Source organism: Clarias gariepinus, chromosome 4, assembly GCF_024256425.1.
Source record: "Clarias gariepinus isolate MV-2021 ecotype Netherlands chromosome 4, CGAR_prim_01v2, whole genome shotgun sequence".
NCBI lineage: Eukaryota > Metazoa > Chordata > Actinopteri > Siluriformes > Clariidae > Clarias > Clarias gariepinus.
In genome coordinates, this window is record NC_071103.1 from 23091366 (window position 1) to 23209100 (window position 117735).

The following is a 117735-nucleotide window of genomic DNA, read 5'->3' on the forward strand; positions in this document are numbered from 1 at the left end:
ATACTGAATATATGAGATCCAGAATAATTTAAACATCATATTTCTGTGTTATTATTCAGGCAAGAATACATCTTGTTGCAGATACCTCTTCACCAAATAGAGAACATAATCTGATAAATAATTGACAGTGCCAACTATTAATTGGATTGCAAAAAATATTATAAACACCTATAAATGTTTTTAATATGTTATGTATTGTATAATCCTTTTATGCAAATCTTAAAATTTATGACAACTCTAATACCAGGCACAGTATCTGACACACTTATTGCACATTATGCCTCACCAGTGGGGGAGGTTTGAGGTGAGGGAATTGCCCATAATTATGTCCTGTATATTCTTTATTTTATAGTCTCATTGTTTAAGTCTATTTGAATGGGTAAGGTACTTGAATAATATCAATACTAAAAAAAAAACAAGTGCTGTAACACACCTAACCCACACCAACGTCATTACTGGACATGATGTGATTAATAACAAGATCGTAGTTTCTTATTCACACCAGGAATGTAGCAGCAAAAATTTGGGGAGACAAAAACCTCAACTTATTTCAATATAACTAACCGCCTTCTACAGCTTCACATATCCTTTGCTTGAGTTTAGAAAAAGTATTAGTGAATTAAGAAAATGTTTTATTATTAAATATTTAAGTAAAGTGATGTAAAATAGTGTTTTAGTAAAACAGACTAAATCAAATCTGATATGATCTTCATCATCCTCAGTACCCACTTTAACTTTGACCAATAAATCAAAAACCCTTTCTAAGAGAAGTGGGAGCAAAATGAGGACATGCAGCGGATCGGACACCCATCCGTCAAAAGGCACCACGTAGCATAGCTGACACATTTATGTTTTACTGGTAGGAAATTGAAGAATCGAGAGGACACCCTTGGTGTAACAGGAAAAAAACACACAGGAGTTTCACAAAGTAAAAAATCCAAACTCAGTAATTAATCCAGAGACCCAGGAACTGTGAGGGGCAAACTATACCAGCTGAACCACTGTGCTGATTCTTTATCACTCTAATGGCACTTGTAGCACACTATAGTATTTTATCTGTAGGCTCTAAGGGTTCACCCCAAGTCTGAATTCCTTTAATAAATTAAATCCAATTAACATGCAATCAAACCCATTTGTAGTTATAGGTTAAGCAGTTAAGAAGTTCTACAAAAAAAATCCTGGAGTTCCTCATTTAATTGTTATTCATAATCATTTTACACACGCACACATTTATGTATACATTTGTTTTTATGAGATTAAAAATGAATAATTAAAACAGAGCACAATACAAAGTTTTATGTAAAATATAGTATGTATAGTTCTATACACATAGTCAAACTAAACATTATCCAGTAAATATGACAATAGTACAGGTCAGTGTCACAGTTTAATGATTGTGATCAACTGCATTTTTTTGTTCTTGGTATGTACGCATCCAGTCAAAAGTTTGGACACACCCTCTCCTCTAGTGTTTTTACTTTTTTTTTTTCAATGTACATTTATTTACTGAAGAACTATGAAAGAATGTGTATAGAATTATGTAGTAATCAAAAAAGTGTTAAACAACCCAGAATATGTTTTATATATTAAACTGTCCAAAGTAGCTACATTTAGCTTCGACCACAGCTTGGCACACTCATGGCACACTCATGACTCTCATCAGATTCACAAGGTGGTCTCCTGGTCTTCCAGGTGGTCTTAATTTGTGTTTTTTTTATTTTTTTTTTTGCCTTTTTAATGCGCTTTAGAGAATCAGTTTTCTTGTGCAGAGAAAGGGTGGGTGCATAGTCAATGGCCCTATTAGTGTTTGCTACAACTACTGTACAAATCCATACCATGACAAGAAACACTATTTTAATTACAGAGAAAAGACAGTCCATCATTAATTTAAGAAATAAAGTTCAGTCAATCAGAAAAATCTCAAGAACTTTAAATGTAGCTCCAAGTGCAGTTGCCCAAAACCACCAAACACTATGATGAAACTGGCTCTTATGATGACCACCCAGAAAAGGAAGACCAAGAGCTATTTTTGTTGCAGAAGTTAAGTTTATTAGAATGACCAGCCTCCAAAAGTGCAGATTTACACCAACTCATATTAGGGCTCATATAAATCCTTCTCGTTCAAGCTTCAGACATTTTTCAACATCAAGTGTTTAAAGGAGACTGTGTGAGTCATGCCTTCATTGTCAAATTGCAACAAAGAAACCCTTAATTTAGAAGAACAAGCGGCTTAGGTCAAGAAACACAAGGAATGGGCATTATATCAGTGGAAAACTGTCAACTGGCCTAAAGAGTCCAAATTTGTAATTTATTTTTTAATTACTACATAATTCTATATTTGTTCTGTCATGATTTCAGTGTTTTTAATAGTAATATACAATATAATGTTAAAAATATAAAAAAAATAAAGAAACAAAAAAATGAATAAATAAAGAACCATTTTACAAGATATGTCTTACAAACTTGTGACTTATACTGTACATATGTAGGCTTGATTCAACATTTAATATGCAAATATTTATTACAATTAATAACTGTGAACATAAAACATAAAATTAAATTAAGAAGTTCTGTTTTGTATCCTGTATTTTGTATTCTAAAGCAAGCAGGACAACCATATTGCAGATACCTCTTCAGCAGATAGTGAACATTATAAACTAAAAAACAACTGACATTAAAACACTATCTATGATTAATCTGTGCTGCAATAAATATTTTAATATTTAGATATAGTATATTACTGTAGTACTGATAATGTGTGGAGAGTGTATTATATAAATCCTGCTTTTTCTTCTACACTTTAACCTCACTGTACACACACTCAGTAGCAGATGTGATGGCATTCGGTTGTTGAAAGCTACCAACTTGAACAGTAGAATAAATCACATCCAACTCCATTTCCCCCTTTAGAGATAAAAAAAGCACAATTACAACTGTGTTAGTCTAATTATAAAAGAACAATCTAGTGTAATCATAGGCATTAATGTGGCTATAAAAGGAGCGGAAAAGTTAAATGATGCTCTTAAATGGTACTCTGTCATAACAGTTACCTCTGAATGTCCCTTTTCACTTCCAGTAGAGTTTCTATCTGCATAACAAAAAATGTTAAAGATTTATTATGTATAAATCTCCAACACAAATGCATTAATGATCTTGTTTATTTAAAGTACCTTGCTTCTTACATGCCCTCTGTCGTAAAACACAAAAAAATATTAGTATTAAAATTGCTGTGATGATAAAAAGAAGAGCTGCAGATATGCATATTAATACAGCTGCTGGGGGGCGGCTGCTGTACCGGTGGTCTGTAGTAGTGGATAAAACAGCATCTGTAAATAAATTCAGTTTGTATAAACAAAACATGTTAGAATTTATAAACAATTTACTTTAAACCATTTAAATCAATAATTATACTGTAAATCATTTGAAATATGCTAAACAATACAAATCAAAATATATTTAACATAAAATTCACCAAACAACTATGAATGAACTAAATGGACTAACTATAATCAACAAAAAGCAATTGCAGTGCTTAGTCAAAAAATTTTTTTTAATGTTTGTATCCAATTTTCTACCTGAGCTACAAATATTATTACGATGTTGATCTTTAAATTACTCATATTAGGTACTAAATATTTTAATTACAATATTTTAATTTCCAAGGCTATTTACATGGCTTAGCAGTAGCAGTGTCTTCCTCAAGGCTATATGTGTGTGGATCCTCACCACTACTCATTAGTCTGCAACTCAAAGGGCTATTTGGTTTATCCACTCTCCCAATAAGAGAGATATTCCATTTATCTGTTCGTACAACAGCTAAACCTTCTTCGTCTCCATCCACATCTACATCACAGTACAGCATACAGTTCTGTGGTAAAACAGTCAGTTTTACAGCTCTGACTGAAAAGTAAGTACATAAAAAATATCATGCATTAGATTTCCACACTACAGAAAAGAACCGTTTTGTGCATCACTGCAGTCCATTTTTCTTGTACATTAGATTACCATAATATCCTGTACCTGTATAGTTTGGTGGCACAGTAACAAACCATGCTGTAATTAAAGACATCTGCTAAATCAAAGTTATATGTTTTTACCAAAGTGTATTTGGTTGATTACTTTTAGAAGATAAAAACAACACACTACAGTATATAATGTGTTCATTTGTAATATTTTTGCTTTTTGCAGTGTTGCATGATGTATTTGCAAATATCTAAAATATTTTATTTAAGTAGCATAATGCTTCACTTAAACTTACCTGTAAGTACACACAGAGTCACCAAACACATTCTCTGCTGGTGTCCAGATGTCTCTCCCCAGTAACTGTACTTGCCTGCATTAGTTGGCCGAACATCCGGAATAACCAATACATTTTTATTTGTCAAATTGGGGTTTACAGAAATAGCAGTATTTTCTCCAAGCGCTTCAAATCTCCAGTCTGTATTCATAGTTAAATTGTAGAGGCAGCTGTTACTGAATTGATCACCTTCTACAATAAACTTTGTCTTTAATGCTGTAGAAAATGTATCTGTGATTAGAAAGAGTATAGCCAGAACTTTCAGTAACATAGCTTAAATTGACACTATGTTGTAAGTGCATAATATGAGGAAAGAATTTTTACCTACCCAACTGGGGTAATAAGGTTATTAGTTTGCCATCAGTACATTTCCTTTTAGATGTGCACACTTGACAAATATATGTCCCCTTGTCTAGCTCAGTGAAAGGATATATTTCCAAGGAAAAGTTGTTAACAGTCTTTTTCCTGGATGACAGAGGTTTGTTTTGGAAAACGTAGCCTGAAATCTCATGGACAATAGTCGTGAACTGATCCTCATCTTTTTTGTGCAACCACTTGCCACTTCTGCGATCACCATAAACATCACATGGTATAGTAACTTTGTTGCCTAGTTGCACATACTGAACCTGGGCTGCCAGACAATAAAGTAAAACATAAAAAGTTAGCAAATAATTAAATACTATATGATTTAAGAAACTAGGTAGAAATCACACAACCACAAATTTTGTATAGTTTTTACTCTATGAGACACTAAATTTATAACTTTATTGTTATCACGTTACAAAAAAGAGCACTTTATATAAAAGATTTCACAATCTTTGAACCAAAATGTAGCAATAATAATGTTCTGCTTCTTAATTAAATTGTGCCTCTATACAAAGCTTATGAAAGTTACTGCAAGGAGAATTTCATTAGCTTTAAAATTCATGAACACAAACTTTAAAATACTAAACAATTACTGTAAAATATTAAAAAACTCTCAAATTCATAAAACACAATTTATGGTCCAAGAATTTAAAATAGTTAATTCCTGTAATTATTATTAATGACAAACCCTTCCAAATCCTGTACAATTAAATAGCAATAGGTTAAAAGTCACCAAGCATGCAAAAACCATAGAGTGATCCATAGTACTACAATTTTCAAAAACTTATCAGTTTAAATGTAACTGTATTTGAGAACATGACAACAAATAATACAATTAGAATATAGTGATTATAAATATTTTTTTACGAACCATGTAAATTTATAAACAGGTAATAGGGGCAACAAATTTCTGGCCGATGTCTTTATTCAAATTTTTGGTTTTGTAGGCTAATTTACACAATAATGATCCTTCTCACAATTAATATAATAAATGATAATAAATACTAATTCAGTGTGTGTGTTAAATAAAATATAACTTGCATTTTTATTTACTGGTCATTTAGATTTAGGCCAATAGTAAAACAATTGTAATTATATTTGTACAGTGGAATCAATATTAATTACAATTAATTTAAGAAAAGCAAAATATTTACATATATGCAAATAATTACAATAAATACATTTACTGTCATGCAAAAAATAAACTATTAACAAAATACATTTATGCACATACTTCATAGTTCTATACAGGAGATACAGTATATACAAGGTACATTATACACTTTAGCCATGTTTCAACTTTATTGCCATGCATTGGTAGTTTGAGTCTATTTGTAATTGTGAAAACATAATAATCATTGATACAGTGGTGAAGAGTTTCTTACCATAAGTTGAAGTTACGAGACTAATAGCATTTAATCCCAAGATAACATGAATTATTCTTCTCATAGTGAAAGGTGCATGATTCACATTCAGACACAAATCACAACTGAAACTAAAGATGGTGAACACATCCAAATAAACGAATCCATTATTATAATACATAAAAATGGGTTTCAGTTGATTTTGCAAGTAAATAAAAACCCCAATTTAGGTTGGTATAATTTACTATTTAAATTAGACAATATTTGTTGGTCTGGCCTTTTCGTGAGGTATGACTATAGTGTGGGCTATATGAGTGAGATTTTTAAAGCTGTAAAACCACGCCTATGTTAAGCTTCATACTGCAAATCTGTTGTGTGACTGATGTTTGTTTATTTAGAACAAAACCAGCAATCACAAAGTTACTAGCTATAGCAGCTACATTGAACTAACTACATTTTGTAGAGAAAAAAAAGTAGGGTAATAAAGGCCCTACACATGCTGTATAATCCCAGACATGACACTAGTTTTCATTGGTGTATTTAATTAATCCTACAGTATAAAGATAAATGTGTAATATATTTAATACACATAGGTGGATGTAGAATGCATACACATTGTCACACTTATTTATACCTAGGGCAATTTCAAGTAGCTAATCCACCAACCTGTATTGGTAGGAAATTGGAGAACCCAGAGGAAACCCATATAAACATGTCTTTGTATTTTACACTGCAAATAAATGATTTCTAAATAACCAAATTAATTGACACAGAATCACAGTTTACTCATACTATGGTAAACACAAATTGTGATAGTTATTTACTTTAGATAACAAGGGAATAAATAATGAATTCTTCCTTTTAATTTTACTGTAACTTTTATATTTTAATATTAATATTTTTACAAAGTCTAAAAATATTTTAAAACATATGCATAGTTGGCTTTGACCAAATCATTTAAAGTTTAACTTGGTTAAAAGAGATATGAATGTTTGTTATTATTTGGCAGCCATTGGTAATTATTTTTTGTTTTAATAGGAGCATATAAAAAGACAAGAAATTACTCAAACATACATTTCCTGCTGATAAAGTAAAGTACATAAAATTAACCAAATGAAATACAGAGTATGGTCAACAAACGAATTTTCGATATCTTCTTTAGAAAGGCTTAGTTGAGACTATGGAAACCATCAATGTGTCTTTCATCAGGCCTGCCATTAAATTAATTATAACATCTTACATCCATATACTGTTTAATTAATGCATTACCTTATTTTTGGAATACAGTGGTATTTTCTTGCACCCTCAATCTAGTTGGCCTCTTACTAAATAATTTTTTGATCAACAACTCAAGAGCAAATGCAGCCAACATAATCATATTTGTATGTTCTAAAAAAATAAAAAATCATAGCTTTATAGGTTTCCTCTGGGGGTGAAGTGAAAGGTTGTATAAATATGTTCCACAACCCACAGTTTCAAATATTTTCCTCAACCCACTCTACACCATCAGCTTTATTCTCTAGCCAGGTTCTGAGTCACATGACAATGCAAATGAAAGTTCAGCACTCTGGCAGAAGTGTAATATTTTTTTAGTATTGAAACAAAATACAAAAAACAAATGTCCTCTTTATAGTCACTGAATAGCTTTTGTTGATGTCACCATTTTAATCAAGTCGAAGAAACAAAAGAAACTAATCACCAAATCTAACTAAAGGCTAATTTAGAAAGTAAATTATTTGAATGTGTGTTTTGCTGGTGAAAATGAATTATGAATTAGGATGAATTATGACATCAGCATAAACGTATACCGGAGTACCCAGAGGAAACCCACCAAGCACGGGGAGAATTGTGTTTTAGACCTCAATAATTCAATAGTATTTATTTATTTATTTGTTTGTTTATTTAACAGGGACAGTGCATGGCCCTCGGCCTTACCAGAATTAGCTACACGCCAAATTGCATCTGTAGTCCCCGGACAAATGTATGGCATAGGGCCTCCTTTTGTGGCCAATATAGCATCAAATCGTCTTGGGAATGACAGATACAAGTCCTGCACAGAAAACAGAGAGATTTTGAGCCATTCCCCTTGCAGAATAATGGCCAGGTCACTACGTGATGCTGGTGGAGGAAAACGTTTTCCTCGCCCCACAAAACACCCCAAAGTGGCTCAATAATATTTAGATCTCGTGACTGTGCAAGCCATGGGAGATGTTCAGCTTCACTTTCATGCTCATCAAACCACTCTGTCACCAGTCTTGCTGTGTGTATTGGTACATTATCATGTTGATACACTGCACTGCCATGAGGATACAATGTTTGAACCATTGGGTGCACATGGTCCTCCAGAATGGTTCGGTAGTTCTTGGTTCAGTTTCTAAAGTAACTGAAATTGTAAGTATTGGGCCTTGGGAATGCCATTAAATTGGAGCCCAAACCATCACTGATCCACCCACATACTTTGCTCTGTGCATGAAACAGTTTGAGTGGTACACTTTTTTGGGGCTTCTCCACATCATAACTCCCCCAGATGTGGAAAAGACAGTAAAGGTGGACTCATCAGAGAACAATACATGTTTCACATTGTCCACAGCCCAAGATTTTCGCTGCTGGCACCATTGAAACCGATGTTTGGCATTGGCATAAGTGACCAAAGATTTGGCTATAGCATCCCAGCCATGTTCATTGACCCTGTGGAGCTCCCGATAAACAGTTTTGGTGGAAACAGGAAAGTTGAGTTGCACATTTAATTCTGCAGTAAGTTAGGCAGCTGTGTTTTTTTTTTTTTTTTGGATACAATCCGGGTTAGCACCCGGACATCCCTTTCAGACAGTTTCGGCTGGCATCCACAATTACTCCTGTTGAATGTGGTTTAGCCTTCTTGGTGATATGCTGACATTACCATACCGTGGCACTTGATACATCACAAAGACTTGCTATCTTGGTCACAGATGCGCCAGCAAGACATGCACCAACAATTTGTCCTCTTTTGATATGTCACACACAATATTGTGTGCATTGCAATATTCTAAGCAAAAGTGTGCTACTACTCTGTTAATTAAACCTTTAGACTCTGCAATCAATAAAGATTGGCCACCAGGCTGGTCAAATTTAGCCATGAAACCTCCAACACTAAATTGGTCAGTGTTTTATTTTTATTTTCATAGTTTCACATAGTTCTCAAGAATCACTGATATGAGAACTCGGACAAAACATAGTTTTAATTCCAAAAAACAAACAACTACCCAATCGAATCTAAAATGGCAAACACATAGTGTACTCACAGAGAGAGAACCCTAACCCTTAGGCACCCTAACTCACAGAGAGAGAAAGAGAGGAGAAGAGGACAGAGCAGTAGAGTAGGAGAAATGGGTGTCCAACCAACTTTACGAACAGTAAGGTATAATCACCGTCACACAGTGCATAAGTGAAATGTATATTTAGTGCAGAGTGCAAGCAGGGACTCAGGCAGGACTAACTATGACAGCACAACTAAAAGAGAGAGCCGGAAGGAAACACAGACATGAGGGCTCTCTGAGATGTAAAGAGGCCAATCACTTTTCCGTTAACAAACCCAGGGAGTGGGTAGTAACTAGGTAAATTTTGTAAGAAATTATAGTCTGACCCGACACAGACTTCACTCCTAAACGTGTATTAAAGAATACCTTTTCACCATATGAATTATTACAGAAGCGTTTCTCTCGGATCTCCAAGTAAATATCATCAGAGTGACATTTTATCACTTATGATCTTCAACGTTGTCTTCATTTTTCAAATTAACTTTTTTTTAAAAAGCGGGGAAAGGTAAGAAAGTGTTTGTTTTTTTCATTATCTATGCTGTTTTTGCCAGGGAAACCCCTCGATTAAAAAAATCTAAAAAAGAAATTTAAAGGAAATTTAAGAGTTTTTACTCAGTATTACCAGGAGGAGTCCTTAAGCCTATTCTATAAAATTCTCTTTAGATTCGGACCAAAATGACCAAAATTGTTGTTTCCAACGTAACTGAAGCAAATTTACCACTTTCTAAAGTAACTAAAACCTGCCGTTAGTTCGTTATAATTTCTGATTCTAAAGTAAGTGGGTCAACCCGATGCAGTGTGGTGGCAGAATTGTATTAGATAATTTGTTTCTAAGGGAACTGAAACAAAGTTGCATGTTTCTAAAGTAAGTGAAGCAAAGTGTTTAAGTTTCTAAAGTAACTGAAACTTGGTGTTGGTCTGATGTTATTCTGTTAAGATTCTAAAGTAAGTGAATTAAACCGACAGTGTGGTGGCAGAGTTGTATTAGATCGTTTGTTTCTAATGTAATTGAAACTGGTTTGTGGAGTTCTAAATTCTAAAGTTACTGAATTTGACCCGACGCAGTGTGGTCTCAAAATTAAGATAGTGAGCCTGACGCACTGTGGTTCTGTGTAAATTTAAAACATTAACCCGATGTTGTGTGGTTTTGCTCGATGTATTGTGGCAAGTGTTTTAAATAAGAAATGTTGTTTTATGTACGACGTACGGTGGCTAGAAAGAAAGAATAAGAATGACATAAACACCCGACGTAGTGTGGTTTTGTCCGACATATTGTGACAGTGTTTTTGTCTTTCTTTACCTGTTTAAGATTTTAAAAGTAAAAAAAGTCTTCCATGCAAGGTCGGTTTTGTTTTTGGGGTTCGTGATTTTGGCGAGTGAGATCAGAGCCGACCCTGCTAAAATAAGGGCGGTAGCTGATTGGCCAACCCCTGACTCTCTGAAGGCACTGCAGCGGTTCTTGGGGTTCGCCAACTTTTCTCGGTGCTTCATCCGGAACTTCAGTCAGATGGCTGCACCCTTAACAGCACTCACCTCTCCAAAGGTACTGTTCAAATGGAGTAATGAGGCCCAGGAGGCCTTTGATAAATTAAAGTCCTGGTTTGTCTCTGCTCCTGTCTACTCCAGATCCTGAATGACAGTTTATTGTTGAGGTGGATGCTTCTGATGTCGGAGTTGGTGCGGTTCTGTCACAACGCTCTCGGGATGGGAAAGTGCATCCGTGCGATTTTTTCTCACACCGCCTGAGCTCCACTGTGACATAGGTAACCGGGAGTTGTTGGCAGTCAGACTGGCTTTGGGTGAGTGGCGTCACTAGCGCAGTCCAACCGTTCGTGGTCTGGACTGACCACAAAAATTTAGAATACATCAATTCGGCCAGGAGACTAAATTCTAGACAGGCCCACTGGTCCCTTTTCTTTAGCTGCTTTAATTTTACCCTCTCCTACAGGCCTGGGTCCAAAAACACAAAACCGGACTCCCTTTCTTGCCAGTTTGAGACCTCCAAGAAGGAGGCCTCTATCCTGCCTAAAGGCGTGGTGGTGGCTGCTCTTTTATGGGATGTCGAGAGAGAGGTTCAGGAGGCCCTGCGTAAGTGCTGTATACCCAGAGGGGTTCCAGCGGGCAAGTTGTATGTGACACTGCGCTCCAAAGTCATCCAGTGGGGTCACTCATCTAAACTAGTTTGTCAGCCAGGAGTTCGGAGATTGCTGGCCTCCATCCGTCAGCGATTTTGGTGGCCCACCATGACCAAGCATGTCAGGCAATTCGTGGCAGCTTGCTTAGTGTGCGCCCAGAACAAAAGTTCATCTTTGCCTCCCATTGGTCTGCTTCGCCCATTACCCATCTTCGCCCGCCCGTGGTCACATCTAGCTCTCATTTTGTCACTGGCCTCGCCGAGTCAAGGGGCAACACCGTCATTCTCACGGTGGTGGATCGCTTCTCTAAAGCAGCCCACTTTATCCCTCTTCCCAATCTCCCCTCGGCCATAGAGACTGCTCAGGTGGTGGTTGACCAAGTATTCCGGATTCATGGTCTTCCGGTTGACGTGGTCTCGGGCCCACATTTCATCTCTCGATTTTGGAAGGAATTTTGCAGACAGATCGGGGCCTCAACGAGTCTGTCATCTGGATTCCATCCCCAGACCAATGGGCAGTCTGAGCGGGCCAACCAGGATTTGGAATGTTTTCTCTGCTGCCTGGCATCCCACAATCCGACCTCCTGGTGTCAACAGCTGTCCTGGGTGGAGTATGCCCAGTATATTATGTATGCAGAGTATACTCTACCAGTTTCTGCCACAGGTATGTCGCCATTTCAGTGTTCTGTTGGCTATCAACCACCTCTGTTCCCTTCACAGGAACTCGAAGCGGCGGTTCCGTCTGCCTTGGCTTTTGTTTAATGCTGCCGGCGCACCTGGAGAAAAGCTAAGGAGGCCTTGGCCCGGCTAGTATACAAAACGAAGCTGCGGCCAATCGCCACCGGACTCCTGCCCCTAAATATGTTTGTGGTCAAAGGTTATGGCTTTCTATCCAAGGACTTGCCAAGGAGGTATCCTCACGCAAATTGGCTCCCAAGGCCCATACCGGATCACAAAGGTCTTGAACCCAGTGGCAATTCGGCTCAAGCTTCCTTCCACGCTTGGTCGGGTACACCCAGTATTTCACGTTTCTAGGGTTAAACCTGTGTATTCCTCCCCTCTTGTTTCTTCTGCTCCGACCCCCCCTTCCCCCCGTCTAGTGGATGGCTTCCCAGTATACACTGTAAGGAGGTTGCTAGATGTCCGTCGCATGGGTTTTCACTGCTTAGTGGACTGGGAGGGCTATGATCCACAGAAAAGAAGTTGGATTCCGGCCCGGGACGTTCTGGATCGGGCGCTGGTCGAGGACCTCTGTGTCTACTGTCAAACCCCTGGTCTGATCTTTAAGATTTTCATTTACTTTCTCTCTCCCCTCGTATTTTGTGTTGTTTACATGTCTATTTAAACACTTGCTATATAAGCGTTTGTTTTGTACGGAAGCTCATTGCATTCACAAAAGAAAAAAAAAATCACGGGACTTACGTCATAATTATGACTTAATATCTCATAATTATGACTTACTATCTCATAATTATGACTTACTAACTCATAATTATGAGATAATATCTCATAATTATGACTTACTATCTCATAATTATGAGATAATATCTCATAATTATGACTTACTATCTCATAATTATGAGATCCTGATCTCATAATTATGACTTATTATCTCATAATTATGAGATCCTGATCTCATAATTATGACTTATTATCTCATAATTATGAGATAATATCTAATAATTTTGACTTATTATCTCATAATTATGAGATAATATCTCATAATTATGACTTATTATCTCATAATTATGACTTATTATCTCATAATTATGAGATCCTGATACTGGTATGATACTGGTATTAATGTCATTAGGTAATTTGGATGATATTATCATTAGTATGTCAACACTCACAGGTATCTAAAGTGCTTATGACTGTTCAGGAAGAAAAGCACATTCTGTCCTTCTCGAAGTGGCTCTCTTCATTCAGGAGCAGCTAAACCTGTAACGATGCGGGTCTTACAAGGGGCAGAACAACGCATAAATACCAATATTCTGAACGGGCATGTCCGCAGAAAAGAAAGACAAACAGACAGAAAAGTGGGCTGCTTAGAGACAGAGGCAAAGCCCCAGCCTCTCCCTGTCTGAGACGCCGGCGAGAATGAGAGAGAGAGAGGGAGCGGCACGCATCAGTCCAGCACGCGCACTCAGATTAAGTACAGTATGAAAGTACAAAAAAAGACACAAACCCCCCTCTCTCTCTTATAAATCCTCGCTAAGGGCGAACGTTTTTTTAGTTTAACGAGCACCGTCCGTTCTCGCGTAGACGGCGGGGCTCTGTTCATTTTGTGTTTTCAGTTTTAATTTTGTTTCCTTTTAAGTTCCTAATTAACAATCCCCCGCTATGTCCAAACGATAAGGTCTTCCCGTGTGTATCATAAGCACTCTCACAACAACTCCTATTTCATTCATCCCCTCTAAAGCCCAGCGTAAGGGCTCTTATACACATCATAACATTTCGTGGTGCAGCTCTCCATACCGCCCCACGTAACAAAACCAATATGAAATGCTTCATGGATACAAAATCATCCATTTAAAATGCATCCAAGCTGGCTTTGTGGTATCTCAGAGAATCATCTGGCACCTATTAAAAATTCTGGATCCTCGTTTACGAGCAAAAGGATGCGGTAACTTTCGTTTCCGATGTCATGCGCTAAAATGCCCCCTTTCACAAACTGCCTCCCCTTATCTCATAATTATGAGATAGTAAGTCATAATTATGAGATAATTATCTCATAATTATGAGATATTAAGTCATAATTATGAGATAATTATCTCATAATTATGAGATAATATCTCATAATTATGAGATACTAAGTCATAATTATGACATAAGTCCCGTGATTTTTTTTTTCTTTTGTGAATGCAATGAGCTTCCGTAGTTTTGATCGTTCGCCATGTGCCCGTGTCTCTGTGACATCACCACCATCCCTCCCACTTCCTCTTTATTATATCTATCAAGATGATTTCACTCACTCGTTCCCCCTCGTTTTCGTTGTAATCATTCACCCTATTTATTCCCTCCTGTCTGTTGTCCTGTGTCAGATCGTTGTTCCATGTCGCCAGCAGTCTGCCCGTTTTGTGTCCTGTTTAGTTCGTTACATATTTTCGCTCCAAGCCAGTATTCTCCGGGTTTTTTTTGTTTCACCTTTCTTTTCCCCCCTCTCTTTCAGTTTTTGTCCTTTTGCATCCAGACTGGGTCCTGTTATTTCTTAGTTTGCGCTGTTCTGCAGTTTCCCGTCCCGAGGCCGGCCTGTCCCCGCTCTTCTTCGTGGCCGTGCAGTTTAGAGGATTTCAGTCCCATCACCCTCTGCTGTTCACTAAGGGAATTGCAGCCACGTATCTTTTCCTCTTCGGAGTGGTTTTTGTTGTGTTTTTTCCCTTTTGAGATTTTGGCGCTCCTGTGTCTTCGTCTAAAGCAGTGGTTCTCAAACATTTTCTGTCATTCCCCACTTAAGGGGGTGGGCGAATTTTCAAGCCCCACTTGTCAACAAAATGATAACGAAAACGACCAAGTGTATTTTTTATTGAAATATCAATTTCTAAACCAATAAGATCAAATAACGGCAAGTTCAAAACAGATAAAATACACGTGCAATTGTTATAACAGGCTTACTTCGTCACTTATCTAGAGCTTTCTTTCAAAGAAGTCGAGTGGCTTATTAACGTGACTGGGGTGTGTTGTCTCTAAGTGTCTTCCTACTTCGTTGGGTCTCATGCTATCTGCTGCCAGCGGTTTAAGACACAAAACACACACAGGTCTCTCCTCTGCCCTCACCATCCCCACCATGAATCCAAGCGCAACATAGGCTTCATCATAGGCTTTTTGGTTGATTAGGCTGATAGTGCTGAATCACCTGCTTTTTTGTGGTCCATGTAACAAATGTATCCATTGATGTTATTATGCTCACTAAATACAGTACGCTACTGACCCGGTGTTATGCTTTAAAATGCCCCCCTCGCCACGAATTGCCTCCCCTACATAATCTTTTTCAAATAATATATTAGAACATAAATTCATAGGTTTATGGTTTACAAATTACAAATTATAACAAATGAATTTAATTATAAAATAAGCAATATAAAAAATGTTGTACAGGGGAAAAATATATAAATTATATATATTTTTTTAATATACAACATGTATATTTTTATATTGCTTATTTTATAATAAAAATCGTTTCCTATAATTTTTCACCACAAACAATATTTATTTAGTGCAATTTGTGATAAACAATTTGTTATTTGTACATTGACAAACCCCTACAAAATAAATGTGCCATAAAATAATCATTTTTGGGGATTTGTATTAATCGTCTCGACGGCTGTCACGTGCCTAGGGTTAATTATAATAGTAATAATATATTTGGTAATAATAAACCTTTGAATGTATGTCCTAATATAATATTTGATAGAGATTACGTGGGTATGTGTTGGGGGGGTGAGTTTGGGCAATCCGTGGCAGGGGGGCACTTTAGCTTATAACACCTGTTTGTGTCCGCGGTAAAGTTAGTTTGATATTCGCATCTCCGAATTCAATAGCTGCGTAAATAAACCCGTGAATAAGATACCCAGATATATTTCCTCTCTACATTGTCTTTCAGCTACATCCGCCTTAAATTATACAAGTTTAAAAGCATAAACACCATTATTATCTACGGCGCAACGAGTGATTTAGGGATCATCACAAAATGCCGCACACCAACAAAAAGCGTAGAACGATATTGATTTTCCCTTCTGTTCAGCGCCTGAAGGATCAAAAAGCAACTTTGTTGCCACACTGGAAACTAGAAATGCCAGACTAGTACTGCCTGATAAAATATTAATGTTTAACAAAAATACAGAAACATCAGCATACACATAGGAATAAATAAAATTACATACATAATACCGAATGTTTCCTTATATATATTGTTCCTCTGCAATTAACATGCCGACGTTAAACCGTTATTGTTGAACTATGGTTCCACTTTTTCTCTAAAGTTATTTTAATTTACTTGTATGAATGATCCATTTCTTTGCACATGATTGTTTAGTTTCAAATGTCCGATGTTTATTGTCAATAAAGAAAAGCATGAATTATAATAGGTACTTTCCTATTATTTTCCACTAATTCCCTCCCGTTCATTGCGCCCCACCTGTCATGCCTGTATTCCCCACTAGTGGGGCGCGCCCCACACTTTGAGAACCACTGGTCTAAAGAGAACAGTTCAGTTTGTTTATTTTTGTTTTGTTTTGGTCTTTTGTTTTTTTCTGTTTTTGCCTGATTCAAAGCACCTCTCCAACAAAAAGTAATAAAATGAAAAACATTGCAGTAGACCTGCATTTGTGTCCGTTCTGATTCCGTGACAGTTAATGCTTATGAAAAAGCTTACCTAGTTATTTGATTCAGTAATACATGGAGGTTTAAAAGTTTGGACGTAAACGTTCACTTTTAATCTGGATAAAGTAAATAACAGATGCATAGACTAGACCTTTTGAATAATTGTTGTATTTTGATACAGTTTAAACGGTTTTTCAAAATGGAAGCAATTACTGTCAAATACATCGCTAAGCATGGTTTACAGGGAATGTTTGATGGAATAGAGATGGTTACTGATAAACCGTAGGAGTGGGCTAAGTTTAAGACTTACTCTAAAATTCAACAAAAAAGGGAAAATGCGCTTCAAGCTGTTCGAGCTGAGAAAAGCAACAATAAAAAATTGGTACGTTAGTAACTGATTTTTGAAAATGTCAGACTTGCCGGACAATAGTGAGGAGTGTTGGGAAAGAGACTCTCACTCATCTAATCAGTACTCAGATTGTACAAGTAGATATCCTATGGCACCAATCCATGCTACTACAACTATGCGTTTTAATGTAGGAGAGGAGGAACCAATGACCATTACTATGGTCAGAGGGTTTAATCCAAATGAATTAGAAGCAGTTATCAAAAATATTGGAAAATTTTACCCAGCCAAACCAGATCCTTTAGACATCTTGAGAAATTTGGAGGAATATGCTGAAGTTTACTAATTTACAGATTGACAGGCATTACTTGCAGTCTTAGGAATGATATTAATTGGGATAGAATAAACGAGATGCACATGAGAAAAGGGAACACCCAGCAGCATTTTGTAAACGATTGTTGGAGACATTTAAAACGTGCATATATTAATTACAATGATGTCAGCTTTGATGACTATTTTGACTAACAAGTGTGAGCCACTTACCCGTCCATCTGTGACAATGCTTCTGACACCTCATTCTGACTATAGTGACATTATTGGCAAAATGACACAGTTTTATAACAATAATGCTAATGCTAGGAGACCCTATCCTGTGTTGGTAATCAATGTTAAAAACCCATATTAGAACAGTGCTTGTAAGATCTCAAGACAAGATTGTCATTGTCGCAATGCAGCTTTACACAATCAAAAGAATTATTTACAGTAAGTTCGTATAGAATGTGAATGTGTATGAATTAAAATGGTCAGATAGTATGGAATAAGATCACTGTCAAAAATATTCGTGCATTAAAAAACGATTTGTGTGTGATCCCAAAATCTACAGCCACGACAGCTTACAGATATGAGATTTTATGTGTTTGTTACAATACAACTTTGAAATATACGACTCTGACTGTTTACAGACACAAAACTCATTTTTACAACTCCTCTGTTACACGGACGAATTGCGAAAGTACGCCCACGAATGCCTGATTGTTAAACCACTGTCAAAAATACGTCATCAAGGCCACATGCACAGGCATTACTATACGAGGGAAGAGGAATCGATTCGCGTATGCGCCCTGCCACCGTTTTAAAATCTTATCTACCATTGTTAAAACATCTCTGTAATTTTACTTCTCTTAAACATGTCCAAATCTGTGAAAAAAGAAAGCTTACCTGGGCCGATGAGAGAGCGCTCGGCTGCTGAACTGGCATTTTGGCGCCAGTGAATTAAAACAGTGGCGGGGAGCATGCGCCGAATCGTTTCCTCTTCCCTTGGACAGTAATGCCTGTGCTAAAGCTGTCGTGGCCATAGATTTTGGAATCCAACTCAGACAAAAGACAGAATTACACACAAATCTTTTTTTTACGCACGAATATTTTTGACAGTGATCTTATTCTATAAGATAGTCCCTGATGAGCAAGCCGAGGGCAACAGTGGCAAGGAAAAACTTCCTGAAATGGCAATAGAAAGAAACCTTGAGAGGAACTGGACTCAACAGGGAACCCATCCTGGGTGAAACAGAGAGCAGGAATTGATCTGCATTGATACTGTGTGTTAGGTGGCAGGCAGTTCAGTATAACAGTTGATGTTGATGCTAATATGGAGTCCAAGTAGTTATTGGAGGCTCAGTTAGACTCGTAGGAAATTACAGTCCTGAACTATCGAGCAACTGCAGCCAAAGTCAAGTCCTCAGAGAAATAGCTGTCAACATCAGTCGAGGCCAGAATTATCTTCATGGTAGAGTAAAACCGTCCCCAGACACCGGACGCATCCCAAAGATCAAGAAGAGTCACGAGGATGGGTCAGACAAGGCCAGAGGGCAGACAGTGTAAGTCTGGATCAATGGCAGCTCAGGAACGACATGTGTAGCTTGACAGAGAAAGGAAAAGAGAAAGAGAGGAGGGGAAAGAGAACAGGAGAGGGGAGAGCAGAAGAGGGGAGATAACAATTAGGTATGGTCACAGTCACATAATGCATAATGTAAACGTACTGTATATTTAGTGTAGAGTGCAAGCAGGGACCTCGGCAGGACTAACTATTACTAATAGGGAAAGCCAGAAGGATACACAGACATGAGGGCTCACTGAGATGTAAAGCAACCTCATTGTCAGCAACAAACCTAAGTGATCAATGAGAGTGGGGAAGACAGCATCTAAACATACCAGTTCACTATAGTACTCTAGGTCCATGAATCCCCCAGATCTGCTCCTTTACCTAAGGCAAATCTATTTACCAAAATGCTTGATTAAATAAATAGGTTTTTAGCTTAGACTTAAACACTGAGACTGTGGCTGGGACCCAAACACAATTTGGAAGCCTATTCCATAACTTTTGGCCTTTGTAAGAAAAAGCTCTGCCCCCTGCTGTAGTTTTCATAATACGCGGTACTGACAAGCAGCCTGCATCCTTTGATCCAAGTAGGTGTGGCGGATCTAGCAGTTCACTCAGATACTGCAGCGCGAGACCATTTAATGCTTTATATGTCAAAAGTAATATTTTAAAATAAATGCACAATTTCTAGAGCATGTAAGCTTTCTCTCAAGGAAACAAGTAAAAATATTTACTTAAATGAGTTGCAGGCAGCAGTCTAAAGACTGAGTAAGAAAAATGAGGAAATGCGTTCTCACAGAGAGAAACGGAACTCACAAGTTAAATCTTTTTAACATAGGGATCTCAGGCCTCCATTATACTTGTAGCACCTCAGTCACTAGACAAACATGGTAGATCAATCGTAAATATTGATGTTGGAGGCGGATGCAATGATTGGTTAGAAGATTCTGGTGCTTCATTAACAACTCTTCACTCGGAAGACCTGATACAACACAACAAAAATACAGTAATGCTAAAAGGGTTTGATGGAATAATTTCTTTTGCATCACAGAAAGAAGATCTGTCCTTTTAAATTGGCCAAGACAAATACATAGACAAGGCATGGCCCAGAAGGACTGGTGATGGTTGCTGTATTTTAGGTTCAGACATCATGACGAACCATGGCTATATAATTGATTATGGCATCAGTTGTATTCAGCGTAATCCAAAAAGTGAAGATAAGATTGTGTGCAGATTTCTGAAGTAGATGCAGTACATGCAATAAGGAAGTCAGAGGATTATGATTTGAATACACGGTTAAAAGTGAATGATTCAGAATTGTCGGAACTGTAGGATCAAAACAGAGATGACTTTGCAAGATCTAAACATGATGGTGATTGCGTTGATACTAGTGTGATGGAAGTAAAAACTCAGGGACCTGATCCACCGTCTCTTACACAGTACAGTTATCTGAAAGGAGGTAAATCCCTACAACTTACTGTAGATTCCTTACTAGAGAAGGGTGTCTTAGAACTTGTTTTTCTCCATCAATAACTCCAATTTGGTCTGTCCACAAACCAGACAATTCTTGGAGATTATGTATAGACTACAGGGAGCTTAACAAATGTACACAGATGTGTGCACCCATAGTAGTCTCCACCCCCAATGTATTAGCATCTCTTTTACCATAGGCTAGGTCTTACTCGGCTCTTGATTTATCTAATAGCTTGTAGTCAATCCCTCTCCATCCAGAATGTCCGTTACTCAAATTCAGGGATATTTTAGTATCGGTTACACTAAAAAGATTGCGGAATGATCTGCGGATAATTCAGTGACCACTATAGAATGTTCCCGCTGGCTGTGATGGTTCTCGAATGCCACTACCAACTGTAAAAAATTGTAGTATCGACACAGACCTCACTCCTAAACGTGTATTAGAGGCATGCCCACTGTATTTACCATATGATTTAATTATCACAGAAGTGTTTCTCCCAGATCTCCCTAACAAGTAAATATCATCAAAGTGACATTTTATCACTTATAGCGTGGAAGCGGCAGTGGGCCATCGAGAACCATACTAGGATCAAAAGGACGTGTGACTTTTTAGGTCTAATTAGAAAGTTGAGAACAGAAGGTTCTCTTTCCATTGTTTTATCTACTGTATTGTACATTTAAAGTGAATTCTCATTTACATGAAGAGCAAGAAGGTTTGTGTAAAATGGTATAAAGGTTCAGAAATAGCTCAGTATTCAGTTTTGACTCCACTGAATCCAGAATGCTGTTTATATTCTTTTACTGGTATGCTGTAATAAACTTCATCTTCGTGAAGATCTTCAATGTCCTCTTTATTTCTTTTTACAATTTATTCTGTTACATTTACTTGAGTAACTTTTTTTAAAGTACTCCTATGAGTAGTTTTACTGCACCATACTTTTTACTTTTACTTGAGTAGATTTGTAAAGAAGAAACGCTACTCTTCCTCTGCTCCATTCGGACGCAGCAACAATAATCACATGACTCTGTTCGATTAATCAGCGGCAATAACAATAACCACATGTAGTCAGACGGCATAGTCATCCTCGTTGAGATGCTGCAGTAGCTGGAGTTTGTAAGGGTGGCTAATATCTGCCAAAGGGATGTTCGACTAATGCCACTCTCCAGTGACATGCGGCGCGTGCTACGCTGTGGGCTCTTGCTGAATGAAGCTAGGACAGCCACTGATAATTCTTCATTAGTGACAGTTTTCATGCGTCCACATTTTGGCAAATCCAACACTGAACCAGTTTCACGAAATTTAGCAAGCAGTTTGCTAACTGTAGCATGGGAGATGGGTGGTCTCCTAAGGTGTCTTGCATTAAAATCTGCTGCAATGACCCAGTTACTGCGTTCACCAGACATCAACACAATTTCTATCCGCTCCTCACGTGTTAACCTCTGTGACCTGTCAGTGGATGTAAACAAAGAGAAACTTGTAAATAACTAATGAAAGAATAAAGTTACGTTAAAACCAAGCACACCATTGTTTTTCTTGTGAAATTCCCAATAGGTTTGATGTGTCACATGACCCTCTTCCTATTGCAAAAACAAAAGTTGGATCCAAAATGGCCGACTTCAAAATGGCTACCATGGTTACCACCCATCTTAAAAAGTTTTCCCCCTCACATATACTAATGTACCACAAACAGGAAGTTAATATCACCAACCATTCCCATTTTATTAAAGTGTATGCATATAAATGGCCCACCCTATATATATATATATATATATATATATATATATATATATGTGTGTGTGTGTGTGTGTGTGTGTATATATATATATATATATATATATATATATATATATATATATATATATATATCATTCCTGTTTCCTTTCTTGTGTTGTTACCTTCCTCACTGGTGCCTGGTTGTGACATTTCCCTCGAATCTTGAGTCTCTATCATGGACATCTTCGTCTACTTATTACAACCTTATCAACCGAAAATGCTTTTTTATTCAAACGTCCTTGCTGGAGTGTGTGACGTGACGTCATGTGCAGGTGTGATGGATCGCATACCAACCAATAGGGTGTCGGAATGGTATGTTCATACTTCTCATCCAACCACAATCAAATTCGCTCCATCCGGATGGCACGAATTATCCGGATGGGTTTTTTTTTTGTTGTTTTTTGAATGACAAGCTGAAAAAAAATAGGAGTAACGAGGCTATTTTTAAAATTTAAGGAGGAGAAAGTACAAATAACTGAGTGAAAATGTAAGGAGTAGAAGTAAAAAGTCGGCTGAAAAATAATTACTCCAGTAAAGTATAGATACACAAAATTTCTACTTAAGTAAGGTAACGAAGTATTTGTACTTTGTTACTTGACACCTCTGGTTCTAACTGCATGTGGTCCTATGACTAGAACTTCTGTCTTATCAGGATTAATCAGAAGGAAGTTTATTAACCTTCAGTCTTTTATGTCCTGCACACATTGCTCAACTTTAGTAAGCTGTTTTTTCTCATCTGGTTTTGCTGAGATGTATAACTGTGTGTCATCAGCATAACAATAAAAAAAAACTAATTCAATGCTTACGAATTATGTTACCAAGAGGAAGCATGTAAAGGGAAAAAAGCAGCGGGCCTAAAACTGAACCCTGTGGAACACCAAACTACACTTGAGAACATGCAGAATAGTCACTTTAAATCTACAGAGCAAGCAGCATCAAGCTCCGTGAAGATGGTCTTGTAGCCTTTACTCCTGAGACACTTATCTTCTTAGCTTTCTGTGGTCAATGTTCAGTGTGGTAACACCATGATACAAAACAGTACAGTGACTACTTTTTACCCTTTAAATAGGCAAACTGACTGATTACAAGTTTAAAGACACCTGTGATGCTAATTACAGGACACAGTTCAATGTAACATATCCCTATGGTGAAAATATTGTCAATCTTTTCTAGGGGTACCATCATTTTTGTCCAGGCCAGTTTCATTACTCACTTACTCACTCAAAGTCTATACCGTTTCATTCTGTATACAGGGTCGCAGGAGGACCTAGAGCTTATCCCAGAAGACTTCGGGCACGAGCCGTGGTACACCCTGAATAGGGTGCGAATTCATCGCAGGCCAGTTTCATTAGTTTTTTTTTAAATGCTTCTGTTGGAACACAATTCAAAATCAATGTTTAATTTTCATTAGTTAATTTTCAGTACATTTGCGTTTATTATTACTTTTCAAGTTATTATATTTCAGTGACCAAGTGAGTTTTTCTCTAATGGAAGGGTACCAACCTATGTGTGACCTTGTGAATCTGCGATTTCATGTCTTTTCATATCATAATGACATAATCTTTCACTTAAGTCTGCATGACTACAGCTACAGAAGAGCATGCAAAATTCCACACAACCATACAGGTACAGTATATGTTAATGCAATTGGTCAGATTGTTGAAGGCTGCAATCAGTGTAATTTATTAAAATCTGGATTTGGATCTTGCAGATAAAGTCATAAGACAGAGAAGATAAACTTTAAATGAAAAATATAAAGGATAATGCTCAGCTGAAGAAATACTTAGACTTTCTGTAAATTCTTCTATGCGCTCAGGTATGTCATCACCTGCACCTTCTTGTTTCTTTTTCATCTTCACTGAGGAATGGGCAAAAATATGCATTTGCTATTTAATGGCAGAGCTACCTATTGTAAAGCACTGAGCTGCTGAAGGGCCACTGTTTTTCCTGGGCTTCAACAGTAAACCAAATAATCTTTGTATCTAGGCTAATGTTGCTGCAGTCCACATAATGTAACACACACACACACACACACAGCAACATAGACTGTTTTCTCCTAGCGATAAGACTGAACACTAGGCCACTCTTTATATAGAATTTGAGACAAATTATAATAATAATTGTAATTTTCTTCTTCTTCTTCTTCCTTGATGCACTGGCCACAATTGTATGAGGAAGAAGTATATACTAGTATGTGGTATATTGTCAATATACCAGGTTTGTATCAGTTCTCATATTTGTAGTTTTATATTTGTGGTTAATGAATGTTGATTTTAATTATATGCTTTATCATAAATAGTTATCATCTGGGAGAAAGTGTGTTCCTTTTTTATTGTGTAGGATGAGCATTAGCTGGGCTAATTAAACAAAGACAAAGATGGACACTTTTATGTTTGTGGGAGATTAAACTGTCAGTGGTATCTCCTGGATCTTCTACAGTTTGGCCTGCAATCCTGGGCAGAAATTGGCATTTCATTTTCATTATAATATTGATAATGTTGCATATTTTAATAGTACACTTATACAGTGGACCCTTGGATTGTTAAACGGGCGAGGTCTTGATATACAGTACTGTACATATATACAGTGGACCCTTGGATTGTTAAACAAGCAAGGTCTTGATATACTGTATTGTAGTACGTATACGCTTTGTCTACTGCACACGTAAAAAAATATATATATATTATTTTGTTTCCAAGTAGAGTGACTGTTCTTTAGTAACTGTACTGCAACAATGGCCCCTGTGCATAAAAAAAGTTTAAATGGCTGTAGTGTGGGAGATTAATCTGTTTAATGATAATGCAACGTCCCATTTCTGTGAGATCCTCAAGGCAAAATCAATTGTCATAGAGAGGTTCCTTGTTAAAGTAGAAACTCTGTCAGAGAGAAGTGTTTCCATTAGTGTGTGTGTGTGTGTGTGTGTGTGTGTGTTTTCTTACTTCTTCTATCGTCTAACACCAGTCATGATTTTTTTCTTTATATTTTGTATGAATTATTTTTATATGAATAAAATTTGGCTGTGGAACAAATCATCAGTTTCCGTTATTTCTTATGGGGAAATTCACTTTGATATACGAGTGCTTTGATATACTCAAAATAATCAGTTTATGTTTTTTTTCCCCCTTGCATGTATTGGTGAGATGAACAGTTTTCTTTATTTTTTTTGTGAAGTGCTGACTTCTCCTAAATTTAAAATATAACTATTATTATTTAGAGTGTATATTTAAAGGAAATTACAACATCACAACACATCAAAATAATCAAAAATAACATCATGAAGTATTTGCAGAGCTTTAATAACTCAAATAAAACAAAAAGCAAATAATTTGTAAACAAATGTAAGCAATGCTAACTAACATTAAGAAATCAGTATTTGGTGGAATACAGTAACTCTGAGTTGCAATTACAGCTTTCATGCGTTTTGGCATGCTCTTCACCAGTTTTTCACATTGCTGTTGGGTAACTTTATTTATACCACTCTTTTTCTGGAGTAAATTGCAGTGGTCTATGTCTATATATATTAATATATATTTGACAGGGAAATGTAATAAGAAAAAAAATGGTAGCAGTTATAGATTATCTGTTCATATTAGTATCAGTATCTGATGTTGCTTTTATTAAGCTGATGAATCTCAGACAGTCCATATTTAGCATACTGTTTCTTCTCTTCTCTTTGGGTCTCTAACTCACTGTATGAATTTTAGGGAGGACCTCAGTAAAATACAATACACTACAATGTGCATTAACAAATGCCTGCGTATGTACCCCTCTGTTCTGGATACAGGACGAATGTTGAGCAAATCAATAACTGTTTTTGATAGAAAACGTACCTTGCTCTTGCAAGGTCTGCTCTTGCAGGTACGTTAACTCTATTCTTAATAATATGGCCTCAGAGAACTAAAGTTTAAACATTTTAAATCTGAAATGTTGCCTTGTAGACATTTTAGTAGATTCAATTGAGTTTTGCAAGTTGCTATGATCTAGCATTATATATTAACATTACTTTTACGTTTGCCATTGTCCTACACTCAGAACTAAAAAAAAAAAAACATTCATATTGATAAGACAGTAAATATTTTAGGTAATATAGCTCTTCTGCTGCAATTTAGACATAGTAATGTTCACTTTTTACTTTCCCCTGATTTATCTTAGTCCAATTTAGCAAAATTACTTCACACTTAATTATAAATTGCATGCAATACATTTGTATAGCTTCATATGACCTTTATCTAAGAGCAAATGCGCGTTAAAAATTAACCAAGTTGTTTGTTTTTGTGTGACTCCCTGCATATCCCATGTGACTGCTTCCTTCATAAAGGTATCATCCAAAATAAAGTACTGCCCATATCATTTAGTTGCTTTATCTTTTCTACAGGTTCGAATACAGGGCAAAATATATAGTATTATGTATTATCTGTAGTATATATTATTATCTATAATATTAAGTTAAAATGTATAGTATTGTTGTGCTATAAAAGCAAATACAGTATTTCATATGTAAAACAAAGGTGGCAATATGGTGACTAGTGCACTATAAACCCGAATAAGTTGGCAAAACTAAAACAAAAAATTTTAAGTAATGATGTTTCCAGTTTTACGTAAACAGATCTATGAGTTTTTGAGTTTGTTGTACTCATTTAAATCAAATGAATTGTTGTTGGTCTTTTGGCTGCTCCCAGCAGACAATCCAGTCCGCACACAAGCTTGGCACAGGTTTTACACCAACTGCCCTTCCTGATACAACCCTCCCATTTTATCTGGGCTTGGGACAGGCACTTCGTCCAGTTGTTGGGAATCGAACCTGGGCCTTTCACATGGCAGGCTAAACACCTACCACTGAGCCACAAGTGCCCTATTGCCCTGATGATGTCAGACGCAAAATTGCTAGTCTGAAACATTTTAAGTTGGTGGAACTTTAAAGTGACAGTTACTGTTACTTAAGTACTTACAGATACTTAAAATATCAAATTTGTTAAGCTAACTTGAAAAGTGTCATTTCTACAAACCCATAAATACCAAAAACTTCTAAATACTTATCAAGGTACTGAACTAATTAAAATTATTTAAGTTAACATTAATCAATATGTTTAATTACTTTGAGCATTAGGGTTTACAGTGTCACTTTCCAGGGTTGGGGTGCGATTTCTGTCTCGGGTCTGTATGCATGGGGGTCTGTGTGCATGTTTTCCCTGTGCTTGGTGGGATTCGTCCAGGTACTCCGGTTTCCTTCCATAGCCCATGTTTAATTATGTTAATTGGCCATAGTGTGTTTTGACATTCACCAGGAACAATGTTATTGTGCATGTGTTATCCATTTTCTAATACGGGCCTGCTGCCACTTAGTGGCTAACGTCAAGTAATACCAGGTAATGTTTTGAATACTAGTTTTCTTAATTGTCTTGTCTTTGCCAGTTACACAGCAGCTAGGGAAATACAGATTGACTGGGCTTGCCTTTGGAAGGTGGTGAATGATGGGTGGCCGGCAGGAAATACTTTTTTTTAACAACTTGTGTGTGTGTGTGTCTATTTGTGGGTGTCATGTGGTGTGATCACTCAGCGCTCCTCAACTGCTAGTAGGTGTGTGTGTGTGTGTGTGTGTGTGTGCTGTGCTGCTATTATGCAGCACTCTCTATACTCTTTATGCATTTTGTCAGGGTCTGAGAGGCAGTTCATTTTTTATTAACTTGATTTTATTAAATTTGGTGAAGAATTCAGTGTGAATGTCATGATATTTAGAGACTGAGGAACTGTCTTTGTTTTATTGATTATACACTGCTACATGGACTGTGTGTACTTCATCAAGAGTTATCTCAGAGTTGGGTCAGTCACCATGCCCAGACAGCCATCCTGTACTGACTGTTTAGGGCCACATAACACTGCATCTTACTCTGCAGTTAAGTTTGGGTTAAATAGTTTACTATTAAAGTATTTGTGTAATTTGGTTTTTCTAAGTGTGCTTGATAATTTTGTCTGGTCCTGAGTCTTAATTGGGTTGGTGTATGATGCCATAATACTGCGTGACAGTCGTGTTATGGAGCAATGACCTGAGACTATTTGGGTAAGGTGACTAGTGTCATTGCTCAACTTTCAGAATTTTCTGGTGTGATCAAGCCACACACTTTACTGAAATACAGAGCAATAGGTTCAATGACTTATTCAGATATTTTGAGCCAAATTCTAATCGGAATATTCACAAGTGTTTGTCTTTTTATGGCATAAAAAGCTCTGTGTGCTTTTTCAATCAGTTCACTCATTGCCAAGTTAATTGGCAGTCTTAGTTAGGGATGTTATTTTGGGGGAATAAAGAATTAGTGTTTTGTTCCCTGTGAGCTGAAAAATCTTTGGAAAATGACAGTGTTGTCTTGCTGCGGTTGATTGTTAGGGCTCAGATCTGACAGTACTGCTGTAGCAAGTCCAGGTTGTTGAGCGCTGGAAAAGAGCAGGACCAGGTCATCTCCATACAGCAAGAGTTTATTCTCTAAAACATGTAAAGTAGGATCAGGCACTGCAGACCACTCTAGTTTTTTTTCCACACACAAATGCCTTGTTATTTGTTTCCTGTAAATAAAATAAATGAGATCGTATGACTTACCCTCTACACCACTTTCCAACATTTTATAGAACAGGCCTTCATGCCAAATAGTGTCAAAAGCTTTTAGGAAGTGCATAAAACAGACAAATACTTTAGAATTATTTTGAATAACATATTTTTAGTAAAGGCGTGTAGGATGTCCACGTGATAGTTTGGTAGTTTTAGGTTACTGCTCATACAAATGCCTTGGTGATTATTGTGGGTCGAATGATACGAGCACCGACATTACTGTAAACAGCGCGAGTGTAAAACCCAATGTTTGTAAAGTATTCAGCAATGACAGTGTCACCGCCCTTAACGCTGACCCCGCCCCTAAAATCTGACTTACTATCTCATAATTATGACTTAACATCTCATAATTATGAGAGAATTATCTCATAATTATGACTTACTATCTGATAATTATGACTTAATATCTCATAATTATGAGATAATTATGCATTTTAGGGCAAATGCATATATGCATTTCATATGCATGATTTTGTATCCATGAAGCATTCCATATTGGTTTTGTTACGTGGGCGGTATGGAGCCTATTGCACAGCAGTCCTCACAGCTGACACCAGTGGCTTTAATGTTCGGTCGCGAGTTGCGCACGCCCGTGGACCTTGTGTTTGGGCCGCCTCCACAATTGGATTTACCCACGAAGCCGGGGTTGGATTATTTTTGTTCTCTGAAAGACAAACTGTTCCGTGTCCACGAGTTGGCGCGTAGACACTTGGCGGACGCCGGTGTTAAGCAGCGCCGCGTGTATGATACTCACAGCCGGGGGCGAGACTTTGCTACTGGGGAGCAGGTTTGGGTGTATTCCCCCGGAAGGAAAAGGGGGCTCTCGCCTAAGCTTATGTCTCACTGGGTGGGCCCCTGCACGGTAATTGCCCATCTCTCTGATGTAGTCTACCGGGTGTGGTTGGCGGAGCGGTCGCGATGTGGTCGTGCTTCACCGGTACCATCTTGCTCCCTATCAGCCCAACGCCAGCGAAACATCGAACTCCGTGGAGGACGGTCCACCTCAGGAAGAGCGCTGTGTCCCTCCTTCCCCCGCAAAAAGACTCCGCTGTTCACAACGCCAGCGCCGAGCAGCAAGGAAGCTCACTCGTCTCTCCAAGTTGCTTCTTAGCGGTGAAAACGCTACAATACTGTACTTAACCTGAGTGCGCACGCTGGACTGATTCGTGCCGCTCCCTCTTTCCCTCTCTTTCTCTCGCCGGCGTCTCAGACAGGCAGAGCCTGAGGCTTTGCCTCTGTCTCTAAACAGCACACTTCGTCTGTCTGTCTATCTTTCTTTTCTGCGGACATGCCCGTTCGGAATATTGCAGAGTATTTATGCGTGGTTCTAAGTCATATTTATGAGATATTAAGTTATAATTATGAGATGAGTATGTCATAATTATGAGATAGTAAGTCATAATTATGAGATGAGGATGTCATAATTATGAGATAGTAAGTCATAATTATGAGATGAGGATGTCATAATTATGAGATGAGGATGTCATAATTATAAGATACTGTAGTAAGTCATAATTATGAGATGAGGATGTCATAATTATGAGTTAGTAAGTCATAATTATGAGATGAGTATGTCATAATTATGAGATAGTAAGTCATAATTATGAGATGAGGATGTCATAATTATGAGTTAGTAAGTCATAATTATGCGATGAGGATGTCATAATTATGAGATAGTAAGTCATAATTATGAGATGAGGATGTCATAATTATAAGATAGTAAGTCATAATTATGAGATGAGGATGTCATAATTATGAGTTAGTAAGTCATAATTATGAGATGAGGATGTTATAATTATGAGATACTGTAGTAAGTCATAATTATGAGATGAGGATGTCATAATTATGAGATACTGTAGTAAGTCATAATTATGAGATAGTAGGTCATAATTATGAGATGAGGATGTCATAATTATGAGATAGTAAGTCATAATTTTGAGATAGTAAGTCATAATTATGAGATAGTAAGTCATAATTATGAGATGAGGATGTCATAATTATGAGATAGTAAGTCATAATTATGAGATGAGGATGTCATAATTATGAGATGAGGATGTCATAATTATGAGATGAGGATGTCATAATTATAAGATAGTAAGTCATAATTATGAGATGAGGATGTCATAATTATGAGTTAGTAAGTCATAATTATGAGATGAGGATGTTATAATTATGAGATACTGTAGTAAGTCATAATTATGAGATGAGGATGTCATAATTATGAGATACTGTAGTAAGTCATAATTATGAGATAGTAGGTCATAATTATGAGATGAGGATGTCATAATTATGAGATAGTAAGTCATAATTATGAGTTATTAAGTCATAATTATGCAATGAGGATGTCATAATTATGAGATAGTAAGTCATAATTATGAGATAGGAAGTCATAATTATGAGATGAGAATGTCATAATTATGAGATAGTAAGTCATAATTATGAGATGAGGAGGTCATAATTATGAGTTAGTAAGTCATAATTATGAGATAAGGATGTTATAATTATGAGATACTGTAGTAAGTCATAATTATGAGATGAGGATGTCATAATTATGAGATACTGTAGTAAGTCATAATTATGAGATAGTAGGTCATAATTATGAGATGAGGATGTCATAATTATGAGATACTGTAGTAAGTCATAATTATGAGATAGTAGGTCATAATTATGAGATGAGGATGTCATAATTATGAGTTAGTAAGTCATAATTATGAGATGAGGATGTTATAATTATGAGATACTGTAGTAAGTCATAATTATGAGATGAGGATGTCATAATTATGAGATACTGTAGTAAGTCATAATTATGAGATAGTAGGTCATAATTATGAGATGAGGATGTCATAATTATGAGATAGTAAGTCATAATTATGAGTTATTAAGTCATAATTATGCAATGAGGATGTCATAATTATGAGATAGTAAGTCATAATTATGAGATAGGAAGTCATAATTATGAGATGAGAATGTCATAATTATGAGATAGTAAGTCATAATTATGAGATGAGGATGTCATAATTATGAGTTAGTAAGTCATAATTATGAGATAAGGATGTTATAATTATGAGATACTGTAGTAAGTCATAATTATGAGATGAGGATGTCATAATTATGAGATACTGTAGTAAGTCATAATTATGAGATAGTAGGTCATAATTATGAGATGAGGATGTCATAATTATGAGATACTGTAGTAAGTCATAATTATGAGATAGTAGGTCATAATTATGAGATGAGGATGTCATAATTATGAGATAGTAAGTCATAATTATGAGATAGTAAGTCATAATTATGCAATGAGGATGTCATAATTATGAGATAGTAAGTCATAATTATGAGATAGTAAGTCATAATTATGAGATGAGGATGTCATAATTATGAGATAGTAAGTCATAATTATGCAACGAGGATGTCATAATTATGAGATAGTAAGTCATAATTATGAGTTAGTAAGTCATAATTATGCAATGAGGATGTCATAATTATGAGATAGTAAGTCATAATTATGAGATAGTAAGTCATAATTATGAGATGAGGATGTCATAATTATGAGATAGTAAGTCATAATTATGCAACGAGGATGTCATAATTATGAGATAGTAAGTCATAATTATGAGTTAGTAAGTCATAATTATGCAACGAGGATGTCATAATTATGAGATAGTAAGTCATAATTATGAGATAGTAAGTCATAATTATGAGATGAGGATGTCATAATTATGAGATAGTAAGTCATAATTATGAGTTAGTAAGTCATAATTATGCAATGAGGATGTCATAATTATGAGATAGTAAGTCATAATTATTAGTTAGTAAGTCATAATTATGAGATGAGGATGTCATAATTATAAGTTAGTAAGTCATAATTATGCGCTGAGGATGTCATAATTATGAGATAGTAAGTCATAATTATGAGATAGTAAATCATAATTATGAGATAGGAAGTCATAATTATGAGATGAGAATGTCATAATTATGAGATAGTAAGTCATAATTATGAGATGAGGATGTCATAATTATGAGTTAGTAAGTCATAATTATGAGATAAGGATGTTATAATTATGAGATACTGTAGTAAGTCATAATTATGAGATGAGGATGTCATAATTATGAGATACTGTAGTAAGTCATAATTATGAGATAGTAGGTCATAATTATGAGATGAGGATGTCATAATTATGAGATAGTAAGTCATAATTATGAGTTAGTAAGTCATAATTATGCAATGAGGATGTCATAATTATGAGATAGTAAGTCATAATTATGAGATAGTAAGTCATAATTATGAGATGAGGATGTCATAATTATGAGATAGTAAGTCATAATTATGCAACGAGGATGTCATAATTATGAGATAGTAAGTCATAATTATGAGTTAGTAAGTCATAATTATGCAATGAGGATGTCATAATTATGAGATAGTAAGTCATAATTATGAGATAGTAAGTCATAATTATGAGATGAGGATGTCATAATTATGAGATAGTAAGTCATAATTATGAGTTAGTAAGTCATAATTATGCAATGAGGATGTCATAATTATGAGATAGTAAGTCATAATTATTAGTTAGTAAGTCATAATTATGAGATGAGGATGTCATAATTATAAGTTAGTAAGTCATAATTATGCGCTGAGGATGTCATAATTATGAGATAGTAAGTCATAATTATGAGATAGTAAGTCATACTTATGAGATGAGGATGTCAAAATTATGAGATAGTAAGTCATAATTATGTGATGAGGATGTCATAATTATGCGATGAGGATGTCATAATCATGAGATAGTAAGTCATAATTATGAGATGAGGATGTCATTATGTCTTTATGCGATGAGGATGTCATAATTATGAGATAGAAAGTCATAATTATGAGATGAGGATGTCATAATTATGACATAAGTCCCGTGATTTTTTTTATTGTGTTTAATGCAATGCGCTTTTGTAGCACACCACCACTGACACTTGGTGTCAAACAGAACAAAAAGAGAGACGTCCACCATAGAATCGATCACTAAACAGGACTGCAAATCAATGTTTAATGTGTAAGCGTGTTATTTTACTAAAAAAAAATAACTAAACACTGTAAATATGTAAATAACACTTGATACATGAATAAAGTAAAAAATATTTATCATTGTTTCTTATAAAGTGTGTTTAATTCTCTCTCTCTCTCTCTCTCCTTCCCTCTCTCATTGTGCGTGTTTATGTACGTATGTATGTGTGGGTGTGGGTGTGTGTGTGCGTGCGCGCATGTGTGTGTCTTAATATTAGCAAGAACAGCAGAGTGTTGGTAGGCTGCGGCTCGAGCTAAATATGGAGCTGTATAACTATTTCGCAAAACTAACATGGTTAAACTTTGACGAGTTTTGCTTCTATCATGTCCTGGCGGTGCTGTGCATTATCTACATTTCAGCAGTACTTGTTAAATGGTCGATAAGGAGAAATCAGTGGAAGCATGCGTTGAAGCAGTTTCCTGGACCTCCTGGTCACTGGCTTTTCGGACACATCCCAGAGGTAGGAGTGAACAATAATAAATAAATAATATAATAAAAAATAAAAAATATTTAATTAAAGTTTGTCAAACAGAGCACAATTTATCCCACTATTCATGTTGTTCTTTTGGACTTGTCTATGAGGGATCGCCACAGCAGATTGTAATTTAACCTCCAATAATAATGTGTCATTGTTTAAACGTGCTTTTGAAAATATAGCTGTGGTCTACCGTAAAGGCTTATATCAGATTATAAATTCTTTACTTCAGCTGAATAGTTTGCAGAGGGAAAAGCCACACACAGGCTATAAACTAGTGATACGGAACTTAACCCCTTACCTATTTCTATTGTCCAAAGTCTCATGGCACAAACTCTTACTTGTTAAGTTTATTACGTTACTTCTAAAATGATTAGGCTGTTCCAAAAATAAATAAATAATTAAAAAATACCATACTACAGTGTGAATTGCATTTCATATGTTCATAGGAACAAAACTGGTACATTTGTATAACTTATTTTAGGGACATCCTTATGTTACTGTATGTAGAACTCTCCAACATTGCTGCTGTTTTAGAGAGGTTTCCATGTGTCCACAAAGATATAGCTATGATTTAGTCTCAGAAACCCTGAGAATTTGTTTTTATTTAGGGTGGTTCAGACAACAACTAAAATTAATATTTCATTCTACCGCAATTTATTGAAGACTAATCGTGTTGTTTTGCAGTTTAAGCAAGATGGAACAGATTTGGATAAGATACCCAAATGGGGAGAACAATATCCCTTTGCTTTCCCAATGCAGTTTTCCCCAGATAGTATATTTCTGATTGTCCATCATCCATCTTACATCAAGCCCATTCTGGCAACATCAGGTGAAAATATTCTTTGTCTATAGATGAATTAAACTGTGTGATAAACTATAAATTAGTCACTTTAATTGTCATCATTGCTTTCTTGCTTTATAGGACCAAAGGATGACTTTGGATATAGATTTCTTATTCCTTGGATAGGTAAAGTTAAGATTTACATTCACATGTGCAGGACATGCAGTTCAATGTATAACTATCACTGGCATTTTGTGCACATGATTGATAAATCTGAAACCAAACCTTAAACATGGTGAATTCATTGCATTACAGATGTAAATTTCAAATGAAACTCAATAAAGGGGGGGGGATTGTTTCAATAATTATAAATGTTACATTACAGTTAAGAAAAATCAAATGGAGTCAATATTTATTTGGTCAGTAATTTCATTACAGTAATATTTATGTAATTATGCTAGCATGTGTAATGTAACCCCTATTGCATAACTCTTTTTACAGCACTCTGGCACAGTTAGACCTGGCTCAAATGTTTGTGCTAGTTAAACATTGCAATATAAACACACTGAGCAGTTATGAACATTGGATTTATTCTTTCTTTTCAGGACAAGGTTTACTTGTTAATGATGGGCAGAAATGGTTTCGCCATAGGCGGCTTCTCACACCAGGCTTCCATTATGAGATCTTAAAGCCTTATGTAAAGCTAATGGCAGATTCAGCCAATGTTATGCTTGTAGGTTAATCTTTGGCTTGTTAGCTACATGTTAATTTGTAACATAAAATGAAACTTTTACCATTTGATTTGTGCAACAAGTGTGTTTCCTAATAATCACCCTTTTCCAAAGGACAAGTGGGAAGTGTATGCAAGAACAGGGCAGACCTTTGAACTTTTTCAGCATGTTAGTCTGATGACACTGGACAGCATAATGAAGTGTGCCTTTAGCTGTCAAAGCAACTGCCAGACAGAGAAGTGGGTTAAAAGCGAAAACCTGGGTAAATTAAAATATAATTAATATTAATATATGTCAAGTAGTGTAATAATTACACTGCACTCTTTTCCGCAGGTCCAACCCATACATAAAGGCAGTGTATGAACTGTGTAACCTTGTTAATCTACGATTTCGTGTCTTTCCATATCACAATGACATAATTTTTCACATGAGTCCGCATGGCTTCAGATACAGAAAAGCATGCAAAATTGCACACACCCATACAGGTAAAGTATATGTGAATACCATTGGTCAGATTGATAGAGGCTGCAATCAGTGTAATCTATTAAAATTTGGCTTTTTAACCTTGCAGATAAAGTCATAAGACAGAGAAGAGAAACTTTAAATGAGAAAAATAAACAGGACGATGCTCAGCTGAAGAGATATTTAGACTTTCTGGATATTCTTCTATGTGCTCGGGTATGTCATCACCAGTACCTTCTTGTTTCTTTTCCATCTTCTCTGATTAGTAGGCAAAAGATGCGCTACAAAAGTCATTTGCTACCTTGAAAGCAGAGCTACTTATTGTAAAGCACTAAGCTGCTGAAAGGCCACTATTCTTTCTGGGCAGCAACAGTAAACCCAATAATTTAGTATCCAAGCTGATGTTGTAGATTTGCTTGTTTATTTTTCCAATAAAGCAGTGTTTCCGTTGTGTGCGTGCGTGTGTGTAAAAGGAGTGGAGAAAGGGTAACTGTGTAAGACAAGAAGGGGGAGAGTTGAGGGTCTCCTTACTTTAGCTTCACACACATACACAACGTCTGCACGGACGAACGAACTTATCTGTCAGGATTAATTTTTATTTTTTTAAAGGTAAAGTGCAGGTTAATTTGTTTCATTTTTTACTTTATATTTGAAGTTAATTACTCTCAGGTACCAACCATCTCTGTTCCTCACCCAGGAGAAGGAAACTGAAAACTCAAGAAGCTCTCACCAAGATTCATTGCCTCATTCACAATTACCCACATCATCAACCTATGCTCTGTCAGACTGGCCACTGTCCATGCGCCAAGTTAATCCCACATTCCATGTTTCCCAGATCCATAGATTAGTTTGGAGCCCATTCTCAAGCCACACCATTACTAAACACATCAACAAAGTCTCCCTACCATTTGCAACATCTGCCTCATGCACTATATCAACTAAATATCATCACAATAAACCATGAGGAATTCATTCTGATTCTTCACCTGCGCTTGGATCCACCACTGCCGTTCCAATCCGTGACAGCATTAAATGTTTGAAAGTGTATCTAATGGGTTAAGGAAATTTCTGGGGTTTTTTGGGGGGGGGGCTTGGGGAGGTCTACTGTATATACTATTATTGTAATGTACTGTATGTGTAAGTATACCCTTTATGGTTTGTATCAATTTTCATATTTTTCGGTAATGAAAGTTAATTTTAATTATGTGCTTTATCATAAATTGTTAACATTTGGGAGAGAGATGTTTAGGAATAACCCTGGCAGGCTTGTCATCCAAAGACTTTATTTTTGTGTATAGACTTATAGACCTAATTTCTCAAAATGCACTGCTTTCACTTGGCTTTTTCCACAGGGCTTTCCATCAAGCTTTTAGGATGCTGAACTTTGTCCATTACTTAACTCCTCACCCGCATACTCCTAAACGTTAAAAATCTACATCTCACCCCACACTTCTTTCACTGCTCATAAGACACTGCACACATGGACCTGGTTGTGTAGGATAATCTAGCTAATTGGGCTAAGCTGCTGGGGGAGCATGTAGAATCAGAATCAGAAAACTTTATTGATCACGCAGAAAATTGCTTATGTGATGACTGCCATAACACACAAACACACAGAGACACAAAAACAATATTAAATAAAAGTAAATAAAATAGAATAAATCTAAATAAAATCTGAATAAAATCTGTAAAAAGAAAACAACCACAATACAATATACAGACTATGCAGACTATGCTATACACAATATCTACTGTATCTATCTGTAAGTCCCGCAGCTGAGTGGAAAAACTACTGACATAAGTGGAAGTTAAGTATAAGTTATTGCACTTTCGAAAATTTGTAGTAATTAAATACTATTAAGTAATATTAAATAATGAAAAGTAATATTAAACAAGTAGTAATAATATTGCACATGAAGACAATTGCACATAAGTTATTGCAAGTAATAAAGTGATTTAGCACCCATTTAGAGAACAAATAATATTGCACATAATAATGTTTTAACACCTGGTAAGAACATTGCATAGTATTGCACATAGTAGACTGTTGCACATCATAGCAAAAATAATGCACTGAGCACTAAAGCAGCAGGCTATTGCACGGATTACTGTGTGGGTGTGTGACTGAGGGAGGAGTTGTAGAGTCTGATGGCAGTGGGAAGGAAGGATTTTCTGTGGCGTCCGGTGGAACACTTTAAGCCGGTGCGTCTGTGACTAAAGATACTTCTCAGTTCGTCCACCACATTGTGGAGTGGGAAATGTATAGTGGACAATGTTGGGATCAAGTCTATATAATGGGGAGAACGGATTAGAAACTCAGTTCACTCTGCAGACTCCGGCTTTTACTGTCTGATAATTAAAGTCGTTATTTTCTGGGAACAAAACCCGAGACTCTGAGTAATTTCTGCAACACTGTTCCAGTTAACCTTAGTGAAACCTGTAGAGGGCCCAGCCTGCTGTGATAACCCTGTAGAGGGCCCACCCTGTTCTTATTACTCTGTCTGCTCTAAATGCCCAGTCTACTCTTTCTGCTCTGAACGCTCAGTCTGCTCTGAAATCTCTGTCTGCTCTAAGAATGCTGCTAAGGTCCCTGTCTTCTATGAGAATCCTGATGAGGGCCCAGTCTGCTCTGAAAACCCTGCTCAACCCAAGGCGCTGCTCAAGCCGCTCCCTGCCCCGCCTCCGAGTTTTGAGGATCTCGTCCCTGCCCCGCCTCCTGGTTTTTAGAGGATATTGTCCTTGTTCCTGTCTCCCTTCCCAGGTTGGGAGTCATTTTGCTTGCTCCGCCACCCGGGTTAAAGGATTTTGTTGATACTTTACCACCCTGGTTGAAGGACTTTGTCTCTGCCGTGCTTCCCGGTTTGAGAGACGTCTTATTTGCTCGGCCATAGGGATTTAAGGATGCTATGTTTGCTCCACCTCCCACTTACGAGGACTTTTAGTAGAGCAGGCTAGACTTCTCCCCAGATTTGAGGACTCTGTTTTTGCTCTGCATCCCGGATTGGAAGACAGTCTGTGTGCTCTACCGATTGGAGGCAGTGGTATGGCATTTACATTTACTCTGCTGTCTGCTTCAGTTTCGTGAAGCCTGACAAAGGACTTTGGGGGGGTTGTCTTGGATATACGGTCCCACAATTTTTGGGGGGAGGTCTATGGGGGCAATGTTATGTTAGGAATAACCCTGGTGGGTTTTTATAGACTTTGACGTGGACTTTTTCCTAGGACTAGGACATTTCCAAGAATGCACTTCTGTCATGTGTTGTATTGAGCACAATCTGTATTTTGTTTATAGGAGTGGCATAAATTGACCTGGGGTTTGTATTTGTTTTTGTCTTGCATCTGGATTAATACTGTTATGTACCATTTTACAACTGATTTGTTGTCTGTGATATTATTTGTTCTCATTCCTGCCTAGTTACACATTTAGTTGTTTTGTGTTTTTGTTTATTACACAGTCTCTACCTTTGCAGCTATGCCTCACCCACATCCCTTAAACCCTGACAAAAGAATGTTTCTTTTTTTTTTTCTCATGTAGGATGAGCAGCAGCAAGGCTTGTCAGATGAAGACATTCGAGCTGAGGTGGACACTTTTATGTTTGAGGGACATGACACTACTGCCAGTGGTATCTCCTGGATCTTCTACAGCTTGGCCTGTAATCCTGATCATCAGCAGAAGTGCAGGGAGGAGATCCAGCAAGTGTTGATGGGAAAGGACACCATAGAGTGGTACAGTCATTTTTATTATAATAGTGATAACAATAGTATATTAGACAGGGAAATATTATAAGCAAAATGGTTACAGTTCTAGATTATCTGTTTATATTAGTGTAGCTCAGGGCCCATATTGACTAAGTGTCTAAGAGTAAGGAATCGCAATTTTAATTGATGCAATTTTGGTCTTACTTTTAGGAGTAGAGTAAGTGTTGTGACTCTGTACGCAGGATAAGCAGTATAAAAGATGACTGACTCAATAAATTAATGAATGAAACGGTTATCTCTGCAAATTTCAGATACAATTTTTTTACCTTCACCAGGATATACATATGTTATTGTGAAGGTTTTTATTTTCTCACACGGGCTTGCTGCCATTTAGCGGCTAAAGTCAAGCATTACCAGGTAATGTGTTGAATACTAATTTTCTTTCTTGTCTTGTCTCAACCTAATTTCTTTTATGCCATTTATATGAAAATATAAGTAGAAATCACAATGGCCAGTTACACAGGACCTAGAAAAATACAGAAGGAGTAAGCTTACCTTTGGCAGGTTTTGCTGTATCCGTTGGAGCACAGGGACCCGAGAGAGGAGTGGGATTGAGTGTAACAGGTGGCAGATAAACCTCTGGTGGCAAGTCCACTTCTGTAGCCTCTGTCCTCAATAGCTTAAACTTCGCCAGGGTACTTTTTTTGGTTATGGAGCAATAAGAAACATTTACAGTAAATAGATCAATATGCTTGTTTATTTCATAATAAACATCTCTGAATAAGTGAAAAACTTTACATTTAAATAGTATTGATGACTTTGAATCTAAATATTAATGTGTATTTGTGAAACATGTGCACTAGCAAAAACATAGCATACTTCCATTTCAACCTTATTTCTACTATTATATATATGATTTCTATGTGTGTATATGGCCAAACCTTAGGCCGATCCTCCAGGCTAATACGATCTGATCTGGCCACAGCTGTTGTGAAATGATGTTAGTGACTGTAGTGGCCATCATTCATGTACAACCACAGAGACTCAGTCGTTAGATTTAGTGACGTTTAAACCAGTTTAGGGGCTTTCGGTTTAAGAAATAATGTGTCTAAAATCTAATCTTGTGGTTAGCACCATTTTGGCTCCGGAGCGGCCGCTGCGTGCTACTGCCGCGCTGCCATCTCGGCTACTACGTGTGTAGTAACAGCAAAGCTGCAGCTTTGAAATAGTGATACAGCTGACAGTGATACAGCTGACAGTGTCGGAAATAATAAATTAAACACTTCTCTTACAGCACCTCAGATCATGTGCAGATTCATACATTTCCCACCACGCAGCGTGAAATCAATAAAAAAAACAGCTGCATCACCCATGGCACACACATTAAAATAAGCAAATTTATATATAAACACACAACAGTGTACACAACAGTTTTTTTTTTAGATTCCCTGTTATAGGCAGCACTTCATCACTTCATTAGCACGGAGTACCCCCATTTTTCCAAACTCCTCGTGGGCTAAGTGTGGCAAACAGTCAGGAGGCATTAATGCTTTCCCAAATTATCTCCACTCACTTTGTCTCTTATGCGATAGGAGAACAGCAAAATTTTGCTTAAATTATTTCTTTACATCTTACCACTTCCTCCGCAAGCAAAATGCTCTCATCCTCTCTCCAGTTTCGCTTGACAGTCCTACACAGTTCTGTTATATGGGCTTGAAACAGTTGTGATTAGAGAAGTCTGATTAGGATACAAAAGCTAACTGTTTGTATAAAGTATGTACATACAACCCACTATAATGTACAGCCTACTTTACGGCTCTCGTGTCATCATACATTTTCTTTGGCACAGTCCTACACCCTGTTGAAAAAAAGAGTAGAACACATCCTACGAGTGAATTTGAGACGCTTAGTTAATACAGGCTCAGGTGTTGCTTTTACTTAACTGATGAAACCCACTAATCCCTATTTAACACTGATTCTTTTTGGATTTTTTCGTCTCTTTGGGTCTCTAACTCACTGTATGGATTTTAGGGAGGACCTCAGTAAAATACCATACACCACAATGTGCATTAAGGAATCCCTGCGTATGTACCCTCCTGTTCCGGACATTGGACGAATGTTGAGCAAGCCTATTACTTTTTTTGATGGAAAAACAGCTCCTGCAGGTAAGTTAACTCTATTCATGATATTATAGCCTACTAACCCTAAAGTAACTATGGAACTGTTCCCTTATAGACATTTTAGTAGATTGAATTGCATGTGCAAGTTGCTATGATCAAGAATCATAAATTAAAATTACTATACTATGCCCCGAAGTGGCACAGGGGTGAAGTACTCCCCCTATAATCCTTAGATTGCTAGTTCGATTCCCATGTGATGCTGTAGCCTCCTGCAGCGGGGGCCTGGGATGAGCTAATTGGCTGAGCTCTTTCAGAGAAAAGGGATGGGAGGTACTCCGTCCTTCCGAGTGTGTTATACCGCCCCCAATTTTGCCTGAGCGAGTAATTAAAAGAAAATAATACTACTTTACAATTACCATTGTCCCTCGCTTAGAACTAAAAAAAAAAAACACTTATATTAATAAGACAGTAAATATTTTAATTAATATACCTGCTGTAATTTACACATAATAATTGTCACTTGTTATTGGCCCCTGATTTATCTTAATCCAATTTAACATAAATACATCATACTTAATTATACAATGCACACAATACATTTGTATAGCGTTATACAGTGGTGTGAAAAACTATTTGCCCCCTTCCTGATTTCTTATTCTTTTGCATGTTTGTCACACTTAAATGTTTCTGCTCATCAAAAACCGTTAACTATTAGTCAAAGATAACATAATTGAACACAAAATGCAGTTTTTAAAAGAAGGTTTACGTTATTAAGGGAGAAAAAAAAATCTACATGGCCCTGTGTGAAAAAGTGATTGCCCCCCTTGTTAAAAAATAACTTAACTGTGGTTTATCACACCTGAGTTCAATTTCTGTAGTCATCCCCAGGCCTGATTACTGCCACACCTGTTTCAATTAAGAAATCACTTAAATAGGAGCTACCTGACACAGAGAAGTAGACCAAAAGCACCTCAAAAGCTAGACATCATGCCAAGATCCAAAGAAATTCAGGAACAAATGAGAACAAAAGTAATTGAGATCTACTGTATCAGTCTGGTAAAGGTTATAAAGCCATTTCCAAAGCTTTGGGACTCACAGTGAGAGCCATTATCCACAAATGGAAAAAACATGGAACAGTGGTGAACCTTTCCAGGAGTGGCCGGCCGACCAAAATTACCCCAAGAGCGCAGAGACAACTTATCCGAGAGGCCACAAAAGACCCCAGGACAACATCTAGAGAACTGCAGGCCTCACTTGCCTCAATTAAGGTCAGTGTTCACGACTCCAACATAAGAAAGAGACTGGGCAAAAACGGCCTGCATGGCAGATTTCCAAGGCGCAAACCACTTTTAAGCAAAAAGAACATTAAGGCTCGTCTCAATTTTGCTAAAAAACATCTCAATGATTGCCAAGACTTTTGGGGAAATACCTTGTGGACGAGACAAAAGTTGAACTTTTTGGAAGGTGCGTGTCCCGTTACATCTGGCGTAAAAGTAACACAGCATTTCAGAAAAAGAACATCATACCAACAGTAAAATATGGTGGTGGTAGTGTGATGGTCTGGGGTTGTTTTGCTGCTTCAGGACCTGGAAGGCTTGCTGTGATAGATGGAACCATGAATTCTACTGTCTACCAAAAAATCCTGAAGGAGAATGTCCGGCCATCTGTTCGTCAACTCAAGCTGAAGTGATCTTGACCCAAAACACACCAGCAAATCCACCTCTGAATGGCTGAAGAAAAACAAAATGAAGACTTTGGAGTGGCCTAGTCAAAGTCCTGACCTGAATCCTATTGAGATGTTGTGGCATGACCTTAAAAGGCGGTTCATACTAGAAAACCCTCAAATAAAGCTAAATTACAACAATTCTGCAAAGATGAGTGGGCCAAAATTCCTCCAGAGCGCTGTAAAAGACTTGTTGCAAGTTATTGCAAACGCTTGATTGCAGTTATTGCTGCTAAGGGTGGCCCAACCAGTTATTAGGTTTAGGGGGCAATTACTTTTTCACACAGGGCCATGTACGTTTGGATTTTTTTTCTCCCTAAATAATAAAAACCATCATTTAAAAACTGCATTTTGTGTTTACTTGTGTTATTTTTGACTAATAGTTAAATGTGTTTGATGAGAAACATTTTGTGTGACAAACATGCAAAAGAATAAGAAATCAGGAAAAAGCAAATAGTTTTTCACACCACTTTATGACCTTTATCTAAGAGCTAATTTGGTTAAAAATCAACCAGGTTGTGTGTTTTGTGTGACTGCATGCATACAGTGCTTCCTTCGTAAAGATATAATCCGAAAGAAAGTACTACTTATAACATTTAGTTGTTTTATCTTTTCTATAGGTTGTATTATTGGAATCAGTATTTATGGAATTCATCACAACCCTACAGTTTGGGAAAACCCAAAGGTATAAAATTATAGTCTTACAACTGTAGAAACTCACAATCAGGATGTTAAAGATTGTAGTCTATATTGTAACGATCAGATTAAGATTGTTTTAAACTGAGTTACAAGAATCTAGAGATCTTTATCTTAAGTGTCGGCAATGCTTTAAAACCAATGAACAAGAGAGCCAGCACAATGACCAATTAAACCAAACCAAATGTTTATTATACAAAAAAAACAAAAAACAAACTGTGCACCAAAACAAAGAAAGAAACAATATTTACAAAATACACTACCGTTCAAAAGTTTGGGGTCACTTGCTAATTTCTTTGTTTTTGTTTAGTGACTTATTTTCTACATTCTACAACAAAACTGGGGATTTCAAAACTATAAAATAACATATATGGAACTAGGTAATTACGTAACAACAACAAAAACAACAGTTAGTTGTTATGTTAAGACACAAAGGTCAGCCTTTCTGTAATAGTTCTTGCAAGAACAGTATTGTCAAGTGCATTTGCAAAATCCGTCAAGCACCATAATGAAACTGGCTCTCATGAAGGCCATCCCAGGAGGTCGAGACCAAAACCTACCTCTGCTGCAGACGAGGAGTTCATTTAGAGTTATCAGCCTGAAAAATGACCAATTAACAGCACCTCAGATTAGATGCGTTATGAAGTCTTTACAGAGCCTAAGTAGCAGACACATCTCACCATTAACTGTTTAAAGGAGATTAATGCATTTTTGGACGCCTTCAGCATTCCTTTACAATGTAGAAAGAAATAAAAATCAGGACTGATCATGGAGTTAGAAAGTGACCCCAAACTTTTGATTGGTAGTGTATATACAACTAAAGATGAGTGTGTGGGGGGGTCCAGGTTATTTCCAAACAGTGTGTGTGCAAATACTTGAAAATGTCAATTTAAACAGCATTGTATCTCCATACTCTCACCCCATTGCGCTTCTTACTGGCTGCACTTTTAAGCCAGGTAAGGTGACTTCATGTGTCTTGATGTGGCGAGAAAAGTGGGCGAGTCTTTGGCCAAACTAGTTCGCCAGGTATTACATGCGCATAGTTCCGTTGGGAATTGTAGGATCTGGCATGTTTGGCTTTTTGTGTTTTTGGGTGCTGTTTCTTTTTCACCACTGTGGTGATTTGGCTGTCGCGGAAAGTGTAGCTTGCTTGGTTAAAAGTGTGTTATGGTAATGCATCGAGCCAGTGGTCCCTTGAGTGGTCTGCCAAACAGTAGCTCTGCTGGGGTTGTGAAGCTAAAGGCATAGCGGAACTCCGGTAGCCACTAGTCCCCATACTGATGGTGTTGAGCTTTTGGCAGAAACTACATGAATTGACAAACTGCCAGACGTCCTTGTGAACGGAGGGCCACCAGCAGTCATTTAGATGCCACAACAGGGTTTTTAGCATCCCCATGTCTGCTCGATGTGGGTTTATGGTAGTAGCGCAAGAACCTCTGGGTTAAAGAATGTGTGACGAACAGTTGGAATCTTTCTCCTCGTTTTACAGGACCTCTACAATATAGTGCCCCCTGGTGGTATTCGAAGGTGATGTCACACTTAAATGTTAAATGTCTTCCTGGGGTACTCTCCAGTGGCCAGTTGAGCTATATGCTTTTCTTCCTGTTGGGCATTTGATATCTCATCTGGGTCATTGGGCAGGTAACTTAATGGTGAGTCGCGGAGGGTCCAACTTTGGTGGCAATGCATAGTAGAGATGTGAGGCAGTGAGGAGGCGAGTGTGGGCCTAGGCAGCTTTTGTATGTAAAATGTCCGAAGTCCAGGTTATTTCCAAAGTGTGTGTGTGTGTGTGTGTGTGTGTGTGTGTATGTGTGTGTGTGCTGGGAGATACTGTATGAATGGTTACAATATGTTCAGCTTTAACTAGTGACATAATTTTTTATCTTTAAACTTAAAATATCTATAAACAATTTAAGTGTTTACTACTTTACCATAAAGAATCATGGGTGTGCATTTTTCTGTTTAATAGACGTTTGATCCGCTACGCTTTTTGCCAGAGAACACTGCTGAGAGATCACCCCATGCATTTGTGCCTTTCTCAGCTGGACCAAGGTTTGTATCTACAGAGGTTTTTACTGTTTAAAGTTAACAGGTAACTGAATAGAAATTTCATCAAATAAAATGTATTTAAATTCAAAAACATCTTTAGCACAGAGTAGGGTTTTATCCCAGTCATTATCTTTAACATGAATTATGACTTTACACATGTGGTCACTCATGAAGACACTAGGGTGGCAGATAAATTATCTGGCTTTCTGGTTCAACAACAATATGGGTGACACTCCATAATATTAATGTTATTACGTCTGATTGTATGAAAAACAAACAATCCCTTATTAGAAATCACCTAAGCCTGTCCCATGAGCCGGAGTCACCAAATATATGTCCAGTAGGTGGTACAAGAGCTCTTACAATTCTGGAGGACAGAAAATATAGCTTTACCTACGGTCATAAGCTACACAAAATAGATCAGAATCTACATCCAGTCTGGCATATAATTGCTAGAAAGCTGGAAAATGCAATTCAATCACTTAAGTAATTAGCTTGAATTCATCATTAGCAGATAGTATGTCATTTTGTACCTTTGCTGATTGTCTTCACATGGTGCACACAACTTCATATCCAGGTGTTAAACTCCACTTCCAGCAGTTAGGAAAGACAAAACACAAACTTTGACTGATGTGGGTGTCTTTATAAACTTTAAAACACAATCAGTAGTAGCAGTAAATATGTCTGGAAAAGGAAGTGTGTTGGTACATGGCATGTCTGAGTGCTGCAATATTTTGCTTCTATTTACAATTTCAGATGCCTTTCCTAAACATGTGCCTATTTAGAGGTAACCTTAGGCAGATTATACCTGTCAAGATCAGTCAGTAAGCTGTTTGTTTTTGTTAATTATTTATGATATTATCTTCATTCAATGTAGAAACTGCATTGGCCAGAACTTCGCTATGAATGAGATGAAAGTGGCCGTGGCTCTGACACTGAGGAAGTATGTCCTGATCAAAGATCCAGAAAATATTCCAAAGATGATTCCTCGAATAGTGCTTAGATCTCTCAATGGGATCCACCTTAAGATAAAATTAGTGGAAAATGTGGACTGAGAAGATATAAATTGTCTAAAAATAAAATTACAAGCATTATTATGATATTTGCTATTGATTCATGACTTGAATTCCATAATTAATTGAAAACTCCAAAAATAGTAATATTTAGTAAAAACAGTAATAAAATATTAGCAAGCTTTTGAAAACACCTTTTTTTTAGTAAAATGGTCATTTAATGAGAAGAATGTGTATAATTGTGAGGGTTGCCCATTAGAGGGCACTGTTTAGTTTGTAGTTTTTGTTGGTAGACTCAGTTTCCCAGAAGGCACCTCGGTCAGGTGATGCGGGTGCTCACCTGAACGAGGTAGCTCGTCACTCTTGTTATAAATAGCTGGTTGTTCTGAGAAACTGGGTCGAGCATTAATGTGAGCTCTGTTAAGTGGGTTTTGTTTTAGTTTGTTTAATTATTGTTGGCATTTTCGTTTCTGGAGCTTTAAGTAAAGTTTATATTTGTCTTAAGTTAGTATGTCTCTTTGTCTCCTAGCAGTCTATGTCTCCTTAGCCTCTAGGAGATTAGCCTTGTGTGTTTACCCTCGTGTGAGTAACCTCCTCTGCATGTATAGTTTTTAGTCTGTATAAATACTACCCGTGCACTACTAACCTGCTTAGATCTAAGTCTGTCTAGTCTCCTTGTCTGTTTACATCATAGTCTGTTTAGGTACTAACCTGTTTAGCCACTAACCTTTTAGAGTTCTTAGTCTGTTTCCTACCTAGTTTGCTGTGTACCTAGTCTGTCCGCCCCTTGGGTCTCTGGCTACTAGCCTGGTTAGCAATTAGTCTGTTTAGCTACTACAGTAGCTAGCTTAACAGCTAATGTGCATAACAGCTAGTAGGCCTAGCAAAGTCTGTCTTGTGTGTGTTTAGCCCTTTGCATGTATTGTCCCTAGTGTTCAGTCCGCTAGTCTGTTTAGTGTGTCTTGTCTCGTCTATTATATTAGATTCTAATCCCTAGTCTGTGTATTTTAAAGTGTTATGAGATTTTGTTTATAGCATGCTCCAATGTAAAGTCAACTTGTTTTCTTTTTATTATTAAAAGACTTTGTTTGCCATCATCGCCCTCTGCGTCTGTGCCTTGCCACACCACAATCCAACTCCTAGCAGTTTGTGACAATAATATAATAAAGTTGTTCATACATTTATTCTGAAAAAACTGTCCCAAGTATGTGTTTTTTATTTCTATTAATACATGCATTTTAAATATGCAATATATTTGCTTTATGCTGCACATAAGACTAAAATAAAAATTTGTGAAGTTATTTTGCTATAAAACCAAATATTTCATATGTAAAACATAGGCAGCAAGGGTTAAAATATAAAATTTATTTGTCACATTCACTGTACTAGAAGTGATATTTTTAAATTTAGTTTGTCCTGTAATGGATTGTCCAGAATGTACACTGGCTAGTGCCCAAAGTCTTCTGGGATAGGTTCCAGGCCCAGTGACTCTGTACACAGGATAAGTAGTATTAAAGGTGAATAACTCAATGAATCAATAAATGAAATAATTATCCCTGTAAATTCCTGATGAAAAAAATTTGACCTTCACCAGGAATTAAATAAGTTGTAAAGGGTTTGTTTTTTTTCTCACACAGGCTTGCTGTTAAATCATGCATTAATTACCAGGTAATGTGTTGAATACTAATTTTCTTTCTTGTCTTGTCTCAACCTAATTTCTTTTATGTCACATATGAAAATATAAGTAGAAATCACAATGGTCAGTTACACAGAACCTAGAAAAATACGGATGGAGTAAGCTTATCTTTGGCAGGTCCACTTCTGTGACAATGTCTTCAATAGCTTAGACTTTGCCAGGGTACCTATTTTGGTTATGGAGCAATAAGAAACATTTAAATAGATCAATGTGCTTGTTTATTTTATAACATCTGAATAAATAAAATGATGTTAGTGACTGTAGTGGCCACCATTCAAGTACAGCCACAAAGACTCAGTCGTTAGATTTAATGGCGTTTAAACCAGTTTAGGAGCTTTCAGTTTAAGAAATAATGTGCACATTGTGATCTTGTGGTCTTTAGCGCCTGTTGATTCCGATTTGTAGCAGAGATTTGCTAACAGAATCCAGCGACTGGACTGTCTGTTTTTCTGTTTGACAAATTACTGTCTGACTGAAATACAGATAATGTTAATATTATAAACATTCATATTTGAAATAAATGTTGTTACTGTTAGTGTCAATGTGATGCATTGTGGTGTATAATGACTGTGTTACGACCCAGTCTAGGGTTGGGCCGCACAGCAATATTAAAAGTGAATGAATAATGGTAAGCTAAAGAAGGAGTGTGGTACTGTTTCAACTCAAAAACGAAACACACGTAATGGATTGAAAATTATATATTGAAAAAGGTACTTTACAAAATAACCGGTGTGAACTTCAGGGTGGACCAAGGCCAAAACAACAAACAGAAGAACTGAGTAAGGAAAGCTCTAACTTTCCTACAAAAGAAAACAGAAATAAAACAATTTACTAACCTAACTCCCTATCCATAAACAGTTAAGAAAACCCCCTCCCACACCCAACAAAAATGGCAGCCACACCCCTACAACCGGTGGAAAAAAAAAAAGAAATATATACATAAAAACACTAACACTTTACACAGAGACTAGACATTTACTTACATACAAAAGATACTAAGTTTCACAGACTGACTAAACCACAAGGGCAGACCCATAGACCAAATAAATGAACCAAAAATAGCAAACACAAACAGACAAAGACTATGCTGAGTAGTCAAAAGCCACACCAGCACTGGCTTCTGGGGTGGCTAAATACTGTCGGCCAATGATGATGTCATCGGGGCGGAGACAATCACACGAGCCGAGGAGGAGAGTTGCAAGTCCTGGACTGGAGTCAGGAAGGGACTGACCTGCACACATGAGACAATACATATATACACAACAAAAACAACCTGCCCCCAGCAGGTTGTAACAACTGCGTATTATAATTTTGCATATTTATTAATAATTAATATGTAATCATTTTATATTTTATTTCAATACTCACATTGACAAGAACAGTTATCTATCATAAATATTGATAAATAATCTGTAAAATCCAGTTGGACTCGATAAAATATACAAAAGCCTTTTCTATTTTATTTTGAAGATCTTTTAATCTAAACTCCAATCTATCAACTGCCCTTGCTTCTGTTAACCATGTAAAAGTACTAACTGAGATCATACAATAATCATATTAAACTCTAATTTGTAACAGATTCTGAATTAAATTTCTAAATTTATCAGTAAAATCAATGACCTTCCTTGAGTAGCCATCCACACCACGTGTTACAAGAAGGAACTTGAATTCATACTTTTGGTCGATGATGTCAGCCATGTCCACAAAACACAAATCTTTGTTATTTTTCCCTACCGTGCTTTTTTTTTTTTAGATGAAATTTGCTTGAAGTCTTTTTTTAAATTTGAGACACTTAACTATGGTGCTCTTAATATACTGTTCTATAAAATAACAAGCTCAGATTTATTAAAGCAAGTTTAGGTATGACATGCATCAAACTATCCCACTTGTGTGAGATAGTTGTATAACAAGGCTCATTTACCTAATTAGTTTGTGGTTTGTGTCGATGTGGACCAGGGAGAGAGGGCCTTGCACCGAATAACTTCTCTTTAAAATACAATCTAATTCGGACAAACGTGAAAAGATGCCAGCAGCTTTAATTCTGTGCATTGAGGCCATCGTTCTTCACCACTGAACACGGAGACCCATTGAAACCAAATGTCCTTTAACCATTCGATAACCAGCATTTGGCATCTGACTTTTGATAGAGAGTATAATGTTGTCTGGGCCTCTGAGCGGTGCAGTGTTAAACGGTGCAGTGTCGCCCTATCATCCGGAGATCGCTGGTTTCGTTCCCGGGTGATGCTGTAACCTCTTGCAGCCAGAGGTCTAACTCCGCCATTACCAGTTCCCCAAGTGCCAGATGAGAAAGGAGAAGGGTTGGGCGTTGGGCTAGCAACCCGCCCTGTAAAAACACAACCTCTACGGAAACAATGAACACTTGCTGCCCTATGCACCGATCGGTGCTGGAGGCCATAAGGATGATGTTGTCTAGCTCTTGGTCCTTCATTGTGCTGAATGATCCTCTCGCAGATAAGTCAAATTCTTGCATCCTCCTCTAAACTGTGCTTTTTGAAACATCTAAACATTTAGCAATGCAGGGGACTGGCAGATGCATGCCGGACAAATTCTTTAGTTTCTCTCTCTCTATCACAATTTTGGGATGACCAGAACTAGAACCAATCTACAATGGGTCCAGAGCTGCCATTAATTTTACACAAGACCAAATTATATAGATTTTAAAGAGCTTCTGTAATCTCTGACAGACCACCTATCTGTGAGAGGAAGGAATTGGACAAGAAACAGCCAATCAGAGGTAGTGTGTGAAAGTCTGTGATTGGCTAGTTTTGTGGCAGTGTTTGTAACGCTTTACAATGTTGAGCAAGCATACAGGCAGAGTCGAGCGCGAACGGAACAGAAATGTTGTACGCGCATGCGCAAGGAAACATGATGAGCGCGCAGTGGAGACACTGCACGCGCGAAGTGTGCTTTGTGTGCTTTTCAAATAGTCTAACCACGCGCTCAGAATTGTGGCAGGAATATAACGGCATACACACATAAGACAAAAATGAAAATTTGCTAAATTATTTTGCTATAAAACCAAATATTTCATATGTAAAACAAAGGCAGCAAGGGTTACTGGGTTTATTTATCACATTCACAGTATTAGAGATGATAGTACGATGGCATTATTAAATTTCCCATAGTGTGTGTGTGCCCTGTAATAGATTGTCCAGGATGTACCGTCCACCATCCAGAATGTACTCTGCCTAATGCCCAAAGTCTTCTGGGATAGGTTTCAGGCCCAGTGACTCTGTACACAGGATAAGTTGTGTTTTTTCTGTTAATACATGCATTTTAAATATGTAATATATTTGCTTTATGCTGCACATAAGACAAAAATGAAAATTTGTGAAATTATTTTGCTATAAAACCAAATATTTCATATGTAAAACAAAGGCAGCAAGGGTTACTGGGTTTATTTGTCACATTCACAGTATTAGAGACGATAGTACGATGGCATTATTAAATTTCCCATAGTGTGTGTGTGTGTGTGTGTGTGCCCTGTAATAGATTGTCCAGGATGTACCGTCCACAGTCCAGGATGTACTCTGCCTAATGCCAAAAGTCTTCTGGGATAGGTTCCAGGCCCCGTGACTCTATACACAGGATAAGTAGTATTAAAGGTGAATGACTCAATGAATTAATAAATGAAACGATTATCCCTGCAAATTGTTCTCTGCGCAAATCCGCGTGCGCAGAGAACATGTTGAGCGCGCGGATGAGACACTGCACGCGCAGACTCGAGCTGGTGAGCGCGCAGTGGAGACAGTGCACGCGCGTAGTGTGCTGTGTGTGCTTTCAAAAAGTCAAACCACGCGCTCAGAATTGTGGCAGGACTATAACGCCATAAATATGGAACTCAATAACTATTTCGCGAAACTAACGGCGTTTAACTTAGACGCGTTTCACTTCTCATATGTCTTGGCAGTGCTGTGCATTATCTACATTTCTGCTATACTGATTAAATGGTCGATAAGGAGAAATCAGTGGAAGCATGCCTTGGAGCAGTTTCCTGGACCCCCTGGTCACTGGCTTCTCGGACACTCTACACAGGTAGGAGTAAAAAAAAAAAATAGTTTAAAAAAACCCCACAAAATTCAGACTAATGCGCTAATTTGCTTAATGACTAAGAAAGTTTTAATGACATTTTGACAAACAGAGTGCAATTTAATCAATACTTAATAAGGGATCTTGTGTGAAAAATGCATGTGAAAATAAGCCATGGACTGCAGCTTATGTCTTATAATAAGCTATGTATTGTAGTTGTATACATACAGTACATAAATACGTACATACAAATTCTCCCAAATGTGTCTCGGCGTAATTCCGCACCTACAGTACTTCTCCTGTTCAGAGACTCAGGGGAAGAGAGAAAATACAATTCTTTGTTTGTCCACTTTATTGAGTTTGAGTTACTTCCAGTATTTACCCTGAATGAATGCGCTGTCACACAAAACTCCCTAATAAACTTAATGCTAGTCGAAGGTATTGTTAAACATACCATACTGCAGCCTTATGAATATAGTAGGAAACTGAGTAACTCACAGTGTGTACATTGTTAGAAAATATTTTTTTCATTAAATTCTACATTTTTGTATTATTATTATTATCATTATTATTATTATTTAATATTTCTATGTACAACAATGTTTTTAATAGATTCTAAATTAATTGAATCCAAAATATGTATGTACTTTTATATAGTGTATATGTAGAAACTGTGCTGCACATATCACAGGTGCTATTTGTTTAAGACTGACTCTTTTGTTTTGCAGTTTCACCAAGATGGAACCCATATGCAGAAGATACCCACTTGGGGAGAAAAATATCCCTTTGCTTTCCCGTTACAGTTTAGCCCAGATAATATCCATCTTTTTGTCCATCACCCATCTTATGTCAAGCCCATTCTGGCAAGAACAGGTAAAAAATATTGTTTGCCTAAACATTGTGTTTTCTTATGGAACAGTTGGTTCCAATTAGCTCATCTAAAGGGCCAAACTGTGATCCATGTGAGCTTATTGTTCTGTATAACAGCACAGAGATATTTCAATGTTTGTTTCACTGCAATTGTCTATGTTCACATCATAAATTGTACATACTTGCAATAGTTTGTTACATTACAACCAATACAGACTGTCACTATGTCCGAGCATTGCCATGGAAACAGACAATGCTTTATCCAGCTAAGCTGTTCTTATAGACAACTGCAGGAAAAACAGTAACACACACACAACTGTGTTGTTGTACCATATATGCATGGAAGAGATTGTGTCTGCTGAATTACAGCTATACTTATTTTCAGTATAACAACACTCCTTCTTATGTAATATTGTTTAATTAAAATAATTATCTATGGGCATCTGATGACTTTGTGTATACACAGACATTCTGTTTTGCTTTCTTCTTTGACAGGACCAAAGAACGACTTTTCATATAGATTTCTCATCCCTTGGATAGGTAATGTTGTACAAGAGATATACATTCGCATCTACAAAGAAAATTAACAATAGTAGAAATGCAGTATCTATAGGAACCACTAAGTAATTGGATTTTTAGTTAATTTACTGATGGTCATTAAAAGTTGTGGGTAGTGCACCCATTAATATTGCTCAAGTAAACTTATACTACTATATAACTGATACTTTTATAAAATGTTGACCCAGGCCTAATGGCACAGACATGGATGTCTCCATCACAAACCACTGTAGTGTCTGAACCCTTAAAATTATTTGACACATTTGGCCTTTCTGTGCCCTTGACCAAGTTTGGATCCATTCCAAAATCTAATAAGTTCATTATCTCTATTTAATCACTCATTGAAATATTGCACTAATAGGAATCTGGGCCTTAAATTCATGAACAGCTAACACCTTTGTATGACAGGGAAGAAACAGGAAGAAACTACTGAAGGAAGTTTACATTGACATTTGATATTGCAGTGGCCATGGCCTTATTTGGATCAGTTTGAATCTGCTTGTACAATGATTATTCCATAATATATGTTCAGCCACTTGTGTTGAATATCACATTAACAGCACTAATCTTGAACAGAGGTACAGTACAACACAAAAATATAACTGTGAAAACATATTAATTGACACAATGTTGTGTCTCCTTAGGACAAGGTTTACTTGTTAATGATGGGCAAAAATGGTTTCGCCACAGACGGCTTCTCACACCTGGTTTCCATTATGATATCTTAAAGCCTTATGTGAAGCTAATGACAGATTCAGCCAATGTTATGCTGGTGGGTTAATCTTTGGTTTCTTAACTAAGGAGTTAATTAGTGGCATAAAATGTACAATTTTACCTGTTTGATTTGTGCAGCTAGTGTGTTTTATAATAATCACTCTCTTTCTAAAGGACAAGTGGGAAGTGTATGCAAGAACAGGCCAGACCTTTGAACTTTTTCAGCATGTTAGTCTGATGACACTGGACAGCATAATGAAGTGTGCCTTTAGCTACCAAAGCAACTGCCAGACAGAGAGGTGGGTTAAAAGCTGAAAACCTAGCTGAACATTCTTAATGTGAATGTGTATGTCAAGTAATAATAATCACACCACACTTCTTTTAGCAGATCCAATCCTTACATAAAGGCAGTGTATGAACTGTGTGACCTGGTCAATCTACGGTTTCTTGCTTTTCCATATCAAAATGACATCATCTTTCACCTGAGTCCACATGGCTACAGATACAGAAAAGCATGCAGAATTGCACACACCCATACAGGTATATGTAAACGGAATTGGTCAGACTATTGGAGGCGACTGTTAATGTAATTTATTAAAATATGACTTTTGACCTTCCAGATAAAGTAATAAGTCAGAGAAAAGAATTTTTAAATAAGAAGAACCAGAATGATGGTGAGGAAAAGAGATACTTAGACTTTCTGGATATTCTACTGTGTGCTCAGGTATGTCATCTCCACTACTATCTTGTTTCTCTTTCATCATTACTAATAAGTAAGCCATAATATGCGCTAATTTAATTTGCTACATCCAACACAGAGCAGGTTAATTAAACACTGATGCAGCTCTGTTTTGTTTTGCTGAGCCAATGATCTCTGAAAACACAGTTGTTATGTAACTCATTGAAACATTGTGGTTCACGTTCTTCTTTGTTGATTACTCATTAATTTTTTGAGCAGTTTTAACTAATTAAAATTCTGGCTTTTTTTATTAGAGATGCAAAATTAATTACATAATCATTTTAATTCAATTCAATTCAATTTTATTTGTATAGCGCTTTTAGCAATTTTCATTGCCGCAAAGCAGCTTTACATAGTCAAAAGAATTATTTAGGTTTGTATGAAATGTGAATTTGTATGAATCAAGATGGTCAGTTTGTCCCTGGTGAGCAAGCCGAGAGCGACAGTGGCAAGGAAAAACTCCCTGAGATGGTAATAGGAAGAAACCTTGAGAGGAACCAGACTCAACAGGGAACCCCTCATCCTCATTTGGGTGAAACAGAAAGCAGTAAATGATCTGCATTTATACAGTGTGTAGGGTGGGAGGCAGTTCAGCTATAATAGCTGATGTTAATTGATGTTAATATGGAGTCCAGGTAGTTATTGAAGACCCCGGTTGACTTGTAAGAAGTTCCAGTCCTGAACTATCGAACTGTCAAGTCCCCAGAGAAACAGTTGCCAACACCAGTCAGGGCCAGAACCATTTTCTAGGTAGAGAGAATCATTCCCAGACACCAGACGCATCCCAGAGAGACACACGGGGCATCCATGTGACGAGATCTTCAGCCTGAAGCGGGGCACCAGGATGGGTCAGACAGGTCCGGAGGGCAGAGGGAGTCTGGATCACTGGCAGCTCAGGAACGACATGTGTAGCTCGACAGAGAGAGAGAAAGAGTGAAAGGGGGAGACAGGAAGAGAGAGGAAAGAGAAAGAGGGGGGGAAAGAGAAGAAGAGGAGAGATGGCAGTTAGGTATGGTCACAGTCACACAATGTATAATGTGAATGTATATTAACTGTAGAGTGCAAGCAGAGACTCCGGCAGGACTAACTATGACAGCATAACTAAAAGGGAGAGCCAGAAGGAAACACAAACATGAGGGCTCCCTGAGATGTAAAGCAAACAATCACCTCCCTGTCAACAAACCTGAGTGATCAATGAGAGTGAGGAAGACAGCATCCAAACATACCAGTTCACCATAATACTCTACGTCCATGAGTCCCCCAGATCTGCTCCTTTACCTATGGCAAATCTATTTTTAAAAATGCTTGGCTAAATAAATAGGTTTTTAGCCTGGACTTAAACACTGAGACTTTGTCTGAGTCCCGAACACTATTTGGAAGACTATTCCATAATTTTGGGGCTTTGTAAGAAAAAGCTCTGCCCCCAGCTGTATTTTTCATAATACGCGGTACTGACAAGCAGCCTGCATCCTTTGATCAAAGTAGGCGTGGCGGATCGTAAGACACTAGCAGTTCGCTCAGGTACTGCGGCGCGAGACCATTTAATGCTTTATATGTCAAGAGTAGTATTTTAAAATCAATGCAAAATTTCACAGGGAGCCAATGGAGTGAAGATAAGATAGGTGTGATGTGCTCATATCGTCTGGTTCTAGTGAGGACTCTCGCTGCTGCATTCTGGACCAGCTGAAGCTTATTTATGCATCTAGCTGAACAACCAGACAGTAAGGCATTACAATAGTCCAACCTAGAGGTGATAAAAGCATGAACTAGTTTTTCTGCATCGTTTAGCGACAATAAGTTTCTTATCCTGGCAATATTTCTGAGGTGAAAGAATGCTATCCTGGTAATATTATCTACATGTGCTTCAAATGAAAGGCTGGAATCAATAATCACACCAAGGTCTTTCACTGTTGCATTTAATGGAACAGAAAGGCCATCTAAAGTTACGGTGTGATCTAAAATTTTACTCCTAGCTGTATGCGGTCCTATGACTAGAACTTCTGTCTTATCCGGATTTAGCAGAAGGAAGTTAATTAGCATCCAATTTCATATTAATCACAATATGTACCTGTGCAATTACTTAATAGCAAAAGCATGAAATTTATTCCAGGTTATATGAGTGTAGTCAAAAATGTATGTTGTTTATTTATGAGTTTGCCAATAATGTTAATATTTGTTTTTTATATATAGGGTAAATAATTTTAAAGTGATAAATAAAATCCATGTCATTAGATAATTTGTCCAATTATTTGCTGTTTGCTTTGATAAATACATTTGAATACAAAATAGTACTTTAAATAGTTAAATCTTTAGTTAAACCTCAATCACAATATGTGTTAAAATTGGTTATAGTGATTTATTGTAATAGTGATCTAGCGCAGTAAAGAACATTATTTTAAATAATATAAAGTAAATTATTTAGTTATATTAAAGCATTAGTGTCACAGTCTAAAGAAGTAAAAAGTTGTCTTACTTTATGTGTATGGTTGTAAAAGTGGTTTAGAAAAGTACTGGTGATGTACTATGCATTTATTTTGCTACTTAGGAAAAAATATATATTTGGGGCAACAACAAGAATAAGAATGACAGTGACCAGGAGATAAAAAGGATTTTTTTTTTTTCTTGATGTACAGGATGAGCATCAGCAGGGCTTGTCAAATGAAGACATTCGAGCAGAGGTGGACACTTTTATGTTTGAGGGACATGACACTACTGCCAGTGGTATCTCCTGGATCTTCTACAGCTTGGCCTGCAATCCTGAGCATCAGCATAAATGCAGAGAGGAAATCCAGCAAGTGCTGATGGGAAAGGACACCATAGAGTGGTACAGTCATTTTCATTATTAATATAATATTGTTAGTAAGACATCAGACTGATGATTATTATAAACAAAAACCTTATATTTATAGATTATCTGTTGTTATTAACTTTATCACATCCAGACAGGCCACATTCTGCTCCATTTGTTGCTCCATAGTGTTGTAGCATCCATTTATTTGAATATCTGACCACCTATGTGGATTTTAGGGAGGACCTCAGCAAAATACCATACACCACAATGTGCATTAAGGAATCCCTGCGTATGTACCCTCCTGTTCCAGGAATGGGACGGAAGTTGTCCCAACCTATTACTTTTTTTGATGGAAGAACAGCTCCTGCAGGTAAGTTTTCTCTCCATGATAATATTGCCTCCTAGAGCTAAACTAATTCTGAAACCTTGAAACTGTATCCTTGTACAAATTTTAGCAGATAAGTTGTTTGTTTTTATGTGGCCTGCTCTGTGCACAATGTGACCAGCATACAATTTGATTATAAGAGTGGACCCCAATTTAATGTAATTTATTTTTGTCCTTTAGGTCTGCTTATTGCAATCAGTATTTATGGAATTCATCACAACCCTGCAGTTTGGGAGAACCCAGAGGTATAAACTTATAGCCTTAAATGTGTAGGATTTGTTTCTGCAAAAGCAATCTACAGGTTCTAATAGTCGACTAATAGTTATTACTTTACCAAATAGAATCAAAAGTGTGATACTTTTTGTATAATAAAGGGTAAAAATGGTATTTATTACAGGTTTTTAACCCACTGAGATTTCTGCCAGAGAACAGTACTGAGAGATCACCTCATGCCTTTGTGCCCTTCTCAGCTGGACCAAGGTTTATATTCACTTATCTTTGTGAAATAGGCAATAAAGTGGGGGAATGATTGGTTTTCAGCTTTATCTACAGAAAGCTATTTATTTTCTCAAATAAAGCATTGGTCGTATAACAGGTCTCTCCAGTAATTGATTAACAGAACTATATTATACAACACATGTAAAAAGAAAACATTTCCAATGCTCCACAGCCCATTCTTTATGCTCCCTTGCAATTTGAAGACTTTTTTCCAATCAGCGTCACTGATAAAGGGTTTTCTTGAGGATATACAGTTGTTTATTCCCAAACCCTTGAGTTATCTTAGCAGTGTGTGTGGAAATGCTTTTTTTTTTCACTTTTAAACATAGCCGTGAGTTTTTTTCATGATGTGATTTCACTAAGCTCTTAAGTGATCTCTAATCACCATAATTCAAGATGTTTTTCTGCCCACATTTCTTCCTCACAGATAATGGTTTACCCCTTCCTGGTTTTAACTATGCGTTTCACAGTTCTTAACAGATTTTTTTTGTAGTTTCAGCAATCTCCTTAGTTGTTTCTTGATGCAAGACAATCATTTGATCCTTTGCCACAACCACAAGATACTTCTACTGATATGGTTGTATAAGAAATGAGAAGCTATTCACTTTATTTTCTCACTCATCACCTATGACACTTTATCTGGTATACATCCGGTATATATAGGGCACGAGGCAGGGGTATACCCTGGACAGGGTGCCAATTCATTGCAGGGCACACACAAACATACTCACACTATGGACAATTTGGGATCGCCAATTAGATTAATCTGTATGTCTTTGGGCTGGGGGAGGGAACTGGAGCCTGGAGGTGCAAGGTGACTGTGCTACCCACTAAGCCACTGTGCTGCCTCAATTCACTGCATCAGTTATGCTTAAGTAACTTGTTGCCAGCATATTTATCACTGCAGCAAATCAAGTTAGGCAGTGTATTGCACTTATTTCAGACTCCAATTTAGGCTGCTTTGGGATCCTCTCAATTCAAATATACACCCTCCTCCCCATGTTCCGCATACATCTATACCTCTGCCATAAGGCCATGACAATGGCAATACTAACAAGAATTTACAAAAATCTAAATTTAGATTTTCTTTAACTATTTGATTATAGTTCAGTTAGTATAAACATTGTGAAAACCTTTCCTAACAATTTGCAAGTCATAAGCATAAGATTTCATAGGAGTAATAGGAGTTAATCTTAATCTTGAAACATGAGGCAAAGCACAATCATGATACTTATATTTAATTGTATCAATATTATTAATAATTTCACAATCACTATCTTACGCAAAATAATCTAATAAATAAAATAATCTTTCTAAATGATTCTAACAGATTTATTGGTACTTTTATCATGGAAATTGTTTGATTTTTGATATTTTTTGTAATATTATCTACAGAAACTGCATTGGTCAGAACTTCGCTATGAATGAGATGAAGTTGGCCGTGGCTCTGACACTGAAGAAGTATGTACTCATCAAGGATGCAGATCATACTCCAAAGATGATTCCTAGGCTAGTGCTCAGATCTCTTAATGGGATCCACATTAAGATCAAATTAGTGGAAGCTTGAGAAGCCATACTATAACAGAAATGCTACAGTTTTAATTGAGAGTCATGAATTTATGATTGATTTACACAAGTAAAATCCTAAATTTAAGATTGTTTATGAAAAGGTTAATTGTAATAATAAGCAATATCTATTAGCTAATAACTACTAATTTTATTACCTAATAAGGAATATGCATACAAAAAATATTAACCATTTCCCACCTATTTTTAAACTTTTCCTAAACCACCTGCATTTCTGACTAAGTAAATAAGGGGGAAATATATGCAAGAGCTTTGATTCAATGTCATCCTCAATATTTAAACCACAACTAAAAGCCAAAGAAGCTTTTGAAATAGCTAAAGAAGGCTAGGTTAGCCATTAGCAGTTAGGTGCTACCACCAATGGCTTACCTAGCCTTCTCAGCTTAAGAACACTAGGTTATAGCTGTTATCTGCTACCAACATCCAGAGAAGGGCAGAGCTAGGAAGTTCAACAGAGATGGGCTGAGCTAAACATTGAGTTGTGGAAGTGTCTTCTTTTATATGAGGACATAATTGGGGAAATTTAATTAGCTTTTTTTTAATAACAATGTTTTTCTTTCCCCATTTGTTTGTTTACACAGACTGGGGGACGCATGTGAATGTCTAAAGATTATTTTACATAATAGGTCCCTCCTTAAAGCTTAGAACACACGGTTGTCTATTGTAGTTATCTATTTTACAATGTATACTCTTTTTCTGAAAACACTTGTGTTTTGACTTAAGGTATTAGTCTGGATGTAGCTTGATTAAAAACATCCTTTTGAAATGGATAGTCATTAATAAAATTCATCCTGTTATGAGATGCATGGCATAATTATCTATTTAGCATATGTTCTTTCAATTATTAGACAATGTGGTACCATTCTGGTTGTAAAGTGTGCAACATATTTTGGTTTATGCTGCACATCAGTAGAATCAAGAACACAAGATAAAAATTATTTTAAGGTTTACTGACTGTTTTGTAGATACAAATGCAAAAAAAATATATACCAGAAAACATTAAATGTGTAAAACAAATGATATCTCTGCAAGGTTCTTGTAAAAATGTTTGACGTGTTCAGAAGCAGGGGACATTATTGTAAGGCTCTTAAGAGCCTTGTGTTGTCACATATGGGCCTGCTGCCATCTAGCGGATGAAGATGAGAATTACAGTGTTTAAAGACTCACTTCCTAAGTCGGGTTAAATCATTTTACATCTCAGACGTTCCTATCAGTTACTTTCTAGAGCCTTGTCTAAACGGAATGCCTTTTAACCACCGATATAAAGAGGGAAAATATGAGTAAAAAATATCACAATATCTCAATAAAATCATGAGTAACTCCACTGTCAGGGAAAAATGTCCAGGTTAACCAGCAGCTAGAGAAGTAAAGATGGAGTGGGCTTCTTGCCAGGCCATGCCTCCTTGGCATACTTCTTCTTTCGGGGTTCGCTGAGCCCCTCTGGAGCATAGGGGCCTGAGACAGGAGTGGGATTGAGCATAATAGGTGGCAGAGGAGGCTCTGGAGCCAAGTCCACCTCTGGAGCAGGGTTTGGCAGAGGAAGTCCACCCAGCATGGTGCCCCCTGCTGCATGAGCTTCATGGCTAGTAGGTGGAAGATCTCCATAGAGCCCACCCTTTAAGGGAAAACTGTGATGTGTGACTGTGTCCTCAATCCCTAAAACATTTTTTTCCATTTTTTTCTTCTGTTGATGGAACAAGAAGGAAAATAAAATTAGACAAATGCAATGGATTTCTTTTATAACAAACTACAGTGCTTTCTGGGATTAGCACTAGTAAACATAAAAATATGTTAATATGTTCTATTATATTTAATTTGTCTTTCCCACTTCTCCATCTATTTTGTGGCTTATTCTTACCAATCATTACAACCCAACTAACCAGCACTCACTTTAACCCTTTTATTTTATGAGGCATTTGAAGCCAGCAGCTTAAGCTCACTCAGTGATAAAGTGTTTGTCACTTGCGTCAATGTGACTGATGGGTGAGAGTAAGTCACGCCTCCAGTTTTGTTCTCATGACGATAAATGGCTGTGTTTAATACAGTTAGTATTAGTAAAAGGAGTGTATAGCTGCTTTAACATAAATGATAGACATCTGATTTATAGCTGCAGTATAGATAAATTATGTATTATATTATGTATATATACATTTAATGTTCTGTAGCTTTAAATCTCAAATTGTTGAGCTCTTGCATCTCAACAAATTAGAATATCATCGAAAAGTTTATTTATTTCAGTAATTTATTTAAAAAAGTGAAACTCCTATATTATATAGATTCATTACACACAGACTTGTATATTTCAAGTATTTATTTCTTTTCATTTTGATGATTATGGCTGACAGCTAATGAAAATCCAAAATTCAGTATCTCAAAATTATCTCCAAGTTCAATATTGGAGACTCATGGTGTCACACTCATCAGCTAATTAATTCACACCAGCAGAGGTTTCCTGAGTTTCGCAGTCTTGTTCAGTAGGCTGGCTGTTTCCAAGCACATTAATGGTAAGTTGAATGGAAGGAAAAAATGTGGTAGAAAAAGGTGACCAAGCAACAGGGATAACCGCAGCCTTAAGAGGATTGTGAAGCGAAGCCTATTCAAGAATTATGCGGAGATTAACAAGAAGTGGACTGCAGCTGGAGTCAGTGCTTCAAAAACTCCACGCACAGACGTTTCCAAAACATGGGCTACATTACATCATTCCTTGTGTCAAGCCACTCTTGAACCAGAGACGTTTTCAGAGGCGTCTTACCTGAGCTAAGGACAAAAAGACTGGACTGTTTGCTCAGTGGGCCAAAGTCCTGTTTTCAGATTAAAGTAAATTTTGCATTTCAATTTGGAAATCAAGGTTCCAAAATCTGAATGAAGAGAGGTGAGGCACAGAATCGAAGTTGCTTGAGCTCCAGTGTAAAGTTTGCACAGTCAGTGGTGGTTTGAGAACCATGTCATCTGTTGGTGTTGGTTTTATCAGGTCCAAGGTCTGCAGCCATTTACCAAGAAGTTGTAGAGCATTTCATGCTTCCCTCTGCTGACCAGCTTTATGGAGATGCTTATTTTATTTTCCAGCAGAACTTGGGACCTGTCCACACTGCCAAAAGTACTAATCCCTGGTTTAAGGACTATGGTATCCCTGTGCTTGTTTGGCCCGCAAACTCGCCTGACCTACACCCCTTAGATAATCTATGGGGTATTGTGGGGAGGAAGATGCAAGACACCAGACCCAACAATGAAGGAGAGCTGACGGTTGCTATTGGAGCAACCTGGACAACACCTCGGCAGTGCCACAAGCTAATCCCCTCCAGGCCATGCCGCATTTCTGCAGTAATTCATGCAAATGAAGCTCAGAACAAGTACTAAGTGCTGTACATGTTCATACTTTTCAGTAGTCCAACATTTCTGTGTTAAAAATCACTTTTTTTTATTGGTATAATATCCTAATTTTCTAAGATACTGAATTTTGAGCTTTCATTAGCTGTAAGCCATAATCAAGATTAAAATAAATAAACACCTAAAATATATCAGTCTGCATATAATGAATCTACTGTATATACGAGTTTCACTTTTTAAATTGTATTACTGAAATAAATAACCTTTGATTGTATAATTTATTGAGATGCACCTATAATTATCTATAACTAAATAATAATAACAACAATCATCAGCAGTAGCAAACTACTGTGTAGTATAAATGAAATACAACACTCCAGGACATACTGTGATTGAAAAACACTTCAGGTTGACATCAATGATGCTCAACACAACAGGTATCACACACCCTTGCATTGATTGTTTTCATATGGCACGCTTGGTCATTTATTCCTGACATTTTTTAACAAGCCACAACATAGAGCCACATTTACCTTTAAAGGAACAACAGCAGTCTGCACCATGTTTCGAAAGCGTCCGACAGAAGGGTCAACATCCTCTGTGTAAAAAAATATGTGTCTTGTGAATATGTGTATTGTGAACACTGAAAACAAAAGGGTAACATTTAAAAAAAAATTATATTTATGGAAAAAAATTGCATGCCTGGATTGATGATTTCCTCATCTTCATTGAAGCTCACTCTGGAGCTTTTTCTTCTCCTCTTGGGCCTCTGGATATCCAGATTGCCTTCCTCTATGGTCAGAGTGGAGATGCGCTTGTTGTGTGCAGTGTTGAACTCGGTCAAGTTCTTTCATGATCCATGGAAGCACACAGAGGACACAAAAAACAAAGATCAAGGTACTGACTACACTGAAAAACATTTTAAAAGAAAAAAAAAGTAAACCATGCTTTTTAAAAAGGTGAAAAAAATAACTCTTCAGTATAAACACCTCCAGCTCAGTCTCCTCTTCAGGAAGACCCAGTAGTCCTTTCAGTTCTTCGTCATCTCCTGTTTTGTCTCCAGCATTCACATTAGCCTGGGTTTGGGGTTTCTCCCGAATGGTGTAAACACGTGTGGAGGCCCCAAAAGACATAGTGGAGTCAACAGGAACCTGCTGAGGCTTATGGGGCTCAAGGCGAATGTGTCCAAGAAACGTGCCATGTGCTGGGTGTATGTAGACAAAAGAAGCATTATATGTTTAGTATTACAATTTTATGTAATTTAAAAGCAGGCCAAGTTTAACTACTATTTTTAGGCTGCAGCCGACTTACTGCTATTAAGGTCAATGAGAAAAAGCCTCTTTAGGTGTTTGTGGTAGACAAGCGCAGCATGGACACGAGAACATGACTGATGATCAATGGTGAAGTCGCAAAGGTCTGGGTTTCTCCCAAACAAGTAAAACTTTTTTTCATCGATGATCAATTTCTGCAAAGACACCAAATATGTAAGTAGCATGTTTTCAAGCATTGGCTTTGTAAAATAGTCCTAGACTACACAAATGATGCCAATACCAACATCCTCTGTGTAATGGAGCTGACTGTGCAGCCTTCTGTAAACATTAAAAACATAACTTGTAAGTTTAGCAGGATGGTGGATTTAATTTTAATTTATTTTCTCTTGTCATGTGCATGCTAAGTGTCATCATCAAAGTGAGGTCTATCTGATCCATTCTGGCCTTTAAGATCAGTACATCATTAAACATGACATTTAAAAACGTCATGGCTCAATAAACTTTGGAGCATTACGGACATAGTTTAAACCACTTGGTCCTCTGATGTTTTCACCCATTTAACTGTAAAATGGATTTTACAGACTCATTCCGATATAACCCAACTATTTTAATATAGGGCTCATTATTTAAATATGTACAAAATATTTTCTAGAATTTTTAAAGCCATGAATTATTTACTCCTGGTTTTATTGTATTCAACTTGAAATTACTTATTGATCCACTTGCTTTTTTTAGTTATTGAGGTTCGGAGATATTTCTACTTAGTTCAAGGTTTGGATCCACAGGCAAATTGTACTTTATTAAACTTTATTTAAAAAGAGGAGGAAAAAAAACAGCAAATTCTCAAATGTACATACTCTAAACCCGTTGCACTTAAGCACACACTAAATACAAGAATGGTGAACCTTTTAAAATGTATAAGAACTGCTGTTACACCTGTGACTTCTGACTTTAAATGAACCCTCCCCCCCAAAAAGGGGGTAGAGTGGTGTTAAGGAAAAAGGAAAAACACCTATGGATCCAAACATTTCAGGCTTCCTGTATAGTAACTTTTATGCTGATAGGCTCCGTTTCCATTTACTTAAAAAAAAAATTAATTGCATTTGTGTGTCCCTGAGTAATAACATCTGAGATAGTGACTTCCCTCTCAGTGCTTAAATCTCAGGGCTTAAGGTTTTATAGCACCGTTCTGGACCCGACAGTCACTGAAGTGCACCAGTACAAAAACTACTGGGCAGCAGACAGTCAGGTTAGTATCTAGTGCATGTATTGAAGAAATGCAAAATGCAGGAATGCCACATGGTACAATAACCACTTTCATAAGGAAATATGTAGGTACAAAATAAATCACCACTGAGATATATAGGATTGCTCACCTCAATCAGTTTGTCTCCTTTAACCACGTCCAAATGCAATCCTGGGGGAGGTTTACCCGCCCTACAGACACATACACAAACAAATGTAAAATACTTTTCTGAAAAGTTACAGCCAGTCCTGAAGACTGGAAACACGGACAGTCAAGATATTAAAAACTCCCAAGTGTTTAATGGAAATGGTGTGGTTATGTTATAGTAAAAAGAAAGCCATTGTTGTTGTTGTTTTTGTTGTTACACCACATATCCAATGCTGCAGACAGAAAGCATTCAGGGAATTTTTCGTGTTTGAAATCTCACGCATTATTATTATTATTATTATTATTATTATTATTTACTACGCAAAACAGTTTGCCCCAAGGCTTCTACAATCGTACACACCTCTCTTGCTAGCCTCGCAAACAAGCATCATGCTAGCTATGAATGCAAAAGACGAGAGCTAAGATGCTAAATTCACCATTTTGCATACAACCAGTAAACAACAAACGACACGATCCATGTACCGTATGGACATCTTATAAATATATAACAATGCTTACCATGATGGACATTCGAAATTTGGAATATTTGCTGGTATATTTTTTGCCATCATTCATTCCTAAAGCTGCATGGCACTATGGGTAGATTCTCCTACTTCTTCTTCTGAAATGCAGGCGTGTTGTTAGAATAAGCGTCTAGAGCGCCTCCTATCGGGTCGGGATGAGTCTATCATGGTGGAGAAAGGCTGGGAAAGGATGTTTAAATGACTCTTCATATACAGTGGCATCATTCCAGCCATCTAGGAACTTCTGTTGTCCAACTAGGCACTGTGGAGGCCAATAGTAATTACCACTGTATTTATTCCTATTCTACTTAGTGGTAAGAAGTCCGTGGTAGGACCTAGCCTAATCTGCATGTGTTTGGACTGTGGGAGGAACCCGGTGTACCCAGAGGAAACCCACAAGGCACGGAGAGAACAAACAAATTCCATGCACACAGACATATATATATATATATATATATATATATATATATATATATATATATATATATACAGTCTTATGCTGTATAGTTTAGGCCCCCCCTTGATAACAGATTTTGATGATTTTTTGATTGAAATGTTAAACAGTCTCTCTTAGAAATGAAGAAAATGACAATATGTTTAGAAAACATTGATGCATACTTACTTTTTATGTCATAAATTGAACAAAGATAAAAAAAAAAAATAGGAACATTATGGTGGCACTGTGCAAAAGTCTGGGCCCCCTACATAATCAATAGTAACACCTCCTCTGGCAGATATCACAGCTTGCAAACGCTTTTTATAGCCTGCTAAAAGTCTTTTGATTCTTGTCCTAGGGATTTTCTTCCATTCTTACTTGCAAAAGAAGTTCTAGTTCCAATTCTGTAATATTCTTTGGTCGTCTTGCATGCACTGCTCTTTTACGATCTACCCACAAATTTTTTAATGATGTTTAAATCAGGGGACTGTGATGGCCATTCCAAAATCTTTAGCTTGTGTCTCTTGAGGTATTCCATAGTGGATTTTGAGTTATGTTTAGGATCATTGTTCTGTTGTAAAAGCCATCCTCTTTTCAGCTTCAGCTTTTTTACAAATGGTGTGATGTTTGCTTCCCAGAATTTGCTGGTATTTAGTGGAATCACAGTGGAACGGTGCACCACCACTCCTGAGTGTGCTAAATATTTCTGCAGTTTTTTTTTTCAGTCAAATGCGGGTTTCGATTTTTCTTTCTGACAAGGATACGAGCAGTTCTTTCCGAAAGTTTTCTTGGTCTTTCAGATCTCATCTTGACCTCCACAGTTCCCCTGAACTGCCATGTCTTAATTACATTCCTCACTGTGTAAGCTGACAATGCTTTGCTATCTTCTTGTAGCCTTCTCCTGCATTGTGGGCATCAATAACTTAAATTTTTAGAATCTTACACAGCTGATTATAGAAACCCATGGTTGTTGAGTGTCCACAAGTGTGTGCACAAAGTTTGAACAGTCAAAGTATTTGTAAAGCTTTGAAATTAGCATTTACTAATGACAGCTATTGCCATGCATCTGATCAATTAACGAGCGATTAAGGTACAAAACCTTGTAAAAATAATCTAAGACTCTGGAACTCTTAGGGTGCCCAAACATTTGCACAGTGCCATAATAATTTTTTAATAATATATTTTTTTATTTTTGTTCAGTTTATGGCATAAGAGGTAACTATGCATCGATGTTTGCTGAAAATATTGTGCATTTTTTCCATTTCCAAAAGAGACTGTGTTAACATCTTTTCAATTAAAAAATCTCAAGAGAGAGAGAGAGAGAGAGAGAGAGAGAGAGAGCTTAAATAAGGAACAAAATAATTAACAAACTGTTGGTAAGATGCATCCAGATACAGGATGGAGCATTATTTTGTAATATTGTGTTTGTTGGTGTTACTGCAGATTCAGCCACAGTAACATTACTGATGTTATGCAAGGAAAGCTACTGTAGGTTGTATGATTGGGTGTGTGAGTAAGTGGGTTGCCAAAGATTAGGAACGTCAGCAGTGTAACTTCCCCTACAGCAGTGCTCACTGGTGTGAAGTTATAGGTTATTGCTTAAACAGATAGATGGGCTTTTTTAATTTCCCATTTTAAACATGCATTGTGAATGTATTTGTTCACATACTTGTGAAAGGAGAAGTTTTTACAGACAACAGGCAGCAAGTCATAGGCAGTGTTGTCATATAAAGAATAACGAGGAAGAGGGGAAGCCCATGGGACCAAACAGAAAAAAACCTGGGAAATTTCACAGATTAGGAAAAGTGTCAGAAGGAAAAATGTCAAATCCCTATCAGTGATTTTATAGCTCCCACCAAGTCAAAGCAAGTTTGTCACTGTGCAGTGCAGATGTTTTAAACATTTGGGGATAAGTGAAGACCTCATCATGCAACTTCTTCTAGTACACTGCTCCTACATTCACATGCATATAGCTTATTGCGGGCATATTATTTTTGAGGACATTCACAAGCTATCGACCAAACTAATGCAGGATACATAAGAAGCCATGTAGTACATTACGCATAGTACATTCACATATGCATAGTCAAAAAAAACTAGTATATTTCCAGCCTTAGGGGCTCTGTCAGAAATAGGAATTCTACATGATAATCTAGTGTTGTGGCAATGTAATGAAATGATACCTATTACATTAAAAACATTAACATTAAAACCATCTACTTTTTGTTTATTTTACTAGTTACATTTATTTTCTTTTGTATGTCATTTCTTTTTATTAATATTTATTCCTTATATATAGTTTTTATTTTATTTTTAAGGTCACCAGCGGTCGTACAAGCATTTCACTGCATATCGTACTGTGTATGACTGTGTATGTGACAAATAAAATTTGAATTTTATTTGATTTGATTTGAGTTCCTTTGTGCCACCAGGCTGGCCCTGGCCCTTTGGAGCATGGCCCTGCAGGGCCTTTAGATGTGTGCTATGGTGGATCCTTTGGGTGCAGTGGATTACAGGGTACGGCTTCCACAGATTGGACTTGTTTGTCTTGATCAGATTAAGATCTGGGGAATTCAGAGGCTGGGTTAGTGGCCTTGGGCTCTTTGCCTGCCACTTCATGGTCTGATGCACCACTGCCCACTGTGCACGCATGCGCTGGGATTTCTGATGTCTTTCTATAACAGTCGGCATTGACTTTTTTGGCAATGTGTGCTGTATTGGCCTATTTGTGGGATTGAACTCATAGGGCCAGCCTTTGGTCCCAGCAAGCGTGGGTGAGCCTTGGGTGCCAATGATCCTGTCACCGGTTTGCTGGGGTCAATACTGTTCACTTTATCTGTCATAATGTTAAGGCCGATCTGTGCATACCAATTGGCTGTAACCATCTTGCCCTATTTCTTTGATCCATTGATTTGATGCTGGACTGAAAATATACTCAGCAAAAAAAAAAAAGAAACGTCCTCTGACTTTCAACTGTTTTTACTTTCAGCAAACTTAATGTGTAAATATTTGTATGAATACTAAAAGAATCAACACCATAAGACATAAACTAAAATTGTGTGTTCCTGGTGTGACTCGGGCAGTTGTTGTGGCCACCCTGTACCTGTCACGCAGGTGTGATATTTGGATGTACCGATCCTGTGCAGGTGTTGTTACACGTGGTCTTCCACTGTGAGGATGATTAGCTGTCCTTTCTGTCTCCCTGTAGCTCTATCTTAGGCGTCTCAGAGTGCGGACATGGCAATTTATTGGCCTAGCCACATCAGCAGTCCTCATGCCTCCCTGCAGCATGCCTAATGCACGTTCACGCAGATGAGCAGGAACCCTGGGCATCTTTCTTTGGGTGTTTTTCACAGTCGGTGGACAAGTCTCTTTAGTGCCCTGCGTTTTTAGGAACTGTCACCTTAAATTCCTACTTTCTGTAAGCTGTTAAGGTCTTAACGACCATTCCACAGGTGCATGTTAATTAATTGATCATGGTTAATTGAACATGCATGGAAAACATTGTTTAAACCCTTTACAATGAAGATCTGTAAAGTTATTTGGATTTTTACATTGTTGAAATACACAGTCCTGAAAAAGGGACGTTTCTTTTTTTGCTGAGTATATATGAAATAGAATGTTATAGGTGTATGTTTGTGTGTGTTGTATATGTGTAAATGTAAACAAGTGCAAATAAAGTTATATTCTTGCTAAACAGAAGGTTTATGAGGAAACCCACTATAATGCATCTACTGTGTGGAAATAGTGCGTGAGTGAGCGCGTGCGTATATAGGCGTGCGTGCGTGCGTGCGTGTTTAACGAAACCTTTTTCTCATTATTATTGGCCTATTTCGCTTTATTATCATATAAGACAGTAGGCTATTTTGTGCCCGTCCTGTTTCTGAGACAGCGGTTAGAAGGACATGCAAGTGTGAAAAACTTTTCACAGAAGTTGAGTGTTCGGCGTATTTCCTTAAATGAAACTCAAACGTTAGGAGGAAGTGGCCAGACCTCTTATTATACACTAACATGAAGCGGAACCAGTCGACATCTCTGGTGCTTTAGTAAAAACTGCGCGTTGTTAACTGCGTTGACCGGCTCAGGCGCCGAGGTTTGGGCTTGATTTGAGGGATTAAGCGATTCAGAGATGGAGGACAGCGGTGGAGTTTTGGCTCTTCAGGAGTACATCAGCAGTGTCCATCAGTCGTCCTTACCGCGCATTCTGCAGGTCTGCTCCGGAGTTTATTTTCAAGGTAAGAAGGCTGTGGACCTCACCATCACCTTTATAATACTGAGTTTAGTGGATCATAGGAAGATTATGAAAATCTTATCGTTTTGCAGATTTCCTTCCCTCCCAGTATTAATGTGTTGCCCAGTCGTTAGTAAATCTCTAATTCTCCTCAAAATCTTTTGTCATTTTAAGGCATTTAAATTAAAGGTAAAAAATCTTAAATAAAATAACAGACTGGAGATGACCCTTTCTTTCCGATAACCATATAGTACTCAGTAAATAGTAGATTTTTAGGGGAAAAAATAAATAAATAAATAAATAAATATATATATATATATATATATATATATATATATATATATATATATATATATATATACAGTTTGTGTATATAGCTTTAACAAATTATATTTGTTTTGTTTTGTTTTTTGTTTGGTTGCTTACTAAACATTTGATAAAGCGTAAAACTGTAAAATCTCTTTTTACGTAAACAATTCCGTTTGATGCCTTTTGTTCTACAGTCTGATCAAACGCATTCTTTTTTCTTCTCCTATATCCGGTCTGCTTTTTTCCTAGTATGATGAATCCTGCATATTGAATCAGTACAAGCTCTAGTTGCATACTTCAGTTTGCTACTTATTTCAGTTCACAAAATGAAAGACATTAAGTTCATGTTCCCCTTTCACTTGAGATATCTGATACGGGCTAAGAAATTAGAATTTTTTTAATTAACTTAGGACAAAATTTAATTTGAATAATAAAGCACAATCTCATTGCACTTGTATGGTAAAACACATTCTAGAGTTTGACTGCCACTGCTGCCTTTACCATATAATAAAGGATTGAAATGCCCAAATACTATCTGGTATTACTGGGCTCCCCAACAAAAAAGGCTTTAAGGGTTTCTTTTGCAGCAAAAGATGCTCTAACTTTGGGAAGAAATGGATCAGAATGTTTTACCAATATACTAATCTGATTGTTAAAAATGTGATTAAGGTATGGTTGGATGTGAAGAAGTTCTTTAAAGAACCTAGCTTGTTCTCACAATACAGTCCTGGAAACAACCAGTTTGTACCAGAAAGAGCAGACATTGTATTTAAGGCATGGGTGGAAAAAAAGGAGAAAGTCCAATATTTATATAAACCTAATATCTTTATTAATTAATAATTATTAATAACCTTTTTAATTTTAACTTCACCTAAGAATTGCCAAATAAATGCATGGAAGGAAGTCCTAGGAGAGGACACAAACACACATGCACACACACACAGTCAATCAACTCTAGACATAGATTAATGCAATATAAATTGATAAGGAGAACATACAGTATATAATTCCAGCTACAATAATCAGTATGATTTACATATACCAGATGTGTACACAAAATGCACTGAGATGAAAGGGACTCTGTTGGACTGTATTTGGATATGTAGTAAAAGTAAAAGTTTTCTCAGAAGCGGTTAAAGCGGAGGAGAAGATCATTTTAACAGACATTCCAAATTGACCCTAATTTATTATTATTATTATTTTTTATTGCAGGGTTGTACCCAAAATATAATAATTTTGTTAAAACAGAACAAATATTCGACTGCAGTGTTTTGAAAAAAAGATTAATAGATCAACTATTAAACAGGGGGTTAGGCATGTGTGAATAACTTTACAGGATATAAGAATGGATTATATATTAAAAGGAAAGAGGCTGTGTTTAAAAATATATGTGACCATTTACTGATTTTGTAAAATGTGTAGCCCTGTTAGATATAAATGACAAGGAGTGTCTAAACCCTGCAGTATTTATTGTTTACCCCTGGACCAGGGGTAGCTCAGTGGTTAAAGCATTGAACTATGGTTCGGAAGATCCCAGGTTCAAACCCCACAACCACCAAGTTGCCACTGTTGGGCCTTTGAGCAAGGCCCTTAATCATGCTGTAATGAAATAAAAATGTAAGTCGCTCTGGATAAGAGCGTCTGCTAAATGTATTGTTGATAATCTTTTCATTCTTTCCTTTTTATGTGTTTAGGTTTTTGGCTAAATAAACCAATAAGTAATAGATTAAATACAAAGAATGCTAATTTTAAATTAAACTTTTAATTTCATCATGATTTTAGGAAACACCCACTGAACTGTATACAGTTTGTGTCTGTGCAGAATTTTTTTTTTTTTTACTTTTTTAAGTGTTTATACATGGGAATTTGGATTTTATTATTCATTTATTAATGTGATACTTTATGGACCAATTTATTGTCTGCTAATTATCCAGTGCTTTAATGGTTTATAGGTATTTATTTAGTTTTTTTTTTTTTTTGTTTAAAAAGTAGTGAGATTGGGATTGTTTTACAGGCTCAGTGTATGAGATCTCAGGAAGTGAGGTCTGTCTGTCTACTGGTGACTTGGTGAAGGTAACAGGTTTCGAGCTTTTGTCTGTCTCTTGTGAGGACATTAGCAATAATACATCATTTGAGCTGCCCCTCGATCATTCAGGTAGGTATCTAAACTAATTTAATCATCTCACTTGATTTATTTCTAACAGTTTACAGAATGTGAAAAGACCAATTGTACAAAAGTACAAATTTCTTGGTACTGTAAAATAACAGAAGTTAACCAACCAAGTGTACCTCTTTGAATACACTTATTAGTAACTTAGTATACCATAAAATGCAGTGAAGGGTGACTGTAAATGTCTGAAACAGGTTACAAAACCTTACAGAATTCTTGAAATAATGGCACAAAACAAGTATATTTGAAAACCCAACTATAGCAAAGAAAATGTATTCAAGTACCACTAGCCATGACAATTGTTCAGTTTCCCTATTATTCATTCTCATTTCCAGCCTTGTTCACACTGGTTCCTGAGGATCTACCTTACAGTACAGTAGAGGAAATGGTAGGCCTACTGCCCGTTGGTGTGGATGCCTTTGGCTCATTCAGCTTCTTCACCAAATATGAGCTGATCATTGAGAATTTCACAGTTCCGGCTGGAACAGAGCTGACCCTTCTATCTGTGGAGCTCAATGAGGATGAGGAGAGGTTTGCTCGCTGCAGGCTGACAGGCCAGCTTCAAGTCTCTGCAGAGGTGTGCATTCCCCTCTCATGCCATGGAGAATTTTATGAATGTCAGAATGACCGTGGTTATTCCCTTCATGAGATTATGTACTCAGACAGGCTGTGCAGGAGACGCTTCTATAAGGCAAAATCAAAGAACTCTGACAACCCTCTGTTTTTCAGTCCAGTCTATCAAATCCAAGGCATCATGCACAGTATGTATTAATAATGCACCTCACCCAATATTTCTTTATTTTTTCTAGCATTAGTTTGTAAGAACTGTGGAACCTCGGATTACGAGTAACCCGGTTTTCGAGCGTTCCGCAAAATGACCAAAAATTTTTAATAAATTTTTATTTAATAAACAAACGAGTCTTTATGTACGAGTACCAAGCATCACCGCACGCTTGTGAGGGTGACTCTCTATTTGGTAAATTGTGTGTGTGTGTAAAAGTTGTCCTACACAGCAGTCGCACCCACCCCCGCTTTGCCTGCAAACTAGTGGGTGTCTGTCTATGTGTCTGTGTATGCATGTGCGCGCTTGGTTGAGTGAAAGTCTATCGTTAAGCTGGTGCGTGCACACGCGGGTGTGTATGTGTGTGAAAGTCATTCTACACAGTAGCCCCCTTCCCCCCTCTTCATCCTCTCCTCTCTCTGGTCTCAATCACTACAGCTACAATTCCTTTCAAAGGTAAAGTGCAGGTTAATTTGTTTTCTTTTTACTTTATTTTTTTCCTAACTATTTTTATATGAATATTTTTGGGTTGTGGAGTGGAACGAATCATCTGAGTTTCCATTATTTCGGAATTATGTCTTAGTATACGGAATCTGGAATGAATTATGTAATCACAATCCAAGGTTTCACTGTGTATATAAGCCTCTTTAGTATTTAAAGCATGGTTATTTTTCTTGTTTTCACAGTGAGAAAGAACATAGTGAAGTTTCCCTCCAGCTTGGAAGTGGATGTAATTGACGTGACGGAACAGTGTAAACATTTAACATTTGTGACTCCGCTATCTCTAGCTGAGGTAGTTGCTCAGCCAAGGGAGGCCTTCCCTACTATGGCAGAGATCTTGGAGGGACCTGAGGCTAATCCATTCTTTTGCTGCAGCTGGTTTAAAGAGCTACAAAAATGCAAGCATCTTCTGCTACACAGGTGCAATAAAACAAAGATGGTGTTAGCATGTACTCCAAAGGGGAGAAAAACACAGCAGTACTTCCTGATTTCTCAGGGCTATGGTGGCCAATTACGGAGAAGAGCAAGGGAGTTTAGCTCAGTGTATGAAGTGTATGTGGCATTCTGTAGCTCTCCAGGACTGAGAGTATCTGTCACAAGGCATTGTGAGGCAGTTGAGGAGGAAGAAGTGCCTGCTCTTAGTGTTGGGGAACAGCTGGAGGTTCTGAGACTGCAGACAGCAAACAGGTCAGAAACCAAGTTGGATGCTGGACAGTGTGTGGACAGGCTGATCTGCAGAAGAATTGAGGACGAAGATGATGATGATGATGATGATGATGATGATAATGAAGAGAATGATGGAGAAAGTGAGGTCTGCCTCCCTCTATTTACTCCAGCCAATTTTGTTGAAAAACTTTCTGACAAGAAAAAATATGTTATAGCAGAACTGGGCAAGAAATTCTCCTTTCCTCTGGACGTCAAAGTGGTAAATCAAGATAAAACACTGGACAAAGATCCACTGGGAGGTTTAGCGGCTCTGAGATTGGAAGAAACTCTAGAAGAGACCACTGTGCTTGTCAGCTTGCCTGACACTCCAGAGCGGTGCTTCGAATTGCCTGTTCGTTGGCTGAAACTCTCTCTTTCCTTCACCTCAGACCCTTTACCCTGGCCTGATTGCAAGAACCCAGAGATTTACCAACAGACTGTCACTGAGGTAACAGAGCATTTCTACCATGAATATCATAAGCTTACTGAAAAACCTATGGCTCCCCCTCCTCCACGTCCTCCTAAGCGCAAATCACTGAGCTTGCAATCACAGAAAGTGTGTCCAGTGCCTAAAGATTCCAATCTGCACATTAAGAGTAGCTTACCCAGTGCAAAACCAGAGAGTTCACCTCTGTTCACAAAACGTGGGCCAGCTCCACCGGCACCAGATGAAGTAAGTGTTTTTCACATAAACCTCAAATTTCACTGTTTACTTTATTTTCTTTTACGTGAAAAGAAAATAATCAAATATATATTAATTGCTAAGTGCTCTTTTAAAGTAAAAAACAAACAAACTGACTTTTAGCTATGGCTGTACTCAAAACATGGTCCAATTGATTTTGAAAGCAAAAATCAAGTCTTGATTTACCAAAAACTTAGAACAAGCACTTCCTCTTTTATTCACTTGAATTACTGATACATTAACAACTTTCCAACTCTGCTGTTTATGTTTCCTTTATGCAAATTAGACAGATGATGTACCCCCTCCTTTGGTTCCTAGAAAGTCTGTTACAGAGAATCTGGCCATTCTTAATACATATACAAAATCCCCAAGGAAGCAGCCTGAAAAATCTCATAAACCAGGTCAGTGCTCATTTGACAAGATTTTTTACTCTTATAAAAAATCTTAATGCCATCAGTGTTAAGGCCAACAGAGAAATATTGCTTTTGACTAATTTTGCACCCCTTTTTTTAATCAAAACAGCAAGAAAGTCATCGGACAGCGATCATGACTATGAACCTGTGGAAGACATGCTAAATGCTCTTGATCATATCATGTTTTACTAGACCTTTATCAGCTTGGGGGAAACAAATGACACCAAAAGCCACACAAGAGATAAGCACCTCCTTTATGTGGTGTGAAATGTACAATGTACAAAATGAGATTGTATTTAAACTTCCTTTTTATCTGTCTGTAAGAAAATGAACAAATGTAAAGAAGAAAGACAGACTTTTACAAGTTATTACCATTTATTTAGGAATATAAATGTTTTAAAGGACACCGTGTACATTAATATTAAAATGTATACCAAAAGATAGTTTTTTTTTCTACTTTTATACTTCCCTTCACAAACTCTGAGATCAGCATGAATAACTTCTCATCTTGAATATGGACACACATTAGGCTGACAATTTCCTGCTCTTAAAATATTTATAGCACTGATTATGTAACATGCTTTTGCCGAAGCAGTACATATAACGTGCTAAAATAGATGAACATAGTTTAATCTAGTTTTGCAGTGCTTAAAGATGATAGATGGTCCTCAGGCCTCTTGATCTGTTGATCTGAAGTGATCCTCATCGATAGTGGAGAAAATGTGTCCTTCATTGCTGAGAAAGTCCACAACGTCCCTGTCATTACAACAGAAAAAAATTATTTACTATAATGCAGACAGGGGGTCTGTTACTTTCATTTTACTTACAGTGGTCCTTGCAGTTATTAGCCTGGTTGAATGACACTTTGATTAGGATTAATCCAGAATCCAGACCTCAATAAGGTTCACATTACAACTTACATTGCTCAACTGTGTTTTTTTTTTGTTTTGGGTAAGGTGACCTTTGCATGATGGTTAACACTCAATTACAAGTGCTTTTTATCTGACTCTAATGTGGCAGCATGTGCACATTGATTTATCTGTGGTTGCACTCTTTGGGTTAAAAGACATCATAAGTTCGAGCAAGGTCTCAATAATTTCAAACAATGGATGCAATATTGGTAAAGATATGCTTGGGATTATTCTCTGGAGAATGGCATGCAGTTAGTCAGCTGCATTTGTTGCAGTTTAGAAGAAGAAAGAAAGCCAGACACCTAATTTTATCTGTTTTATCACGTAATGCTAGCGCTGCTATGAAATCCCCGAGCTGCTGGTGCTGACTGACATCAGCAGGCACCTTATGTATGCACAGAGGCAAAAAGCTTTATGACTTTAAACTTGCACGTTCTCATTCAAGGCACATGACCACGTAATGGATTTTTATCTAGGTGAGTGTAACCTAACTCAAACAAGTATAACGTAAATAAAAATTCAATTTGGACCTAATTCTGTTCTGTTGGTGGAAAATTATGAAAAGAAACTCAATGTCTAATAAATGTACATTAATACTGTATACTTGTATAAATAATGCCTAAGAACTTAATTTGTACTCAATGTTGTCTACTAAATTTATTTTGCTCCCTGGGGAGATACATTTCTTTCAATTAGTAAAAGTGGCACAATTCATTACAGCACTAAAATTTAAATGAATATAAATGTAAAAATACACTAAATTTTAATACTAAATTTTCAAGATTAAAAAAATTATTATTTATTTTTGGAACCTCAGACATTCCACCCATTCAGGAAACGTAAGCTAATGTGTTGTGATCATCACTGCAAAACACCAAAACAAATAGGTTGTTTGTGCAGAGGAAACAGCTGTTAAGATCTTGCAGTCACACAACCATGGATGAAGTTTTCATTGCCTATAATTATACAGATATGCATTGTGCTTTTCTCTCTCGTTCACCATCACTCTAAAAAGTTGCATCGCTTACTCTCCATCTGGCCAAAAAATGACAACTGGTTAACTGAACTGGGTCTGCTTTAGCCATTACCAGAGAGTGTCATTCATTCATTCATTCATTACTTTAAAGAGCAATTACATTAAATTATACAATAAAATGGTCAGATCTTCACTGTGCCCTGCTGTATGAGAGTCTGATTATTCATCAATTGGATATGGACCATTTATAATGAATAAAAACTCCTTAGCTTCATGTAGCTTCCAAGTAATTTAAAAAAAAGCATTTGCTTTTTGCTATAGTAAAATCAAATAATCTTCACATTAGGCATGGAGTAGTTCATTGTGAACTGATGCATGCAATTTTGAGATGCGAAATTTCCATTTTATTTTAGTAGTGAGATTAAGGTAAATGTTAATATTTAGGTGTTAGAGATGTCCTCTATAAAATGAACCATCCGTACTTGATAAATGATGTTTAACTGCAGGCTGAGGGTTACACAATGTTGGCAGCTATGCCAACATTTTTACTCACTCACGAAATGCACTTAAAATGCTGGATAGCCAACCTCACTAAAGTTTATGCTATACAAAATGCCCAATTGTGTATAGATAGGCATGATTGTGTCGGCAAATGCATAACACAGAGAAAGATACCTGATTATAGTCATGCTCATGCCACTTAGTCTTTGCTTCAACTCCTGTATGCTGATCCCCTGTGGTTCTGGGCAGCTCTTTATCAGACATAACACCTATACAACACAGATATTAATGTGTATACGTTTACTGACAATGTGTTCTGGCGGTGAACACAAAGACACAAATATTAAATACCAAAAGAAACTTTTCCAACACCACAACACATTTGAGCATCTTTACACAAGAAGATAATTATTCTGGTGATCATTCACTTATTGTAAATTTTACCTGATTTTGATTAGGATTTAATCCATTATTGGCCATGGCATTGGCCCCAGAGTAGCCACCACTCATGCCCGTGCCACCTGGGCCAGAGCGGGACATAGGCACCATGCTGCTGCTTACGCCTCCTCCTACCCCCATCTGAAAAATATCAATACCACCAAATATGCTGGGTAACCTTTTGCACTTTGACGAGCTTTTTTATTTTGACGAGCTTTTTTATTTTATTTTTTACTATTCTTTCATTCTAATTATGTGTTAAAGCCAAAAAATTAATCATATATAAATCTAAATTGCAATATGGACCTGTGCAATTGTATAATAGTATTTAGTCTGTATTTATTACAAGTAAAATAAATAGTCAGGAATTTACAGCGAGAATGTAAATAATTTAAGTATATGTTATTTTTTAAAATAACTTTTAATATGATACAAAAATATTGGCAAATATCCTCTTAATGGAATTATTTGCAGTTATTTGGAGTAGATAAATATGTTTAAATACAAAATAGTACATTTAAGTTACATAACGTAGTTTAAATCACAATTGCAATATGTGTCAAAATAAGTTTCTTTTATAAAATGTTGCCATATTGTAAATGATAAATCAATAACAGGTAACCTGTTAAACATTTAGTCCAAGCATGTTCAGTGCTGTATTAACACATAAGAGTGCTATGTATAAGAACTCATTGGTGTGCAGTTCTGCTGTTGCACAGGAAGTACAACGGGTTTGTGGATAAGTAAAGGACTTCTCACCATGGCCTGTGGTTTGCTGAGCAGCATATGAGCTTGAACAACCTCTAGCATATGAGAAGTGATCTCATTCATGTCCTCCATTGGCCGAACGCTGAATGCCACCAAAGACCTGTTATTCTTTACGCACACACAAAAAAAAGAAGTTTCAAATGACAAGCTCTATGCAAAAATCTAGAAGCTACATTCAAATGTTAATACATAAAATGTAAAGAAAATAGACAGTAAAGAAAAAAACAAACATGTATATAGCCCTTTTAAAATCAACTGTCAAAAGTCAGAACTGTAGTGCACATATAAACAATGCTTTACAGTAACCACAGGTACCAGGGTGGGGAGGGGAAGGAGTTATTACATGCTTGGTGGTTACGCTAAAACAATATACATTCGAAAACAGATGCACTGACAGCTCAAAATGACAAACATCTTTTGAAATACAATTATCAATAAAAATTACCTGTAAAGTGATAGATTGGTGTCTTGCATCAACAACTTTTGTATTTAAAAGATAAATACATTATACGCTACAGTACATATCCATTTTCATCTCTTTTGCTTGCTTACATACTCAAAGTCACTTCATGTCATAAGAGTATAAACTTTTTTAAAACAGTGTGGCTTAATATCTGCTTCAACACTTTAATTTGATTTCTCAGCAACCTGACATTTGTGCACTCAAACTGTTTTACAACATAAAAATAAACCCATTTTCCACAACACAAAGTTGCCTGTTAACAGTATTTGCAAATTCACACTTCACAAGTGTTAGCTCAAAGTTCACACACATCAGAATGAACAAGATCCCCCTCAGAGCTGACTAAAGAGAAAGACAGAGGGAGCGAGAACAGGCTCACAGAATAGGCTATATAAATAGACAAAGAGAACTGCTCACGGTCACAACATGCATGTTAATTACATTTTCTTTTGTTGCAAAAAAAAAATGAGCACATGAAATAAATGGTGCTGTTTCAGCGTGCTCATGCACAACAGTCTGTTATCAGCAATAAATAAAAATGTATGAAAGCCAGAACTGAACTTGGACCCTTCATATTACCAGCTGCACCTCTTTAACACTGTTTAGCATCTGATTGCTCCAATTCTCTCTGGCTGTAAGCTAAAGATACACTCAAATAAGATTGAAAGTTACATAAGGATCCCAGTTTAAGTCACCGACAGAACACCTAATACATTAATAATAAGTTGTTTACACCAAACATGTGACAGAAACTATAAACAAGCCACTCAAAATACAACTTATGTGAGCTCTGCCTCTGCGCATTTGAATCAGCATGGTGGCTTGTTAAATGACTACATGCGTGTCTTGAGACTGCAGTCGCTCAATGGTTTAGGACTGAAATTCACACATACATTTTCGTACTTGCGTCTCTAACAATGAAAGCAGACTTCTTATTAACGATAACACCTTCCCTTTATACTGAACTTTCAGTCCCACAGCACAGAGCATGACGCAAATCAATTCCTTTTATCCGTTATCACCCAAATGAGGATGGGTTCCCTGTCAGGTCTGGTTTCTCTCAAGGTTTTGTCGTATTGTCATCTCAAGAAGAGGTTTTGGTAACCGTCACCCTCAGCTTGTTCATCAAGGACAAACTAATAATAATTTATAATTTATGCATATTTCTCACAATTTTTTCAATTATTTACCTGATCTTTTAATTCTTTACAACAGTGATTATTGTTAAATGAGCATGGAACTGAACTGAATTTAATTACTGGTGCTGATTAAAATGAATACTTAGGTGTAGAAATCTGGTACTGGATACTCAATGGTTTCAAAGCAAAGTGTTCAGTGCCATAAAAGTATGAAGGTTCGCTAACCAGCCCAACCAGATTTTTTTTTTTTTTTGAGATTTGTATTTATTTTGAAGTGAGAGACCTGTGACCTTGTGCAGGTTGGAACAAAATGTAAATGTTATAAATAAATGTAAATGTTATAGAGCATACAACTGTATTGTTTATTAAAGAAAAAAAGTTACAAAACTGTTTATATATGTTGTGAATTACAGTTGGTAGAAATAAAAAAAACTGGAATTGAGAAAAAAATCAGAATGGGAAGTCCAGATTTTGGAAACAGTCAAAAAGATTCTGCAATTACTGCATCTACAGGGAGAACAATTACTAATCCATCTATCCATAACAAGGCCTCAAAGGCAAGTATTATAATGTTCACAAAATCATTTACCGCTCAGAGAATTGGGGCCTAAGAATTAAAAGAAGAAAATACATAGAAATGTAGCAATGTCCCCTGTCCATACTGCATCAGCTCAGGCAGTAAAAAAAACAGTGGCATATTCCTGAAGTGCATTCAAAACTACTTTAATATTTTTGGAATTACAATTAAAAATAAGTAGTAGGAAAAATAAAAAGAGGTAGCATCAACCGTTACCTGAAAAGAACGCAGGTTGCCAGAGACCTTGACGTATGTGTCCGGAGGAATGACTGAGCTGTCCACACTCGGATCCTAAAAGTGACAACGTACCATTTTTTAAGAAATTAACAGATTTTGTACTTACACATTGTACAAAATTTAGGAAAAGCTTGGCCATATACCAAGCATCAAATAAAAAATACAGGAAGTCCCCAACGTACAAACAAGTTCTGTTCTGAGAGTCCAATTTGTAAGTCCAACAAACATTGTCTAGGGACTAGGACACGAACACACTTGGCTATACACAGTATAAAACTAACATGTCCCATGATCCTTTCTGTGTTCTTTAGAATTGTGCCGATGGTTGAACAATTTGTGTTAAAATATGGGCAATATCTGCCATCTTTTCATCTCACTTCTTAGCAGTACCAGCTTTATTACCGCTTCTGGACATCCTGGGATGCACGCTGCACGCACTTGATGATGTATGCCGTACATCTAACGTCTGCAATTGAACGCATGTTCATATATCTTTGAAAGTTCATAACACAAATGTTCGTATGTAGGGGACTTGCTGGACTGGCTTTTTAAAGTTACTTGTTTGTATACAATTGCACAAATGATAGGAACTCCATATGCTTTTCTCATTATCTTGCATTCAGACGTTTCAATGGATGAAACTGATTACATGGGGGTATAAACCAGTAGCCAGGGCACTGACAGTAAGTCAAGATGATTTATTTTATCCATGGTAGGCTAGATTTTCTCCTTCACTTGTTCGAAAGACAAAGAAAACCCAACTTCTTTCTCTATTCATGGCAGTATAAAGACACAGGAAGTACATGTGCTCAGGCTACAGGTGCTTTCATCTACAACTGCTGCTATAAAAACTATAATATATAGATAAACAAATAGGCTGAATGAACTTTACATTTTTATATTTAAAGTGTTTTATCATTTGATTGTCAGACAACTTTTCTTAAAGTTTTATTAAAGAACACATGACAATTTCTTTTTTAAGTAATGTTTTATGTTAAGGAAGTCTATGAGATTTGCATGTTCAGAAGGGGTTATGTCCTGTGGTAATAAGGTGTTTATCTCTCATTATAAGACGGAAAATTCTTTCTCTGCCGATAAAGAAATTACTGCATATAGCAATTATAACATAAGTGATAACAGGAACTTGCTCCATTGTCAGGAAACATATTGACTTGAGCCAACACTCAAAATGACTTCCACAAATTTTAAATTGTCTTTTATAGTTTGTAATTCACCAACACCTACACATACCCATTGAACCTAGTAATCAACAGATTAGGTGAATCAACTGTGACTTTGAGCAGAAGAATCACTAAACATTGTTAAACACAGGGCCTTCAGGATTATTGTTTAAGATCCCTGTGTTGTAAAAGCAATAAGGTATTAGAATTAACAATTGAAAATAAATCTGTTCTTTATGTTATGCAGATATGATAAGATTTGTGTCGATATAGAAAATTAAGTAACACCATCCCCATATGAGACAACATACATGGTGTATGCTGTTGATAAATATGATAAACAAGTCCAGCATCCCTAATGTAAAATGCCTTCCTGTGTCCCTGTGGTGATGTGATGCAAAAAAGAACTGTAAATGATTTTCTGTCTGTACAAGATTAGCACTGAGCACACAATGGATATTAAGTTTCAAGAACGCAGAAAATTTTTATTTAATTAAAATTAGTTGTATGTGTACATACATTTAAAAGAAATTAACTTTCTCAGATTTAATTGAATGAAAGAAGTTTGCATAAAATCTGGGTCTATGAACCTGACGTGGAACTAAATCTGAGTCTTAATCACAGACACCATAAAGGATGTATAAAACAGATAACAGGAATACTAATACATAAAACTAAATGAAGAATAAACTAATCCTTCCCAACTTTCATTAATTTTTTTCTTTTTTTTTTTTAACTACGCAATGTTCTTAAATGAATTATGCTCACATAAAATTAAGAGGTAATGGAGAATATTTTAAATTTGTTCAGCAATCGAAAAGCTTTGTAGTGTGAAGTATGTTTCTATCATCCAGGACATTAAAACTTTAACCTTATTAATCTAAAAATTTCATTAAGCTCTGGGCTGTCTTATTACGATCAGATCACTACTTATGTTGGTCATAAACATCACTAAAGCAAACAGAAACGCAGCTTGGGTTTTACATGTGAACTTTAATCTCTATTAAACACTGCACAGCATATTGATGTACTTACACATAGTGTGGAACACCTTTTGTTCTCAGAGTTTAGTGTATTAATATTAAATCAAATACTTTTTTAGCCTATTGAGATCTGCCACACCAAGGGAGAGAGAATGAGCTTTGGGCCTACCTCTGTATCTACCCACTGCTTCACATCCATAGGGGCTGCTGTCATGTCATCGACTTTGTACTGGATGTTAGTCATGGATTTATCTGTGCTTCTAATGATTCCAACAATAGTAACCTATGAAACACATACAAAAAAAACAAAACATTTCATCACTTTGGAAATGTATAACGTAACATCAGATGTGAGAAACTATTTATACGTCATATTTTTTTAACCCTTTAATTGGCTAAATAAAATTAAAGAAGGGTTATTAGAGTGTACGAATAAGAAATGAAACTCACTTGTGCAACCTCCACCTCGCCTACTCTGAAGACATCCTCAGCCTGGGCTGCTGACATGAGTTGTGACACTGTGCAGGGGACTATCTGCTGTGCCCTTGACCGCTGGAGAAAAAAAAAAAAAAAAAAAACACACACAAAAAAATGTGAGCGATGCCAAAATCCATTAAGTAACACAGGATAAACATTTAGATTGCCAATGATCTACGAGTAAAAATAAATGTACCAGACAGAGACGCATAAAAGAAAAATAGAGACTGACCCCTTTTTTCTCTCCCCCCTGGGAGGCAGCAGGTGAGCCAAAGCCCCCTGGTGACTGAGTGTATCCACCACCCATGCTCGCCTCTCCGTATGAGCCTGATACAAGACGGGTAGTAGTAGAGTTATTCGGTGCACAGGTAATCGATCCTCGTTTCTCGGGACAATAACTATACATTTAACTTTGTTTTTGGCAACTTATTTCAATTATTTTACCTATCTAAAATGTTTATAGCAACAAATTATTTTGCACAGATGTGTGCATTTGATGAATGGCTTGATATAGCTCCTTGGTTCACACCAAAACTGCTGGAAATACCATGTGAGATATGCGAGCAGTTTCAGGTGAAACACCTCACTGCCAGCATGTAAAGCCTGACTTAGCTTGCACATGGTCTATCTTTAGTCAACACAGCTTGTACCATCTTATCCTATTAAACTCTCTTTCTTTGTACTCACTAGGGTCGCAACTATTTTAATGGTTGATTATTGAAAATGATTTATCGCATTTGAAATGGCACATTTACTCAATAACTCGTATTTAGTTATCAGTTTGTGTATGTGGTAACCAACAATCAAGATAATAAAGATGATTACTTAATGGAAAAATATTAATAAACTTTCCTGATGAAACATCTAAAAGCAAGGAAAGACAAAGTACTTTTTTTTTTCTTTTTATTGCTTTATTTACTAGGAATGGGAATCACCAATCACCTACCGATACGATACTATCATGATTCATAGATGCCCATGGCCGATCGACCGGTTCATCTTTATTATGAAGGTGTTTAAAAAAAGAAATATATTTTGGAGTCAGCATGGCGATACGTAAAGAAGGTGTCTGACATTGCACTATTACTCACTTCACTCCAGTAATTTTACCATCTACATGATCTTAGAGAGTGTCACAGTTCACACGAGAATCAAGCGTGATGTCATCAGCGAATCGACAATTAAGTTTGTAATTTGCAACTAATTTGATTATAGATGACCTTTATTTGATTATCAATAACCTCGATTAATCGTTGCACACCTAGTACTCACAAGTTACAAAAGTGAGTTTTTTCTCATCCAGAACATTATCTTTAAATTTCTATCCCAAGTACTTTATTACCATTACATTATAATTTAAATACATAAATATTTACTTTGTGGTACCATGACAAAAATATACTTTTTTGTTTAAACCTACCACAATAATTTATTACTTTGTTCTTAACATAACTCTTATTCTTCCTTCTTACTTTAAAAACTTTGGACATGTAAATGATCATGACTTCACGATTATAACATTAATATGAAAAAGGAGAATGTCATTATGTGGTGACTTCCAGCTGCTTTTTAAGCTTGTATTACCTATTAGTACTTCTAATGAAACTATGGCAACACTGGTCACGTGTACAAACACAAAACAGCCACACTAATCAACCATAACATTAAAACCACTGAATAAAATATGAAAATGAGACAGAAATAACATTGACTGTCTCTCACATGTTAAGGGTGGGATATATCACGCAGCAAGTGAACAGAGAGGTCTTTCAGCTGATATTTTGGAAGCAGGAAAAATAGATTCATAAGAATCTCATCAAATATTTAGGCAAGCCAAACACATAGAATGTAGACTGTATGCGAGTGTGCAAAAAAAACAAAATCGCAGCTCAAACGTTGGCGTACACTAAGTGCAACCTTTCAGAGCAATATTATTCCCAAATAGCAATGGCGTCTCTCAGCAGTATAATTCTCCCTGCTACAATGCAAAAAAAGTCAGGAATGGTTTGAAGAGCATGTTAAAGAGTTAACGCCTAAATTGTTCTGATCTGAATTTGATCAAGCATCTGTGGCATGTGCTGGACGATCCATACTGTAGGTGCCTCACATCACAACTTAAAGGATCTGCTGCCTACGGTGCCACAGTTGCCAATTCGGCTTATAATAATATAATAGACTGGGCTTCTTTTTCTTTGAAGTCACTTGAAAATATTTATGTGACTTCACATAATCCTTTTCCCCTGATTCGTTATTTGACACTGCCTACACAAACCTCCATGCAAAACCGCATACATTCTTAAAATCCTGCTCCTTACAATACTGAAGATTTCAAAACTATGAAATGACACATTAGCGATTTACATATGCTTAGGAATTTCTACTCCTGTACCATAGAGAGCATCCTGACGGGAAACATCACGACCTGGTTTGGAAACAGCACCATGCAGGACAGACGAGCTCTACAGAGGGTGGTGCGATCAGCTGAGCGCATCATCCGCACCGAGCTCCCTGACCTGCACTCGATCTACAGCAAGCAGTACTGGACCAAGGCCAGGAAGATCGTGAACGACCTCAGCCATCCCAACAATGGACAGTTTTCTTTGTTGCGGTCTGGGAAGCGATTCCGCTCCCTGAAGGCCAACACAGAGAGACTGAGGAGGAGTTTCTTCCCGCAGGAGATAAGGTCTCTCAATCACACCACCACACAGTAGTAATATCTTTTAAACACTGACTGGACAATCATGGACACACTCATGCAATACATATTTATATCTGACCATTGCACATGACACTTTCTTAAGTCACTTTTCATGCATATCTGCACAGCCATTGCCACTTTAAAATTTTTATATATACTCCCCCCGCCAAATTCCTATATTTTGTAATATTTTATTATGCCCTTATTTGTACAGTTTATTTTACTAGTTAAATTTATTTTCTTTCATATTTCTTTTTATTAATATTTATTCCTTATATATAGTTTTTATTTACTTTTTAAGGTCACTGGCGGTCGTTCAAGCATTTCACTGCATATTGTACTGTGTATGTGACAAATAAAATTCGAATTTAAGTAACAACAGTCAATTTGCATTTTTAAAACAAAGGACAGTTGTTCTATAATATTTCTTGCAAGAAAAATATTCTCAAGAGCATTTGCAAAACCCATCAAGCACTATGATGAAACTGGCTCTCATGAAGACCATCCCAAGAAAGCAAGACCAAAACTTACATCTGCTGCAGAGAAGGTAATTTAGAGTTACCAGCCTGAAAAATCATCAATTAACAACACCTTAAATTAGAGTCGACATGTAGGCTTTACAAAGCAGACATCTCAATATCAGCTATTTAAATGAATTCTGAATTCCTTCAGCATTGTTTAACAATGTAAAAAGAAATAAAAATCTGAAAAGACTATGGAATTAGAAGGTGTGTCCAAACATTTGACGGGTACTGTGTATGTGTTTTAGAGCTGTGAGTATTATATTCCAGAGTACGTATTTACTCAAGCTTCAAATGTTGTTACCATGTTAACGTTATGGCTGTCACAGACTATAATAATAACTGGGCTTTTTTTGGCCTTGTTTATGACGCTGTAGTGGATTATTTGAGAGTGGGCAATCATGCTTCTTGCCAGACATTATCAAACTACCTCACCCCGCAACACTTCGGAGGTGTGAAGAGCTGTTGGCCACCCCAAGGGGAACTACAATATTTGTACTAGGCAGGTGGAAGTCTCTTAATAACAAGAAAACCCCCCTGTGTAATTGGGTTACTTTGGAATGCTTTTTCCAGAAAAGCTAACTGCAAAAGTCCAGCTAAACAAATGCTATAACCTGTCTCTCAAAACTAAAGTTAGACAGTTTCTAAAGTTATTTTCAGCATATGGTGACAATAATGTGTAAAGCTAGTCAAGCAATGAACGTTAAACCCTCTTATTATCAGCAGTGCATTAAAATGTCTCTGTATATGAACTTAGTAAACCGGTGTGTTTGAATACACCGTTAGCTCTAGCACGCTGTTTTCTCTTCAGGGTTGTTAGCCAGTGGCTCACGAGCTGTCGTGAAAAAAAAGGTTACCGCCATTAAAGTTATTAAAGCTGCATACCTTGGTTCCACATTTTATCACTATGAACAAAAATCTCTTCACAATACGAGAAAGAAACTAACAGCCTTCGATAGACAATAACAGCATGCACTGTTGTGTTTCTTGGTGCCGCGCTTAATGTCTGTATTCCCCGCGCGCAGAATTCTCACTCAGGCTGAGTTATATTTGGCCGCCTATTGCTCAAAAAAGCGCACTAGTTAGCAAGCGGGGGCCCTCATTTTACACATGACACAGTGCACTTGCTTACGGATTGTGAAAGAATTTGACATACATCCAGAGTTCGCGCATGCGTCACACAACTCCCGGGAAATGCACGTTTTGAAAAGAAAACTTTATTGAAATAAACTTGGAACAATATTTGATATTAGGGTGGATTAAATATTTCTTTTCATTGTGGTCAGATGTACTTCTTTATGTGTCTTGAATGCAAATACAACATCAACAAGACATACTGGTTTGCTGAAAATCAATAAGGTGACTTTCAAAACACAATTAACTGTAGATAAACTGCAACCCATTAATGTAAAGCAAGAGTTAAGAATATATGATACGTAGGATTTTTTTGGACTCTTGTAAAAAGCCAACATATTAATGCTTATGTTTTATTTCAGTAATTGATGTATTATTAGTATTAGTAGTGTATTGTATTGTATTGTATTATATTGTATTGTAAAAAAAAAAATAGTCTTGTAATAGGTAACTAAAAGCAGAGCTGCAAACATTTCAGAAAAGCTTGGATTGAGGTTCTGAAAATAAAGGCATTGGTTTTGTGCATACACGCACATAATGCCCCATTGCGCATGCCCAGATATTTATATTTAGCATTGTAGTTAGCACTGCCCTGTTAAAGTAAAACAACACACGCATGTGTCTGTAGGTTAACTTACACACCAGCTAAACCACCTACATGATGACATAGAACTCTGGGTTCTGTACATAAGCGCTCTTATTGGACCTCTTCCTTAGCTCTCATATTTAATTTTAGAATTACAAGGGCTCTCTTGTCACTGGGGAAGTCAGTTTAACTCCCCCATGATAGTCCTGGCAGTAAAAATATTTACACACAAGACTATTAAATAATAAGAAGAAGAAGCAGGAGAAAATTACAATATTAGCTTTGAGTTGCATCATATACAAAACAATGTATCACTATTTATGTTCATAAAAGCGCTCAGGGACTAAGAAACTTGGTTAAATACCAAGTGATATAATATTTGTTTATTTATATATGTATGTAAATAAACAAATCCTACAAAAAACAAATATTATGTGAAATGAAGTAGTCATACAGCAGGAGTGGAACAAAGAGAATGTGTGAGGGGAGCAAGAAAACTTGAGCCATGCAGAAACATATGAAAAAGTGTCAAATCAAGAAAAAAATGTAGGAAGTCAACCAAAATGAAACGAATATGAAGTGTGACTGTGTGCATGTATCATTGTGAATCACTTTCTCTGTTCCTCTCTCTCTGGTGCATGAGATTCTCTCGTAATCAAGTTTGTTAACCTCAAAATGTTCTTATAAATATAAAAAGTGCTACATGATTGAACTTGATTTAACTATTTTAATGCCCTTGTAAATTCAGTACTGACATCTATTTCCCTCTTTCGATAATACTATGTCACTGCCCTCACTCAATGTTTCAATTCCCCAGCTGGTGTTTAAGTTTGCCGCAGTCTGTAAAGGCATTTGAATGTTGATTTATTCTATTCAATCCTTGACATGTTCAACACTATTATGACTGTTTCAATGATTATCATTTCTTTACCATTAGATTTATGCCTTCAACCGACTCATGGGCCCCTGTCATTATGATGGTCAAGTAATTTCATTATTGCCCTGGTTCTAGTTTGTGAGCGAGGAAGAGGACTGACTGGGAAGGTCAGAAATGGTGAGAAAGGGGGTAGTAGACATTACTTCAGGACTCCGGACTGCAGGCGGAGGAGGAAAAAGTTCACATCTAACTTTTTACAGTAATACAGTTATTAAATTACACCAAAAATGTTACCAAATAAACCACTGTGAATATATAATGTACTGTGTAGTTTACAGGCATATTTAACTCTTCTGTTCTGTATGAAACAATTAAGAATAATATATAACCAGTCAACACACACCCTGAGGGAAAATAGTTTAGTCTTGATTCTTAATGGTGGTGTGCAATGTACTGCGGTTTGTTGAAGAAAAATAGTAAATAAGAAAAGTTTAAAGCCATAGGTGTTGAGTTTAGAAAAAGGGAAAGAAAAGAAACTGGCAATGTGTAAAATGTATGTAATAAAATAGGCTAGTGTAACCTTTACATTTAACCAACCTTGCTGTGTTGCTAGCTAATATATCACTGAATATAATATAACCATATATAAGATATAATAAAATTATATACTATATAATATAGTTTCATTTCACATCAATCTTTTTTCATTTATTTATATTTAATTATTCTTATTTATTTATTTGTTTATTTATTGATTGATTGATTAATTGATTGATTGATTGCAGGATGATGAAAGGGAATTCATCCAAGGTGCCATATACACTAGAGCAACTGCCTGGGAGGGAAAATTAAGGTTCATAGAACAGAAGCTAAAGCTGTGCAATGAAATGATTAATTTGATGATTAAATCTGTCTGCAATAATGGACAGATAGTTATTAGATACACTACGTATTTTCCTACACAACAACACCAAGTAGCAAATAATATTCACTATTTTATTTATAACAATACATACATGCTATATACAACTTTTACAAATATCTTACAAATATCTTATGTATCTGTTGCTTATTTTCATTTCAGGGAGTAAGCAACCCTCAAACTATGTAGTAGTTAAAAATCTAATTTTAATTTTACAGTAAGGGGTTTTGCTTAAGGCGGAACATACAAACAAACAAAAAAGAAAATAGGATTATAATCTTTAAAAGAACAGATGACAGTAATTAGTGCTTAATGCATGTTAAAGTTGGTAGTTCAGGAGTACTATATAAATACGAGTTTAAAAGCAATGTGGTTAAAATCCTGATTAACAAAAAGTTATAATATAGTATAAAACCTTAGAAATGTAAAGAAAGATATTACACACAAATGTGTTTATTGTATTTATTCAATGTGTGTATCTAACATGTATGCTACAACAACATGTGCCTAGTTTTAGGTTGTCTAATTACTGTAAACATTTATTGCATGTGCAAAGTCCTCATCTCACTTCTTCTTTCAGGCTGCAGGGTGTTGGGTTTACTTTAGTTTAAAAAAATGAAACAGTTTAACAAAAAACTAAAAACTAAAGTTTGTTTGTTCACGGGGAAAAAAAACATTTTTTTAAAATAAACATGTACTAAGATGTAGGTTTCTCCCATTTGTGAGTGAGACGGTTATCTCTTGCTGCAGCTGCTCTATCTTATCTGTCATTTTACCGTCAGCTGGCTATGGCATGCCTTAGCTGTTGGATAATATTTAATTCATAGGCCGACTATCTTCTGCTTTGAATACAGTTTGAATACAGATAGCTCTCACCATGGATTGCGTCTTGAAAGTTCTTGTTCTTGCTGTTTTAAGTGTCTCTGGGAAAGGCAAACTGTTGACAGGTGAGTCTGTAAAAACTTTATCTGTAATATATACAATACATCCATACAGATAAACTAGGTTTGCAATAACGATTATTATACAGTATTTAAGTGTTTCCAGAGTGTGTAACTGGATTCTGGCTAGAAATAATGACAGTATTGAAGCAATATTAAACTACAATGGAAACCCAATTTAAAAATCAACGCTTGGCTCTTGAGCCATGTTCAATATTAATTATGATCCTGTGCAGCAGTGATTAGTTAAGATTGTGTGGCATGGCTTAGTAAAAATGCCAGAAAAGTGGCTTGGGTGTCTTAGTGTGGATTGACCTGATTTACAGTGTATGTTTTGTCTGAGGCCTTACATGTGTGCATTTCAGGTAGCTTTTGGCATATCACAGACCTTCACTGGGATCCTACATACAGATTAACAGATGGAAATTCAGGATCAGCATGTAATTCAAGTGGAAGTCGTCCAACCCCACAAGCGGGTAGATTTGGAGACTATCTTTGTGATTCACCATGGGACCTCATCAGTTCCTCGGTGCATGCTATGAAGGATATTCTGCCTGATCCAGACTTCATTATTTGGACTGGGTATTCATTCAGATTTTTAATTTTATTTGTGCTAATTTTTAGTATCCAGGTGTGTACTTTTTCCCTTTTTAACACAGAAATTACTGTAGGTAATTTTAACTTAAACTGCTAAGTAATGGTATCAGGTTTTTATAACCAGAATCAATGGTTTCTGACATTTATTTTAATTTCCTCTACAGAGATGATACACCTCATGTTCCTAATGAATACCTGGGAGAAGAGGCAGTCCTGAGAATCGTTGGCAATCTCACCCACATTATAAAAACACTGTTTCCTAGTACGTACAGTAAAAAAAACAAGGATTCTATATACTTTAATATAAAGTATACAGACCATAGGTGAGTTTGGTAAATTATTAATTGTACTATGACTACTTTTTTGTTGTTTCCCTAGAAACAAAGGTCTACTCAGTATTGGGCAATCATGATTACCATCCAAAGAGTCAATTGCCACCCACACAAAACAAAATTTATGAGCAAATACAAAAACTATGGGAAGACTGGCTAGATCCAGCATCGAGGGATACTTTTAAAATAGGTAAAACAGTCTGGCAGTCTTGCTGAAGTGGGTAGAGGTTAATAACCAAATTGTCCAAACTAAATTTTTTCTATGGATCAGGTTTTTAATTGAGGAAAAACAAGCTTCTATATTTAATATACATTATTTTATTTTATTTTTTTTAAGGAGGATATTATACAGAAAAGCTACTAAATCAAACCGGTTTCAGAGTTCTGGTCCTAAACACTAATCTGTATTATGACCAGAACAAAATCACAGAAAACATGAAAGATCCAGCAGACCAGTTTAAATGGGCAGACCAAGTTCTCAGTGAAGCTGGCAAAAACAAGGAAAAGGTAATTTTTTTTGTTGTTGTTTTATCTTTAACACATCAGAAGTTGTGAACAAAATGTAAATATTGTGAGTTTGTACTGTATATGTTCTTATGAATAGTACTGGTTCTGTTCCTTTATCAGGTGTACATTGTCGGTCATGTTCCACCTGGATTTTTTGAAAAGAAACGAAATAAGCCATGGTTTAGACCTGAGTTTAATAAGCAATATATAGAGCTCATTCGGAAACATCATGATGTTATAATTGGCCAGTTTTTCGGTCATCATCATACTGACAGCTTTCGGATGTTCTACAGTACATCAGGTATCATGAATCATATTGGTTGTGAAAATATGTAGTGTAATAAATCGTAAAATGTTATAAATTAGAATGTGTAGAATATTGGTAAAGCAAAATTATAAGAATGGTTGTCATTTAAGTGTCATTTTGCAGGATCTCCAATCAGTGCAATGTTCCTAAGTCCAGGAGTAACTCCTTGGAAAACAACCCTACCCGGAGTGGAAGATGGGGCAAATAATCCTGCAATTCGGGTGATTGAGTATGACAGCAAAACACTTTTGGTTCAGGTATGATTACAGTGGACCAATAGTCCACAATAGTTGATCGCTATTAAAATTTCACACATATATACATAATTTTTTTTTCTCAAATTTTCTTTTGTGTTCTCTGATTTTTAAAGACAATATGTATAACCTAGCCTCTTCTATGTCATCTTTAGGATATGGTGACCTACTATTTAAACTTAACCTATGCAAACCTTGCACATGCACGATGGGAGAAAGAATATCGCCTCACTGAAGCGTTTAGAGTGCCAGATGCTTCCCCGGTCTCCATGCACCGTGTGTTGGAACAGATAGCACATGAGAACTGCTACCTGCAAAAGTATTATGGCTTCAACTCAGTAAACTATGACCTGTCAGTATGCAATGCGGATTGCCGTATTGACCATGTGTGTGCTATGAGAGAGGTAGGCTTTGAGGCTTATGAGCACTGTGTGGAGAAGGAGGGGGCTTCTTTTACCATCCCAGAACTTCTGACCGTAGGTTTCGCACTTGTCATAAGCCTGTGGGCCAGCTATTAAATCTTTTGAGAACCCTTCCCTTAGCTTTGTAAGTGTCCTCATATCTTATCACACCAAGTCGAAAAGATGAACTAGGGTAAGTATTTACTAAGAAAGTTTCCTTCTTTTGTTTAGCTCTGCACAATATTGACCAAATTTTCATTATATCCATCCCATCTAAAATGTATGCTTTTAGAATTTTATATAAATCTGTATGTTTATCACTAAAATGAGCATGTATTAAAACAATAATCATCCTTACAAGCCTATTCCTAAATCTACTAATGGGCCAAAACATGTGTTCTTAAACAATAAAAAGCACTGAACGCTTGACCTATAAAATACATTTTGAGTACACAAGTGGACAGCATTTACTGAATTTTTATTTTAGAAACGATATTTGTACACATTGGTTTGGTAATAATTAAACAAAAATTAAACAGTGATTTCTTAAACAATAATTATTTGTTAATTACTATTGTATCATAATGAATTTATGTGATTTACATGACCAGAATTTGTTTAGATGAGATGTAAGGCGTCGTGGCATTGTTCAGTGCTTTGTGGAAGTCCTTTATGCCCACTTCAGTGCAGGATGGGGCCGACAGCTTTCCAGCACGGATCAGGGAACATATCTCTTCCAACATGAAATGCAATGGCGCATCATCTGTTCAAATCACAGATACAGTTTAAGAAAAGATAGATTGCCTGCCATGTCACATCATATGTTAATTATATTTGTTTTCCATACACACATCAAGAGAATCCACAAAGCTAACTCCCTTAAGGTATTTGTGCTTACCATGCTTATTGTCTCTCTTCCACTGAGTGACCCAAAATCCTTGTACTTTAATGTCCTTAAAGATGAGTGCACTCTATACAGAGAATTAACAATTCTTTTTTTTTATGAGAAAAAAGAACCACAAAATATACAGATTGCATTTGTTTTTTTAAGTTTACCACAGGCACAGTAACTGGCTGCTTGGCCATCCCCCCATATGTCACCATGGTACCCCCAGTCCTACACAGAAGAGAGCACAAAGTGCATAACCAAAAACACTTTCTTCATCAGAATTTGTTCTGTTTTGTTGTTAGATAATAAAAAGTAACGTTACTTAAAACACCTCAAGACAAATTTCTTCCCTAAGCATTGCAACTTACTGTAAATGACGAAGAAGCTCTGTGGCACTTTTGCCTCCCACACCATTTAGTGCAAGTTTAGGTCGAGGAAAAACCTGTTTCAGATAAGGATTATACATTAAGATTCTGCATGTACTGTACATCAAACATTAAGAACAAAGCTTTCTTACATTCTCTTTTTTTCCATTTCAGTTTAGGGGGAACCAACCATTGTGGTATTGCTTTAATAAAAAATACAGTGGAACCTTGGATTACGCGCATAATATGTTCCGGAAGCGTGCTAGTATTTCAAAACACTTGTAAACCAAATCTAATTCTCCCATAGGAAATAATAAAAACTCAAATAATTCGTTCCACAGGCTCAAAAAATAAACACATAAAATAATTAACAAAATAACAAGTAAAAATAAAACAAATTAACCTGCACTTTACCTTTAAAAAAGCAAAAATAAATCCTGATTGATAAGATTTTCTGTTTGTGCACGCAGGTGCTCTGTGTGTGTGTGTTTGAAGCTAAAGTAAGGAGCCCCTCCCCCTTCTCATCTTACAGTTACCCTTCCTCCACTTTTTTCACACATATACGCGTGCACACAACGGAAACACTGTTTTATCAAGAAAAATAAACAAGAAATCTCTCCAATAACACTCGATTGAGCGACACACTAACCGAATCACTGCTGTAAAATAAAAATAAAACAAATAAACCTGCACTTTACCTTTGAAAAGAATTGCGACAGAGCAGTGTTTCTGTGTGGAGCAGAGAGAAAGAGTGTGTGTGTGTTTGTGTGTGTATCTGTAAGTGGCACGGTGTCCAACGTTGCGCGCAGATACAGACATAGACACAAAGAGCAGGCCAATGAGAGAGGAAAAATGGATCTTTAACCTCTCTAATGAGACTTGCTTTACATGTGTGCTGCCCACATACAGTACACATACAGACACAAAATAAAATATGTTTTACGCACACACACGTGGTCACACACGATTACCCACAATTCTGCAGCGCAAAAGAGAAAAAAACGTTGGTTCAGTTGTGATCACGTGATACTCAAAACAAGAAGCACATGCGTGATACATGATACTCGGTACTCGTAAAACCAAGAATTGTTTGTTTTTCAAGTCAAAATTTATTTAAAACCTTTGCTCGTCTTGCTGAACACTCACAAACCGCATTACTCGCAACCCGAGGTTTCACTGTACTACAAAAAGGTGTCTAAATCCAATATCTCTGTTTCATTTTTTAGTAGAAAACCAGCCTTAAAGATGTCCTTAATTTCCGGCTTTCTCAGCATCTCCTCTTTAATCACGCAAGTTGCTCCCAAAGCTTTTAGTCTGTCAGTCAGCTGTTGAAAGTCCGGTCTGGATAAGCAAATCAAATGCAATCATTTACACATATCTCATTAAAAATTTAATCTGTAAACTATATTTTGAGCTGAAAAAAAATTTAAGATGGCTCTTCAACAAATTCTAACAACCATTAAAGGATCATTTTACCTGTCCCTGACTACATTGATTGTATGGACATCCTTTGCTGCTGCTATCTGAATTACAGCCTGTCCAACTCCACTGTTAGCTGCATTCTGGATCACTGTGTCTCCTAAAATCACGTTATGAAAATTGAGATAAGATAAGGTAACATAACATAAAATGAGATAATACTTTATTAATACTGGAGAAAATTATTGTGGCAGAGACAGCATCAAGAGAAAAAAAAAAGAGTAAAAACATATATACATTACATACAATTAAATGGACAAAATGGACATTCAACTACATATGGAAGTGATCCCTCTTTACTGTTAAAGTGTAAACTAATTAATTTTCCTTTTATCATTCATTTAACATTTTATCGCTGGCATAAAAGCATAAATTACCAGGCAATAGACTTTCAAAATCAGAGAGCATTCGAAATGCAGTGCAAGGGTTGACTCCTAGAGTGGCTGCTGAAAGAAGGGAGATATCACTGGGCACTGTCACCAAATCATTCTCACTGAAAACAGCAGCAGTCTGCCATGTGCCTATAAAAAAATAATAATTATTATTATTATCATTATAATAATAATAAAAAAAAAATCAACAACAATAATCTAAGCATGTTGTGGGTACAGGATGTGCCATTTGGTACAAGGACTCACCTAGACCAGCGTCTCTAGGAATGACCCAATCACCCACTTTGACTTTTTGAACCTGGCTGCCCACTTCTAAGACCTGACCCACTCCCTCATTGCCACCCACAGCTGGAAGGTCTGGTAATATGGCATAGGTTCCTATTTAAGTAGACACAGCAGGCAGTGGGTTAAAATCTCCTTGTCAGGAATGCATGTGTACTTTAGATAAATCATAAGACTTAATAAAATCAGTCTTGTTTTAACTTTACTGTTGAGCATGACTAAACAGCATTCACACATTCTGATTACAATTCTGTTACATCCGAAAAGCTTGTCTGGGATGTAGCTGTAAAAGGGGTTTGATTTCCAGAACAGCTGGAAGAACTTTGGCCAGATGTTTTGGCCAGCTTGGATCAGTTCAAGTTGAATCAGAGTTTTTTTTTGTTCTAACTAATTTACAGCTTAATTTTTAGCACAGCTATTTTACTTCAGAGAAAATATAGAGCAGATCATGCAGTCAAATAACACATAAGTGAAAGCTGTGAATGAGCTTGTGAAAGATTTGTGCTCGCAATCTACTTGCCTTGGATCATATTTATATCTGAGGGATTGATGGGAGCTGCAAGCATTTTCACAAGGGCACTTTTAGCTTCCAGTGCAGGAAGTCTGAGAGTCTCCAACCTGCCAGTGACAAAAAATAAATGATGCCAGGTGTCATGGAGTGGGAAGGTGTTTGTTTTATTTGAACGAATGCGCTTACTGAACGACTTGTGAAGGATCCCCGTGACTCCTGTACACTAGCGCAGTGCTGTCGGTGACTTTTGGCCTTGTTGAAAAGTAAGACAGTGAAACATTTCCCCGCCGCACAGTCGGACCACAGGACTGAATACGCGATGCAGTTATTAAAGCTCCTCCACACGCCGAACTGCGAGGCGACAACCTGCAGGACAAAACCCGCGCAAGACGCCACACGTCCATCTTATCGCAGGGGTTCCTAACTACAACATTTGCGCTCTTTGCATCTAAGCATATTGTCCGCAGTCTAATCTGACAATACACAACTCGAAATGTTGTACAGTAAGCAGCCGTGCTGTTACGCAATTCTAAGACCCGGGTTTTCGCCTTTTTCGTTGACGGCGGTTGAATACTATTCTATATGGATTACTGCCACCTAGTGATCTGGAGAACAGTCGCCTGCTTTTACAATACGAAAACAAAACAAAGAGTTTTTGGTGGGAAGAAATAAAAACCTTTCAATAATCATTATTTATTTACTTATTCATTTATTCTTTTAATAAAATGTCCAAAATATATGACAACTTTTATGTTCTAAAGTACTCCTCAGAATTGTATTGATATCAGTTTTTTTTTTAACCTCCTTACCTGCAGTATTTCCCTTTATCGTACACTGCCACCCCGAAAAAACGGCACACGCTAATATTTAGTTTGACCAAATACAGCTTTAATTGCTTGATGTAATGTGGTGAACAGTTCATATGTGAAAATGATTCCTCATGCTACCCAAAACCATTCTTTCACATTTGAAGTCCTGGAATACACATGTGCCATCAGGGAAGGAATAAAGTCAGATTTCATTTTATTTCTACTTAAAGTTCTACATCCGACCAACGGAAGCAACCCCAGATCATAACACAATCCATGATGAGGGAATCGCGTCAATCACCTCCCTTTTTACTCGGATGCACCCATTGCCAAAAAGTGTAAATTTGGACACGTCAGATCACATGACTCTTTTCCCATTGCGTCAATCTTTATGCTTGCTGGCAAACTGAAGCCTTTCCTTATTACTCTCATTATCAAGCGGTTTTCATACGGCCATACATTTGTTTAATGCACTCCCAATCTAATTTCATTGTGTAAGTGTGCAAATGCTTTTAATAACCCTATTTAGCATACTGTAGCTTTTTTTTTGCAATGCAAATTTAGACACATTTAAATGATCTCTGATAATTTTTTTTCTCAAAATTTCATGGTTAAGAACTATTCCTATAAATAAGATTTATATATATATATACTAAACAAAAATATAAACACAACACTTTTGTTTTTGCTCCCATTTTTAATGAGAGGAACTCAAAGATCTGAAACATTTTCTACATAAACAAAATAACCATATCTCTCAAATATTGTTCACAAATCTGTCAAAATCCGTTACGATGAAGAACTGAGTCAAGTCGAGACCCCAATGAGGACGACAAGCATGCAGATGAGCTTTTCTGAGACTGTTTCTGACAGTTTGTGCAGAAATTCCTTGGTTATGCAATCCGATTGTTTCAGCAGCTGTCTGAGTGGCTGGTCTCAGACGATCATGGAGGTGAACCTGCTGGATGTGGAGGTCCTGGGCTGGTGTGGTTACACGTGGTCTGCGGTTGTGAGGCTGGTTGGATGTACTGCCATATTCTCTGAAACACCTTTGGAGACGGCTTATGGTAGAGAAATGAACATTTAATTCACGAGCAACAGATCTGGTGGACATTCCTGCAATTGCACACTCCCTTAAACCTTGCGACATCTGTGGCATTGTGCTGTGTGATTCAACTGAACCTTTCAAAGTGGCCTTTTACAGGTGGCCAGTCTAAGGCAATAATCTGTAATAAACCTGTGCAATAATCATGCTGTCTAATCAGCATCTTGATATGGCACACCTGTGAGGTGGGATGGATTATCTCGGCAAAGGAGAAGTGCTCACTATCACAGATTTTAACAGATTTGTGATATTATAAATAACATTAAATAAATAATGTGTTGTACAGTTCTTAACTTGATTACAGTAATTTAAATGTTTTGTTTGCTTAGAAAATGTTTTGGAAATGTTATTATTATTATTAATTTTAATATTATTATTATTATTATTATTCCATACAATGTACTTTTACATAAATGAAAAAGATAGTTAACAAAATTTCTTCTCTCCACATTCTTTAGTATTTCTATTGTAATGATATTTAAAATAATAATAATAATAATAATAACATTTCCGAAACATTTTTTAAGCAAACAAAACAATTAAATTATTGTAATTACTGTAATACTGTAAGTTCCTGAGCACTTAGAGGACAGTCTGTAGTCTCTCAAGCGTCTGAGGTGGTAGAGACGCTATTGGGCCTTTTTTACCACAGTGTTGATGTGACAAGACCCTGACAGGTCCTGCGTGATGTGAACACCGAGGTATCGGAAGCTGTCCACTCTCTCCACTGGGCTCTCGTTAATGACTGGGGTCTGGTAGTTCCTCTCCTGCTTTGTACTAAAGTCCACTATCATTTTACTATAATAATAGTAATAATAATATATTATATTATATAATAATAATAATATACTTATTAAGCTGTATGACCCGGATTCTAGTTAAATCTTCCTTTTTCTCTACTCCACACTACACACTTTAAACCACTGGGTTTATTTGCTCGTGCTTACACTAATTTTTTCTCTACCCCATTCCTCTTGCCTTTTTGGGTCGTGTGCAGTCCTTTGACTTAGATTTGTTCAGTTTCACACCAATTTGTGCAACATTAAAGTTCACTGTGATTCAGTTTATTACTCACCACCTCTTTATGTCTTAGAATGCCTCACAAACCTTACTTGCATAGGTAAAGTTGACCAAGGCATACAGTAGGCAGGTAAAGTGTGGTAAAAGATTTAGGACTAATGAACGGGAGGTCATGAGTTTAAATCCAAACGCTGTCAGGCTGTCAAAACTGGGTCATTTAACAGGGCCTTTACCTGTCAACTGCTTACTAAATAATCTATAAATTAGATAATTGTAAGTTGCTCTGGATAAGAGCGTGTGTCAAATGAGTATCCATCTCTTTAATTATTTCATTATTACTACATATTTAGCTGAGAATACTGTGAAATGTTTGCAAGCCAACTTCCCTAGTTATGAAAAAAACAACTGCAGATACATTTATTGAACATAAATACTAAAACATCTCTAATTTCTCAATTTTTAGACATCTTAATTCTTTTCTAATGTAAGCTGCAGCTAATAATACTAATTTGTTTTAATACTGTTATTGATTTATAGGACATTATCAGGCTGTGATTATAACTAAGAAAAATAATGGCTGACTGTTTTCTGTCACGAGCAGATTTTAATTGTCATGAGTTGTTTCTCATTAGAAAATTGCTTTTAATTCTACCTTTTAGTAAAACAAATCTTTCAGGGGGTTTAGGCTACTTGAGAGGTTTTTAAAGTTCAAACAGCAAATGTAATAAGAAAATTGATGCAATAACTCCAGAATAATACACATAAGTGTCAAATGTAATTTAAATCACAATTTTAGTTTGTTTAGTGGATGTAGATGGACAGAAAAAAAATTATTGCTACGCTAGAGCAGCATGCCTGTGGTTAACTAATATCCCAAACTTGTGACCATGCTGAAGATCAGTAGGCTTCAGGGCAATTCAGTAATTAAGTTGTGGTTGCTACGCGTTGTCCATGAGTAACAATAAGTGTATGTCAATTTCAACCTCAATATGTATTCTTCTTCTATTAAAAATCATGCCACATATCTCATACGTAGATGCTAGAAATTTACAGTACATCAAACTGCAGTGTGGCATGATGACTAAAGTTGATGGCCCTTTCCCCTCTACTTATGAATCATCTTTACCAGTAATGGATCTATGTATAGTGCATAGTAGCCTTGTAACTCTAGGGTCCAAGGTGCAAATCCTGTCTGTACTGTGGGAGTTTGCATGTTCTTGGAGAGTTTCCTCTGGGTACTCCTGTTCACTCCCACAGTCCAAAGACATTTCAATCCAAATTGCCCAGAGTTTGTGTGACTGGAGAAGCATTGGTATTCTGACCAGGGTGTACACTGCCTTGTGCCCCAGTTCCCTTAGATAGGTTCCAGGCCCCCCATGACCATGTACAGGAAAAGCGGTATATAAAATAAGTGAGTACTTTATTTGCCACTGTGGTACAGTAGTTAGCACACTTCCACGGTTGAGGGCGAGTCAGGTCTGTGTGTGTAATTTGAATGCTCTCCCCATGCTTGGTGGGTTTCCTCCGGTTTCCATCCATAGTCCAAATACATTGGCAGTTCAGGAACAATAGGCCTTTTTTTAAGAAAACTGCATGAATTTATTTTGAATTCACATGCACTCCATGAGCATCTCAGACTGTTAGGCTGTCAGGATTGGGTAACTTTTGTGCATGACCTAAACAAATGAGCGCTCAGCCCTGAATCAGCAAAATTGATAGCCTTCTGGACAATGAAGACTAAAGTAACTCTATACATTTAAATGGAGCTTGTCTTAATCTAAAAACATAAGGACACAAAATCCATTTTTGTTATTTGTAAGATTCATTTGTTTAAAAAAAAAAGGATAATTATTTGTTACCCATTTGTAAAAGATGTGTCCCTAAAATGTGTTACTGTTTACTTGCATCACTCTCTTCTGTATTATAGCCATGTTTCTTCTACACACATTAAAATTATCCCTAGTCACATGACTATGTAACCCTTTTGGAAGCATTTAAAATGTTTGTCAATATGAAACTTCCAGTTTGTTAATATTAAGTTGCAAAACTACCAATGCATCCATAATTTGGTTATAAAAAGGTTATGTTTCTGTACATGAGCAATTTCAGCTACTTGATAGGTTAATCTCAGGTTTGACAGCAGAACAATGTTGACCAGCATCAGAAAGGGCTTTTGCTCATTTTCTTTCTTTAGAATTTATGGCATCTGGCTTGTCACTAACATCAAGGATTTGTAATAAATCCTGTTCATGCTGTCATTTTGTGATAATGCATAAAATCACACAGATTATACCCTTCTTATCACACAGAAGCATACCTTTAGGTCACCTTAGGCTATGTCATTCATTATATACATTACATTATGAAGGCTACATTAGTCAATACATATTTGAATCTCCTTTCAAAATCTATATGTGCTATAGCATGTTACTTAACTCTTACTTATATCCTACATTTTAAGTATAAAAAATACACACTGGGTTTAAAGTTTTTAAGGAGTAGAATTTATTAAACTAGTATAAATGGGGTTTTTGTAAAATATTGTTAGACCCAACCATCTTGGAATGCATACTTCAGAATGACTATATATTATAGCTAAACTCTTTTATTCGAAAATTGGCCTAAGTATTTTAAAACATTTTTAGAAAGCTCAACATGTTTTAAAGAGTAGAAGTTTAATTGCCAGAAAAGCATTTACTAGATTGGCCCAAAAGGACAATAGATAAACTGTAATAGAAATAAAATCTTTACAAAATACTTACATTTACCAAAAACAAAAAAGCTAGCAAAACTTAAGATATACATTTGAGTGTTTTTGCTGCATGATATCGTCTGAACTGTAAGAAGAGCCTGAAAATGACATCTACTGGAACCGAACTTTTTGTAACCAAAATAGTAGTATAAGGGTCTATAGGAAATCAGTGCACATAGAAAGATGTTCTGCAAATAGGGGGGGGAATCCAACAAAGGCAGATATGTGCTAAAATTATGTTCCATCTTTGTGCAAATACATAAGCTCCATCATGACTTTACATGGCCTGAAACTGCCTAACTTAAAAAAAAACTAACAAAAAACTATATATTAAAAAACTATTGGGTTACTTAGGTGTAATAATAATAATAATAATAATAATAATGTGATTGTTGGTAATCATATATTTAAAAGATATTACTATTAAAAATAGTATAAACATAAATAATGTGATTGTTAACAATTGTAGTGTGATACCTAAACCTACAACAGGAATTGTTATAATTTAGTACTGGCATTGTCATTTTTCTCTAACATGCATCACTAGATTGCTCCCCAAATAAATTTAACAAACAATATTTGACAATTATACATTTCCTGAGATTTCCAGGTTTTTGCTTAATTGGCAAAAAAACACAGGATCCTGATCAGTGATTTAAAAGATTTGTTTAAAAAAATGTTTAGGAAAGATCAAAAACTGAAAGAAGAACTGAAACATTATCATAATAAGGTAAATAAAAACACTGAATTGCCATAGAAGAGTGTTACTATTTAAGAAGGTGCAAATTATTAGCCTGCAAAAAAAGCAAAAAACTATTTAATCAATGTGTATTAGTGAAAGTAAGAGCATTTCCAAAAAGGCTTAAGTTTACTAGGGAGAATAGAGTTTGCATTTGGAATGGAAAAAGGTCATGTGGTCTATTGAGTTCAGACTGACCATTTCAGAGTGTTGGGCATTTTGGCATAAGAAGGTAAGCAAATGAAGATGCACCCAAGATGCATAGTGACCACTGTACAAGCCTCTGATAGCAGCATTTTGATCGGGGTTTGCTTTAGTTGGTCAGGTCTAGGCTCAGCAATGTTACGTGGCAATAAAATCAAGTCAGCTGACTGATTGTATCAAATGACCAGATTATCACATTAGTGGATTTGTTTTTCATTCCTGGTGATTCCAGGACTCACATTGTAAAATAATTGTAGATTAATTTTTACACATTAAATCAGCTACAGACACTTTTAAACACCATAATCAAAGCTAACGCAGCTGAACAAAATTAGTGTGTTTGACAATTTCCATGATAATATGCACTAATATCAATGCAAGTCAGCACTGAACTTCCCAACACCTTTTTACCAATTCTAACAAAATTGTGCATAGTAGAATAATCAGAGTCTGTAAATTAACATTTCATAAATAATTGGAAAAGAGGATGCATGCATATAATAAACATCAATGCAAAGGGAAATGTGTTTAAAGGGGAAGCCATAGTAATAAATACTAAGGGATTTTAGCTAATCTTTTTATAGGTTAACAGTACAGTATATATTAAACATATAAGAAAATCCCATAGCTCCTATTTTTAAAGACTGTCAAGGTTAGATTTGCATGCACGATTTCTTCTTAAAGAACTTTGGCAACTGAGAAAAAAAAAAGGCAATGTCTTAGTGAAGTAAGAGAAAGAAAAAACTCTTAGAAAATATTTTTAAAAAAGGCAAACATTGGTAGCACAGAGCATAGCAGATAAGTAACAGTAACTCAAATTTTAAATTCAGACTAAAAATAAAAAAATATTGCTGGCCTTACTCTCTCTGGTTACATTATACTTACAAAATAATCACAATCGTTAACTTAATTTGAATAAAACAAACAAGAATTACTGGCAAAGCACACTAACATAACATTCATTCGGCCCGTTGTGGTGAGGTCCGTTGATTGTAAACACACCCCAACTCTGTTTAAAGCCCTCACCATTAATATCCCTGAAATGTACATTCGTTGCAGAGGTCAGTCTCCACATCCTCTGCTTTTGTCAGACAATCAAAATGTCAGATTCTCTATCATATTATTAAAGCATATAGAAAACCAAAGTCAGATACAGTGAATTCACTTCTGTTACTGAGAAAATTCCTGAGTATAAAACAAATATATACCTGAGAGTTATACCAAAGACAAAATGGTACATTCTTCTTCAAAATATCTGAGGTAGTTCCATAAGCAGCATTAGTAGGAACCTATGTTCATCTTTTTAATGTGGTGGCATGATTGGCTTGTGAGCTCCATTCCAAACTCCTCTGTGCACCCTTGGCTCAGTTGGTGATCTCTGCGGGTGGCGAGGGATAATTCTGTTCTTCTTCCTCTTCTTTCACTGAGAAAGGTGTTTCCTGACAGCCTGGTGTGGACTGCTGAGCTTTAAGTGGGCAGTTGGCAACCATGTGTGAGACACTCTGGCAAAAATGGCACCTTTTTGGTTGTGGAGGCAGCTTGCACTCTTTTGCATGGTGGTCTAAACCCCCACAGTTGTAGCACCTGAGAAACACAGATTAATTCATAAATGACAACATAGCACTGGAGCACTATGGCACTAATAACTTTATTCCAATAAATACAATTTTATTTTACATACAATAGATTCACAAAAGAGTAACATGAAACTGGTAGCTGAGACAAATGGTTAGCCAATATTAGTATGGATTAATAATGCTGATATAACCTTTGGTATATATAAACACTTTCATTTATTTCTTCATTCATTTTATGCAAATGGTCAGTTCCAGTTCTCTAACTCTAGAGCCTTTCTCAGGAATACTGAGCAAAAGGCAAGTACACACACATTGGATGGAAACCTAGACAGTTGTAAGCCTTCGCACACTCCTTCGCTGGCACACATTTGAGCAGTACTCCACACTCGAGCAGTACTGAATTAAATTTTAATTGACTGATCACAACTGCTAAATGTCAACCAAAAACTATTTTAAGACAAATGGTTTGTAAAGGCAAATTTTAACTAAAGTTTATTTGCGAAATTTAGCTTAAGGCACTTATATGGCATTCATGATAATTGTCTTCTATCCAATAATTGTCTTCCATCATTATGAATTTGTTTCCAGTGTGATAACCAATAATAATATACAGTATATACACACGCACAACTGCTCAAACATTTGTGATCACTTTTAAATTTCTTTGTTTTTGTTTAGTTATTCATTTTCTATATTATACAACAATACTGGGGATTTCAAAACTATGATATAACACATATGGAATTAGGTAGCCATGTGACAACAGTAGTCAGTTGTTATTTTAGGACACAAAGGTCAGCCTTTCTGGAATTAATGCAAGAACAGTATTGTCAAGTACATTTGCTAAATCCATTTAGTATCATGATGAAAAATTAACTGTTCAAAGGAGATTATTGCATGCACGCCTTCACCATCGCAGAAAGAAATAAAAATCAGGACCGACCATGGAGTTAGAAAGTGAAATACCATTGATAAATCACACTGGAAAACAAATGAGAATCACTTGCAACAACCCTAATTTTTTTAGACCTTGGTACCCGGTGCACAGTGTCTCAGGGGGCTGGCTTTGAAAAGCAGTTTAGATCATGGCAACGCGTGGCAACATGAATGACAGATGGGTGGTGGGCGTACTCTGTCACTACTGCATTGATGAGTATGCAGATGAGGTCATGTGGGGACACTGGGGAGTGCAGTGATGCTGCTGGTGGTTTATAGGCACTGAACTAAGAGTCCACATGGGTCTGCTGTTGCAGCAGCTTGGGGGTGTGGATCGATCACAGTAAGCGTGTGCAGAAAGTCTATAGAGCCTTTTGTCAGAAAAACTGCAATGTTAACCTATGAACTATGACCTTTTGCAACTCTAACGTCACCCCCAAGCCCTAAACGTATGCAGTTCCCATAGCAACAATGACCCCTGACCACTTTCAGGCACCTACATCTGTTATCAATTAAATGAGTTGCTGCGTTTCTTCCTATATGCATCAACGGTCATGAGAAGTATAATTAATGTGTATATATGTCTGTGCGTGTCCATGTGCTGTTTTTGCAAATCTCTACTGATTATTGTGTAACAATTCCATTATTTTACAGATGGAATGAGGAAATAAAACAGAACAGCTGATTCTTAGATTTACAGCATTTCTTATGCTTACAATAGTCACATGTTTCAAAAGTCGCTGTGACTTTTTACTGTTAACACACAGAGATCCCAATGGATAAAAAATTTTTCACTCTTCTCTGCATAGCTTTTATCTTGCTACATGTCCAATTACAAGAATGAAGCATATGGACAATGCTGCTATAACAAATACAACTTGTTAAAATGTGCCGTTTGTCATTGACAAGGATGAGTAATCATGTTAGACAGCTGTGGCACCTCTTCAAGAACCAAGATTGCCCAAAGCAGTTATATATATATATATATATATATATATATATATATATATAAAATAATTTTTAAAAAGTTCCACACCATGGTGTATGTAGTGAAGTACAGACAGTGTGAAATTCTGAAACTTGGTTAAAAAATATGTAATTCGAAAATTCAAGCTAGAATCTGCATGTAGATAAAGCCAGTGGTCTAAAAGGTTAAGGATAGCTCCAGGAATGGGGGTGGACATTAGGGTAAATCCATTGAGCAGAAATGCAATAGTGGCCAAAAAACGCAAACAGTTATTGATCCAGGTCACGTGTCAAGCTGACCCCAACGAAGAGAAAAGTTGAGGATAAAATGATTGGGGACAAAGAAGATAACCCAATCATATAACAAATAAAAACCCAGGTGAGAGTTTACAATCTTTTACAATGTATTAAACAAGGACATGCACAGTTGCTAAGACAAAGTCCATGATAAAACAACTGCACTGTATGCTGAGGAGTCTACTCACCTGTCTCCTTTGGAGCGACGTTTCTGGGCACTCTTGCCTTTAGGTCTCTTTTCACTGCCTATACAGTGCACTCCTCCAGGCCCTGTCACCCGCACAGACTCCAGGCCCTTGGAAGACTTTTTAAATGTGAACTCAACCTCCTCACCTTCCTTCAGACTCCTAAACCCCTCCATATGTAGCTTACTCTAAAAAGAAACAAATATAATTTATCAGTATTTACAACGGAGAATCTTGATAGTAAAATTCTGTCCAAGACTACAAAAGGACAAACTCTGAGGAAAGTTTTTATTTTTCCATTCCATAATTTTACTTCATCCAGTAACTTCCTCAAAATATACATGAATATTCACGAAAAGCAAAGCTGAAAAACTCTTTTGCTAAACGCTTCTGCCAAGCCTTTATTTTTTAGGTATTCTGTAGACATATTTTACTGTTTTTGAAATAATCTGCATACAGGTAAGACTGAATGTTACACCACTGATGCACCTCATTCTCTGATTTAGTAATAGGGGTTACAAACTCATAGGATGGGTACTAACCCAATTTTTGCGTTTCCTGGAGTTTCTGCATTCCACAAGCCCAGAGTAGGGTCTCTCTCACACCTACCCTCCCCCAATACCACACACACACACACACACACACCAGTGCCTTAATTCCTCTTTCACTGACAGTGACCACTAAGTTGGATGAGGTGGGGCACAAGAAAATTCCTTAAATGGTTCCATAGTACAGAAGCATGTAGAGACGACTTAGAGCAGAGTTCACACCCTTAGTCCTGGAGAACCCACTGTCATGCACAGGTTCAAGTTTTCTGGGCCTCGTACTCTACCTTCCCATTAGCTTATAATTACATTGGAACATGCATCTTGTGTTGAGAATATAGAAAACTTTAAAGATTGACACTGGTGCTAAAAATCCCTGTTCTAGAAAAATTTGCTTTAACACATTTGCATCATTTCACATGCAAACAACCTAGCTTCTTTATGTTAGATTAAATGTAAATGAATGTAAGATGTGATAATTTAAGGGATAATTTAGGTGGTAAGTGTGCAGCATCCTATATCAAGTCTTCAGTATCTACCAATATGATCAGAATACTAAAAAAAAAAAGCCTACAGTGGAGAAATTAAATTGAGTGCACCATTTAAACAAAGCCATATAAGCAACTTTCTGGTTGCTAATTATCTTGATTTATAAACAAACAGAATTTGTAATAAGCTCATACAACCTAATAACTTAAATATTTAGTAATAAACAATATAAATGTATTACTTCTAGATTAACAACAATTACAGGTCAAAAGCAATACCTCCTTGCAAGTGTCGGTAATAATCATCATCACCACAACAGTACAAGTAAAAAGGTTGCTTTAAGAGGTTTAAAATTATTTTATGCTGTCTTCCATCCTAATGAATGGCTACAATGCTTGACATAAGTTAGTGATGGAGAAAATTCCACCACTAATAAAGGAGCACAGCTTGTGTAATGAATAGAGTGTACACAAAAACAAGGATAACAATATCAGATGTGCTTTAGCTAAACCAAAGATAGTCATATGTGATGAGTAAATCTGATGACAGATATCCATGTAAGAATATGAAATATAGCACTATATTTAATAAATATAAAAATGCCTGCTGTTCGATTGTATTGATGCGGTGTTCAAATCAGCATACGGTGACGTGATTAACTTAAGAATAGGTTAGTAAGTAAAAAAAATGTGCCGTGTATAGACAAAGGGTTACTATTTTACAAAGCAAATTCAGTTTCTAAAATTCTGTAGACCTATAAAATGTTTTAATAGTGGTTGAGAGGCTATATATGTAAATATACATTACAAAATCAGTGTAAAAATGATAGATGAGGCCATGTTGATGAATATGTCCAAGAGCCAGCACGAAAATTTTTACAGAGTAGTTGTCGACGTACTGAACATTACAGAACAACATTAATTACATTATCTTTTGGCAATCACTTTTACCAGGACAGCATAATTGTCTATTAACTTGATAATACTGCAATCAAGTCAGTGCAGAGCAAGTTTCACCAACACTGTTCTACACATGTTCTTGCAGTGTCTGATGTGAAAATTAAATACTAATCTCTTATTTAGCAAGTATTTCTTGCCTACCACCACCAAAATAATGTAATAAATAAAAATAAAATAATTCCATCTGAACATGATGTTCAAATGAAAGTATAAATTAAATGCTTTTACAGAATATTCTGATATATCATTTTCTATTTCGTTTGATTTTCTTAGCATCGAGTATAGTTTATTGCCAAGTTACATGTGGCTTCTTTGAGAAGTGAAAAGAAGAAAAGGAAGACATCAGAGGACAAAAGGATGGATGGCTTTCTGGATAAAGTGGGGGTCGGTCAAGGGTGAGAAGAGCACTTTTTATTAGGATACTGCTTCCTTTGTCCATGTATACAAAGACTAGAGGATCCCAGCAGTTAATGTTCTCTGACATGCTGCTCCTAATTTGCCCTACAACCACTGTGGTTGCTACAGACCCAGCATGTGTACCACCCTTCTGCTAATCGGTCTTAAACCAAAACACTGACTACCATGTACTGATCATTTTACTTGACTATGTATTGTACTGAAGATGAGTTTTCCTAAATTTATAACTTAAAAGACAGGAAAAAGACAAAGAAATGTTATATCTATGTTTTATAAGACCACTAAATATGATGACTTGTTTCAATTAAAGAACACAGACACATCCCCAACATGTAAGCAACAAAACACACTAATGGCCTTACAATTCCAGCTGGCTCCTTGTGGAAGGATGGCATCTCTGCAGTGGGGCTTAATGATTTTAAAAGAAATAAAAGCACAATCTCCTATGTGTATGAGCTATTAGCATACTGTAGCTTGAGGGCAGGGGGATGGGTTTCACAAAGGCTACCGATAGGCCTTTAATGACTTTTCAGCAGAAACCTGGGGACAGGAAACCAAGATGAAAGGGACCACCAAGACCACTGAAATTTCTTTAGGGTGGGGACAGCAGGTTTGCATGGGAAACTCCTATGATATGTAAATACCCAAACATGAATGGGTCGTTTTAGGACATCTTGGTTTCACTATATTTTTGCCATGATTCCAGTCATCAGTCCTATCAAAATAAATACTAGTTGTACCACTGTACAAACACCAGGAAAAAAATAAATTTTGGGAGGTGCATGAGTTTATGAAATTATAAAATACATTATGTGCTACCTGGTGGACAAATACATCAACTGGAGCTTCAAGCTGCTCGCCCTCTCGGCTGTTCATGGACAGGAAGCCGAAACCCATCCGTACATTAAACCATTTGCACACACCAACACCGTGGAATGACTGTGTGTCTTCCTCAGTGCTCGGTCCTTCCTCTTCTTCAGTTTTAGTGCACCCTCCTGCAATGATATATGATGCAATTATTATGGAAAAATAAGAAAACCAGAATGGTAACACACAAATTTCTGGTCAATCAGAAACAGACTTAAGGAAAATTATTGCAGCTCTTCAACGTACTGTTGCAATAAATTAACCTAACTAGTTCAGGATTTCCAGTGGCATATGCTTTTTTGCAACCAAATGCGTAGAACAAAATATTTGTGAATCACCTGTTGGGAGAATTCGAGCAGTTTCGAAAATTAAAGATGGAACCAAATATTTTCAAAGAAATAATTGTTACGTTACATTAAAATATTCCAATCTAGAAAAATGTGGGGCAAAGCAGCAACAACACTTGGGTTTTTGTAGCTACAAGGTTTGATACAGTTGGTCGACCATGTGAGTGCCTGAATGCATTACTGTTGCAATAAGAAAATTAGGGGGAATTTTTAGCTACACAGTTTACTTTTCATTTACACAAATACCGAATCTGAGGTTCAAAAAGTTACACATGTTCGATTCCAGACAACGTAAATCATTTCGTTATGCACGTTTTATGAAACACAATTATTTACATAATACAAACGCACTGCCGGTCTTTGGGCCCCTGTTAATGTTTCTTCAGTAACATACAATTAGCTAGAAGGTCGAAAAAGCCTATTTTCACCTTGAAAATCGTGGTGTGAAATCGAACCCATCTTCGGTGAAATAATAATGATGAAAAAAGGAAAAAAAAAAAAAAAACTTGCGTTGCTTTGGTCCTTTTCCCCCTCAGACCAGCGTGGCCCTTCGCGACAAACCTTGAGTTGAGACAAAATCTTGAGCCAAAGGGTGAAGAAAACAAAGAGAGGTTTGACCATCTACTCGCTCTCCAGGAGTGAAAAAGTGGGAGGGTCACGGAGAAAGATTTGGGGAAGAAACCCTAAAACCTGATAATGTAAGGAAACCCAACCCCCAGCCACCCTAAATCCTGCGAACCGCTACCTGGACAGACCTCGATCCCATTCACCCATGACCATGTCCACGTACCCTCAGCCATGGCTTTTCCCAGCTCCTGTCGCAGGGTTCTTTCCTTTCCTTTGATCTCCAGTGTTCAAATGTTAAAATAACCGATTTGATCGACTCTTCGGGTGATTGCCCCAAGGTCCTGTTGTCACTCTCTTTGCGGTCCCTCTGCGTCTAACGACCCGAGTCTCATGAGTCAAGTCCACATGATTCTCTATTCGTCGTCCCCTCGCGGTAAACAGCGCATACCATAGTGAATGAGTGACTGGCCCCTCTACTAGAAGGAGGGACCAATCACAAATGGGGGCCAGTGCACAGCAGGGTCCGTGCGTGAAAATAATCAACACCCCCTCCACCACTGCCACAAAGCAAAACACGCAGTGGACACCTACATTGCTGATGCAAGTCCCGCTGGGCTTTAGGAATTAAGCTCTGTGGAGTTTTTATAGTAGCTTTTTTTGCCATCTGTTTGGTGATTTTCCTGCACTAACACACCCACGTAACCTGCTAATTAACCGGTGAGTTAAATCAGGTGCGGGGAAATCACAGGAGTAAGAACAACAAAGAAAAACTTGCAACAGTAAAATGGTTACATAGCTAGCATTATTTAAAAAACAACAACATAAGACTCTAAAATATTATAAAAAACTATTAGACTATATAAAAAAAATGCACTGAAACTGTATCCCTGAGGTAAACTCTAGTAAATAAACCGTGTATAGCAAATAAATCCATGTAGTTTATTTTATATTTGATGTATTTTACATTTCGTTAACGCTTCCACTGAATCAAACACCCGGTTTAAATTGACTCAAAATACGTTCTAACGTTAAGTATTCAAGGAGATCCTGGCACTAATGATTAAGCATATAATAGAAACATTTCAGTGATTGCTGCATGGAGTCCTATGGATTTGGTGAAATAAAATACAGCTGTATGTCTAATGTAATGTAAAATTGTCAGAGACAAAAAAAAAACAACAACAACAATATTTACATGTTTTATTTGCAGTCAGTGGCACATAACCTAGAATATTTATAGGTAAACACTAATGCGTGAAGGAAAGGTTTTCCAGAACCACTGATGCGAGTCTAAAATGGTAATTGATTCCGCCCCCCTGTGGTGAAATTTGGTAACTTTTCACTCACAAAACCCAAATTCGTAACGATGCGGGTTTACACTGAAAAGACGAATATGCCCCAGATTATTTGGCATGTTTCTTTTAAAAGAGAGTTACTATATATATAATATAAATAGAACAGATTTTCTTACAGAGCAACTACTTTTATAAGTCCACTATATTTTTTAAATAGCATCGAATGTGCTCAACATGGAGGCATTAAAAAAGTAACATAAGAAGGAAATAAATCAAATTCGTAACATGTAAAATATAAACTATACCGAGCTCTAAAAATAACACCTATTGTGCTATACTGTAGGCTTAGGCTTAGGCAGAACCCCTCAATGCTGGGATTACATACACCATCGAAATAAACTGCATGTTAACCAACGCTTATTGTTAAAAACAACTGTAACAGAAGTAACACTAAGTAACGGAAGCAATGTTATTTCACACTCCTTCATATGAATCGTGCGTGATCGATTTTATAGCCCTAGGAAAATGTCGTTTAGATTAATATTTGTTTAAAGCAGAGATTTAACTTTCAGATTTACATTTTTGTTAATGTTGTTCATAATTTTCAGTTTCATTTATTAAAGGGCCAATATCTATGCACCATCGACCACCAGTTATTCCGAGTCAAGGATCACATGATTATACCTCAGAAGTGTAAAGAGAAAAACGACCAGCATTCCTAAACTTG

At 36.6% G+C, this 117735-nt stretch overlaps 9 protein-coding genes, 1 long non-coding RNA gene and 1 other non-coding gene across 17 annotated transcripts; 4 read left to right on the forward strand and 7 right to left on the reverse strand.

The window, feature by feature from the left end:
- Positions 1 to 1909: 1909 nt before the first annotated feature.
- LOC128520919 (uncharacterized) lies at positions 1910 to 3317 on the reverse strand. The gene is made up of 3 exons (XR_008357967.1): positions 3171 to 3317; positions 3051 to 3088; positions 1910 to 2904 (listed from the first exon to the last, which is right to left on the reverse strand). It is a non-coding gene; the product is annotated as an uncharacterized LOC128520919 (long non-coding RNA).
- Positions 3318 to 3664: 347 nt separating this feature from the next.
- On the reverse strand, positions 3665 to 6882 carry LOC128520311 (uncharacterized). The gene is made up of 4 exons (XM_053494501.1): positions 6049 to 6882; positions 4626 to 4928; positions 4259 to 4513; positions 3665 to 3900 (listed from the first exon to the last, which is right to left on the reverse strand). The coding sequence occupies exons 1-4, from the start codon at positions 6206 to 6208 to the stop codon at positions 3665 to 3667; spliced, it is 954 nt and encodes a 317-aa protein (XP_053350476.1). The 5' UTR covers positions 6209 to 6882.
- Positions 6883 to 34115: 27233 nt separating this feature from the next.
- On the forward strand, positions 34116 to 48777 carry LOC128520895 (cytochrome P450 4A4-like). Its single transcript, XM_053495332.1, has 12 exons — positions 34116 to 34363; positions 35066 to 35210; positions 35304 to 35348; positions 35768 to 35895; positions 36008 to 36132; positions 36227 to 36378; positions 36465 to 36571; positions 39891 to 40081; positions 42086 to 42219; positions 44518 to 44582; positions 46563 to 46645; positions 47520 to 48777. The coding sequence occupies exons 1-12, from the start codon at positions 34163 to 34165 to the stop codon at positions 47695 to 47697; spliced, it is 1554 nt and encodes a 517-aa protein (XP_053351307.1). The 5' UTR covers positions 34116 to 34162; the 3' UTR covers positions 47698 to 48777.
- Positions 48778 to 49139: 362 nt separating this feature from the next.
- On the forward strand, positions 49140 to 62493 carry LOC128520502 (cytochrome P450 4A6-like). 6 transcript variants are annotated; one of them, XM_053494756.1, is made up of 14 exons: positions 49309 to 49323; positions 52519 to 52977; positions 53283 to 53407; positions 54130 to 54274; positions 54767 to 54811; positions 55474 to 55601; positions 55718 to 55842; positions 55929 to 56083; positions 56164 to 56267; positions 58916 to 59106; positions 59310 to 59443; positions 59639 to 59703; positions 59856 to 59938; positions 61352 to 62493. In XM_053494756.1, exons 4-14 carry the CDS (start codon positions 54151 to 54153, stop codon positions 61521 to 61523), a joined length of 1326 nt encoding a protein of 441 aa, XP_053350731.1. In that variant the 5' UTR covers positions 49309 to 49323; positions 52519 to 52977; positions 53283 to 53407; positions 54130 to 54150; the 3' UTR covers positions 61524 to 62493. The 6 variants fall into 6 exon arrangements, with proteins under 6 accessions (XP_053350734.1, XP_053350731.1, XP_053350733.1 ...); XM_053494755.1 differs by lacking the exon at positions 49309 to 49323 and having other exon boundaries at positions 52405 to 52977; XM_053494759.1 differs by lacking the exons at positions 49309 to 49323; positions 52519 to 52977; positions 53283 to 53407 and adding an exon at positions 49140 to 49172.
- Positions 62473 to 68156, reverse strand: ppp1r8b (protein phosphatase 1, regulatory subunit 8b). Its single transcript, XM_053494760.1, has 7 exons — positions 68054 to 68156; positions 67518 to 67578; positions 66182 to 66335; positions 65860 to 66074; positions 65573 to 65717; positions 65404 to 65468; positions 62473 to 63227 (listed from the first exon to the last, which is right to left on the reverse strand). Exons 1-7 carry the CDS (start codon positions 68104 to 68106, stop codon positions 62901 to 62903), a joined length of 1020 nt encoding a protein of 339 aa, XP_053350735.1. The 5' UTR covers positions 68107 to 68156; the 3' UTR covers positions 62473 to 62900.
- On the reverse strand, positions 67245 to 67407 carry LOC128523335 (small Cajal body-specific RNA 1). The gene has a single exon (XR_008360164.1). It is a non-coding gene; the product is annotated as a small Cajal body-specific RNA 1 (non-coding RNA).
- Positions 68157 to 72299: 4143 nt separating the features above from the next.
- Positions 72300 to 78729, forward strand: themis2 (thymocyte selection associated family member 2). Its single transcript, XM_053494240.1, has 6 exons — positions 72300 to 72729; positions 75049 to 75189; positions 75540 to 75965; positions 76672 to 77864; positions 78160 to 78274; positions 78396 to 78729. Exons 1-6 carry the CDS (start codon positions 72624 to 72626, stop codon positions 78476 to 78478), a joined length of 2064 nt encoding a protein of 687 aa, XP_053350215.1. The 5' UTR covers positions 72300 to 72623; the 3' UTR covers positions 78479 to 78729.
- On the reverse strand, positions 78643 to 91200 carry rpa2 (replication protein A2). The gene is made up of 9 exons (XM_053494241.1): positions 91042 to 91200; positions 87170 to 87264; positions 86911 to 87012; positions 86630 to 86743; positions 84276 to 84350; positions 81872 to 81988; positions 81119 to 81253; positions 80849 to 80943; positions 78643 to 79042 (listed from the first exon to the last, which is right to left on the reverse strand). The coding sequence occupies exons 1-9, from the start codon at positions 91052 to 91054 to the stop codon at positions 78955 to 78957; spliced, it is 834 nt and encodes a 277-aa protein (XP_053350216.1). The 5' UTR covers positions 91055 to 91200; the 3' UTR covers positions 78643 to 78954.
- A 3068-nt stretch (positions 91201 to 94268) lies between these two features.
- On the forward strand, positions 94269 to 97351 carry smpdl3b (sphingomyelin phosphodiesterase acid like 3B). Its single transcript, XM_053495422.1, has 8 exons — positions 94269 to 94622; positions 94982 to 95198; positions 95378 to 95475; positions 95592 to 95735; positions 95883 to 96052; positions 96173 to 96353; positions 96483 to 96616; positions 96769 to 97351. The coding sequence occupies exons 1-8, from the start codon at positions 94553 to 94555 to the stop codon at positions 97129 to 97131; spliced, it is 1377 nt and encodes a 458-aa protein (XP_053351397.1). The 5' UTR covers positions 94269 to 94552; the 3' UTR covers positions 97132 to 97351.
- A 122-nt stretch (positions 97352 to 97473) lies between these two features.
- Positions 97474 to 101487, reverse strand: mecr (mitochondrial trans-2-enoyl-CoA reductase). The gene is made up of 10 exons (XM_053495424.1): positions 101119 to 101487; positions 100942 to 101039; positions 100386 to 100517; positions 100125 to 100268; positions 99745 to 99847; positions 99507 to 99609; positions 98272 to 98345; positions 98071 to 98131; positions 97913 to 97985; positions 97474 to 97777 (listed from the first exon to the last, which is right to left on the reverse strand). Exons 1-10 carry the CDS (start codon positions 101334 to 101336, stop codon positions 97614 to 97616), a joined length of 1170 nt encoding a protein of 389 aa, XP_053351399.1. The 5' UTR covers positions 101337 to 101487; the 3' UTR covers positions 97474 to 97613.
- Positions 101488 to 107838: 6351 nt separating this feature from the next.
- lin28aa (lin-28 homolog Aa) lies at positions 107839 to 116315 on the reverse strand. Of its 2 annotated transcripts, none has more exons than XM_053494827.1 (4): positions 115937 to 116315; positions 114752 to 114927; positions 111526 to 111710; positions 107839 to 109145 (listed from the first exon to the last, which is right to left on the reverse strand). In XM_053494827.1, the coding sequence occupies exons 1-4, from the start codon at positions 115944 to 115946 to the stop codon at positions 108926 to 108928; spliced, it is 591 nt and encodes a 196-aa protein (XP_053350802.1). In that variant the 5' UTR covers positions 115947 to 116315; the 3' UTR covers positions 107839 to 108925. The 2 variants fall into 2 exon arrangements, with proteins under 2 accessions (XP_053350802.1, XP_053350801.1); XM_053494826.1 differs by lacking the exon at positions 115937 to 116315 and adding an exon at positions 115575 to 115838.
- Between the last annotated feature and the right edge of the window lie 1420 nt (positions 116316 to 117735).

What these genes read in the sequence shown, in the direction of transcription:
- LOC128520311 (XM_053494501.1), bottom strand. Translation starts at nt 6,208, where the DNA reads ATGTATTATAATAATGGATTCGTTTATTTGGATGTGTTCACCATCTTT. An exon ending in TCTCGTAACTTCAACTTATG is followed by an intron (nt 4,929 to 6,048) that starts GTAAGAAACTCT and finishes ATTGTCTGGCAG; the next exon opens with CCCAGGTTCAGTATGTGCAA. An exon ending in AACCTTATTACCCCAGTTGG is followed by an intron (nt 4,514 to 4,625) that starts GTAGGTAAAAAT and finishes CATTTTCTACAG; the next exon opens with CATTAAAGACAAAGTTTATT.
- LOC128520895 (XM_053495332.1), top strand. Translation starts at nt 34,163, where the DNA reads ATGGAGCTGTATAACTATTTCGCAAAACTAACATGGTTAAACTTTGAC. An exon ending in TTTTCGGACACATCCCAGAG is followed by an intron (nt 34,364 to 35,065) that starts GTAGGAGTGAAC and finishes GTTGTTTTGCAG; the next exon opens with TTTAAGCAAGATGGAACAGA. An exon ending in GCCCATTCTGGCAACATCAG is followed by an intron (nt 35,211 to 35,303) that starts GTGAAAATATTC and finishes CTTGCTTTATAG; the next exon opens with GACCAAAGGATGACTTTGGA.
- LOC128520502 (XM_053494753.1), top strand. Translation starts at nt 53,207, where the DNA reads ATGGAACTCAATAACTATTTCGCGAAACTAACGGCGTTTAACTTAGAC. An exon ending in TTCTCGGACACTCTACACAG is followed by an intron (nt 53,408 to 54,129) that starts GTAGGAGTAAAA and finishes TTTGTTTTGCAG; the next exon opens with TTTCACCAAGATGGAACCCA. An exon ending in AATTGCACACACCCATACAG is followed by an intron (nt 56,084 to 56,163) that starts GTATATGTAAAC and finishes TTGACCTTCCAG; the next exon opens with ATAAAGTAATAAGTCAGAGA.
- ppp1r8b (XM_053494760.1), bottom strand. Translation starts at nt 68,106, where the DNA reads ATGATGGCAAAAAATATACCAGCAAATATTCCAAATTTCGAATGTCCA. An exon ending in AATTTCGAATGTCCATCATG is followed by an intron (nt 67,579 to 68,053) that starts GTAAGCATTGTT and finishes ATGTGTCTGTAG; the next exon opens with GGCGGGTAAACCTCCCCCAG. An exon ending in TGAGGAAATCATCAATCCAG is followed by an intron (nt 65,469 to 65,572) that starts GCATGCAATTTT and finishes TTTTTTACACAG; the next exon opens with AGGATGTTGACCCTTCTGTC.
- themis2 (XM_053494240.1), top strand. Translation starts at nt 72,624, where the DNA reads ATGGAGGACAGCGGTGGAGTTTTGGCTCTTCAGGAGTACATCAGCAGT. An exon ending in CTCCGGAGTTTATTTTCAAG is followed by an intron (nt 72,730 to 75,048) that starts GTAAGAAGGCTG and finishes ATTGTTTTACAG; the next exon opens with GCTCAGTGTATGAGATCTCA. An exon ending in TGAAAAATCTCATAAACCAG is followed by an intron (nt 78,275 to 78,395) that starts GTCAGTGCTCAT and finishes TAATCAAAACAG; the next exon opens with CAAGAAAGTCATCGGACAGC.
- rpa2 (XM_053494241.1), bottom strand. An exon ending in AGCAGTGGGTAGATACAGAG is followed by an intron (nt 84,351 to 86,629) that starts GTAGGCCCAAAG and finishes TGTCACTTTTAG; the next exon opens with GATCCGAGTGTGGACAGCTC. An exon ending in ATGAGCATGACTATAATCAG is followed by an intron (nt 79,043 to 80,848) that starts GTATCTTTCTCT and finishes TTGTAATGACAG; the next exon opens with GGACGTTGTGGACTTTCTCA.
- smpdl3b (XM_053495422.1), top strand. Translation starts at nt 94,553, where the DNA reads ATGGATTGCGTCTTGAAAGTTCTTGTTCTTGCTGTTTTAAGTGTCTCT. An exon ending in GACTTCATTATTTGGACTGG is followed by an intron (nt 95,199 to 95,377) that starts GTATTCATTCAG and finishes TTTCCTCTACAG; the next exon opens with AGATGATACACCTCATGTTC. An exon ending in TATAAAAACACTGTTTCCTA is followed by an intron (nt 95,476 to 95,591) that starts GTACGTACAGTA and finishes TTGTTTCCCTAG; the next exon opens with AAACAAAGGTCTACTCAGTA.
- mecr (XM_053495424.1), bottom strand. Translation starts at nt 101,336, where the DNA reads ATGGACGTGTGGCGTCTTGCGCGGGTTTTGTCCTGCAGGTTGTCGCCT. An exon ending in AGCCAGTTACTGTGCCTGTG is followed by an intron (nt 97,986 to 98,070) that starts GTAAACTTAAAA and finishes TTCTCTGTATAG; the next exon opens with AGTGCACTCATCTTTAAGGA. An exon ending in GAAGAGAGACAATAAGCATG is followed by an intron (nt 97,778 to 97,912) that starts GTAAGCACAAAT and finishes TGATTTGAACAG; the next exon opens with ATGATGCGCCATTGCATTTC.
- lin28aa (XM_053494826.1), bottom strand. Translation starts at nt 115,767, where the DNA reads ATGGTCAAACCTCTCTTTGTTTTCTTCACCCTTTGGCTCAAGATTTTG. An exon ending in TTCACACCACGATTTTCAAG is followed by an intron (nt 114,928 to 115,574) that starts GTGAAAATAGGC and finishes ATATCATTGCAG; the next exon opens with GAGGGTGCACTAAAACTGAA. An exon ending in TTGATGTATTTGTCCACCAG is followed by an intron (nt 111,711 to 114,751) that starts GTAGCACATAAT and finishes GTTTCTTTTTAG; the next exon opens with AGTAAGCTACATATGGAGGG.